The sequence below is a fragment of the Entelurus aequoreus genome, linkage group LG02 (assembly GCF_033978785.1).
Source record: "Entelurus aequoreus isolate RoL-2023_Sb linkage group LG02, RoL_Eaeq_v1.1, whole genome shotgun sequence".
Taxonomy (NCBI): Eukaryota; Metazoa; Chordata; class Actinopteri; order Syngnathiformes; family Syngnathidae; genus Entelurus; species Entelurus aequoreus.
Genome location: NC_084732.1, coordinates 48,541,403 through 48,685,581, shown reverse-complemented (window position 1 = coordinate 48,685,581; position 144,179 = coordinate 48,541,403). Strand labels below are relative to the sequence as shown.

Genomic DNA, 144,179 nt, shown 5'->3' with positions numbered 1-144,179 from the left:
CTATCCATTAGATGGCAGTATTGTCCTGTTTAACTTCTCTGTTCATGACTGAGAAATCATTTCGGCCACCGTGTTCAATGGAGAAGTCTGTTCTACATATTTACAGGCAACATACACCTTCCCCTTCGAACTGTCCTGGATGAACTGAAATTCTTGTTTCCATTCGTTTTGGAACTTGCAAGCGTATTTATATTGTGGGAAAGCGGATGTGAGAATAGGCTGTCCCCACTCAGTCTCAGGTCCGCATTGAGCTGGAGGGGGCGTGGCCTCCAGCTCCGGCTGAATACCGGGAGTTTGTCGGTAGAAAATCTCTGCCGGGAGGTTGTCGGGAGAGGCGCTGAATAACGGGATTCTCCCGCTAAAAACGGGAGGGTTGGCAAGTATGCCCTCCACACTTGGACATGTTTGACGCATTTTAGTTGCTTGAGGGACATCGTTAGAAAATGGATGGCTGGCTAAATATTTCTGATGGATTGCAAAACTTAAGAGTTCATCAGGTAAGTAAAAACAGTAGGAATGGTTCACATACACTTAATATTTAATGTTTTATCGTGTATAACTCATATTGTAGTGGTGGGCAATCTTAATCGGCCTGCACATATTCTTGTGGCGCGCAGTCTTTTTTGATTGATGATGACCGATGATGAGGAGCCAGGTTCCAGACGGGTTAACTTATAAAGTGCAATTTTAAAATTCCCGCCACACTTCCGGTTGAAAAACTCCTTTGGATATGATTTATGCGCGTGACGTCACAAAATCAACGGAAGTGGTTGGACCCCATCGGACCCGATAGAAAAACCTCTTGTTTTCTTCGAAAAAATTCCACAGTATTCTGGACATCTGTGTGGTGAATCTTTTGCAATTTGTTTAATGAACAATGGAGGCTGCAAAGAAGAACGATGTAGGTGGGATCGATCGGTGTCTTAGCAGCTAAGTACAATACTTACAGCAACACAACAAGGACTACTTACCCTGATAGCAGACGCCTAGCCGATGCTTGCCGCCAAACCCACGGATGAAGTCCTTCGTCGCGCCGTTGATCGCTGGAATGCAGGTGAGCACGGCTGTTGATGGGAAGATGAGGGCTGGCTGGCGTAGGTGGAGCGCTAATGTTTTATCATAGTTCTGTGAGGTCCGGTTGCTAAGTTGCTAAATTAGCCTTAGCGTTGTTAGCAACAGCATTGTTAAGCCTTACCAGGCTGTGAATTTTTAACCGTGTAGTTACATGTACATGGTTTAATAGTATTGTTGGTCTTCTGTCTATCCTTCCAGTCAGGGGTTTATTTATTTTGTTTCTATCTTCATTTGAGAACGATGCTATCACGTTAGCTCAGTAGCTAAGTGTGTCACCGATGTATTGTCTTGGAGATAAAAGTCACTTTAAATGTCCATTTCGCGTGCTCGACTCTCATTTTCAAGAGGATATAGTATCCGAGGTGGTTTAAAATACAAATCCGTGATCCACAATAGAAAAAGGAGAGAGTGTGGAATCCAATGAGCCAGCTTGTACCTAAGTTACGGTCAGAGCGAAAAAAGATACGTCCATCACTGCCTCTCAAGTCCTTCACTGTAACGTACCTCATCTACAAATCTTTCATCCTCGCTCAAATTAATGGGGTAATCGTCACTTTCTCGGTCCGAATCTCTCTCGCTCCATTGTAAACAATGGGGAATTGTGAGGAATACTAGCTCCTGTGACGTCACGCTACTTCCGGTACAGGCAAGGCTTTTTTTTATCAGCGAGCAAAAGTTGCGAACTTTATCGTCGATTTTCTCTACTAAATCCTTTCAGCAAAAATATGGCAATATCGCGAAATGATCAAGTATGACACATAGAATGGATCTGCTATTCCCGTTTAAATAAAAAAAAAATCATTTCAGTAGGCCTTTAATGTAGAGATTATCTGATACACACAGGATTTTCATTTGTGGGTAGTACGAATCATAATAATACATAATGTATTATTATTATTATTATTTAATAATAATAATTATTATTATTATTATATTATTAGTGCATCACCTGGGAATTAAGTCTCCCCCATCTTTAAAAAAATAGTGACACCTCAGTCTCTAAATTTGCACATAATTTTGTCCTATGCTGCCAAAAATAGATTAATTATATTTTTTATTTGATCACTTCATCCTTGTTCCAAAATGTTGGTGATGTGTGTGAATATTTAAATGTGAGCTTTTATGACGTGACGTTTGTGTTGAGTGAAGTGTTCGAAATTGGGTTTGCCGTTATCTAGGTGGAACGAACCATTTTGTATTTTTGATAAAGGATGCAGGTTGTCATGGACGTTCTGATTCAGGTAACCTTATTATTCAACTTTTACGGCTATACTGTATTCATTTTATAATAACATGTATGATGTTATGTATAACTTATTTAAATGACAGAGAAAAACAAAATGGTCAAACTTTACAAAAGTCCAGCCCAAGCCCCCACTTACCTTGGACAGCCTGTGCACACTCATGAGATATAATTCCTTAATTAGGGGGTCTTAAATTTGTCATTTATTTTACTACTACTTAAAAAATATTTTTCATTGCCACAATTTTTGCTGCTTCCACTTATTACAGTTTGGCTTATGTGGCTTGGTAATTGATTTGTGGACAGAAAACATTTTTTTCAATGAATCTTTGGGTAATTTTGTAATCGCTCTCAATTATTTTTGATGATTATTTCTCCAATATAATTGTACTTTTCTTTCAAAAAAACAAAACACTAGTGTTACTGAGTGCCACCAGACAGAGCCTGCATACCACAGTTTCAATGACGTCCTAATGCCATATTTTGTGAATGCTTCAATTGTGGTGAATCTGACACCTTACAAATACTTCTTTTTTTTTTTGGATATAGTATATATTTTGTATGCTAATATATGTATTGTTTTTTTTCCTCCCCCAGCTATCTCAGGAAACCCTGTGCCAGAGTGGATAGAATTTGTGGTAGTATGGCTGCCAACGTCCAATGGTTTCCTTAACTGCATCTTCTATTTCTGGGTCAACAAAAGCTTCCGTCGGAAATTCTACCTGATTATAGAGAGGCTGGCTCGTGGCCTCTGCCCGGCCCTGGTCAACCCACTGGGTCGCTGCAGCCATTCAGCAGGAACACTGAATAACAACAATAGTGTCCATGAGCGGTCGGCCAGTGTTTCTTCCACCTGTACAATGATGACGTTGGCCTAGCAGCTCTTCACCATAGGGGAGTGCTTTTATAAGACAGAAGCCACTTCACTCGGTGGTGCATAGAAAGGGGACATGCGCTATGGGCCACCAAGTTGCTTTGCAAATGGTTGGACGCCCGGACTTGGCGAGGATGAAAAGTGCATGAAATAACTGCAGATATCCACTGTATAATTTAAATATGATTGTATGTACTTTTTGGTTTGCTTCCTTTTTATTTACTTTTTATGAACTTTTGTTCCGTTTTCTAATGTCTGTGGATATTTTTGTTTTTTGTTTTACCCCCTGCACACAAAGATTGAGTGCACTCTCATTGAACACCTCTTAAACCACCTTTTAGTAGTTTTAGAGTAATGCCGCAGCCTAGTCTGCCCCCTTCCACACCTCCCATATTTTCAAACCTTATTTTACACACTGCTACAAACTCCGCTTTTAATGATATCACATTCTGAATGTTTGTTGCAGTCAATTCATTTGACATCAATCAGTTAATCCCAAATAAGATATTTACACATTTTTGGGAGCCAATTGTTATTGCAAGCACTTCGACGCATCTTTGCTATCCACCTGTTCCTCATTTTTAATACTGGAAGTGCATGGATGACATTGGCGTATAACAGCTGGGAGAAGTTAACCTTTAAGTCACGGCATTTAAGCATATGCAAGGAGAAAAGTAATTAAGCTGCGACACTGTAGAAAGGTCACCACAGGTCTGCTGCCAGAAGATAAGTTGGGTAACTTCTGAGGTTGTTTGTTTTGCTATGACGCTGCTCATCTCTCTATCTCATGTGTGCCAGAGAGGGAACAGCATCAGAGAAGGCTGCTTGTAATGCAAAATGAGGCGTTCAACAATGAAACATTTAGAATTATTTTATGCAACATTTTAACCATGGGCCATCATGGGGAAATTCAATTGACCGTCCCCACAAAGTAGTAATCAGCTCTTTCATCTCCATCCTATAAATGTCAATGTGTGAGCTGAACACTGAAACTGATTTCGTTATTTTTGTTTGTAATACAATGAATTACACTTTTGAAAACGGGTTTATGAATGATCTAATAAATAAAGTATTATGCCTTTTGAACTGTGTGAGTTGCTTAGTCTGAAAAAATGCTCCAATCCTTTGCAAAAGCTGCAACATATGAGGAAAAAACAGCATTACTAGTAACTGGAAAAGCCAAACTGTAAAATCAAGCATCAAATTGTTTTTTTCTTCATGTCTCACCTTTCCTTCCACAAAGTTTCAAGAAAATCAAAGTAATTTGGACTATATTATGCACGCAAACAAAAGTAAAATGTTTAACAAATTGTCCTTGCTGAAGTTATGTGCTGTTTGAGTGCTCTTATTAATAAAATGTATTTATTTGCAGGAAGTGAATGCTGGAAAAACACATTGACCACATTATTAGGAACATCTGGATTGTGTATGCATTAGTGCTGTCAAGTGGTTATTTTTGAAAATCTGATTAATCACATTTGAATTGTGAATCATGATTAGTCACAGAAAATTACTTGCTTGGATTATTTATATTAATTTAAAATACCCCAATATTTGACACACATGCAATTGTATTGTCAGAATGTCATATGCATTTGTTCGTGTTTATACACAATTTATTTGCTAAGAACTTGGTAACAGTTTAATCTGAAGTCCAGTCAGGGTGTATTTTGAAGTGACATTTGTCACAGAGCACACCAGTTGGAGCCTCCTTACTCACCTTTTCTCTTGTATGTATGCATTGACCTGATTATTGACCATATAACTACCTTGCAGGTAGTTAACCATGCACGGTTAAGGAAAAGGAGCATGTGTAAATCGGGTGATTAATCTGCTTTAATACATCCATCCATCCATCCATTTTCTACCACTTATCCCTTTCGGGGTCGCGGGGGGTGCTGGAGCCTATCTCAGCTGCATCCGGGCGGAAGCCGGGGTACACACTGGACAAGTCGCCACCTCTTCGCAGGGCCAACACAGATAGACAGAATAACATTCACACTCACATTCCCACACTGGGGACAATTTAGTGTTGCCAATCATCCTATCCCTAGGTGCATGTCTTTGGAGGTGGGAGGAAGCCGGAGTACCCCGGAGGGAGCCCACGCAGTCACGGGGAGAACATGCAAACTCCACACAGAAATATCCCGAGCGCAGGATCGAACCCAGGACTAGGGATGATGTTCGAAACCGGTTCTCCCGGTTGTTCGATAAAAAAAGAACCGATTCCATGGATTCGAATCCCTTTTTGAGAACTGGTTCCCGTTATCGAGGCCACTATAGTAAAGAAAAAAAGTTGGTCCTTTATTCGAATCCCTGGGAACGAATCCCGTCCCACAGGAAATGCCCTGTAGCACGTCCCAGGAAATGACGTAGCTCAGTCATTAGGCGGCAGATACAGAAGCAGCAACAACAATGGACCGGAAAAAACGCCTCAAGGCATGGCTTCATTTTACAAAAAAATACGACGAGGAAACTGCTATCTGCAATTATTGCCAGGCTTCGCTCTCATGTAAGGGAGGGGAAGTACAACAAGCATGATGAAACATGTTCAGGCCGTACATAATCTGAAGGTTAGAGAAAGGTGTCGTGGAGAAGCAGCGAAAGAGATGACGAAGGACGCCCCTCTTCCTCTGCTTCAACCTGCAGCGCCAATTCCACTGATAGTGCTGGTGAGTAACTAACGTTAACTGTTGCCCGTTAATTTCTATATCTGCTCACTCGTAGCCTTTAGGCTAAAATAACGTTACCTCTTATGTCAACCAGGACTGCGGTAATGTTAGCTAGACTAACGTTACCTAAGCATAGTCAGTGGCTAACGGTAACGTTTATGTTAGCCTTTTTGTATGTGTCTGATAACGTTAACTGTATCTTGTAGCCTACACCACTCCAGAGTTTGCAGGTCTGTCTAATAAACTAGTGCTTTCTTTCTTTCTTTAGTTTATTTCGTACATGAACACACTTACAGCATAACACATCACAGTTTCATATCATTTCACTTTACATCAGGGGTCCCCAAACTACGGCCCACGGGCCAGATACGGCCCGCCAGCGTCCAAAATCCGGCCCGCGGGTAGTCCCGAGTAAAAAAATTAAAAAATAAAAATAAATTAATTAATTATTATTTTTTAAATCTGTCCTTTCTAGCCTGTCCATCAATCCATTTTCTACTGCTTGTTACTTTTGGATTCTCCTAGTTGCTCAGGCAAATCATATTGTCTAAAAATGCATTTTTCCATCGATAACGTGTCGACATCACGCTCGCGCCGCATTGTCGGGCGAGCGCGCGGCAAGTGCAATTAGTCAATTAGTGCAAGAGGAAAAAAAAAAGACGGAAACATAAAATAGACTCAGTGCAGAGTTTTTAAACATCAGGGGACATATGACTTTTTTTGTTCAATGTAAGGAAAAGGCAATTTGTCTAATCGGCAATGATATTTTACATATATATATATATATATATATATATATATATATATATATATATATATATATATATATATATATGTATGTATGTATGTATGTATGTATGTATGTATGTATATGTGTGTGTATATATATATATATATATATATATATATATATATATATATATATATATATATATATATATATATATATATATATAGCCCCTGGCTAAATGTTTTTAACCCAATGTGGCCCCCGGGTCAAAAAGTTTGGGGACCCCTGCTTTACATCATGTCTGAAAAGGAGTAGGAAGAAGTAAAGCTTATTTAATCCTACCCCTTTCCCACTTCAGAGCATTTACAAATATATACATCATTTACTGACCTTTTTATAATAAAATAACATCTGGGAATTAGTATATACAACAGTTTTGTAATATGTAATTAATTAATTCAGTCATTGTTAATATACTGAGATGAAGAATATCTTATTTTCAATAAAGTTGAAAGTATTTCTCATAATTCTTCTTTGTACTTTGTAAGCACTATTAATTTGAACAACCTCTTAAAAGTGCATCATATCAGTACAATGTTTAACTTCATTACTTAATCCATTCCATCATTTAATTCCACATACTAATGCTAAAGACTTAATAACAGACACCCTAGTCTTCACATTCAGCTAATTTCCCCCCTAATTCTATGCTGTGTCTGTCCCTCATTTTTCCTCCAGGACAAGGACGTGCAGTCATTCCTGGAGGAGGCCACACTGATGGACCCCAGAAGGATGTTCCAATAGCAGCAGAAGTGCACTTTTTGGAGAGCTGTATTATTTTCCGTTTTGTACCCAAGGGACTGATTTTATTTAACACTAAATTATTATTTATACACCTATAGTGATCACAGAGACAGGTTGTTTTTGTGTTACTGTATATATTAGTTTTTCTGAAAAATCCCACTTCATATACTTTGGGTAACAACAGTCAATATTTTTTTTTTTTTTTTTTTTTTTTTTTAGGGGGGTAACAACAGTCAATATCTATTTATTTATTTTATTTTATTTTTTTCTTATAAAATAAAAGTGAGCTTTTGTTAAACCAAATATTGTGTGTTTTTTCCATATACAACAACCTATATGGATTCGATAAGAGAATCGATAAGGAATCGGTTCGATAAGAGGATTCGTTAATGGGCTCGAACTCGATAATTTCTTATCAAATATCATCCCTACCCAGGACTTTCGTATTGTGAGGCAGACGCACTAACCCCTCTTCCCCCGTGCTGCCACGCGTTAATACATGATTAATGCTAAACTTTTTTTGTGATTAATTACATGTTAACTTGCTGAATTTGACAGCCCGGGTATTCATGCATTCATTTTCCATTTCCTTGTGCTCATAATGGTCATGGGTGAGCTCGAGCCTATGCCAGCTGATTTCGTTGTGAGAGGTGGGGCACCACTCAAATCACAGAGTACATATAAGCATACAACTAATTTAAAAAAAACTATATCTGCTAAAACCCATACAAGCACAGAGAATGTGCAAAAAAAGAAATAGTCCAGCAGAGATTCAAACTTAGATCTCCTGACTGGGGATAGGAATCGTCACATTTAAACCGATACGATGCCAGCTGGGAATCGATACCGGTACTCAACGGTACCAATTTTCAGTTCTTCTGTGTGGGTTAATAAATACTAAATGTTTTTGATGATAAATTCAACATTTTATTGCAACATTTAAAAATTTGCTGATTATGAGCTGATTATAACTGCTGATATAACAGTTGTTACATTTTTAAATTGCAATTAGAGTTGCAAGTCCATGATGTAAGATGTTTGATTGTAACATGCACTTTAGTTGTAGTTTTCATAATTGCATTTTGAGGTGTTGAACTCCTTGATGCTAATCACTAGCATGTCAATAGTAAAGCCAATGTGAAATGAAGTGAATTATATTTATACAGCGCTTTTCTCTAGTGACTCAAAGCGCTTTATATAGTGAAACCCAATATCTAAGTTACAATTAAACCAGTGTGGGTGGCACTTGGAGCAGGTGGGTAAAGTGTCTTGGCCAAGGACACAACGGCAGTGATTAGGATGGCGGAAGCGGGGATCGAACCTGGAACCCTCAAGTTGCTGGCATATAATGTATATCAGCATCAAGCTAGCACATTTTTGGAAAAATGTTGCCTTACATACTAGATTACCAATGCAATAGATGGTAAACAGTGCACAGTGCCAGTTTTTATGGATCTAACTAAAGCTTTTGACACAATTAATTATACTATTTTAATCAACAAATTAGAACGATATGACATCAGAGGGTTGGTCTTGAACTTGGTAAGATGCTACTTAAACAACAGAAATGAATACGTGAAGATAGGCAAACAAACGTCTAAATATATCTTCTGGCGTACCACAGGGATCATTACTCAGACCAAAATTGTTAAATCTTTATACAAACAACATTTGTAAAGTTACAACCAACTTAAAGTTGGTATTATTTGCAGACAATACAACTTCATTTTGTTCAGGAGAGAACACACAGAAGCTAATACAAATAATAACGAATTAAATTAATCAATTAAAAAGATGGTTTGACCTAAACAGACTATCTTTGAATGTCAGTAAAACAAAAATAATGCTATTTGGTAACAGCAGAAGGGAAAGTCAAACACAAATACAAACAGACGGAGTAGACATTGAAAGAGTAAATGAAATAACATTTTGGGTGTAATGACTGATGATAGAATGAACTAGAAATCTCACATAAAAATATACAACATAAGTTGGCAAGAAATATATTAATAATGAATAAAGCAAAATATGCACTGGACAAACAAATCACTTCATATTCTCTACTGCTCGCTCGTGTTACCATATCTGAGTTATTGTGTCGGAATATTGAGAAATAACTCCAAAAATACACTTTATTCACTAACCGTGTTACAAAAAAGATCAATTACAATAATACATGTAAGATTCCCTTGTTTCATGAAGACAAGAATACAAGTTAGTGTATTACCTTATTCTGATGACTTGCATTGATTGGAATCAGACAGGATTTACAATAGTGCGGATAAGTTCCACAACTTTGAATTGACATTGTGTAGGGAAATAGTCCTCCTCTCTGTCCAATACCACATAAAAGTGGTTGTTTTTTAGCTTCTTATTTGTCAAGCTTCCATGCTCCTTTTTATTCCCTTTACATGTAATACATTGGGGTTAACTCCGTAGCTAGCTAGCTTGTATGCACTAGTTTTCTGAGACTCTTATTTTGTTAGCACAGGCAGGATAGAGCAGCACTTTTAATGTGAAGACAGGAACTGTGTGGTCGGTCTTTACACTTTTGACGGTCGATACAAAGAGAAAGTCTGTTGAAATTAAAAAGTGAATGCCAATCAAGTGACGAAAGTGACGTCATAGTGAAGATTGATTTTTGGTCATTTTTAGGTCTATTTTTTTTTCAATGCCTCGCGATCGACTGACACACCCGCCACGATCGACTGGTAGCTCGCAATTGACCTAATGGGCACCCCTGATCTAGAGGTAGTTTGGCTGAGTCCGCTCTCAGTGCTGCTGGAGTGATCACCAAGTGCCGAAATGCAAAGAGCCAGGTAACATAATAAGGCATTGTTGGATTTTACGTGAACCGGTGCCCGGTAGAACCAGCGGGATTCGTTTGGTACCAAAAAAAGTGCCAGATTCTGTACCCATCCGTACTTCTGACTGTAAGAAAGACGCACTTATCACTGTGTCATTGTTTTACTATACATTATTTGATCAAGTAGAATAGGGCGGCAAATGAAAAAACTTGGATTTGTATTCTGGCGCTTTGATTATTTAATAAAGTGAATTACTTTTATTGTAGCGTTTTTTTTCTCCAGAGACTTAAAGCGCTTTACATAGTGAAACCTATTAAATATATTTAAGTTACATTTAAACCAGTGTGGGTGGCACTGGGAGCAGGCGTGGAGTGTCTTGCCCAAGGACCCAATGGCAGTGATTGGCGGAAGCTGTAATTGAACGTGGAACCCTCAAGTTGTTGGCACGGTCACTCTCACAGTTAAGCCACGCTGCCCCCAATGAGCGTAACGAATGGAAATTGATGAACTAAAACTTTAAATAAGCGGACATAATTTCCTTACGGGCTGCTGCAATGGAGCACACATGAGAGAGGTGGCGTGTGGTTGTGCTGAGGGTTTTTTTATTTTTATTTTATTTATTTATTAATGTACATATGTTAAAAGTTCAATTGCAATGTTTATGATGTGTATTTTTTACAGAAGAAGAATGAAGGTTATGGCAAGCAGAACATTTTTTAATATCAACTATTTTCCTTAAAATACGCATTGAGGTTTTAAAATGTGTTTTACCCGATTACTCGATTAATCGAACAAACTAATCATAGATTACTTAATTACTAAAGTAATTGATAGCTGCAGCTCTAAAAGAGAATACAACTATATTGTCAATGGTATAGCGTTAATGAGAGGCAATACAATAATTTGTTCAGAAATGTTGCCTTTACAGAGACTAGCAGACATGTAGATGTAGATACCATGTGACATCTGGTATAAAAGCACATTGGGATGAAAGCACAATTATGGGTTATGGGAAATTTTAAATGTGCTTTATAAATAAAGTTGATTTGATTTGATTTGATACTTGTATAGCGCTTTTCTACCTTTAAGGTACTCAAAGCACTTTGACACTATTTCAACATTCACCCATTCACACACACATTCACACACTGATGGCGGGAGCTGCCATGCAAGGCACTAACCACGACCCATCAGGAGCAAGGGTGAATTGTCTTGCTCAAGGACACAACGGACGTGACTACGGTGGTAGAAGCGGGGGATCGAACCAGGAACCCTCAGGTTGCTGGCACGGCCACTCTACCAACCGCGCCACGCCATTATTAATTAGAGTAGTTGCTGCACTAAATGGGCACATTGTAAATTATTTCATTAATATTTTTGGCATAATTACAAATTTAGCTGCTCTTTTGTCCATATTGAGAACAAAAGTGTTGTTATATAAGTGCATACACAAATTAATACAACATTTAAACTTTGACCAGTGCAGATTGTGATATGGGTGGAATATTTTATACAATATATCATTTTAAAATTGCAGTTTCTCCTTCTGTTATATTGCACTCAGCTTCTATTTATCTTTATGTGCATTACCGTTGGCCACCTAAAGATAAGGAAAAATACAAACGTTTTAGTATAACGAGGCTACAACTTAAATTTAAAACAAACAAGTGCACTTAGCTGTTTCCTGCATCAGTTATCCTACATATATGATTATACTGGTAATAAATGAAAATCTATCTGTGTGAAGATCTCAGATAAACATCTCCAGCACTGACGGTTGGCCTTGGCAAGTGTATACTATTCGGCTGAGTCCTCTTATTTTTGTAAAAGCAGGATTTTTTAAAGTGTCTGTACTGATAGATTGTGCAGGTGTACCAATGCTGTAGCTGTGTGAAGTTGGTCTTCTTTGTCGTTGCAATTATCAAAATAACCCTTCCATTTGTTTGTACTACATTTGTGCTGGTTTGTGCCGTATACATTTTTATTTGTGCCGTAAAGTTTTTAAGTTATTCTAAAGAACATTTTTTGACTAGTGATGTCATCCAGCCTCCCCTCACACATACCTTGTCCAAATCTCTCCAAACTTGTCTTGAACGTTTGTGCTGGTTTGTGTTGTAAAAAAACAAAACAAAAAACATTTGAACTATTATGGTTTTAATGTAAATTCATATGCAGCCCACCCACCTTGTTCAAATATATCCATATGAATAGTAAAATATGAATAACATCAAAGGAGAACTGCACATTTTTGGAATTTGGCCTATCATTCACAATCCTTATGTAAGACAAAAACACATATATTTTTCTTTTTTTATGCATTCTAACAAGTAAATAAATGCAATAAAAAGTCTGCATACAATGGAGCCTATGGGAGTCATTCTATTCTGCACATAAAGCCTTTAAAAACATCCAAACACCTCCATTAAGGTTGTATATACCTGATGTAAGTATAAATGTAATAAAGTAACAGGCACATTTATAATATAATTTAATATTTACGTATTTTGTTCATTTTAAGCATACGTGGGGCATTCATTTAAAAAATGCATCACTACGTTCGCTTTTTTCTGCAACAACATCACTGATGTTCACTGCAGAATTCATGAGAGCCAACAAACATAATAAAACATCACTTACTATGCAAGGTCTGCTATCATTAGGATGACGACTGATAGCATCTTGGTATATTCCTGTTTAGATGAAAAATGACTCATAATCCTCACGAGAAAAAGGGAGGTGGAACCAAGCGTCTTTCCGTGTCTTTCTCACCATTCCCGGGTCTAAATTGGCTGTCCAAGTGTACCAACTTTTCGGAATATGTCCTCATCCTTCTACTATCAAGGTGAGAGTCATGATTTATGGTCTAGCATGAACTTTCACGAGCACTGAGGCCAGGAAGCAGCTCATCAGCCAATGATGTAAACATAGCCACATAAGCTAGTGATCGCGGTGCCGCTATATGTATTAGCACTTATAATAACAATATCACTTATACTGGTTAGTATTCAAGTCGTGAAATATAAATGGAGTATTCTTGACGGTTTTTGGGTCGTTATATATTTGGTTTTTATGGGCGGACTTTTATTTAAGATTATTAACAAGTTAAAATGCATTTGAAAAAATTAATGTTTCATCATGTCCAAAAGAAAGTGCAGTTCCCCTTTAAAACCATAATAGTTCAAATGTTTTGTCTATTTTTGACAGCAGAGCCATCACAAACATAATAGCACCAACGTTTAAAACAAGTTTGGAGAGATTTTGCTAAGGCGGGGGCTGGACGACATTACTAGTCAGAAAATGTACTTATTGGTGACATTTAACATTTTTACAGCACCAACCAGCACAAACGTAGCACAAACAAATTAGTTTGGTATTTTAATAATTGCAATGACAGATTCACAAAGGTCGGAAGGCGTTGGATCTTGTTGATAGTCAAAACTGAACTTTTTGCATTGTGAAAATGTACCTACATGTTTGATCATTCTTGAAGATGAGAGTTAAAAAAAAAAAAGAAACAGGATGTGAGCGAGATGTGCATTGCTGCATGCATAAAGTGAAGAGAACAAATACACAGTGGGAATAACTTTTTGTGAGTGAAATAATTTTCCCAAATGACCTTTGAGGGAGAAGTGTTGTGTTCTAGTGAACCTTTTAGGCACTTGCCAAAGCTTTTATAAAACCCCTGGGATTTTTCTTAACAGACATAACATCTGTCCAACTCCTCTTGATGTGTCCTGAAGTCACACGGCCCCTCACAGAAAATGTGAACGATCATCTCAACATCGAGTACAAACTAATCAGGGTGCACATGTATCCAGTGAATAGCTGACCTTTCAAAGATCATGTTTTTTTTTTTCCCGCACGCGTAAGTGTTTTTCCAGTCATTTGTGATATTTGCAGCAACCACTCTCCCAGGACTGATGTGCATTAGCAGCCTCCGCTGTCGTCGAAATAATTGACAGGCAGTGATGTTTATCTGAGCGCCTCGCAGTCTCCCATGGGTGTTTTCGGACAGGGCTGCATCCGTCTATAGGGCCATGATCACCACTTAAATACTAAATAGCAGACATCATTTGGAAAGAATGTAAATGTGAAATACAAGCCACATATCTGCGTGATTGTCTTTCATGTTTTATAGTTAACCATCCCACTTTACACAACCAATACAAAAAAATCTGCCAATTGCTGCTTATTATTATCAGCACTGAATTTATTGTGCCAATTTGTCTCCATTTGAGTGGCTTTTTGAAAAATGCATTTTAAAGGTGTGGAGCAGACTTAACATATTGGGGTAAGAGTGCCACCTTGTGTTTGTTCCAACCTATATGTTGAAGAAAGAGAGCTACAAAATATGGACATAAAGAGACCTGCATCATATGTTATTCTTGCCACAGTTATATTAGCAAAAATTGTCCAAAATAGACTTTCTGTTTCAGCATGGTTGTGCACAAAACACGGTACATAATAGCATGCTTTGCATGGATGCGTTTTGTGTGGAGGAATGCGACTCAAGCCCATCAAACTCCTTTGGTAGGAAGAGGAACAGAGATTGTGACCCTCCCTCAGGTGACCTCTGACCTCACGAATGTTCTTCTGGATGAATGGGCAAAAATGTCCTCGGTGGAAAGTCTCTTTACAAGAGCTGCAAAACAAACTCATTGGCATTGGTATCTGTTGGCATTATGTGCTGGCAGAACTCTTTTGGATACATCACACAGGAGATATATGCGCTTTTCTTTAGTTCTGTCAAACTTGCTGTGGATTAATATCAATTAATTGTGATGGATATCACTAATTTTTAATCTACATAATCATGTTTCATTTTGCATGAGCAAAGAGACTCAAGAAGGAATGGACTAAACTATAATTTCACGGCTATAGAGCACACTTAAATATAAGCCGCATCCCCCTAATTTTTGGACAAATTGTATTGTGTGCATACACTATATTGCCAAAAGTATTTGGCCACCTGTCTTGACTCATAAATTAAGTTGAAGTGCCATCCCATTCCTAACCCATAGGGTTCAATATGATGTCAGACCACCTTTTGCAGCTATTACAGCTTCAACTCTTCTGGGAAGGCTGTCCACAAGGTTGCGGAGTGTGTTTATAGGAATTTTCTATCATTATTCCAAAAGCTCATTGGTGAGGTCACACATTGATGTTGGTGGAGAAGGCCTGGCTCTCGGTCTCCGTTCTAATTAGACTTAGACTTAGACTTAGACTTCCTTTTTATTGTCATTCAAATTTGAACTTTACAGTACAAATAAGAACGAAATTTCGTTGCATTAGTTCATGGAAGTGCAGGATAAAAGAGCAATAAGGTGCGGATATAAATAAATAGGTTACTGTACAGATAAATATATTCCACTTTTGCATATGCATCAATTCATCCCAAAGGTGTTCAAACAGGTTCAGGTCAGGACTCTGTGCAGGCCAGTCAAGAAATGTACCGTTGTACCTGGCAACCTCCAAACCCAGACTCGTACATCAGATTGCCAGATGGAAAAGTGTGATTCATCACTCCAGAGAACGCGTCTTCACTGCTCTAGAGTCCAGTGGTGACGTGCTTTACACCACCACCACTGATTTATACACCTGTGGCCGGGCCAAGTGATTAGGACACCTGATTCTGATCATTTGGATGGGTGGCCAAATACTTTTGGAAATATAGTGTCTATTGGTCTATAAGTCTGTAAGCCACAGGTATACACATTAAAACGTGACAACTTTACACAAGCGCTTTTGTTCATGCACAAATTTAACAAAAGACTTGTAACACAGTAGCCTACTGGAGATATCATTTAGCATTGTCTTCATCCTCCTTTGGCGTGCGGCCATCCGGATTTTGTGGGATTTTATTGTGTTTTCAAGTCCATAACGTGCTAAATGGTTGAATAAATGATCGTTTAAGTGTGTTACAGAACCCCTAGGTTCTGTAACAGCTTCTTCCCTCAGGCCGTAAGACTCTTAAACGCATCATAATTAAATTATCCCCTCAACTCACCCCAAAATGGATTAACTCGCTGGAATAAAAAAGACAATATAACATACATCCATAAACGTGGACGCATGTGAAAAAGTGCAATATATTTATCTGTACAGTAATCTATTTATTTATATATATTTATATATATATTTATTTATTTTATATGTATATTATATATATATTATTTATATATATTTATTTATTTATATATGCACCTTATTGCTTTTTTTATCCTGCACTACCATGAGCTTATGTAACGCAATTTCGTTCTTATCTGTGCTGTAAAGTTCAGATTTGAATGACAATAAAAAGGAAGTCTAAGTCTAAGTCTAAGTCTAAGTTTGATTTACTGTCAACAATTTCATTGGTCCACTGTGACCAGATTGGTTTGCTGTGAAGGCTAACATTATTGGTAGCATGAGAAGCTCGTGAACCTTAGACTTAGACTTAGACTTATACTTAGACTTAAACTTTAATGATCCACAATGGAAATTGTTCCAGGGAAAATCCATAAATTATTTAACATTGTTTAAAGCACAGGGTTCAAAACGTGGGAATAAAGTAACAGCTTATAGCTTGGAAATGACTGAAAATGTACTTCACATGTCTATGAAACATTTTTAACATCATATTTATGTTAACAAAAAAAATGTATGTGTTTCTAAACAAACATTTTTCCACATTTATGTGAACATGTTGCCCTTTTTGCCTTATGAATGTACTATTTTAAAACTAAAAGTGCTTTTGGTGAAAATTACTTTGCTGGTCAACCCTAGACTTTGTTGTTGTCTAAAGCCAAGCATTTTTGATTGTTTGTTTATTCAATGATTTCTTGTCTCGCAGCAGATCGGTTAACTGTGGCACAAGTTTTATTCAGATCAAATATGATGATGGATTAACCCACATGGAAGTGTTAAAGGGCAACTGCACTTTTTTGGAATTTTGCCAACCGCTCACAATCATTATGAGAGACAAGAACACATGTTTTTTTTGTTAGGATTCTAAAAATGATTTAAAAAAAACGCTTGCAAAATGCAGCTAATGGGAGTCACCATTGTAGTCTTCAAAGCCCTCCAAAACAACTTCAAAATCCTCCAACGTTTTGTATACACACTGCAAGTATATAATGTAATAACAGATATGTTCATAACAATATGTAATATGTTTAATATTTACCATATTTTGGTAATTTTAAGCTTTGCCGTAACTTCTTACGACAATGCATTTATTCCCATTTCCATAGCAACAGACTTCCGACTTCGGGCAACAAACGTGTGTGTGTTTTAATCATGGCAGACCTGGTAAGAAACAACGAAGACGACTATTTTTGGACAAATGAGGATTTACAACCTTATCTTTTTGAACCTGAATATACGGAAGATGAACTGCTGATTATAGAAACGAGCACAAAGAAGAGGGTGAAACGTCAGAGCAGACGGACGCTGAGAGAATGAGGTCGGCGTGACTTGGCGCTGTAAATGTGGAACTTGGAGCCAATCTGTACCGACATAAATAGCGTGATTACCTTTAAACAACTGGAAAAAACTTCCTCGGCCAGCTGGACCAAACGGACAAATGGCCATGGAGTGAGTCAATTTGATCATGATACATGCAGCCCGTCATGTGTGATATTACAACTATATACACTGTCGAGCTCGCTGTGTACAAACAAAACATGAAATGTGGGCTAATACTTTACAGATACTGTAATATGATTGTTCATGTTTTTCAGTCAGTACAGATTGGTGTCCTATATTGCATTGTGTTTTGCATTCTGGCACAGTTGTTAGCTTACCTCTTGCTCTGGCTAATTTACGGCTAACACCGTAGCATGCTGTCGCAAGGTGCTGTGTTATTACACCGGAAAAGTAATTCCTCAGTGTCCGCTCTTACAATAACAATGTTGCTACAGCTCGGTTATTATACAGGTTACAGAACGTAAATTAAGTATTGTTGGCGGTTTTTTGGATGCATTTTTAAAATGATTTAGAGGCAGAATGGATTGCTCCCATTAGCTGCATTGCTAGCCACCTAGAAAGAGCCGATTATTACAAATAAGAATGCAAAAAAAACCTTTTGTCTTTTTGTCTCTCATAAGGATTGTATGAAACTCTAAATTCCAAACAAATTGTGCAGTTCTCCTTTAATTTTGACAGTCATATGTTTCAGTTGTCATCACTGATTTGTATTACACCGTCTCTTCATAATTACTTACACTCAGGTCAAAGTAGCACAAAACTTACAAAAAGGCAGAACACGACAATTAATAAACTATTAATCATAATAATAAAACATATTTAATGAGGTATAATAAAAGCAAGGTATATTGTAATGGAACTATATTTTATTGGTATAACGATTATAATTTTCTAATTACTGAGTGCCATTTTGCTGCAAAAAGCTCAAATCTGATCAATATGTGGAGTAAAATATGGAAAGGATTCAGTTAAGCACTCAGGCGATGTAATAATATGTGCCTGATTAAAAATCAGTACAAACACGCAGTTAATTATAAGGTGCATTTAGGCATTAACATTTATTCTTGCATTTATGCATTATTCATTATTTAATCATTCAGTTTACAATTTTTCTGTCAGTATTTACTCTTGTATATAGTAGTTGATAAGCTTTTTTTCACATTTGCATTTTTTGATCTTTGTCTTTCCTCTATAGAAAATTGTACACACATAAGTTATTATAAGTGTGGAAAAAACGTAGGAAGTATTGATAAACTAGTCAGTAATTGCTGAAACATGGAGTAAGGGGAGGATTGAGCTCTGCTTTTTCCTACTCCTTTTCACACATGTTTAACCGTACCAAGTGTCAACGTAAAATTCTTCATTATAATTTTGTGCATGCGCATCACCATTACATTGTATCAGAAATATGCATTTACAGCACACATTGGTGTGTTTGGTTCTTCCTTGCTGACCACAAGGTGAAATATACATAAACGGTTCAAATTAGCACTACATGCAGTCGTGGTGTACAGTACTGTCCTTTTTTTTAAGTTTATGAATAAATAAAGCAAAGGGAGAACTGCATAACAGAGGATATTTATCAGTGCATTCTTCCTTTTGGATGTACAGTATAGATCAGATATATCGACATTGACACAGCTGCTTGCAGATTGCATGTAAAATGAATTATGTGATAAATTCACAGTTGTGACCACAGAGGACGTATGAGGGAATTCATCCCTTTGCTGGAAGCTCAGTAAATTCAAAAAGGATGTGTGGAGCAAAATGGAGTTATACTTTGTAGGCCCTAATATATACTTTTTGACTTTGGCAGACAGAAATCATTTGTACCCCCAACTAAGATTATAATCTAGACCCAAAGTGTTTAAGTGTGTCTTGTTCACCTATCAGAAAACATTTTCAGCACTTTGAGCTTAAAAAAACCCTTTAAATATCAGTGTGATACTGTGGACTTTTGTATATAAGTGGACGGTGAGTTATTTTATGATTTTGCCTTGTTGCACAAATACAATGGATTTGAAATGAAGGTAATTAAAGTGTAGACTGTCAGCTTTAATTCAAAGAGGTGTCCAGGGTGTACCCCGCCTTCCGCCCGAGTGCAGTTGGGATAGGCTCCAGCACCCCCCACGACCCCAAAAAAGACAAGCAGTAGAAAATGTTACGGCTCAAGCACCTGCCGCCACACATTCTGCTGTGCGCTCCTCTGAGCGCACCTCTGGACACATTGATTGATTAATTGAAACTTGTATTAGTAGATTGCAAAGGAAGAGAATACACTATACTGTATGAAACAGTACAGTTTACACAGTACAGTACATATTCCGTACAATTGACCAGTAAATGGTAACACCCAAATACGTTTTTCAACTTGTTTAAGTCGGGGTCCACGTTAATCAATTCATGGTACAAATATATACTATCAGCATAATACAGTCATCATACAAGTTAATCATCAGAACAAGGACACCATAAACATGTAGCTCTCAGCTTCTTATGGTATGTACATCAAGCTGTAAACGTTGAGAGTTCAAAGAAGCAAAGAAAGAAAGAGTATGCACATTGAATTATTTACAATCCGCGGGGTGGGATGTGGAGGGGATTAGGGCTGCTGCGGCTGCACTCCATCTACAATCAACACACCTGACGCTGATGAGAGCTCCACGTCCTTCTTAAGCCAGCGTGTCCTGCGTTCCGGTGCCATAACGTAGCTACCTGTATTGTACAGTAAGCCCTACACGTCTCTATCTCTCCTCGCCTATGTGCTTCCTCGCTCTCCGTGTTTCCCCTCCTCTGTGCTCATTGTGTCTTGTCCTGTGTCGTCATCCCGCAGCTCCTCTCCGTTCACTGGTTTCGAGCTGTGTGTCTTGTCTCCCCGGATTCCCTCTGGACTTTTTGCTGCCTCCCTGGATCTCGACCTCTCGCCTGTCCCCCGACTACGACGCCTCGCTCTAGCCCCTGACCACTTGCCTGCCCACAGACCTCCGAGCCTGCCTTGCCCTTTCTGGACTTCCGCATCTTTCTCAACACTCACCACGTAATCGCTTCACATAGTCACACCACACATATTTGGATTAACTACACACGTCATTCTATTGTACTAATAAATACGCTGCAAGCTAAGCAACGTCCCTGTCTCAGTGCCGTCTCCTTCTCCACTGTACCATTACAGAAAAGGGATGAATGGATGGGTTCCACAATGGTTAGTCATGTAGCATTTTGCAATGGCAGACATTTTATGATACAGTTACGGATAATAAGTTTCAGACACGGTAAAATAAACATAGTTTTTTTATATTATAAGATAAAAAACTTTATAAGCAATTGCTCAACAATCAAATTCCTCTCTGCAGATGATTTCCAGGTTTGTGAAGTACTGTACTGTATGTACCAATAAGCAGCAGGGTGACTTTGCTACTGTTATACTAAGTTAACCCTGCTATCATCCCTTGGGTCAGTATGACCCCATTCAATGTTTATCATTCAGAAATTAATAGTTCACTTTTGTTTTTTTGCTACATAATGACTTGTTCTAATACAATGGGTACGATAGGTGGATTGGCAACACTAAATTGGCCCTCGTGTGTGAATGTTAGTGTGAATGTTGTCTGTCTATCTGTGTTGGTCCTGTGATGAGATGGCGACTTGTCCAGGGTGTACCCCGCCTTTCGCCCGAGTGCAGCTGGGGTAGGCTCCAGCACCCCCGTGACTCAGAGAGGCACAAGCTGTAGGAAATGGATGGATGGACAATTAATGAAGCATAAATTATGATAATGACATTTTCTTAATGTGCTGAACACATCTTGCACACATTTGTGTTCCTCCAGGGTAAATTTGACCCCTAAGCTGTTTGTAGCTGTGAAAAACTTTTTATGCCTGTGTATGACTTAACCCAGTGTTTTTCAACCTTTTTAGAGCCAAGGCACATTTTTGTTCATTGAAAAAATGCGGAGGCACACCACCAGCAGAAAAGATTACAAATGTAAACTCGGTAGTTGATATTGACAGTAAAAAGTAATTGTTGCAATTGTTGGATATGAATTCAAACCATGACCAACCATGCATCAATATAGCTCTTGTCTCAAAGTAAGTGTACTGTCACGACCTGTCACATCACGCCGTGACTTATTTGGAGTTTTTTGGTGTTTTCCTGTGTGTAGTGTCTTGCGCTCCTATTTTGGTGGCTTTTACTGTTTTGTTGGTATTTTCCTGTAGCAGTTTCATGTCTTCCTTTGAGCGCTATTCCCCGCACTTGCTTTGTTTTAGCAATCAAGAATATTTGAGTTGTGCCGATGCTATCCTTCTTTGTGTGGAAATTGTTGATTGTCATGTCATGTACGGATGTACTTTGTGGACGCCTTCTGCTCCACACGCTGTAAGTCTTTGCTGCCATCCGGCAAAGACTTTTTGTTTATTTTGTAGCCAGTTCAGTTTTAGTTTTGTTTTCCATAGCCATCCCTGAGCTTCAATGCCTTTTTTGGGGGCACTCGCCTTTTGTTTATTTTTGGTTTAAGCATTAGATACAACGTTTACAAAGCAATTAGCTACCTGCTGCCACCTACTGATATGGAAGAGTATTACACGGTTACTCTGCCGAGCTCTAGACAGCACAGACACTCAACAACGGCACTTTATTTGCAGATTATAATTACTGGTTTGCATAAAATATTTTTAACCCAAATAGGTGAAATTACATAATCTCCCTCGGCACTTCAGATTGTATCTCACGGCACACCAGTGTGCCGCGGCACAGTGGTTGAAAAACACTGACTTAACCTACCTACCTACCTAGGTGCAGAGTTGATTCTTTGGAATTAATGCATGATGTGACATGGGGGATGGTAACCAAGTCAATTCAATTAAATTCAAACAACTTTATTGGTCAAGGGTACTCCGGCTTCCTCCCACCTCCAAAGACATGGCTGGGGATAGGTTGATTGGCAAAAACTAAATTGGCCCTAGTGTGTGAATGTGAGTGTGAATGTTGTCTATCTGTGTTGGCCCTGCGATGAGGTGGCGACGTGTCCAGGGTGTACCCCGCCTACCGCCCGAATGCAGCTGAGATAGGTTCCAGCGACCCCCCGCGACCTCCAAAGAGACAAGCGGTAGAAAATGGATGGATGGGCGGATGGTACAAATAGAGCAGCGAACATAGAAGCAAATACACAAAACATTAAAGGCCTACTGAAATTATTTTTTAAAATTTAAACGGGGATAGCAGATCCATTCTATGTGTCATACTTGATCATTTCGCGATATTGCCATTTTTTGCTGAAATGATTTAGTAGAGAACATCGACGATAAAGTTGCAACTTTTGGTCGCTGATAAAAAAAAGCCTTGCCTGTACCGGAAGTAGCGTGACGTCAAAGGTTGAAAGGCTCCTCACATTTCCCCATTGTTTTCAATGCAGCTAGAGCAATTCGGACCGAGAAAGCGACGATTACCCCATTAATTTGAGCGAGGATGAAAGATTCGTGGATGAGGAACATTAGAGTGAAGGACTAGAATGCAGTGCAAGACATATCTTTTTTCGCTCTGACCGTAACTTAGGTACAAGCTGGCTCATTGGATTCCACACTCTCTCCTTTTTCTATTGTGGATCACGGATTTGTATTTTAAACCGCCTCGGATACTATATCCTCTTGAAAATGAGAGTCAAGAACGCGAAATGGACATTCACAGTGACTTTTATCTCCACTACAATACATCGGCGAAGCTCTTTAGCTACAGAGCTAACGTGGTAGCATCGTGCTTAACTGCATATAGAAACAGACGAAATAAACCCCTGACTGGAAGGATAGACAGAAAATCAACAATACTATTAAACCATGGACCTGTAAATACACGGTTAATGCTTTCCAGCCTGGCGAAGCTTAACAATGCTGTTGCTAACGATGCCATTGAAGCTAACTTAGCAACCTGACCTCACAGAGCTATGCTAAAAACATTAGCTATCCACCTACGCCAGCCAGCCCTCATCTGCTCATCAACACCCGCGCTCACCTGCGTTCCAGCGATCGACGGTGCGACGAAGGACTTCACCCGATCACAGATGCGGTCGGCGGCCCGGAGACGGAGGAAGTTAAGGTGAGTTCGGCGGCTAGCGCGTCTGCTATCCATCTCAAAGTCCTCCTGGTTGTGTTGCTGTAGCCCGCCGCTAATACACCGATCCCACCTACAACTTTCTTCTTTGCAGTCTTCATTGTTCATTAAACAAATTGCAAAAGATTCACCAACACAGATGTCCAGAATACTGTGGAATTTTGAGATGAAAACAGAGCTTTTTGTATAGAATTCAATGCGTCCGCATACTTCCGTTTCAACGATTGACGTCACGCGCATACCTCATCATACATAGACGTTTTCAAACGGAAGTTTAGCGGGAAATTTAAAATTGCACTTTATAAGTTAACCCGGCCGTATTGGCATGTGTTGCAATGTTAAGATTTCATCTTTGATGTATAAACTATCAAACTGTGTGGTCGGTAGTAGTGGGTTTCAGAAGCCTTTAAGCATATGTTAAAAAATGCTAAATGACTATAAAATAAAACAGTACTAGGGGATACAATAGGAAATATCATGAAAATACTGATACAATTTGCTGAAGTCCTAAACACATTCTAGTGCAAATAAATCTGGTACTAGGAATCAGCATATTATCATGCAAACTTTCCTTCACCATGGGCATGAATATGTTTGTGACCTGCTACTCATGTCTCACAGCTGCCAATGAACTGATCTTGCTGTGGAGGGCAGAGTATTTCCCTTAGAACATTGGTAGTTCATGCAAAATGAAGGAGCATCAAACGGTTGCATGGCAGCCCTCAGTCTAGATCAGGAGTGTTGAGCTTCTGTTCATACTGGGCCACATTGCAATTATTGCTGCCCTTTAGATATAGGACCGCATGTATTCCGAAAATATATTAAGAATATAAACGTATTATAACGTCTTACGATATTACCAATAAATTATTATATATATTTTTTTGTACTAACAAACTGTTCGATAACTTGTTTTGAAATCATAAGACAAGGTGACAAGCAGATATATAGGTATTTATTTTGATTAAAAAAACAATGCTTGGAACAGACAAACTGTGGTATGCCAAAGAATCATTTGATGAAAGTACAGTTTTTTATTGACCTACATTTATACACAGTGTTACTGTTCAAACTGTGAGTGATGTTACAGTGGCCAAAAATATTAAATATACTTGTTAAATAAAACCTCTACCTTCTTTTTAATGAACACTTAGGCCCACTATGCTACTGTATTTTAATGTTGCTCATTGTGTTGGTAGCCAAGTTTTTTCTAAGATGGTACTTGGTGAAAATATTGAGAGAAACACTGGCTTAGAATTATCTTGTTGCATTACCAGATACTATTAAAGTTTAAAAGTTATGCAAATGCATGCAGTACAGTTTTATGTCAGCATTTTAAGAATGAATACATTTATCAAAAATATTAGGTGCTTTATTGACACATTATTTTCAGGCTTTCGCGGGCCTCAGAATGGGATGCAAGCCTTGAGTTTGATACCTAGGAAAAATCAAGTTATCTTTTGAGCTCTTCTCGACATCATGGATTGAAAGTATTGTTCGTGACATGACACATTTAGCAGGGAAGCGTTTGTACGAGGACACTTGGGTGTTTTTAATTTTTAAGTCTACATTAGCTTGTTCATTTCAGCAGAAGTTTACAAACTAAAAGGTTAAACAACAGCAAACCTTTGGAAGGCTGACATTGGAAGGGCAATATTTCCAGAAACTGCAACACAGGGCAGATCACCACCAAAACAAATGGCATTCATTCTCTTGCTCATCATTATTAATGTTGTCAATAAAATAGAGAGGATTTTGAATAAATTAATTTCCTAATATAAAGTTTCATTTCCAAAGTGGTTGTTATTGTATTAAAAAAATAAAGTGCCTTAAACCAGGGGTTTTTAACCTTTTTGACTTTGGGGCCCAGCTTTTACAAAGGGGCCCAGGACCCACTCAAATAATTACACTGAATTATTCATCTTACTCATGATTTTAATCATATTCAATCATTTTATCTAATCTTCTTACAGTTTACAAACTTGTCAGCGGATATGAAACAATGTGTTAATCACACATATATTTTATCTAACACATAAAACTTAGGCTTCGTCAGGCTGATTAGAAAAATGAGTACTAACCAAATATGCTGCATAAGAAGGGACTCTTACTCTTAACTGACGAAAAATACATTTACATACAAATATGTCTAGTGCTAAAATAAACTAAATTAACAAAAATGTGACTAAACTGTCCATAAAATGAAAGTGCAAATGAAAATACAGCCCCACCACTTTAGTCATAATTTTTGCAGTTAAGAAACTTCTCTATGACTTTAATTAGACTTTTTCTGTTTTTTGATATTGTCATTATTGCCATAAGTGGTGGAAAAGTGTATTACAAGTGAGTACCGCTGCGGCCCCTACGAACCACAGCTGAGAAACAGATTTTTGGCAGCCCTCTAGGGAGCGCTCGAGGACCAACAAAAATTTGGTCAACAATTTCATGGAAAAAATTATCCGGAGGCAAATATCCCTTGGCGTCAAGTGTGAAATGTTTCAGTTGAACTTCCCGTTGGATAACACAAGTTGTAATAATTAAAATCTCCAAGTTAGACAAAACAACTTATGTTAATGTTTGATTATTGTACTGGAATCACTTTTAAGCATTAAATATTAACTGGCTGCAAAATACACAACCATGACAACTTCTGGTGCTCAAATGCACCACTTTGTTAAAAATGTCAGCAGAAATTAAGTTATTAGACATTCATGTTTTGGAAATATTTATTTCAATCAGGCTTTAAATAACATGGAGTAAATTCAAAAGAGCTGTCAGCACAATAAATGTGGATGCCTGCAGGTGCATTATGGTCACAATAAAGGCAGCAGCAGGTTAATAGTTCATTTCTAAACTATTTGGAATTAAAAGGCAGGTAATGGATGTCCAGTTGCAGAAAATGCTATATAAAGTAGTAGTGTTACAGAAAATTCAGACATGAAAATCTAAAAGAATGGGTGATCCCACTATGCAAAACTTGATGAAGTGGACAACAAATTTTAACAAGAGAAGACATCTTTTCAAGTCCCCCAGTTGGCAGACAAAAAATATTGCAATTTAAGTCGACAGATGCCAATATTCTAATCATCAAAAAATACACATTTAAAAAATATGGCTTCATCACAAACAAATCAACATTTCTACTTCCATTACTTAAGTAGTAAAATATTGTTGTATCATACATGTTTTGCTCATTATTCATACGATCCCGACAAGAAAACAGGAGAGCAAGTTATAGACGTATAACATTATATTCTACCTTGATTTGCAATAAAATGTACTACTATATTCAGAGGAAATTACAAGATATGTACTGCCAATGGTTGCATAAACAAAAGAGTAATGCAATCAAATGCTGCCTGACACCATTGCTTTTCATTTGGACGACAAAGCAGTAACATATCTTTCAAATGCAATATAGAAAAATGGCATCTTCATTGAATTTAGTTTCTAACTGGGGCGGACAAATAACTGACAAACTGGGTCAAAAGGATGCATAGTTGAACATAACTACCTACACAGATAAAAGACAATGAAATCAAGAAGGTGGATGCAGTCAATTGAACAAAATTTCTGTTGGGTGAACTTGATGGATGTCGACTGACGAGAACGCAAACATTTAACCAAAGTGCCTCGTAGCCAAGGATACGACGGCTAGATTGTGTGAGGTGGTTTTGGTCAACCATTTCAAGGCCTCCAGATGAACAGAAAAAGGATGATGTGAGATAGGAATGGCAGCACTCAAGAGGAGACGTAAAAGCGATACAAGACACCAATGACGGTTGCAGCAATGGCGGGTATCAACCATGTGGTCCAGGAGTTGCTGGGCAGGACAAAAAACACATTACACCTTAAATAGATATTCAATAATGATGTCATGAACATGTCAAATAGTGAATTTGTAAACATAAGATTTATTCTAATGTAACCTTGTATGCATCCAAGAAATATAAATGATAAATAAATGTTTGTTGTGTATAGTAATAATAATAATAATAATAAACTGTCTGTTGTGTATAATTGTTGTTTTTTAATTGTAGATGTTATTCAATATCTTCTTGTACAAATCACAAACAAAATATTGATGCAAATATAAGGCGATCTATATTTTATATTTTTAAAGACAAACCCCAAATAATTGTTGTATTTTTGATCCACTCATCAAATCTTTTGAATGACTCTTTTAAAGGTGAACATAATTTTTTTTTGGGGGGCGGGGGGGATTTTGCCTACCATTCACAATCTTTATGAGAGACAAGAACACACATGTCTTTTTGGGTTTTTTTAGGCTTCTGAAGTTTTAAAAAAATGCTTGCAAAAAGTGGCTGAGTGCTATTGTAGCCTTCAAAGACCTCTAAAACTACAAAACCCAAAACCAGTGAAGTTGGCACGTTGTGTAATTCGTAAATATAAACAGAATACAATTATTGGCAAATCATTTTCAACTTATATTCAATTGAATAGACTGCAAAGACAAGATATTTAATGTTTGAAGTGAGAAAACTATTTTTTTTTTGCAAATAATCATTAACTTAGAATTTAATGGCAGCAACACACTGCAAAAAAGTTGGCACATGGGTATTTTTACCACTGTGTTACATGGCCTTTCCTTTTAACAACACTCAGTAGATGTTTGGGAACTGAGGAGACCAATTTTTGAAGCTTTTCAGGTGAAATTCTTTCCCATTCTTGCTTGACGTACAGCTAAAGTTGTTCAACAGTCCGGGGTCTCCGTCGTCGTATTTTAGGCTTCATAATGCGCCACACAATTTAAATAGGAGACAGGTCTGGACTACAGGCAGGCCAGTCTAGTACCCGCACTCTTTTACTATGAAGCCAAGCTGTTGTAACACGTGGCTTGGCATTGTCTTTCTGAAATAAGCAGGGGCGTTCATGATAACGTTGCTTGGATGGCAACATATGTTGCTCCAAAACCTGTATGTACCTTTCAGCATTAATGGTGCCTTCACAGATGTGTAAGTTACACATGCCTTGGGCACTAATACACCCCCATACCATCACAGATGCTGGTTTTTGAACTTTGCGCCTGTAACAGTCCGGATGGTTATTCTCCTCTTTGGTCCGGAGGACACTATGTCCACAGTTTCCAAAAACAATTTGAAATGTGGACTCGTCAGACCACAGAACACTTTTCTCTGCATCAGTCCATCTTGGATGAGCTCGGGCCCACCAAAGCTACCGGCGTTTCTGGGTGTTGTTGATTTCGCTTTGCATAGTAGAGTTTAAACTTGTACTTACAGATGTAGCGACAAACTGTAGTTACTGACAGAGGTTTTCTGAAGTGTTCCTGAGCCCATGTGGTGATATCCTTCACACACTTATGTCGGTTTTTGATGCAGTACCGCCTGAGGGATCGAAGGTCACAGGCATTCAATGGTGGTTTTTGGCCTTGCCGCTTACGTGCAGTGATTTCTCCAGATTCTCTGAACCTTTTGATGATATTACAGACCGTACATGGTGAAATCCCTAAATTCCTTTCAATAGCTCGTTGAGAAATGTTGTTATTAAACTGTTCGACAATTTGCTCACGCATTTGCCCATCCTTGTTTGTGAATGACTAAGCATTTCATGGAAGCTGCTTTTATAACCAATCATGGCAACCACATGTTCCCAATTAGCCTATTCACCTGTGGGATGTTCCAAATAAGTGTTTGATGAGCATTCCTCAACTTTCTCAGTCTTTTTTGCCACTTGTGCCAGCTTTTTTGAAACATGTTGTAGGCATTAAATTCCAAATGAGCTAATATTTGCAAAAAATAAAGTTTACCAGTTCGAACATTAAAGGCCTACTGAAATGATTTTTTTTTATTTAAACGGGGATAGCAGATCTATTCTATGTGTCATACTTGATCATTTCGTGATATTGCCATATTTTTGCTGAAAGGATTTAGTATAGAACAACGACGATAAAGATTGCAACTTTTGGTATCTGATAAAAAAAAGGCTTGCACCTACCGGAAGTAGCGTGACGTAGTCAGTTGAACATATACGCAAAGTTCCCTATTGTTTACAATGATGGCCGCATGAAGTGAGAGAGATTCGGACCGAGAAAGCGACAATTTCCCCATTAATTTGAGCGAGGATGAAAGATTTGTGGATGAGTAAAGTGCAAGTGAAGGACTAGTGGGGAGTTGAAGCTATTCAGATAGGGAAGATGCTGTGAGAGCCGGGGGTGACCTGATATTCAGCTGGGAATGACTACAACAGTAAATAAACACAAGACATATATATACTCTATAAGCCACAACACAACCAGGCTTATATTTAATATGCCACAAATTAATCCTGCATAAAAACACCTGCGTGTTTGTTATGCTAGCTCCTAGCTCCTCTGCTAGCTCCTAGCTCCATAGAACACGCCAATACAATTCAAACACCTGATCAACACACACAATCACTCAGCCCAAAAGACCGTTTACCTAACCCAAGGTTCATAAAGCTTATATATTTTTAAAAAGTTACGTACGTGACGCGCACATACGGTCAAGTTATCGAATGTTTAGCAGCCAAGGCTGCATACTCACGGTACCTGATATTCAGCTGGGAATGACTACAACAGTAAATAAACACAAGACATATATATACTCTATTAGCCACAACACAACCAGGCTTATATTTAATATGCCACAAATTAATCCTGCATAATAACACCTGCGTGTTTGTTATGCTAGCTCCTAGCTCCTCTGCTAGCTCCTAGCTCCATAGAACACGCCAATACAATTCAAACACCTGATCAACACACACAATCACTCAGCCCAAAAGACCGTTCACCTAACCCAAGGTTCATAAAGCTTATATATTTTTAAAAAGTTACGTACGTGACGCGCACGTACGGTACGGTACGTGTTATGCTAGCTCCTAGCTCCTCTGCTAGCTCCTAGCTCCATAGAACACGCCAATACAATTCAAACACATGATCAACACACACAATCACTCAGCCCAAAAGACCGTTCACCTAACCCAAGGTTCATAAAGCTTATATATTTTAAAAAAGTTACGTACATACGCAAAAAAAAGCCAAAGCTGCATACTCACAGTAGCACGTCTGCGTCTTTGTCATCCAAATCAAAGTAATCCTGGTAAGAGTCTGTGTTGTCCCAGTTCTCTACAGGCGTCTGTGTATCCAAATCAAAAGTCCTCCTGGTTAGAGTCTCTGTTATCCGAGTTCTTCCATCTTGACTGCATCTTTCGGGAATGTAAACAAAGAAGCGCCGGCTGTGTACTGTTGTGGCTGACTACGTTCGAAAAATACGTCCATTTCGCACCGACAACTTTCTTCTTTGCTTGCTCGGCTTCCTTCTTCATAATGCAATGAACATGATTGAAACAGATTCACGAACACAGATGTCCAGAATACTGTGGAATTATGAAATGAAAACAGAGCTTTTTCGTATCGGCTTCAATGTGGAAGGCATACCCGTGTTCGCCGGGCCACGTCACGCGCATACGTCATCCTCAGAGGCGTTTCGAACCGGAAGTTTAGCGGCAAATTTAAAATGTCACTTTATAAGTTAACCCGGCCGTATTGGCATGTGTTATAATGTTAAGATTTCATCATTGATATATAAACTATCAGACTGCGTGGTCGGTAGTAGTGGGTTTCAGTAGGCCTTTAAGTATCTTGTCTTTGCAGTGTACTCAATTGAATATAGGTTGAAAAGTATTTGCAAATCATTGTATTCTGTTTTTATTTATGATTTACACAACGTGCCAACTTCACTGGTTTTGGGTTTTGTACTTCAAAACCCTCATCATATACACGCAGCCAGTAAACATATATATTTATATATATGTACGTATACTGTAGAAACAGACACGTTCATAACAATATGTCATATGTACAGCACAATATTTACCGTATTTTGGTCATATTCAGCTTTGCCTGAACTTCTTTCCTGGGCACATTTATTTCCGTTTCCATACCAGCACACTTCCGGCTTACGGTAACAAATGCGTGTGTGTTCTAACCTTGGGAGATATCTTAAGAGACGACCAAGATGACTATTTTTGATAATTCACAACATTATCTTTTTGAACCTGAATAAACATACGGAAGATGAATTGCTGGTTAGAGAAGCTCAGCAAGCACGAATAGAGGGTAAAATGTTGGCGCAGACTTAAGCCGAGAGAGTCAGGACCGGCGTGACTTGGCGGTGGAAATGTGGAACTTGGAGCCAAGCTATGCCCACAGAAAAGGAGTGCTTTTCCAAAATAAATTGGGGAAAAAACGTCCCCGGCTAGCTGGAACAAACTGACAACTGTCCATTGACTAAGTCACTGTGATATTGATCATGATACATGCAACACATCATGTTGTTATTACAACTGTCAAACTAGTTGTGTACAAACAAAACATTAAAGGCCTACTGAAACCCACTACTACCGACCACGCAGTCTGATAGTTTATATATCAATGATGAAATCTTAACATTATAACACATGCCAATACGGCCGGGTTAACTTATAAAGTGACATTTTAAATTTGCCGCTAAACTTCCGGTTCGAAACGCCTCTGAGGATGACGTATGCGCGTGACGTGGCCCGGCGAACACGGGTATGCCTTCCACATTGAAGCCGATACGAAAAAGCTCTGTTTTCATTTCATAATTCCACAGTATTCTGGACATCTGTGTTCGTGAATCTGTTTCAATCATGTTCATTGCATTATGAAGAAGGAAGCCGAGCAAGCAAAGAAGAAAGTTGTCGGTGCGAAATGGACGTATTTTTCGAACGTAGTCAGCCGCAACAGTACACAGCCGGCGCTTCTTTGTTTACATTCCCGAAAGATGCAGTCAAGATGGAAGAACTCGGATAACAGAGACTCTAACCAGGAGGACTTTTGATTTGGATACACAGACGCCTGTAGAGAACTGGGACAACACAGACTCTTACCAGGATTACTTTGATTTGGATGACAAAGACGCAGACGTGCTACTGTGAGTATGCAGCTTTGGCTTTTTTTTGCGTATGTACGTAACTTTTTTAAAATATATAAGCTTTATGAACCTTGGGTTAGGTGAACGGTCTTTTGGGCTGAGTGATTGTGTGTGTTGATCATGTGTTTGAATTGTATTGGCGTGTTCTATGGAGCTAGGAGCTAGCAGAGGAGCTAGGAGCTAGCATAACACGTACCGTACCGTACGTGCGCGTCACGTACGTAACTTTTTAAAAATATATAAGCTTTATGAACCTTGGGTTATGTGAACGGTCTTTTGGGCTGAGTGATTGTGTGTGTTGATCAGGTGTTTGAATTGTATTGGCGTGTTCTATGGAGCTAGGAGCTAGCAGAGGAGCTAGGAGCTAGCATAACAAACACGCAGGTGTTATTATGCAGGATTAATTTGTGGCATATTAAATATAAGCCTGGTTGTGTTGTGGCTAATAGAGTATATATATGTCTTGTGTTTATTTACTGTTGTAGTCATTCCCAGCTGAATATCAGGTACCGTGAGTATGCAGCCTTGGCTGCTAAACATTCGATAACTTGACCGTATGTGCGCGTCACGTACGTAACTTTTTAAAAATATATAAGCTTTATGAACCTTGGGTTAGGTAAACGGTCTTTTGGGCTGAGTGATTGTGTGTGTTGATCAGGTGTTTGAATTGTATTGGCGTGTTCTATGGAGCTAGGAGCTAGCAGAGGAGCTAGGAGCTAGCATAACAAACACGCAGGTGTTTTTATGCAGGATTAATTTGTGGCATATTAAATATAAGCCTGGTTGTGTTGTGGCTTATAGAGTATATATATGTCTTGTGTTTATTTACTGTTGTAGTCATTCCCAGCTGAATATCAGGTCACCCCCGGCTCTCACAGCATCTTCCCTATCTGAATAGCTTCAACTCCCCACTAGTCCTTCACTTGCACTTTACTCATCCACAAATCTTTCATCCTCGCTCAAATTAATGGGGAAATTGTCGCTTTCTCGGTCCGAATCTCTCTCACTTCATGCGGCCATCATTGTAAACAATAGGGAACTTTGCGTATATGTTCAACTGACTACGTCACGCTACTTCCGGTAGGTGCAAGCCTTTTTTTTATCAGATACCAAAAGTTGCAATCTTTATCGTCGTTGTTCTATACTAAATCCTTTCAGCAAAAATATGGCAATATCACGAAATGATCAAGTATGACACATAGAATAGATCTGCTATCCCCGTTTAAATAAAAAAAAATCATTTCAGTAGGCCTTTAAATATGGGCTAATACTTTATAATGTAATATGATTGTTTGTTTTTCAGTCAGTGCAGATTGGTGTTGTATCTCATTGTGTTGTGCATTACAAACTCAAAGGAGATTCAACTGCTGACGCAGAAGCTAGCTTATGGCTAATACCGTAGCGTGCCGTTGCAAGGCGATGTGTTTAAACAAAAAAACAGTACTTTAGTGTTTGCGCTTACAATAACAATGTTGCTACAACTTGGTTATTATTCATGTTACAGAACGTAAATTAAGTATTATTGAAGGTTTATAGATGCATTTTTAGAGTGATTTGGAGGCAGAATGGATTTCTCCCATTAGTAGTATTGCTGGCCACCTAGAACGAGATGATTATTACAAATGAGAATGCAAAAAAAAGAATAAAACGTGTTCTTGTCTTATAAGGATTGTAAACGATAAGTAAAATTCCCCCCAAAAAGTGCAGATTCACTTTGAGTGGACTAAAAGAACAGATTCACAATTGCGAGTCATTTTATGTAAAAATTGCCAGGCATATGCGCGTCACCAGACTGGACAGGAAAATGAATTAGAGTGAAAGAAAACGTAGCCGCATTTGGACTCACCATTTTGGGTAATTGTCCTGATGTGGCTTTGTAAACTAGTTCAGGTGTACACACACACCAGGTAGGATATTACAATTTAACATTTACATTTATCTTGTCTTCATTTTTCATACTCATAGGAAAATTTGTATTTATTATTTGTATATTTCCTTATGCAGTATTTTCGCAACATTTTTTTTAGGTGAGGGAACATTCAAAATAGGGATCTTATTATCAATACACTACATTGTGGAATGTTCCCAATGAAAACTAAATTCAATTATCAACATTTCAGAATAATTCTCATCAATAGTGATATGTTAAATGATGTTGAATTATTCTGATCCAATTGTTATTTTATAACTGTTACCGGCAATTGTTTACTTTATAGAAACAAATGATTTTATAATACTTTTTTTTTTTAAACAACGAGCCAATCTTTTAAAAAACTCTTTGAAATGAACGGTTGTTCAAGATACGGCTCCCTTCAAAAAACCATAAATCACATCTGTATTATCAAACATACACTACCGTTCAAAAGTTTGGGGTCACCCAAACAATTTTGTGGAATAGCCTTCATTTCTAAGAACAAGAATAGACTGTCGAGTTTCAGATGAAAGTTCTCTTTTTCTGGCCATTTTGAGCGTTTAATAGACCCCACAAATGTGATGCTCCAGAAACTCAATCTGCTCAAAGGAAGGTCAGTTTTGTAGCGTCTGTAATGAGCTAAACTGTTTTCAGATGTGTGAACATGATTGCACAAGGGTTTTCTAATCATCAATTAGCCTTCTGAGCCAATGAGCAAACACATTGTACCATTAGAACACTGGAGTGATAGTTTCTGGAAATGGGCCTCTATACACCTATGTAGATATTGCACCAAAAACCAGACATTTGCAGCTAGAATAGTCATTTACTACATTAGGAATGTATAGAGTGTATTTCTTTAAAGTTAAGACTAGTTTAAAGTTATCTTCATTGAAAAGTACAGTGCTTTTCCTTCAAAAATAAGGACATTTCAATGTGACCCCAAACTTTTAAACGGTAGTGTATATCATAATTTTATCAACATATATTGAACATTTTTTCTGGGAAAAAAAAAGTGTATTTAATTTGGGTCAATAAAGAAATCATGCAAGCATTGTTCCTTATTCTAGTAAATAGTAACACAAACCTGACAAATGTGCATAATTTGCATCCATATTAAGATAATTGTAAAACAGGATATAATTGTTAAGTGATTGACATATAGCATGCATTATCGTGACTTACCTTGATTCTGCTGAATCTGAAGCAAGGATGTTCTGCAGCATCAAGTAGGAGAAGAAAATGAAGACATTGGTACATACAACTTGTCCTTAGAAGTTACAAAGTGTAGCATGAGATGGATAGTCTTACATTTAGGTTTTCCTTTCTTCTGTCATCCTGCAAAGATAAATAAGACTTTTACATCACTAGTGGCTGACAAACTTACAAGAAAAGTACAAACTGTGAATTCTGTAATTATTAGTTGGCATTTATTTACATAAACCGCAATAATGATGAGGCGTTAATTGGAAGCAATAATTAGCGAGACGATGTTATTTTTGAAATGTTAAAATAAATACATACATACACACGTTAATTTTCTAACTGGAATAGTTTGGACTTTGGAGTTCATGAGTAAGTGGAAAAGAAAATGTATCTCCTTGACCACATGGTCATGTATTAACATGTACACTGCACAGCAGCAACAGAACCAATGTTGTAACTTGTAACACTGTCTGGTAAGAAGTCAAAACTGCACGGCCACCATTATTACCATAATGAGTTTATTGTAAACAACAGTACTGCAAGTGCAACACACGTTTCACACCAATAGCTGAGTAACACAACCACCTTTTTAAAGTGTTGGCAGAGGTAGACACAGTTTCTGGGTGATGACCACTCGTGATACTTCAAATGCAGCTACTGCCATTTTGAGGACTTAACACAAAACTACCGTATATGTGGAGGTTGCCTTCAGCCACCACTGTTAATGCTTAAGGTTTTTTGCCTCTATGCAAATAACCAGCAGTTTTTTTGCTTATGTAGACCATGACTAGGGATGTTCCGAGCAGGGTTTTATGCAGTTGATTCAAAACCAATCACATGTATTAATTAATATTTTATATTTATTCATGGTGAGTGCTGTTGATAGTTCAACAATATCAACACAATAAACTAGTTCCTTATTCTCTTTTATTACATACAACTGTTTCAGAAAAACTAAGTCAGTAGCACACAACTAACCAGTAGATAGAAAAAACTAAGATCTACTACTCATTTAAATTAATCACATAAATTATTGATATAGCCCTTAATCACAAGTGCAGCGAAGGACCACAACCATATATTTTGTTTTTTGCCGTCAAAGTCCTTCTTTGTCCAGGGAATGATTCCCTAAGTGTGTATGTGAACATTAAGAAATAAAACACAAAATATTTTGAGAAAATAAAATTGTCCACCTAATCACTCATGTATCTATCATATACTGATGCTAGCCTTAGTATTGACACCACCAATTTATGTTAATGTGTGCTATGATAATGCTGACACACCAACAGTTGTTTTTTATTTTATTATTATCTCCAGAAACGAATTAGTCAACTTGTGAATGCCCTGTTAATAGCTGCTTAACACATCTTAAAGAGGTCCTATTTGCACCTGTTTTTGTGTATTTGGGATTCCCATAACTCCCGAAAATTGTAATTCAAACTAGGGCTGGGCGATATGGCCTTTTTTGATATCTCGATATTTTTAGGCCATATCGCGATACACGATATATATCTCAATATTTTGCCTTAGCCTTGAATGAACACTTGATACATATAATCACAGCAGTATGATGATTCTGTGTGTCTACATTAAAACATTCTTCTTCATAATGCATTAATATATGCTCATTTTAAACTTTCATGCAGAGAGGGAAATCACAACTAAGTCAATTTAGCAAAACTGTATTTATTAAATAGTTATTAAGCAGTGGCACAAACATTCCTGTCATTTCCAAAACAGAAAGTGCAAGATTGTCAGAAACATTTTAAAACAAGTTATTAGTGCACTTTTGTGCATGGTGTCACTAAGATGACTTATCAAAACAACACTAAATTAAAGTGCACTTTTTGTACAGATCGCCACTACAATAGTTTAAAACATGATGTCACGCAAGATATTTCAATACGTGTCACATAAAAATTTGCTGCATATCAAATAGTATATGTCCTACGGTGTTGATGTGGAAATAGTTGCTTCGGCATTTAGTTGGTGTGGCACCGAACGGAGATGTTGACATGTAAAGACATATTCCCGCTTGAAGCCAAAACACCGTCAGACGATGGACCCAGTGCTGTTTTTCTTGGGAATTAATTATTCCTCCACGCCAAAAAGTGTCTGCAGAGTTTTTTTTAGTGCGTTATATCAGAGGAGTTAAATCTTTGCAGACACATAAAAAGTCTGGTTAAAAAAATGTATATATAAAAATGCCTTTTTCTGATTAAATTAGTGGGTGAGTTGATTCTCTAAGTCGCGACCAATACAGTGACAGAGACGTTCTGTCTATAAGTGCCTGCAAGTCTCCATTCAGGGCAGGATTACCCGTACTGGTGGGTTGCAGAAGATAGTGAAAGTAAAGTGTGTCACTGAAGTTGCTGCCCCTTCTCAATGATGCATTTCAACTTCTATGCTAGTGTTAGTCATATTTCTTTATTTTGTTCTTCGCGGCTGCACTTCCAGCTGTGTAAGAGGAAGAGGCACAGCGTGATCGAACATTAGTTACGTCGTGAGGAGACTGACTTTTGTCAAGGTGGAACAGGAGGTTGTGCACTCAAACGGACAAAAACATGCAAACGTACACAAACACACACACATTCACACACAGGATCACGGTCAATAAAGGCAGGTTGATTGGCAATCATAAAATAACCCCTTTAAAGTTTATTAAGCACTTATTTCTTGGTGTTGTTTAAAACTAGCTTAATGGTTAGCTTAGCTATTAGCATGCCTGCTCCGAGCTTGCTCTCAGTGTGTAACATGTTAAGCCTCGTCAAGCAGTGATAAGAATACTTATGACACTAGGAAACGCAATATTTTTTGCCATAATGGATGTAATTATTATCAACTTATGGGAGCGGCTCCACACTTTGTGTGGAGATATTAGAGAGTAAATAAATACAGTGTCAGCCAGAGGGGATTGCCATTAATTGGCAATGGCAATCAAATACTTTTTCATGAAAACCGGTCGACAACTGCCCGGTGGCTATCGACTGGCACATCTTTAACCGTGACTATAGAAGACTAAATTGAATAGTGGCAAATGTAATGTATAACACTCACTTTGCAAATATCATAACATCCACTTTTGAATGACATTGTCAAAATGGCATTAATACAATTTTGCTGTGGTTTTACTTTGCATAATATTATTCAGTGCTAATAAATTGCACCAAAACAATGGAAAAATGATTAGAAACCTCCCTAGACATTGTCTGTAAGTCTGATCACCATGATTTTATGTTTCAATAACACAAAGAAAATGATTTGTCTTGTATTGTAACAGAAAGCAGGGACTTTTAGAGTTACAAGATGTTTGATCCTACCATATGAAGCTCCCCAATGTAGAACTGCTGCAGCATCTCTCTGGCATCTGTAGAGTGACCCACATCCTCAAAGCTCTCTGTTGCATCTGAACCTGCCTGCTCCAACAAAACTTCTTCACCGCCTGGATGCTGCAATCATAGAATAGGACCTCAAGTCAGCAAATGTTAAACAGATTGGTTTGCAAGCACTGTTAATCAAGAAACTATAGCGGAAGGTTTATATGTGAATTGGATTGGATTCAAAAGACAGTTTCTGAGTAATTCACACAGCAAATTAAAATGCATGTGCAACTGCATTACAATTCGTTGTGTTAAAATAATGAACACAGCATACACAATGTTTCTGTAATAAAAATCTACCAATTTGTTAAGATTTTCTTCACAGAGTGTGCTCGTCACTTAACAGGAAGTCAGACACCTTTCAATAACTCAAAATATTGTGGACAATTTACATTATTAAATTACAGCCTGCATTGGACAGATTAAAGGTGCATTTCAATAACTCAAAATATTGTGGATAAATATACTTTATTGCCGTAGTTCAATTGATTGATTGATTGAAACTTTTATTAGTAGATTGCACAGTACATATTCCGTACAATTGACCACTAAATGGTAACACCCAAATAAGTTTTTCAAACTTGTTTAAGTCGGGGTCCACGTTAATCAATTAATTGTAAATTCAAAATGTGAACCTCATTGTCACTGACTCAGAGCACTTGCAGGATAATATATATTTTAATAATGCATTTATTCATAATTTTGATGAATATAACATGCAGCTAACAAAAACTGCTAAATTAAAAAGTACAAAAAAATGGTAAACTACTGCTGTGGCACTTTGCAAAAAAAGGAAAATCCTTCCTTGATGCTAAAACTAATTACTTCTTGCACGATATTCCAATGTATTTATCTAGACCTGTACACCCACTACTAAAAAGTGTTTGAAAGGAAACGCAACCAACAAAATATGACTTGAAGTACATTTGTCCGCAATGTGTGATACGCGCGCATGCGTAGTTTGGACTCCACAGCCATTCCACGTCATGTGATGACGCGCACGACCATCGACTAATTCCAGGAAGTAGCCTTAGCCGACATTATGCAACCCGAGTCTCGCAACAAAAACTTAAAAATAATAGCGCATCATAATAATAGTTCAATCAAATTGAAAAGCTGTGCCTTACCTCTTCAAGGAAACTCGTGATGTCATAAACTTTATCGTGGATGATGAGCCATGTGTCATGGCTCATGTTATGGATTCTAATATCTTCTAATGTGTAATACTCGACATCATCTTCTAACGATTTGGATTTTTCTTCAACACCAGAGTCATTCGCCGGTCTCTCATCGACGTTAATTCCATCGCCCATTTTAATATTGCTGCAAAGAAGACAGTTGTAGCAACTGCGCCAAGTCAAAGTACGCTAGTTGTCGAGACAAGTCCACGCCACGAGTTACGCGCAAGAGCGTGTGCAGCGTTACAGGTTGTACATGTAACTGGATAAACATCCACAGTAGATGGAGTTACAACCCCTGACCTGACTCGAAGCCCCGCGATATCAGCAGATAAGGCACACGACCAATTGCATCGATGCTACTTGACGAGCATGCGCAGCAACAACAGCTAGCCAATCAAATGGTGGCATTTTAAGGGCGAGCCAATCAAAATCAACTACTTGATTATCACATTCCTTACAATCCTCAACCTTGCGCTGTTTTTGCGCATATGTCATTTGTGAAGGTAACACAGCAAGCAGAAAATCTTAATTTACGTTTTCACTTCCATTAATTAAAGAGGTGTTAGTAATTTCATAGTGCAATATTAGGAACAAAACATATTTTGTAAAAAGTGCCGAAATTATGTGTCGTCGTTGGCCATTTACAGTTCAAATACATTTTCTGATAGAGTTTTATCTTTTCATGCCAATGTTATTTTAACAGTTTGAAGTCTTTGTTGTCAGAGTTTAATTAAATAAAGGTATTTTCCCCCCTTGTGCCAATGCCAACTGCGTTGCATTCTGGGATAGCAATGGCGACTCTCTCGGCTGTAAACATTCGCGTTGAGTGTACGAATATACACTAAAACATTGTGTTGGGTAATAGCCACGTGGGTTAGAGTATTACTACGTGTTTTTGCCCGTAAAATGATATTAGCTCTTTTAAAGTGAGAGTTTTTAGCGTCAATCTTGAAAGAAATACACGTTGGCCAGCTTGCTGCGTTGCCTTGTCAGGATTGTAGCTAACCTGCTAACAAACTCCACTCTTTTTGAGGTAAGTGTTATGTTAGGTAGTTGTTATAACTTTAACATTAGTAAAAACATGTTTTGGGAAGAGACACAATTCCTACTTTAACCCACCTAAACTAGACAACTACTGTGTATGTGTGAACTCAGTTAGTAATGTTCATAACATAAACGGTTTACCGCCAAACAATTCTACATTTAATCTGAGGCATCGGGAATAAATTAAATGTTTTGTATATTTTGTTAGTGAATAACATAGCTTCCGGATTTTAATCAAATTGGAATTTTTGCAGACATTATCTATTTTACATATTAAAACCACTTTTGAGCTAATAACTGTTTTGGAATTATTGATAGTATCACGGGCAGTAAGAAGGTCCCTGGCTTGATTCCTGGGATCGAGGGTCTTTCTTTATAGCGTTTGCATGTGCTCTCCGTGATTGCGTGGGTTCTCTCCAGGTACCCCGGCTTCCTTCCACCTCCAAAGACATAGGGATAAATAGGCTGATTGGCAACACTTAAGGCCCCGTTTACACTAAAGGTTTATCCAGGGTAAATCCCACCTAACCTTATCCGTGTCCACACACACAACAATGCCACCGTTTAAGACCCCCTCCGTCAAATGGCGCAACGCGACCTAATACGCATGCGCGGAAAATGGCATGTCATAGTTACCTCCAGTTCTGCTTTGTGTGCAAGTTCTTAAATTTAACTTATCTGAACAATAACCAGTGTTGTGGTATTTCAGTTAACTGGAATTTAGTGTGCTGTGGGGCTTTATTGTAGTGAATCACACCTGAGCCATCATAAATTAATCAAATCTTTATTAGACACGTAAACAATGTGATAAATAACCTTTTACATCAATCAAACTAGGGATCAAGATATCTGGTCTTGACACTCCTCACTCTTTTGCCTTCACCTTCATTGTCCATTCGTTTTTTCGGTGACTTTATATACTCTGGGGCGAGACGTTGAGTCCGCGACATACATGGCGGACAATAACTGTTACAGTCTTCTTTGCCAGTCCAAATGCATTCGCTGTTTTCCGTAGTCTTCACTCGACGGCCAGGTAATAAAAAGCACACTGTACCTTTTTTATCACATCCACGGGAGCTCGCATTCTCTTTGACTCTCCTTCGACAAGTGGACAAAGTTTTTCGCTAAGTAGAATCACAGCTGACTTGGACATTGGAAAGTTCTCTTGCCGTCTGAGAAGTGTTGTATCCCAAATAGCTGCAATCGCTTTCTCTTAAGGTATTCATGTGTGATTTCCACAAGCATCTGTACAGACGGAAGGAGAAACACGGGCAAGTTCTTAATGACTCGCCTTCATATTTCCAGTGGTTACCTCCGAGTTACAAAACCGCTTTATTATGAAGCTGGCTGTGGCGTGTTCTTTCTGATGTCACTTCCTGTGTTGGCGAGCACTTTCTGGCGTCACTTTCTCTCCAAACTCAGTTTGTAAACGATCAATGAGTCCATACAAAGCTAAGAGCCGGAGATTCAAGAAATACACAGTGCACTAACCTGTGTAAAAAATTGTCCAAGGAGGGGGACCTTAAACGATAGATAAGTGTGGCTGAAACGAGGCTTAGGCTAAATAATTATTTGTTTAAGGGGTTATCCGGCTTAGTGTAGACATAGCCTTAGCGTGTGAATGCATGTCTGTCTATCTGTGTTGGCCCTGTGATAGGCTGGCGACTTGTCCAGGGTGTACCCTGCCTTACGCCCAAGTGTGATCCCAAGAGGGAAAAGCGGTTGAAAATGGATGGATGACAGTATTGGGATTCAGTCCCTACTTCCCACTTAGTGATGGTGGGAATATGCGTGGGAAAGGTCTCGAAATGTGCTCAATATTGACTGGCATAAACATTGTTGATAATGAATAAATAATGCAGTGTTCATTATTATCTAAGACAAAACACACAATTATATTGCCCAATGGCCATTTCTGTTTAGAGGTTTAAACCTTGCCCTATTAAAGGGCATGGAGTATTTTACTTTTTAAATATTCTCCCATTTCTTTCCCACAGATAATGAATGACGATGAGTCCATGCACCGACTGGAAGGGAGTGATCCCAAAGCACAAGTTGGGGGACTGATAGTCAAGAAGAAGAGTGCTGCTGCAGAAAACCATGTTTTTCGGGCACCTACACCTCGAACCTCTCTGCTGGGTTTGGATCTGCTGGCAGCTCAGAAAAGGAAAGAACGAGAGAGTAAAGAACAGAATGATGGCAGTGGTGAGGACAGGGACAGAAAAAAATCAAAGGTGTCTTCATACAAAGACTGGGAGGAAAATAAAAGTGACTCTGGGTCAGATGATGATGAAGATGATGAAAAGAACTCACAAGATAAAAAAGAGAAGTAAGTACTTTATAGTGAGTACATACAGACATATTTGTCTGTGTCTGTACTAATGTTGTACGGTATACCGGTACTTATAAGTACAGCGATACCAATTAATGGAAATTGGTACTATATTGCCTTTAAAAAATACTGGTACCGCGACCCCGAATGGGACAAGCGGTAGAAAATGGATGGATGGACGGTACCGGGCTTTCATCCGAATGCCGCTGTGCAGCGGTGACTACAGAGCAGAGGCGCACGATGTTGAATGTGTCAAAACGCACACACAAAGGGCATACAAGCAATAACATCTTGGAGAGGAAGAATGGCAAAAAAAATTAAAATTCTACTGGTTAATAAAGGAGGTGCGCGAAGTGCAATATGGAGGTTTTGGGCTTCAAAACTAACAATAAAAGTGACGCTTTTAACAGGGAGGTGTGACGCTTTTAACAGGCAAGTGTTGCTTTAAAACACGCCTCGCAAAATGTGGCGATTAGTATTACCATCTTTGCTTCAAACTTAGGTAAACATTTAAATAATAGGCATTTAGATCTGCACAAGGAGTTATAAATAGTGACATGTAATAATGTAGTTGTTATACCTGTCCTGCTGTTCCGCTCCGGTGCGGACCGTACTCGAGGAGCAGACGGCGGATGTTTTCGTAGGGGGTAACACCCTTCACTTTACCCGGAATTAATCTGCTAAACTCCGCTTTCGAGTCAGACTGCCGATGCTGCCGATTCATGACAACCTGGTTGCTCTATTATTAGTTTTGCAGGACACAACTGGAACCGTTCATCATAAAGCACAGTGCACATGCTACCTCTCTTCTCTCTCTTTACCCGCCCACTCACTCACTGAAGTCACTCAGCCAACACAATGCCATTCTTACCAACACACATACGCTACTCATAAGGTAACCAGCTCATCTGTTGTGCACATATAGATACTTAGACCCGTACACGGCTGCTTGGCTTGATGCCAAATATTAGCGGTGTTAATACCGCCCAATAAGCGTCAACTGATGCAGGTGAAATGACAGAATTTTGTAACAAATTGCTACAATTAGTGCTTTATCTTTAACAAATGTGTGTTTTACGTGATACAAGGCTTATGTGCACATTCATCCATAGTCTTGCTTCTAGGTTTTACTAATAATTGTATTTTTCTTAAAGCACAGACCAGTAGTGGCAACCATAAATCATGAAGCATTTAATATAATGTCAATAAAGCTTTTTATTCTATTCTAACCTAATACTTGATTATGGCAGACTATATGTAATATGGAAAATTGTTCTTTGAGTGCAACAAGAAAAGCCAAATGTGTTTAATGCCCTTTAATTTACATTTGAACTTTGTAAACATTTTATTTGAGTGCAATAGGAAACATATGTTTATTGTGTTGTAGGATTTTCTGTTAGAATAAAGTCAATATTGACATTTTTCGTTGTTCCCTTTATTTTGAAAAGTATCAATATACATTTTGGTACCAGTACTGGTATCGGGACAACCCTAGTCTGTACCATTTGACAGTATCTGTACTATCTATACCTTTCTGCATATCAGTAGGAAGTACCGTATGAGCGGCTCAGAGACACCTTCCAGTCCTGGAGGAGTCAGTGATGAATTCCGGCGCCGGCACCAGCAAAGAGAGAAAGACAGACGTGAGCACGGCGTCTTCATCTCATCTAAAGAGGACAGGAATAGAGATAAGGGCAAAGATCGAAAGAACGAAAGAGGTAATTCTGAACATCTCAGATTTGTAATGCTTCGTAGTAGTCATATTTTGAATCTTTGTTGTCAATGTAGTTTATGGTAACGGCCTTTTTTGTTAGATACACGAGAAGGCAGTTCCAGCAGCCACTCACACCGCAGTGAGAGGATTGAGCGCTCACAGAGAGATGGCTGGTCAGACCGCATCAGCCGGGGGAGCAGGCGGGATGATCCCCCGACCCCACAACAACGCCCCAGAGGTAATATTGTCAAGTAGGCTAATCGGTTCATTCACACAATTATGGAATGACATCTCTTCAGACTTCTCTCCATTTTCACTGGTTGAATAGCCCGTCATTGTTGTTTTTTCTTACATAGATGGTTGCACGCCTTCCCGCTCCAACTGGGAAGAGGATGACAGTGGTTATGCCACTTCACGGCTTTCCCAATGGGAGTCTCCTTCTCCTGCTCCTTCTGCAAGAGACTCCGACCGCTCAGAGCGCAGTCGCCTGACTGGCAGAGAGAGCGAAAGAAGAGACCGGTAAAATGTTATATCAAAATATGTATTTTATGAAATAATTTTCATTATTTATATGTTTGATTTAGGGCTGCACTATTAAGCGATTTTAAAATCCTATGCGGATTATTTAATTATGATGATGTTAAAAATAAGAACATTGTTAATTCCATGTTCCGCTCTATCATGTTTTGCGCCTCCAAGCGAAGCTACTCCTTCCTCCGAGAGCGTGCTCCACTCCAGTCTGCATAAATACAGTCGCGATCAAAAGTTTACATACACTTTTAAAGAACATAATGTCATGGCTGTCTTGAGTTTCCAATCATTTCTACAACTCTTATTTTTTTGTGATAGAGTGATTGGAGCACATACTTGTTGGTCACAAAAAACATTCATTAAACTTGGTTCTTTTATGAATTTATTATGGGTCTACTGAAAATGTGACCAAATCTGCTGGGTCAAAAGTATACATACAGCAATGTTAATATTTGGTTACATGTCCCTTGGCAAGTTTCACTGCAATAAGGCACTTTTGGTAGCCATCCACAAGCTTCTGGCAATCTTCTGGTTGAATTTTTGACCACTCCTCTTGACAAAATTGGTGCAGTTCAGCTAAATTTGTTGGTTTTCTGACATGGACTTGTTTCTTCAACATTGTCCACACGTTTAAGTCAGGACTTTGGGAAGGCCATTGTAAAACCTTAATTCTAGCCTGATTTAGCCATTCCTTTACCACTTTTGACGTGTGTTTGGGGTCATTGTCCTGTTGGAACACCCAACTGCGCCAAAGACCCAACCTCCGGGCTGATGATTTTAGGTGGTCCTGAAGAATTTGGAGGTCATCCTCCTTTTTCATTGTCCCATTTACTCTCTGTAAAGCACCAGTTCCATTGGCAGCAAAACAGGCCCAGAGCATAATACTACCATCACCATGCTTGACGGTAGGAATTGGTGTTCCTGGGATTAAAGGCCTCACTTTTTTTCCTCCAAACATATTGCTGGGTATTGTGGCCAAACAACTCAATTTTTCATACATTTTTCATGAATTCATAAAAGAACCAAACTTCATGAATGTTTTTTGTAACCAACAAGTATGTGCTCCAATCACTCTATCACAAAAAAATAAGAGTTGTAGAAATGATTGGAAACTCAAGGACAGCCATGACATTATGTGCTTTACAAGTGTATGTAAACTTTTGATCGCGACTGTATATGGCTCTACATACACACACGCCATTGAGTCATTCATGTATTTATGGCCACAAATTAACCCCAGAATGCGGATTTGGTGCTTCTGGGTTCACCCTTGTTTATAAACAAATTATAATGATCGTGTGCGCGTTGTAACTACTTACAACACAGAACACACCGCATACACTCCTGTTTTGCCAGATAATACGTAGCAGAAGGGCTCTCTTGAGACAATTTGCGACTTTAACATTATATTTAGCAAGGAGAGGTATGCTTTAACAGTGATAGAGGAGTGTGTATGGAGGTTAACTTGTGTCTTCATTACGAAAGCTTTTTTTTTTTCACACTAAATTTATGTAAATTAATTTTTTGCGTTTGAACTTTGTGAACTGAAATTTTTTACATTAAATTATTCTAAATATTTAATTGAAAATCATTTCCAGTGTTTTAAAGTTCAGTGTAAAAAAATCAATATAAAAAAATTCAGTGTAAAAAAATTCATTGTCGAAAAATTTGCTGCTTCAAAATGCAAGACTCACTTCCAGTAAATTAAGACAGAAGCAATCGATCCTGTCTCAGATCCAGCCAATGAGGTGTCAAGTTTGAAGTCACGTGACACGGGTCTCGTAAAACTGAATAAAAAAAAGCAGTTAACTGGGCTATCTTGTCATAATACAAACTAAGTAACATTTCAATGCGGCCTGCTGGATATTTTCAAACTATAAAAATTATTCCAATGGTTAGAATCTGTACTTTTGAGTGACATATGAAGCTCTGGCAATGAACATTGTGGGGCAGAGTGGGGGGGGCTTGTTTTCAGAACAAAAAAATTCTGATAGCGATTGTCAAAGCGAGGCAGAATTCGACAGCAAAGTTTGGCAGAACAGTGATATATTGACTATGTGTATATTTTTTACCCTTTGTGTTTATGTTTCACCGTGTTTGTTGCTCTTGCATGATTATAAAAGATGTCGATCAAGGAGGTGGTCTGCAGGAGAGCGACGCATATTCTCAATATGCAGTGTTTTATTGTTAATCATTTATATTGTAAATCCCACATTGTATATTTTTATATACATTCTGACTGTCATATAATTCAGTAAAATAACTAAAGTTCATTCCGTTTTCATTCTTAGTTTTTTACTGAAAAAGACACTCAAATGTACATAAAAATACAGAATGTGGGATTTACAATATTAACTATGAACAATAAAACAGTAAATATTTAAAATATATTAACGTTGCTCCTCTACTGCAGACTACCCGACATCTTTTATAATCAAGCAAGAGCAACAAACATGGCAAAAAATAAAGGCAAAAGGATTTAAAAAACATCCACTTATTCGATATAATATCACTGCAGTGTTTCCCATAAACTGCCAAGATACCTGTGGCGGTGGGGGCGTGGCTATGGGCGTGGTCACCATGACATCATTGAGTACTTTGCATAATTTACTACATTATTTGATTTTCTCTAAAAAGGCTAAAAAAATGTATACTTACTATTTAATAATAACAGTTTTGTTTTAAACGTCCATCCATCCATTTTACAATATAATTACAACACTTTATGTACATATTTATATACAGATTTGAACAATAAGTTATTCACTGAAATATATTTATTAATTGTGGTTCTTACAAAAAAATATCTTATAAAATATAAAAGCTAAAATGTCTCAAAGCTCTGCCCCTTTAATTAGTACATACTAAATAATTTAACTTTAGCCTACTACTACAACCATATTATTTACCAGCAACATAAAGTGAAACAGAGGCAGAGTTGTCCTGCCACAGTCAGTAACAAATAAACAGAAAACAGTAGTGGTGGTAGATAGACACTGAGCTTCATCAAACATCTGATCCACTGAACAAAGAGCTCCAAAAATCTTGAACTTTAGACTGCCATCAGTTTTACTCCCGACACTTAACCATGTGTTTCCTACCGCCTGCAGACTTTGCACCCTTTGTTATATACACATGTTGTGTTTCTAATATAAATACATTTAATAAAGTCAAATACAAATAAGGCAACAAGAGAAGTATCCTACACTTCTCTTTTGTAAAGTAAATCTGAACAGCCGATATGGGCATCTACATCAACTATATGATTTGCCTGAGAAGCTGGAGAGGACAAAAAAAAAATATATATTTTTGTTATTTTTGTTATTATTTTTATTTTTATTTTATTTATTTGTGGCGGACGTAATTCTTTCGTGGCGGGCTGCGACAAATAAATTAATGTGTGGGAAACCCTGCACTGTTCCTATGGTCACCGTAGTGTGTTGTAACTTGTTCATCTATTAATGACCAAACTTTGTCTTGTGAACAACAAGTTTATATGCTCAAACATTTATTCCTCCCTCTATGAATGCATCCAAACATGTTGTCTTTTTACGTTTACCTGAACATCATTACCCAGCACCATCTGCTGGTCACATTGTGTATCACAGTCAGTTTAGCTGCATATCATGACGTAGTATGTCACTCAAAAGTGTAGATCTTAACCATTGGAATCATTTCTATAGTTAGAAAATATCCATACAACATGAAATGTTAATCATGTTGTATTATGCCAAGGTAGCCCTGTCAACTGCCTTTTTTATGTTGTTTTGCAAGGCCCGTGTCACGTGACTTCAAACTTGACACCTCATTGGCTCGTTCTGAGACTGCTCGATTGCTTTAGTCTTGATTTGCCAGAAGTGCTCTTGCTTTCTGAAGCAGCAAATTTTTCAGCACAGAATTTTTTTACACTAAAATTTTTCACACTGAATTTTTATATGTAGAATTTTTTACACATCATTTTCATATATATATGATTTTATTTTATTTTTTTATTCGGTTGTGTTGATGCATATTGTGACATTGGGTATATCAATTTATTTATTGACATTGTCTGCACTCTCACGTAAATGTAATTTGCACATATTCCCTTAAGCTAATGCAGTGTTGTCTCTGTTGCTCTGACTTAGGTCAGTGAGAGGCCGTTATCCTGATGACACACCTCTGCCCACTCCATCCTACAAGTACAACGAGTGGGCCAATGACAGGAAGCATTTAGGCTCCACCCCTCGTTTATCTCAAGGAAAAGGTACTGTCTTTGTGTTTCCCCTTAGCTGGACAACACTGAGAGGGCGGGGCAAGATAGAGACTACACACAGTAACATTTCACAAACTTTCAGGAAAAGAAAGAACAGAGGACTTTAAATTAGTTCTCAGTCTAAATTAAGATGTCATTGAATTATTGCGATTACTTCTCCACATCGCTCCTCAATATGCCATACAGAGAGTAGGTGAGCATTTTTAAACATGTAGAGACAGAAAGGACATGTCATATTTAGTTACTTAAACGGACTGTTTGCAACTTGTTTAAAGTTAAATTTTTCCACAATTATAGAATATATTTAATAGGTAACGTTTTGTGACAATCAGAAAGTTAAGCTTGGTGAAACACTTATGCACAGATCAAATTAAAAAAATGTTTTACACTGAATTTATTTAAAGGCCTACTGAAATGAATTTTTTTTATTTAAACGGGGATAGCAGATCAATTCTATGTGTCGTACTTGATCATTTCGCAATATTGCCATATTTTTGCTGAAAGGATTTAGTAGAGAACATCAACGATAAAGTTGCAACTTTTGGTCGCTGATAAAAAAAAGCCTTGCCTGTACCGGAAGTAGCGTGACATCAAAGGTTGAAAGGCTCCTCACATTTCCCCATTGTTTTCAATGCAGCTAGAGCGATTCGGACCGAGAAAGCGACGATTACCCCATTAATTTGAGCGAGGATGAAAGATTTGTGGATTAGGAACGTTAGAGTGAAGGACTAGAATGCAGTGCAAGACATATCTTTTTTCGCTCTGACCGTAACTTAGGTACAAGCTGGCTCATTGGATTCCACACTCTCTCCTTTTTCTATTGTGGATCACGGATTTGTATTTTAAACCACCTCGGATACTATATCCTCTTGAAAATGAGAGTCGAGAACGCGAAATGGACATTCACAGTGACTTTTATCTCCACGACAATACATCGGCGAAACACTTTAGCTACGGAGCTAACGTGATAGCATTGTGCTTAACTGCATATAGAAACAAAATAAATAAACCCCTGACTGGAAGGATAGATAGAAAATCAACAATACTATTAAACAGTGGACCTGTAAATACACGGTTAATGCTTTCCAGCCTGGCGAAGGTTAACAATGCTGTTGCTAACGACGCCATTGAAGCTAACTTAGCAACCGGACCTCACAGAGCTATGCTAAAAACATTAGCTATCCACCTACGCCAGCCAGCCCTCATCTGTTCATCAACACCCGTGCTCACCTGCGTTCCAGCGATCGACGGTGCAACGAAGGACTTCATCCGATCACAGATGCGGTCGGCGGCCCGGAGACGGAGAAAGTTAAGGTGAGTTCGGCGGCTAGAGCGTCTGCTATCCATCTCAAAGTCGTCCTGGTTGTGTTGCTGTAGTCCGAGGCTAATACACCGATCCCACCTACAACTTTCTTCTTTGCAGTCTTCATTGTTCATTAAACAAATTGCAAAAGATTCACCAACACAGATGTCCAGAATACTGTGGAATTTTGAGATGAAAACAGAGTTTTTTGTATAGGATTTAATGTGTCCGCATACTTCCGTTTCAACGATTGACGTTACGCGCATACGTCATCATACATAGACATTTTCAACCGGAAGTTTAGCGGGAAATTTAAAATTGCACTTTATAAGTTAACCTGGCCGTATTGGCATGTGTTGCAATGTTAAGATTTCATCATTGATATATAAACTATCAGACTGCGTGGTCGGTAGTAGTGGGTTTCAGTAGGCCTTTAACTATATTTTTGCATCTGAATTTTGTGAGCTGAATTTGTATGCTGACAATTGCATTGAAAAAAAAGTATAAAAATTCTGTGTTAAAAAAAAAATCAGTGCTGTAAAATTTGCTGCATCAAAAAGCAAGGCTCACTTACGGTAAATTAAGACGGGTTTGAAGTCATGTGACACAAGTCTTGCAAAACAGCATAAACAAGACAGCTAACTGGGCTACCTGGGCATAACACAACATAATTAACATTTCAATGCGGCCCGCTAAATATTTTCAAACTATAGGAATGATTTCAATGGTGAGAATCTGCACTTTTGAGTGACATATGAAATGAAGCTCTGCTTCATGCAGACCAGGCACGAACAAAGCTTGTTGACAGAGCAAAAAAGCCTGATAGCGAGTGTCAGGCAAAGGCAGATTTTTACAACAAAGTTCTGCAGAACAGTCATATTTTTACAAATAAGTGGATGTTTTTTACCCTTGGCATTTGTTTCGCCATGTACTTTGTTGTTCTTGCTCGATTATATGAGATGTCTATGTCTTGCTTTTTGAATCAGCAAATTGTTCAGCACAGAATTTTTTTATTTTTTAACTGAGTTTTTAGACACTGAATTTTAAAACACAGAATTGTTTTTAATGACATTGTCAGCTGTTTGATGTAAAACAATTCAGTTCCCAAAATTCAAACGCAAAAAATTCAGTAAAATAAATTCAGTGTCCAAAAAAGCTTTTGTAATGAAGACATAAATTAACATCAATATTAGCTTTATTTTGGCACCACCCACAAGAGATATCTTAGAATATGAAATGATTAAAAAACGGATGCAAAGGGCACCGTGTAGAGTTCGAACAGGTAAGCAAGACCATAAATCACTCCAAACATCGTTGTTGAGCTGTGGCCTAGTACTGTTTTTCAATGCGTATGCGTATCCTGAAAGTTTGTACTCGGAGAGAGCGGGTCACAATGATCGAACGCCAGCACCCTCTAAAATCTGTATCATTCATTCATTCGTTTTTCACTATAAACACAAAATAACAACTTGTTTTTTCAATATTTGGTTTCAGTCCCAAAACGAAAAAACAATAACACATTGTTTTTCCAATTTCCGATTTTGTGCACAATTGGAAAATGGCCAAAATGGATAATGGGCGATTTTACTTATTTTTTGCAAATTCAATTGAGGCACCAAGTTTACCCGGAAGTAGTTTTAGGTGGATTTGGGGTTGCAGGTGAAAAAAAAAAGTAGAAAAAGACAGGAGGACTGAGGTCTAAATGAAGTTGAAGTTATGGGATGCCTTTTTTTTACCTAGCCAAACATTGAAAATGTTGTATATGCAGTACACAAATAGAAAAATATGCATTTTTAAAATATCCATGTTTGTCTGGATATAGCCCTGATATTCGGCGAAACTCCATGTGGAACAAGACATTATGTTGCACTACCATTTCCTTATAAAGAGATAGAAATAAGCGCCTTTTTAGCATTCCAGTTCAGATTTGTTGTTTCCTTTTTCAGATATTTATCCACATTTGTTACTGCTACTTCGAGTGATTCTAAATTCACTCTTTATATTGTGTAATTAACAAGGCCCTTAGGTACCTGCTGCCATCAATCAAAGTTTAATTATACAGCCCTTAATGATAAATGTCTCAAAGGGCTGCACAAGCCACAACGACATCCTCTGCTCAAATCCCACATCAGGGCAAGAAAAAACTCAACCCAATGGGAACAACGAGAAACCTTGAAAAGGACCGCAGATGTGGGGATCCTCACCTGGGTGACCGGTGCAATGAATATCGAGTGGATACAGTTAATAATGTGAAAGTCCAGTCTATTGAAAGACCAGCAGGGGATCATATTGAATTGAGACAAGTCAGCAGTGCAGAGACGTCTCCAACTGATGCAAAGAGAAGTGGTTCATCTTGGGTCCCGTCTTTGAACAGCTAGCGCGTCATCTGTGGAGGCTTATCTATGGTCATCTGATAACCTCTCCATGCAGAAAATGGGGGCAGAGCAGAAAAGAGAGACAGCAGATCAACTGGTCTAAAAGGGGGTCGCATCTTAAGTGCACAGGAAGCCAGTATAAAATTATATATATATATTAGGGCTGCAACAACTAATCAATTAAATCGATTAAAATCGATTATAAAAATAGTTGGCGATTAATTTAGTCATCGATTCGTTGGATCTATGCTATGCGCATGCGCAGAGGCAATTTTTTATTTTAAAATAAAACATTTATTTATTTATTTTATTTTTTTAAATTTTTATAAACCTTTATTTATCAACTGCAACATGTACAAACAGCTGAGATACAATAATCAAAATAAGTATGGTGCCAGTATGCTGGTTTTTTTTCCAATAAAATACTGGAAAGGATAGAAATGTAGTTTGTCTCTTTTATCCGATTATTAATAGATTAATCAAAGTAATAATCGACAGATTAATCGATTATCAAATTAATCGTTAGTTGCAGCCCTAATATATACATACATATATATGTGTATCTAATATCTTCATAAGATTATTGTACTTTGAGTGACGTAAATGATTGTGATCTGTAATTGCCGCTAAGCCGGCCTTTTTTGTGAACACGCTCAGCATGACAAGATTATGTGTATCAAGGTATTATCCAGTTTTGTATTTATATTACATCTTCAATTTTTGGTTAGTTTAAAATAAAGACATCCCATAACTTTAACTTGATTTAGACCGCTCGAAGGGACAAGCGGTAGAAAGATGGATGGATGGATGGATGGGTCTTCCTGTCTTCTGCTATGTTTGTTTACCTGCAAGCCCAAGTCCACGTAAGACTTCTTCCGGGTAAACTTGGTGTTTCATTTGGATTTGCAAAATTAAAGTTAAATTGTCTGTTATTCGTTTTGTCCATTTTCCAATTGCGCACAAAATCGGAAATTGGAAAAACTTGTTTTTTGTTTTGTGTCTGGAACCAAATCTTGTAAAAACAAGTTATTTAGTTTTTTTTTGTTTTAGTTTTATATTAAAAAAATATTAAACAAATGATACCCAGATTCTCTAAACACCTTTGTAACTGTGACATGCAGCAGCTTTTAAGAAAAAGAACAATGTATAGACCTGTATTATATTAAATGTTTTGTAGCACAGAGGCGCTAATGCTATTTTGAAGCTTTACTGCAAACATGTCGACAGTAGTGTTCAATAACACCTCCGTAATCGCAGGCTTGCACACACGTAATAATGGCTTTCAACTCTAGCAATTGCAAATGGCAAGGTGCAATCAAACACCAGATTTCCAAACGTCATCATCTACACTGCAACCAGACTGTTGAGTATCCTTAAAATACAACTTTTGAGATCTCGTACTATATAAAAAGGAAAATAATATAACTTGAGGGTGCCGCAGTGCCAGTATTTAATACAGGGAAACCCTGCATTACATCATTAAACAATGGCATAAGGTAAACACAAAGAGACTTTCAAAACCAGTTTATCTCGAAAGACCTCTGCTAAAGGTCCTTACTTTGTTTACTTTAGGTAAAAAAGATGGCGAAGGTGGAATTTCATTTGAAAACAGGGATGAGAAAGAGCAATGGGAAGAAGATCAGAAGGTAGGAGTCAAGATCAATCGAATACAGTATGTTCCCTTGAATTGCTCATAGTCCCCATTAACCTTTTTGACCTACACTTTGCAGCAAGCAGACAGAGACTGGTACATGATGGATGAAGGCTATGATGAGTTCCACAACCCTTTTACGTCCACATCTGATGAGTATATCAAGAAGAGAGAGCAGATCCTTCAGAAGCAGACTCAGAAAAGGATATCTGCTCAGAAACGTCAAATCAACGAGGTAATTATATTCTATTGCACCGCGAGTGTGGAGTTTATGTTGTGTGTTATGTTTAACAAGTACGTTTCTCTGTTAATAGGACAATGAGCGATGGGAGACCAATCGTATGTTGACCAGCGGTGTAGTGCAGAGGTTGGAGGTGGATGAAGACTTCGAAGAGGACAATGCAGCAAAGGTTCACCTGCTGGTTCACAACTTAGTCCCGCCATTCCTGGATGGGAGAATTGTGTTCACTAAACAGGTATAGTAAGGTTACAGTAGTAAATCCAAAACAATGTTGAGCAATGTATACATTTATACAAGTAAAGAGTTTGTTCTAAATGTTTGTTTGCCTTTGTGCATTTGTCCTGTCGCTGCAGCCAGAGCCTGTCATTCCTGTGAAAGATGCCACCTCTGACATGGCCATCATCTCCCGCAAGGGCAGTCAGCTGGTTCGTAAACATCGTGAACAAAAAGAACGCAAAAAGGTAGGATGGTTCATTTAAAACACAACAATTGCTGAAAAATGTATCACATATTCATAAACACTACGCTCTTGAACACTTTCTAAACTTGTATGTAATTCTAACACATAAAATATTACTTAAGAATGATAATGGAAAATTAGCTGTGCGGTGAAGACGGCAGTGGCGGCATGACTCTTGTGTTCTTTTGAGTGAGGAACAAAGTTATGGAAAGTTGTTTAAGTCTTTTTAATAGACACTGCTGTCGTGGTCCTTATATTCCTTTTAACCTCTCTTATGGAGCAAAATGAAGATTCAGATAATAGCTGGTAATTGAGCTACCTTGTTTAGCATAGCCAATAGGAGATTCACCTTTTTAGGTAAGCATCTTCCTTTGGGGCTTGGATTCAGTGCCAGAAGCCTGAAGCCCGCTCTGGTCTGTCTGCGCACAGCAAGTCCGTGCTTTGCACAAAATTATTTGTAACCTAAACTTTAAACACACTAAACACAACAAATTATTCTGTGTGATTTTGCATATGATTTTGGGGATAGGTTGATTGGCAACCCTAAATTGGCCCTAGTGTGTGAATGTGAGTGTGAATGTTGTCTGTCTATCTGTGTTGGCCCTGCGATGAGGTGGTGACTTGTCCAGGGTGTACCCCGCCTTCCGCCCGATTGTAGCTGAGATAGGCTCCAGCGCCCCCCGCGACCCCGAAGGGAATAAGCGGTAGAAAATGGATGGATGGATGGATTTTGCAATGCTACTTTGTGAGTGACAGATGACAACAAGCGGCCACAACAGATAAAACAATATTCTTCAACAGTATTAAATTATTATTACGTCGGTTGAGACACTTTAAGGAGGACAAGATGTCTATCAATCACTTTATCGAACAAAACTGTTGTCACCACACCAAAAAATTATTAGCAAAAAAATACAATCTGGCAAAACTGGCCAAATTTTGCCATAAAAAACCATGCCAAAACCAACTTTGTAATCTTTCATATCAACAGCAGATTCTCATCTCTCTCTCTATGTTTCTCTCGCTCTCTCTCTCATAATACAACTTAAATAACATAGCGTTAAAGTTTGCTCATGATATAACAAATGTGATCAATGAAAGCGGTACAACTTACCTCCAAAGTAGGACCTCCACCCAGACATACAATACTCGTACATAGCTCAAGAAAAACAATATTTCTTATTGTGAGGCAACAACACTAAACCCTGTTCCACCCTGCTGTATATGGCAACTTGATGTCCAATAGTAACCATGCTGGAATCCAGCAAGAAAGAACAATTTAAGGCAAGCCTCAGGTGTTTGGAAAACTTTAAAAAGAGAAGCCGTCATCCACATCGTTGGTGCACCATGGCGAGGCTGCTTAAACAAAGCTGCTGCTTCAGGGATTTTATTGGATGAGGGGGAATTTCTACCTAAGCAAGATTTTTAACTGTGACAAGACCGGACTTTTTTGTTAAAAATATGCCAGAGGGGGCCTTTATTACAGCAAAGGAGAAAGCAGAACCAGGACAAAAGCCGATGGAGAACCGGAGTTTGTGCTAACACTAGCTGTGGCTGGAAAGTGACCCTAAGCATGTTTACCACTCCCAGACTGTTCAACAAATGCCACAAATATTCAAGGACACAATGTAAAAGGATTTTCCTTTTTTTTTTTTTTGTAGCAACATGTTTGGTAACATTATGGAGTGCTGCCCACCAAAGGGACTTTTGTGTGCGTGCGGACACATTGACAGTTAAGCTGGGTGTTGTTGTTGTGTTTGGATAAATAAAGAAATTGTTTTGCCATTACCTGCTGTGTACGGTGTCACATGGGCAAAGCCGCTTCACTTCTGAATAGACGACTTGTAATATCAAATAGATGTTATGATTAAACATGTACTGTATATAAAATACCTATTTTTCTAAATTTAAATAATATGTGATGCACTGAGACTGTAGTACAGTAAGTTAACCACAACAAGGTGAGGGACAACTGTAGAATACATGTAATATACCTACAATAATCAGATAAAGCACCAAAAGACCTTTTAATTTAATATCTAACTCAGTCACTCACGATCCTAAATTTTGTGTTAAGGGGGTTACCGTAACCTTTGTTACAAGATTTTATGTTGTTATTGTTGATATTGCCAGTATTTGCACTACCTAATCATGTCACTAAATAATAAATAAATAAATAAAACTAAACGGTAATTTTCCCAGTAACGCTTTAATTAAAACTGGTGCATAAAACAAAGAATGTTGAATCATGTTTAATGACATGATGAATATGTTTTTAGGCCCAACACAAACACTGGGAACTGGCAGGCACTAAGCTGGGGGACATCATGGGCATCAAGAAGACTGAAGAAGGTGCGGGAGATCAAGAGGTTGGCGAGGATGGCAAAGTAGACTACAAGTCAGTCTGGCTCTTTTAACTGGTTTATACTGTAGTTTTACCCACATAATTGTAACATCCATCTATTCTACCCTTTGTCTTCATTTTAAGTAATTTTTTTATAATCTCTTTTTACATTATAGAGCAGAGCAGAAATTTGCAGATCACATGAAAGAAAAGAGCCAAGCCAGCAGTGAGTTTGCTAAGAAGAAAAGCATTTTAGAGCAGAGACAATACTTGCCTATTTTTGCTGTCAGGCAGCAGCTTCTTAACATCATAAGGTATGCTTAATGACACTTCATACCACTCAACGGCTCCAAAACCTTCCACATCATTCACTGAAATTACATGATCAACCATGTCTGTCTGTGCTTTGCAGAGACAACAGCATAGTAATTGTTGTTGGTGAAACGGGCAGTGGGAAAACCACTCAGCTGACCCAGTATCTACATGAAGATGGCTACACCAGCTATGGCATGGTGGGCTGTACACAGCCCCGCCGAGTGGCTGCCATGAGTGTGGCCAAGAGAGTCAGTGAGGAGATCGGCACCAACCTTGGAGAAGAGGTGAGGCAGATGAACTGACTATACACACTTGGCTATAAGGTGTAGATGGAAATATCACAGTTTACGTTTTTGACTTGTTTAATTTGGATTTGTCCACATTATTAAATCAGATACATTTCTTAACACAAAGTAAAATGAAAATGTATCTACCAAAAATATGAATTACAATGTAAGGCTGCATATAACTAAAACAAATACTGTTTGCTGACATCAATGCCTTTGTTGGCACTTTATTTCCAAAGTTTGGATGGATGATATACAGTGTAAAACTGCATATCAACTGAATTGGTTTTGGTAGAATGTTGACATGGAAATTGATAATTGATTACGCTAACTCCAATAAACTGCATATTTCAATCGATAAAAAAAAACTGAAATCTTATATGACGCAGGTGGGCTACGCAATTCGTTTTGAGGACTGCACATGTGAGAAAACAATGATCAAGTACATGACAGATGGTATTCTGCTGAGAGAGTCACTAAGGGAATCTGACCTGGACCACTACAGTGCCGTTATCATGGATGAAGCTCATGAGCGCTCACTAAATACCGATGTGTTGTTTGGCCTGCTCCGTGAGGTCTGTTTGTATTTCCCAGAGCTTCTCTACTTTAAATACATGAAATGAAGGTTTGTTTTTGACATCTCTTTTTCTATTAGGTTGTATCACGACGCACAGACTTGAAACTCATTGTTACCTCTGCCACAATGGACTCTGACAAATTTGCATCTTTTTTTGGCAATGTACCTATATTCCACATTCCAGGAAGAACATTTCCTGTTGACATATTATTTAGCAAGGTATGTGTTGAGGCATTTGCTCCTTTGTTCCATTATTGTTACACTTCTATTACCTTTCAACACCATAATTGCTGTATTTTTTTGCAGTCATTTGTTCTGTTTTTTCTTGCTTAGACTCCTCAGGAAGACTATGTGGAGGCAGCAGTAAAACAGGCACTGCAGATCCACCTCAGTGGGTTGATGGGAGACATCCTTATTTTTATGCCTGGTCAGGAAGATATTGAGGTAAGGTACAGGGCGAGGCATATTGCCTATTTAATTGAATTAAATGCAATAGAAGAACATTTGACTTTAAAGTTATCAAGATCTTTTTTGTAAGACCACAATAATAAACATTTTGCTAGATTCATACATCTCTGACTGAGCAAAACTAAGTATTATTTGTACGGGCAGAATTTTAGATACTATAGGATATTCTGTTATTTATTAAGATATAATCTTGTTCTTATAGGTGACATCCGATCAGATTGTGGAGCGATTGGAGGATTTGGATAATGCGCCTGCTCTGGCTGTGCTGCCCATTTACTCTCAGCTACCCTCTGACCTCCAGGCCAAAATCTTCCAGAAGGTTTTTTTTCTTTTTTTATTTTTCATCATATTGCATATTTTGGGTTAGCTAAAGGAGTTTCCCTTATCAAATAGCCTGTTGTGTAATCATCATTAGTGACAAATCATGTTCTCCACCATTGTTTTCCACCCTTTTAAGGCTCCAGATGGAGTTCGGAAATGTATTGTTGCAACAAACATTGCTGAGACTTCCCTCACTGTGGATGGGATTATGTTTGTTGTGGATGCAGGATACTGTAAACTTAAGGTACTCCGAGCCTCCAGCCACCTTACAACTCTCTGGCTAAAAATATATTGTATTTCACGATTGTGATGAGCCTTTTGTTTTATGCACATATTAACAGGTGTTCAACCCTCGCATTGGAATGGATGCATTACAAGTGTATCCCATCAGTCAAGCAAATGCAAATCAGCGTTCTGGCAGAGCAGGGCGTACAGGACCAGGGCAGTGTTACAGGTATTGAATCTTCCTCTCCATTGTTTTTTAAAGCAAGGAAACACAAATTTTACTGTCAAGAGATTTTACTTGACCATTTGTTGACTGACAAACACGCATTTTGCAGTACATTTTACATTGTTAATGCCCAATAAGGTATGTCTTCATGAATATGATAGTCATACGATGAAGATCACACAAATTATAGTCCATTATTTGTCAACTAATGCTACAATAGAGGTGTTGGAACAGGTGCTTGAACCTTAGAGCATGCTTAATTTTTAGCTCTGACTGTGCCATATGCACTTAAAAGGGACCTATTATGCAAAACCAACTTTTCTTACCTATTGGTACCGTTATTTTTGTATTTGGAATGTGAATAAGCTCCAAAAATTTGAAATGAAACCATGGAGTCGTGCCTTCCTTCAAGCTTACTCCAAACAAGCTGTTTTGAGTTTGCACAACTTGTGATGTCAGCGGATATCTCCAAATACGGTCAAGGTTTACTAAAAGAGCTTTGCACAAGTCCGATAAGTTGTAGTCGATAAGTTCCTTATTTTTCTCTATCATCATGTTGTAGGGTCGACTGACTCATACATGCACATGCATCCTCCGCTGTTGAGATTTCTAATACAAATTAGCGTATAGTTCGTACTCTGTCAGTAGACTCATAATGGAGGCGCTAAAAACTACAACATGGCTGACGCGGAGGAGATGCAATCAAAGTGCAGGCACATAAATAAGATTGCCCACCAAACGGCGCATACTTAAGAGACAGTCAGAAACTGGTATGAAGATGGTCTTTAACCTGCTTGGACCTGGCGTCCGCATATGTGGGCATCACATTTTTAGTTGTGTGGACCACAATCATACTTGCCAACCTTGAGACCTCCGAATTCGGGAGATTGGGGGGGCGGGCTTAAGGGGGGGGAGTATATTTATAGCTAGAATTCACTGAAATTAAAGTATTTATTATATATATATATATATATATATATATATATATATATATATATATATATATATATATATATATATATATATATATATATATATATATATAGTACAGTAAACAGTAACGAAAACACAGTTGTTCTACTAACTGTACTTTTCTTGCTGCTTACTTAAAAAAAAAAAAAACCCTTACCTTTCACTATTTGAGTAGCTTTTGTTCTGCCATTTGAGTACTGGCGAGCGATCTCTGAATCCGGGAACATATCCTTCACGGATTTGTTGAAAACATCCGCAAATGAGAACGGAATGTTGCTTGCAAGGTGGCCCATAATACTGGGCTGTGACCAGCCTTGTGCTTCTCTGACCGTTCATGATTGACTATATCCATTTGGCCACCGTGTTATGGGTAATAGATAAACCTATGGATAACGGAGACATATATAATAGTCTCCTTTTCAGGTGAGAGGACGCTAAAGGCAGTGCAATATTGTTTGTCCGGCTGGAAATTTTAGATCGTACAACTTGCCGTAGTTTTGAAGCAATGCATGATGGGAATCCGGATGTTGTGTGTCAGTGTATGAACTTGCCGGCTGGAATAAACACATGCTGAGAAATAGTTCCGTGCCTGCCTACTTTATGGGTTATAGATAAACCTATGGATAACGGAGACATATATAATAGTCTCCTTTTCAGGTGAGAGACGACGTTAAAGGCAGTGCCTTTAAGGCACGCCCCCAATATAGTTGTCCGGCTGGAAATCGGGAGATTTTCGGGAGAATGGTTGTCCCGGGAGGTTTTCGGGAGAGGCACTGAAATTCGGGAGTCTCCCGGAAAATTCGGGAGGGTTGGCAAGTATGACCACAATACAACATTCTCTACAAGACCCTGGTTTCCACTTTCAAGGACATTATACTGCCATTTAGTGGTGGAGAAAGAATATACCACATCACATGTTCGATTTAAGATGGCAGAAAACAACTTTAACCTTTTTTTGTTTATATACTTACTGGGTTCCAAAGAGCCCACACAGCCAATATACTGCATATTAAAAATGCATGCCACTCAAGATTTCAGGTTTTAGGACACTACAACATACCGGTAATCTATGCAAAATTTTGACCAAAGAACCACCATTACATGTTATATAGACCACAAGGAAGTATTTTAAATGTAGGAAAACTATCATAACATGTACCATTTACCGGTAAGTTGCAATCTCAACTTGTTACAAAATGAAGAGTACAAGCTGCCACACAGCTTTTACTCTTCATTTACACATTTACTAATGTGTTAGTGTTACATACTATGCAGCATATGCTCATACCTAGTCAAGAGCTATAGTCAAGAATGATTAATAATATATTCAACCATGTCTAATGTCTCCCTAATCAGGCTCTACACTCAAAGTGCCTATAAGAATGAGATGCTAACCACCACCATACCAGAGATACAGAGGACCAACTTGGCCAACGTAGTCCTGTTGTTGAAGTCACTCGGTGTTCAGGATTTGCTTCTCTTCCACTTCATGGATCCGCCACCTGAAGACAACATGCTTAACTCCATGTACCAGCTCTGGATCTTGGGAGCTCTCGATAACACTGGTGGGGACTACACATTCAATATACTGTAGCTTTGTTGCATTTTTCTTATTGCTGGTATTCCGACAAGTGATTTCTTCCCGCATGGGAAGAAATCGGTTGAAACAGTTTGTACAGCCGAAAACAACGCAAGAATAGGGCATTTTTCTTCAAGAAAGGCTGAACGGCTCCTAGTACCCATTGATAATAGACGCTGGCTTGACAACCACACACATTCTTTAAGCCTGCCGTGACATCATTTTGAATCCAAGCAATTCGATTCTGTTGGTCTACTTATGTTGTGGCCAATTAATTAAATAATAGTAGTTGGTGTAAAATACCGTATTTTTCAGAGTATAAGTCGCATCGGCTGAAAATGCATAATAAAGAAGGAAAAAAACATATATAAGTCGCACTGGAGTATAAGTCGCATTTTTTGGGGAAATGTATTTGATAAAACTCAACACCAAGAATAAACATTTGAAAGGCAATTTAAAATATAAATAAAGAATAGTGAACAACAAGCTGAATAAGTGTACGTTATATGACGCATAAATAATCAACTGAGAACGTGCCTGGTATGTTAACGTAGCATATTATGGTAAGAGTCATTCAAATAACTATAACATATAGAACATGCTATACGTTTACCAAACAATCCGTCACTCCTAATCGCTAAATCCCATGAAATCTTATACGTCTAGTCTCTTACGTGAATGAGCTAAATAATTTTATTTGATATTTTACGGTAATGTGTTAATAATTTCACATAAGTCGCTCCTGAGTATAAGTCGCACCGCCAGCTAAACTGAAAAAAACTGCGATTTATAGTCCGAAAAATACGGTACTCTATTTTACATTTAAAACAATTAGCCTGATTAGTACAATCATTAATTTAATAATAATAATTATATTTTTTACAATCCTTAAAATATTAGCAAATTGAAGAAAGTATCATACATTCTTTACCTTGATTTTAAAATACTAGTCCGTGATAAACGGTGACATCTAGTGGTGAGATTACAGATTTGTCTCCAACGTAATCAATCATCTCATGCCATCCTAATTCCATCCTTAAGTGATTGGTTTCTTAAAATTATTTATTATGATATTTCAAACACCATGTGTTTGAATTTGACTTTGACTTGGTGAAGCATGCTGAACTAGTACCGTTAATGATTATTCTTTAAGCTCCCTAGTATGTAATTCAATCATGACTGTTTTGTGCTTTAATGTCTTTTATTATTTCTCCCTCATTGCTGCTTCAAAGCCCCTACATCTTGTCACTGACGAGTCTGGTATAAACATAGAGTCTGCAAGCAAGCCTAGATGAGCTAGTTGAAGGTTTAGTCATTGGAGTAATTGCCTGGTAACTGATCCCGTGTTTGATTCTACTGCTCTGGCCTCATTTCTGTCTCATCCTTAGCCAGATTCCAAGGGATTTAGGGATTTGTGGATAAGGAGGTACTTTTGATGATTCCCTGTATGGTGTGTTAACAGCAGATTATCGCTGATTAAGCCTTACCTGCCCCAACTCGGCAGCTCTGCTTCCCTGCTTCTCCTCTGTGTAAGCTTCTCAGACATTGTCGTCAAATCATTCAAATCAGAACAGGCAACGTTTTTTTTCCTTTAATCTCACTCCGTTTTCTAGATGCGAGTATTCTGCAGTGTTAGCTCATCCCCCTCTTGTATGCTAAAAAGTCTAATTATTCCGTTTTCCAATGTTTAACATGCTTTTGATGGAAAACAGTCTTAAAATTGGTCTTGTCCCATGTTCACATGTCATAAACTTAATCATTCTGGAAGTGTGACTTCATGACTATGCACTCAGGTTCCTTGACACCAACCGGCCGTATGATGGTGGAGTTCCCCCTCGACCCAGCCCTGTCCAAGATGCTGATTGTGTCTTGTGATATGGGCTGCAGCGCTGACATCCTCATCATTGTTTCTATGCTGTCTGTGCCAGCAATCTTTTACAGACCCAAGGTTTGAAACTGCAGTTTTTTGTTGTTTGTTGTTCACCTAATGCATGTAAACTTAGTCCGAAAGTGGCATTATTGGACAGAAAATAAAATACAGTATGTAGCAGTAATTGTCTCAAGTGGTTGTCCAATCGGATTCCACTGTCATTCCATACGCTTCTTACAGCCACTAGAAGGCTCATTTGCATTGTACAGTATCTGTGGACTCTTATAAGTCCTGGTCGATCAACAAGCATTTCTCTTTGTAACCACTCAACACCTATTAAGTTGTAGTTTTAATTACACCTCATTTAGTAGTTATATAACCCTTTTGCAGTTTTAAATGATAGTCTGCAGTGGATGTTTGTAAAATATATATATATTTTTTTAGTAATATATAAAGTTAATCTAAAACGGCTTACTACTATATCTATGGCTTGTATGTGCGTTTGTGGTATATGTAGGGCCGTGAGGAGGAGAGCGACCAGGTCAGAGAAAAGTTCTCCGTGCCAGAGAGTGACCACCTGACATACCTCAACGTCTACATGCAGTGGAAAAACAACAATTATTCCAGCATCTGGTGCAACGATCATTTTATTCACACCAAGGCTATGCGAAAGGTTAGACTCCCAGATATTATGTGACAATGAAGGCACACTGACCTCACACACACACACACACTCTGTTCAGCTTCACAACAAATCGTTTTCCTTTGTGTAACACAATACAGTTTGTGATGACATTAAAAAGCCAATCTAAATGTAGAAAATTAATTCTGTAAATATTTTACTATGCTCATTTTTCAAAGAACTCAGTTTTGTAGCAACCAGAATAATTTTGTAAAATAATTAAAATATAAAATGCAGAGAAAATGTTTATAAGGTGTTAAAATGTCCAAAAGACACATTCTCTTAATTACTGTGAGAACATTCTAGCAACATTTAATTATCAAATATGTGATATTGTGACAGGTGCGTGAAGTGCGCTCCCAGTTAAAAGACATAATGGTGCAGCAGAGGATGAACCTGATATCCTGTGGTTCAGACTGGGACATCATCAGGAAATGCATCTGTGCTGCTTACTTCCACCAAGCTGCCAAGCTCAAGGTACTTTAGTTCTTTCTCATCAGGTGCAACAGCTTTAATTTTGCCAAATTTACAGCAACCATGATTACATAGTGCTGTTAAAATGCCAAACGATGATTCACAAGTTGACTTAAAATATGACTCATGATCAGTTGACTTTTACTTGCTCCTTAGATTTATGGCAGAAAGACAAATAAATTCCACTTTACCTTTGATGAAATAGCAAATACACTTCATATCTACTATTCCTGGTTTCTTTGTTTGACAAATATTCACATTATTTCCTCTAATCTATAGAATGTCTTACCTCCTAGGGCATTGGTGAATATGTCAATGTGAGGACTGGCATGCCATGTCACCTTCACCCAACCAGCTCCCTGTTTGGTATGGGATACACACCCGACTACATCATCTACCACGAGCTTGTGATGACCACCAAGGTGAAACCTCTCATCTCATACTGAACTCCACAGTGTATAGAACTACTTAACTTATGATGATTCTAATCTGATTTTAACACACTTCCTTCTGGTCTAAAAAATATGTATTGTATATGCTTTGGTGTAAATTTTGCCCCGGTCACATTTTTTTTTCAAGTGTGTCTGTCTGCAAAGTGGTTTGTCCTTTTAGATGCAAATGAATGCGTACGCCACGCCCCTGTACACTGTTAAAATATATTTTGAAGACAATCATCACAATTATAAATAAATAAATGATAAATAGGTTATACTTGTATAGCGCTTTTCTACCTTCAAGGTACTCAAAGCGCTTTGACAGTATTTCCACATTCACCCATTCACACACACATTCACACACTGATGGCGGGAGCTGCCATGCAAGGCGCTTACCAGCAGCCATCAGGAGCAAGGGTAAAGTGTCTTGCCCAAGGACACAACGGATGTGACTAGGATGGTAGAAGGTGGGGATTGAACCCCAGTAACAAGCAACCCTCCGATTGCTGGCCCGGCCACTCTACCAACTTCGCCACGCCACGCCGTAATAGTACATGGTATAGTGATAAACCGCTGCAAAATTCCAGACGGTTAGTAATACGGGTTGAATTTTTAATAACCGAAAAAACTTCATTTATTTATGCATTTTAAGCAACACCGATTGAAACAGAGTTGCAGCAGCGCATGCGCACTAGCGCCATTTGGCTTTAGAAAACATGGCAGAAACTCCATGGACCTTGCTCCTGACATTTTCCCTTCGAGTAAACGATGCCAATCGCTTTTTTTCACTCCATTTCACTCTTCATTTCCATGGAGTCTCGGCGTGCGTTTAAGAGCGCACTGCTGTTATTAGATTGTGACAGGTGTGGACAATATTGGAGACAGACACATTTGTCCCACACAAAAAATATACAGCGGAGGAGAAAAATATTTGATGTTGCTATCATTTTCTCAACACACCGTCCTTCACTCAGCTGCTGTGACTGAGAGTTTCCATGCAGCAGTCGGGGAACATCGCCACAACTTGTTTATAAAATCTTGCCGTTTGTTTACTGGGATGGTCACTCGTACTTTATTTAACTGCTAACTTTGTCAGTGTTACAAAAACAGCAATACGAGCTCAAATGTTATGTGATCTCATAGTATTGAACACAGGCTGTGAAGTGTCAACACAATGTGTTGTCAGGCACAAAAATTGTGTATTAGATGTCAGGGGTATCACTCCAGTTTATTTTTGTTGGCTAAACTGTTGCACTGAATATTTTACTTTATCTCTATTGGCCAGACTGCTTTGTGTTTTATATTGTTTTCAAAAAGTAAACACCATGTTTTTTACATTACTTGTGTTTTTTTTCATTTTACAAAGTTATTACGGTACTTTAAAAAACATTCATGTGACATAGCATTTTGTTAATGTTTTATGATGTATAGACCCCAGCACAAGCGGTAGAAAATGGATAGATCGATATTTAATTCCTATATGACATATTTCTGCTCAAACACTTAATGGATCTGTCCCAATACAGCATGTACATATACATACATTTAGTACCGTATATATCCATGTACACAAAATGTACGTAACTAAAAAAAAATACTTCTCTCTTTACCTAACATAATGAATAATTGTGATTTAATTGTGATTTCAATATTGATCAAAATTAATCTTTATTATTTTAGCCATAATCGTGCAGCCCTTTGTGTAAGACTAGGTCTTATATATGAACACTATTTTAACCATATAGACAAAAAGTGCAGTTACGTCTTATGGCCATCAGGTGCCATCTTGCAAAATTCTTACATGTGTTGGTGCTATCTTGCGCAATTTTCACATTTATTTTTATTTATTTGGTATTATTTTGTTTCTGCTGTATTACTATAATGCCTGCACATTCAATTTTTACTTGAGGTACATGAAACAGTGTTGACAATAATGTTTCTTCTTCTTAAGAAATCATTTTGAATGTGTTGAAAGGGATCAGCGGTAGAAAATGGATGGATGGATGTTTGTGTTTGTTAAAATATTTCAGTTTAAGTATTACATTTAAAAATACCATGATATTAATGATAACCCTAATTAATTTTGGTCATTTGAACCATGATAAGACATTTTCATATGTGACATCCCTAATCACAACTAGACATTGTCGAAAATAAACTTCATAGCATGTCTCACTGCATGTTGAATATTGCAGTTATTGTGTGCATGCCACGGTTAGATAATCATAATACCTAAGCCATGTATGCAGCTGACAGTCTCAGCAAAGTGGAGAGAGCAGAGAGAAGAGGAGGAGGCAGGTAGAGAGCATGTACTAGAATGCCCACGTCCGTCACATTGTGATGTCACGAATTGCTCACTGTTAAAAAAAATACTCCAAAACACAGTGTTCAGAGGCATCCAAAACTGCTTGCAGCCTCATGTCCGTACGCATGAACCTTATAATTTGATGTGTTGGCATTGTTTAACACGAGTATCCACCATTGTAACAACATTTGTAAATCAGAAGAGAATAAACTCATCATAGGTCCCCTCTAACATTTTCTGTGTGGGTTTTCAACTCTTGTGATTTGTCTTGTAGGAGTACATGCAGTGTGTGACTGCAGTGGATGGAGAGTGGCTGGCAGAGCTTGGACCAATGTTTTATAGCGTCAAACAAGCTGGAAGAAGTAGACAGGTAAGGCCATACAAACCGTTTCAGTGCTAGTTGTATTTCTAGTCTATGTCTCTGAATTTATATTCTGTTATTCTTAATAGCTCTTGCTTTCATATTTGTGCATTAGTTTGGATATAAGTATTGGTGTTCTAATTAAATAAAATCAGTCAATCAGGACTTAGTTCCTCCTCAGTTTTATCTTTTTACCATGGCAATAACACTTTATCCTTTCAACTTTGTGGGAACAGTTAGGGGAAGACCTTTTTCTGTTCCCAGTGCAGAAAGAGTGGTCCACAATGGTAGGGCTTTGCAGAAGTTTGGTGTTGGAGAACAAGAGAGCCTTGACCATAACCGCATCAAAAACTTTTTGTGATAAACAACAGATGTTGTGAGCCGGCAGGCCTTCTCTGACACAGGGGAAACCAATTCTGTATCATCTTCCATTGAGTAGTTTTAAAGTTATCAAGAGTTGATTCGGCTTGCTATCTTTTCTTCTTGTGTACCACCTCCAGGAAAACCGTCGACGTGCCAAGGAGGAGATAACCAACATGGAGGAAGAGATGTTGCTGGCTCAAGAGCAACTACGAAGCCGCCGAGATGAGCAGGAGAGGAAGAACATTGGGACTGTTAAGTAAGTCAGCGACCATTACACTGACGCTCTTCCTCAACAATAGTTCCGTATAACCCCCCCTCCATTCTTTGTGTGCGGTTGAGATAGATGGAACCGTTTCATTTAGCCACCTCGCCCTCCAGTCCGTATTCACCCTCCTTTCTCCTCTAACTCTCTCACTCTTCATGATGAGCTTTTCTCACCTCTGGTCCCCGCAGACGAGACAAAAAGAAATAATATTGACTCCTGGCTGACCCCCATTACGGCAGCAATTTAAATTGGGACCTAGCAAAGAGCAGAAAAGCAGGGGAACCTTCATTTTTAAATTAGAGCAAAAAATTAATTTCACACATTCCTGGGCTTTACAGAGAGAAATACGGTTTTAAAGAGAGATTTAAAAAGAACTTTATTGTTAATTAACAAGGTAGTTTATCTGCATTGACGTAACCACATTTCAGTGGAAAATAATCACACTAGAGGAAAGGGATTAAGAATTAGATTTAGGTAGGAGGTAGGATGTGTGATGATGACTGTGGTGGGATCTCCTGGGTCTCACCAGCCCAGAGTAACTGTGACTTGCGTGTATTATTATTATTATTTTTTACCACTTCCTAATACTTTGTACGCCTTCATAATATGGCTGCTCCTCACCTGTCAGCTGCTACTCACATCACATTAATGATATGAAGTAGTCTGTTCTTGTTGTGTGTCATCTGAAGTGAAAGGTTAGGTCCTTTAGTAAGACAGGACACTTTAAAGTGCAGCTGCAAGCAACTATCATCAACCTCCAACTTTCTTTTATGCTCACATCTCAGTATAGTCATCACTTCACAAATAGTTTCTCCTTAATGGGATCACGTTATGATTTATTTTATTTTTTTTACATTTAAAACGCTTGTGGTTTACATAACATGCAATGGGGGTTCTTTTGGTCAAACTTTTACATACATTATGTTATACAGACAGACTTTTTGACAGTCTCTTCAGGATGCGCCGTTTTGTGGGTGGTTTTACCTACTTGCCTCCACTTCGACTTCTTCTTCCCCCCTTCAGCCAAGTTGTTTTTAGTGCTTCCATAGCAAGTCTACTGATAGATTTAGTTAGAACTATACGCTACTTTGTATTAAAAATGGCAACAGCAAAGGATGCATGTGCATGTATGAGACATTCTTCCCAACAACAAGAGGAAAAGAAAAAGAAGGAGCTTATTGACTACAGCCTCAGACTACAATGGCAGACTCGCGCAAAGCACTTTGGGTAAATTTCTACCATATACAGAGAGATCCTTTGACGTCATAATTGGGAAAAAACGTCACAAATTGGAGCAAATTCCAAACGGCTTATTGTCTCTGCCATGGTTTGATTTAGAATTTTCAGGACCTATGCAGATCCTAAATACACGAAAAAAAGTACCAATACGTAAGAAAAGTTGGTTTTGAATAAACGGTACCCTTAAAACAACATGTTTTTGGCTGGCTGCAGTAATCGGTGTATATTTATGGTAGATGGTTATAAACTTTTCAGTTTCTTCCAGTCAGACAATCATATTTTAAGGTTAAAAATTAAATCTATTAAACCAAAATCTTGTGTGACTAGAATAAACTGAGAAGTATATTTAACAAGAAGACTTCATAAACATTTTTGAGCTACTGACACATGCTTATGCAAGGATCTAGTGGAAATTGTGTGAGAAGCACAATGAAAAGTTTTTCCAACCATATCAACTCAATAAGCACATGCCTCAAACAAAAATATCAGGAAGTGTACAGCATGACATCAGAGAAAGCAGGCTGAAGATGCATTCAATGTTGTTTCACAGCAGTCCTGTAGGTGGCGATATAGCATGCACTGTAAATGCATTACAAGGTTGTCCAATACAAACCAATACAAACCATCTCCACTTTAAGAATATATTTTCTTGTTTTTATCCTCAAGCTATAACAAGTTATTTTATAGGACACTTGCGTTTACAATTAAAGGAGAAACACCTTTTTACTTTTCTCTTTACCGCCTAGACCAGGGGTCGGCAACCTTTACCACTCAAAGAGCCATTTTGACCCGTTTCACAAATTAAAGAAAACAATGGGAGCCACAAAACTCTTTTGAAATTTAAGATGAAATAACACTGCATACAAAGTTGTTTTTTGCTTTGTGCTATGTATAAACCAGGGGTCTCAGACACGCGGCCCGTGAGACGTTATTTTGCGGCCCGCACCTTAGTATGAAAATTTAATGTTAGTGCGGCCCGCGAGTTTTATATGAATGCCGCTTGACAGCGTCATACTTGCCAACCTTCCCGATTTTTCCGGGAGATTCCCGTAATTCAGGGCTACTATCCTCTCGAACTTCTGCTGATTTTCACCCTAACAACACTAATAAGGGCGTGCCGTGATGGCACTGACATTAGCGCCCTCCACAGTCCGTACTAACAGCGTGCCATGTTGTATGCGGCCTCTGCCTGCACACGTAAGTGACTGCAAGGCATACTTGGTCAACAGCCATACAGGTTACACTGAGGCTGGCGATTTAAACAACTTTAACACTCTTACTAATAAGCGCCACAATGTGAACCCACACCAAACAAGAATGACAAACACATTTTGGGAGAACATCCGCACCGTAACACAACATAAACACAACAGAACAAATACCCAGAATCCCATGCATCCCTAACTCTTCCGGGCTACATTATACACCCCCGCTACCACCAAACCCCGCCCCCCCAACCCTGCCCCCCCACACATCACCTCGGGGTGTCGGCAAGTATGCAGCTGAGCCACATCAGAGTGATCAAAGAGCTGCATGCGGCTCCAGAGCCGCGGGTTGCCGACCCCTGGCCTAGACCTAAACTTTTTTTTTTAGTTCAGCATCTTTGATTACATAGAAAAGTGTTATATAATTAATTATTATGCAATGTCTGCTAGCTTTCATTGATTTGTACAATCATAGGTAGGAAAAAAACAATCCTGGATTCACAGTAAAATGTTATAATTTAATTTGATCAGGCTTTCTCCGCTGCTGCTCCTCGACTGTGGAATGCCCTCCCTGACCACCTGAGGGCCCCACAGACTACAGCTGTTTTCAAACAAAACTTAAAAACCTATCTTTAAAAAAATGTATATATAATTAAAAAAACAAATCTCTGTCGGTTCCCCTTTTGACCTTTGACATTGCTATATAATACTTTTTAAAAATTATTTATGTATTTTTATTAATTTATCACATTTTAATTATCTCTTGCTTGTCTATTCTCCCCTACGTAGCATTTTGAGATTTTAGAAATATTAAGTGTGTTATGAATAAAATTCATTATTATTTTTTAAATTGCACCCTACCAAGTTTGTTGAAAGTAGTTTGTATCAATCATATAAATGCAGGTGTTTAGTGCTTGCATATGTAAGTCTGTTGCATCACACTTGGTCAAATATGTGTTGCCAGCTTGTTTCCAACTTTTTTATGCCCTAACTTGCGGTTAAATATGCTCTTGCTCTTAACGAAGATGTATTTGAGCAGGAAAAAAACAGTTTTGCTCATATTTGTGTGTATTCTTACTTCTGTACGGTAGGTACCCTGAGAACATGCACATATGTGTTGGTGCACTCGGTTGTCAAGCTGTGTAGTTAAAGATGATTGATGATCCTCTCAAGAGGCTTCATCCTTTCATTCTTTCACTCTCATCACTCCTTGATGCCATCAGGCTCTCACGTGTCTTACTCTCGCCAGTCTTTCATTCATGCTCTCTTCTTTTTTTTTTATATCCTCACATCTCCTGCTTATTAGCATAGCTCTGTTTGCATAAGCAACAACAAGGAGTAAACACTTCCATTCAAAGCTTTTCTGTTTCAGGTCTGTGAGAATCTGCACACCGGGAAGACGAGAAGAGGCCCCCATGACACCTCGACGCACTCCTTCCCGCTTTGGACTGTAAAGCACCTTCCACAGGTCGGGTCCCGACTCGCCATCGGAGGAGCAAGCACAGTGCATACATGTGTAGTTTTAACTGCAGTGCATGTACAGGCCACTAGGGAGGGAACTTGTGTAAGACAAGGCCAGCTCCTTCAGCGACTGTACAATTACGAATCTGTACATTAATATTGGTTACAATATTAAACTGTCACAGAGGGCTTTTTTTAAATGTGCCCATGTATATACAAGGGGGAAAATTTAAATGTGTCCATTTGTCAGAAGATCTGATCCAGTTTTCATATTGGTCATCTTTGGGAGTCCTTGTATTTACCAGCTGCAACATCCTGTGTTGTTGCCACCGCAGCACCATCAAGAGCTGCTCCACACACTCGAGCACTGTTCTTTTTGTACTTGTGTACAAACGTGGTTGCTCTCTCCACCTCTGTCGCCATGCTCTGTGCTGCACACAGTTACCTTTGCCTCCTCTATGTGTGCAATGTGAATTCGCTCAGCTTTGCACCATTGCCACAGCACAATAAACAGCAACACTTTTATTTTCACGCCCAAGAGTAGTATCAGTTGTTTGTGTGCGTGAATGCTTCTGTTGATGAATAATGAATCACATGCTGCCCACAAACTGGGCTCCATATAAACTGGTCTAGCCTACAGCTCTGTGAAGCTCATATTCACTTTTTTTCTGACTTATAGGGGTAATATTGACTGAATGTTCCTGCAACCATTTTTGTAAAATGGAAAAAATAAATGTCAGCTATTTGTTTTTGTAAACCAAGCAAATGTTGTCTTTTATGTGCATTGAAAGCATCTCATGTAATGATGTTTAAATTATGCATGAGTGAGGCTCAGATGGTAGTGCAGCTGGCCAGAAACTCGAGGGTTCCTGGTTCAAATCAAGCTTCCGCCAGCCATAGTCACTGCCGTTGTGCCCTTGGCCAAGACACTTCACCCACCTTGCTCCCTGTGCCACCGACACTGGTGTACATGTAGCTTGAATGTAGGTAATGGGTTTTTCAGTGAAAGCGCTTTGAGTCACTCGAGAAAAATCTGAATCAGAAATACTTTAATAATCCCCGAGGGGAAATTAAGATTTTCAGCACAATCCCATTTAAAAGCAGACAAACATTACAGGGAGACAGAACAGGATTGCTGACAGGTCTGCCAACTTCTGGCACCCCTTACAAAAAAGGTGAGAAACAGGTAAACGCTGGAGAGGGGGAGGAAAAAAAATCAGTTGAAGCCTGGGCCAAGGAAGAAAAACCTCATAGCCATAGCACACAAACGTGTGTGTAAGAGGAAAACATCAAAGGACATTAAAGACATTCGCTAATGCAACTAGACACGGCCACAAAAGTAAAACAACAAAACAAAAACATACACACTGGTGGCCTCTGCGGTGTTCCACGCCATCGTCTGCTGGGGTGGGGGGAGCATGACCAGAGATGGGATCAGACACAGAAAAGCAACCCTCGGCCGCCCACCAACTCTCGGCCAGTGTCCAGTCCGCATAGATGAGTGAGGATATGTCCAAGGAGACCGAGGTGTCCGATACCTGCTCATTCAGCCAAGACACTGTGAAGATTGTCTGTCCCGGGCGCTCAGCGGCAGCTCCGCAGCCCTGTCTCTTCATCCGCATCTCCTCCAGTCTCTCCAAACAGACTCTGGTGTGGCAGAGACACAACAGCCATTGATACTGGTCTCCATGGCCAAAAGGCTCCTGGGAGGCAGATCCAGAAGTTCACAAAAAGTACAGCAGAAGTCAAGAAAGTGCCACCCTTTGTCACACAGTCCCAAAGGGTCCCGAACCAAAAGGCAAAAAAAAAAAAAAAAGCACTATAAAAATTGAATTCACTTATGTGTCCAAATATCTTTGGACAAAAAAAAGGTGTTTTAAATGTTTTTAAATGATTATTTAAAAAAACGTTGTAAGAGGGGTTAGTGCGTCTGCCTCACAATACAAAAGTCCTGGGTTCGATCATGCGCTCGGGGTCTTTCTGTGTGGAGTTTGCATGTTCTTCCTGTGACTGCGTGGGTTCCCTCCGGGTACTCCGGCTTCCTCCCACCTCCAAAGACATGCACCTGGGGATAGGTTGATTGGCAACACTAAATTGGCCCTAGTGTGTGAATGTGAGTGTGAATGTTGTCTGTCTGTGTTGGCCCTGTGATGAGGTGGCGACTTGTCCAGGGTGTCCCGCCTTCCGACCGTGTGCAGCTGGGATAGGCCCCAGCGCCCCCCGCAACCCTGAAAGGGACAAGCGGTAGGAAATGGATGGATGGATGTTTTAGCCAACATACTAAAAAATGTCATGACACCACAAAATAAAGGCTGTACCTATGAATGACAACACGGGTTAATTGTTTACTTCCTGACATCTACTGGAACATAATTTACTGTTTTGCCTGTCATTATATTTAGCTGGAATAAATACATAAACATGAAGTATTTTTCCATCACTTAAGAGAGTGACATTGTTTATTACTTGTGCTGTAGTTTTATATATAGGTTGTACTCGTATAGCGCTTTTCTACCTTCAAGGTACTCAAAGTGCTTTGACACTATTTCCACATTCACCCATTCACACACACATTCACACACTGATGGCGGGAGCTGCCATACAAGGCCCTAACCACGACCCATGAGGAGCAAGGGTGAAGTGTCTTGCTCAAGGACACAACGTACATGACGAGCTTGGTAGTAGGTGGGGATTGAACCAGGAACCCTCAGGTTGCTGGCACGGCCACTCTCCCAACTGCGCCACGCCGTCCCCTTATACCTACATCTGTTTAAATGCTAGCCTGCTAACACTCAGTAGGCTATGCTAGCAGGATAGCACCAAGTAACAATATTCATGACTAGAAAACATAACAGCAAAACTAAGTACAGAGAGTGCTAAATGTCCTGAATGAGTTGAGTATTTGGACTTTGGTTGAGAAATATAGGATTACAGTTGTCTAACTATATTGCGCTTCAAATCGCGGATGTAAAAAAAAACATTTTTCTGGCATATACATGATTTAATTTGGTTTGAATTAACTATTATTTTTAATTATACGTATTGCAGTACAGCATATGTCTTATTTTCCATTAGTAAAGTATATTGTGGCGATCAATAAATATATTATTCACCAAGTGGTAAGCCTACTTCCCTTTCCAGGCTAAGATTGACCAATGCTAACAATGCAGCGGCTAACCTTGGCACTATCTTCACCGAGACTATCTCAATTTGACCAACTTTCTGATGGTCATGGTCTTCATCTTAACAAATCGGTGAGACTCTGACGCGAGCGGTGTTAAAGGACAACAGCGGGTTGTAGCATCGCCGTCGGCGCAGCACTTCAGGCTAACTGAGAATGCTGTGAACTATCAGCAGCTGTTCAGCCAAAGTTAAGATGGAACTTTTTTGCTGCACTCCATCTTCAACATCAATAACAGCTTTGATGTGCTCCAGGTGGAATGACACCGCAGACTCGCAAAGCTAACACAGATTGCTAACGCAGCTAATAGTTAATAGATACGGCTGTCAAATTGACCAACCCTTTGCAGAACAATTTACACCCCTGGTTTCAGCACTAAAAGCCTTATTCTAAATGAAAGGAAATTATTTCCTTGTCTTGGTTGTGTTGTAGTGGCCGGGTGACTGCCATAGCAATGCCGCTTGGAGGATCCTCCGGGCTGTAATCCACAGTAGTATAAAAGGAATGTAAAGGTGACAATGAGTGTTAATTTCTCGTTTAGACTGCTCCAATATTGTTAAAACATGTATTTAGAAGGTAATACATAAACAATTTTGATGTCACGTCAGGGTCGCATTTTACTGCGTGGATCGTGGATCGTTCTCCCAGGATGCAGACGGAAAACTCCGAAGGCAAGGTACAGGTAAGAAAATGATTTAAAGGCCTACTGAAATAATTTTTTAAATTTAAACGGGGATAGCAGATCCATTCTATGTGTCATACGTGATCATTTCGCGATATTGCCATATTTTTGCTGAAAGGTTTTAGTATAGAACAACGACGATGAAGTTCGCAACTTTTGGTCGCTGATAAAAAAAAGCCTTGTCTATACCGGAAGTAGCGTGACGTCACAGGAGGAAGGATTCCTCACAATTTCCCGTTGTTTACAATGGAGCGAGAGAGATTCGGACCGAGAAAGCGACGATTACCCCATTAATTTGAGCGAGGATGAAAGATTCGTGGATGAGGACTAGAAGGACTAGAGAGGCAGTGCAGGGTGTATCTTTTTTCGCTCTGACCGTAACTTAGGTACAAGGTCTCATTGGATTCCACACTCTCTCCTTTTTCTATTGTGGATCATGGATTTGTATTTTAAACCACCTCGGATACTATATCCTCTTGAAAATGAGAGTCGAGAACGCGAAATGGACATTCACAGTGACTTTTCTCTCCACGACAATACATCAGCGAAGCTCTTTAGCTACTGAGCTAACGTGATAGCATCTGGCTCAAATGCAAATAGAAAAAAAATAAATAAATCCCTGACTGGAAGGATAGACAGGAGATCAACAATACTATTAAACCATGGACATGTAACTACATGGTTAATAATTCTCAGCCTGGCAAAGCTTAACAATGCTGTTGCTAACGACGCTGAAGCTAACTTAGCAACCGGACCTCACAGAGCTATGATAAAAACATTAGCGCTCCACCTACGCCAACCAGCCCTCATCTGCTCATCAACACCCGTGCTCACCTGCGTTCCAGCGATCGACGGCGCGACGAAGGACTTCACCCGATCACAGATGCGGTTGGCGGCTAGCATCGGCTAGCGCGTCTGCTATCCAAGTAAGTACTCCTTGTTGTGTTGCTACAGCCAGCCGCTAATACACCGATCCCACCTACAACTTTCTTCTTTGCAATCTCCATTGTTCATTAAACAAATTGCAAAAGATTCACCAACACAGATGTCCAGAATACTGTGGTATTGTTCGATGAAAACAGAGCAGTTTGTATGGTGACACATTGGGTACGAATACTTCCGTTGCCGTCGTGACGTCACGCGCATACGTCATCATACATAGACGTTTTCAACCGGAAGTTTAGCGGGAAATTTAAAATTGCACTTTATAAGTTAACCCGGCCGTATTGGCATGTGTTGCAATGTTAAGATTTCATCATTGATATATAAACTATCAGACTGCGTGGTCGGTAGTAGTGGGTTTCAGTAGGCCTTTAATTTCCATAAATCATGTGGGATACAAACAAAAGAGCACCGGCGTGCCGATAACATGGGAAGCAAACAAGAAACGCCAAACATATGAACCCAAAGATAAATCAACGACGTAAGAAAACCAGACTGAGTGTGGTGAAAAGCAGGGAATAAGTAGGTCGCTGATTAGTGCCCAGGAGCAGGTGAGCCGCCCCAACACTAATCAGAGTTAGTTGAAAACTGTGCAGTCATGGTAACTAAAACACAAACCCAGGTGTGCTAAAAACAGGAACTCAAGGAGTCAAAAACAAAACAAACATGATTCGGGCAGCGGAACATGACATTTGATGCTCTAGAACATTTTTGTTTTTGTTTTAATTCATTAATTGTCATGGTCATGCCCGGTCCCAATTAACCACGATAAATAAGAGAAGCCTTTAAATGGAGGTAATTTTTTTGATGATTAATATACATATGACACCATTTTTTGTGTTTGAATTTTGTAAACTGAATATTTTTACATCAAATTATGCTGAACATTTAATTGAGTAAAACATTTAGATCAAAAGGTGTGCATTTAAAAATGTACTTTGTAAAAGTCCAATGTTGTAAAATTCAGTCTATAGAAATTCAGTGCAAGAAAATTCATTGCAGAAATATTTTTTGCTTCAAAATGCAAGTTCCACTTTTTGTACATGGAGACCGAATCAATTGATCGTGTCTCAGACCCAGCCAATGAGGTGGCAAGTTTGTAGTCACGTGACACGTGTCTTGCAAAGACGCAATGAGGCAATGTATGCTGCTGCACACCACAGCAGACCATGCAATATGCTGTATGTGCATGGACCCCTTTTTTAGGAACACTTTTAAAATGTGGAGGGTGCTGTGCATTGGTGAAAGAAAAAAAAATCCTAAAATGCTGTAAAGAAAAATAAATATTGGAGTCTTGAGTCTCTTCCCCCCCCCCCCCCCAAACTTTATTTCAACAACATTTTAACGCATTAATTTACCAAGGAAATAATAATTTAAACATAAACAAGAAATTGTAACACACAAACATAAGGAAAGAAAACAAAACAAAATGAACAGTAAACACGTCAGAAGGATAACGCTCGAAAAACTTAATAAAAAGCAGATTAAAATATCAAGCTTCAAATTATTAAATTTTTTGTTTTGATGTTAATCGTAATATATTTTACAATGTGGGAGGTCATCATGACCTTTTTGTTTTCCTTGGCCATTATTAGTGATTCAGAATAAAACAAAACATATTTGGTTTGCATGACATTTATGAATATGGAATTTTCCTAGAAGACATACCAGTTTGACTTCATTCTCCAAGTCTTGATGAATTTTACAAAGTAAAATACATTTCTACTTTGGAATCTAAATGTAAGTACTGAACAAAATAAAGTTCAATCCAAAATAATTGGGAGATCGGACATTCAAAAAACAAATGGTTAATTGACTTATTTTCAACGTGACAAAGTGAGCATTCTGGTGAAACATACTGGATGAATTTGGACAGATATGAGTTGCAACGGTAAGATTTGTGAAATATTTTGACATGCACCTCTTTAACTTTAGGGTGATAAATCTATTATGTTCAGTCCATTTTTTTTCTGGAATCAATATTAGATAAATAGGTCCTCCAGAACGCAACAGCCTTTGGTGGACCAGTTTTATCTAAATTCAAAGAGTTCCTTATGTGTTTGTATTACATTTTTGAACCAGGAAGTTTCTTTCGGCGAGCATCAAGCCTGGAGAAACTTCCTCCATCTGTCCACCCTGTACACAGGATTTAACAAGCTGAAGAAACTGGGCTGCGCTGCCACTTATCAATCTTTTAGGATTATATTTTTTAACAAATGTAATGTGGTCAAATGAAATTCCATTCTTGTCAGTGAAGCTTGAGTATTTTTTATTATTATCATTATTATTTTTTTGCACTGAATATATAGACTGAATTAAGACTGTATTTTAACAAAACAACATTTTAAACACACATTTTGCTGGCAAATTTGTATTCAGTGAAATTGTCAGTGTGACCATCTGTCATGTCAGGTGTCACATGTTCTGTTGTTTCCTTGGTTTGTGTTTATTTTTTGGTCAGCGCTCTTATTTTGGTTCCACGTCTTGTCTGTCCCCTCACCTGTCGCCGATAGGCAGCCTGGCCACACCTGGTCGTGGTTGCCAATCAGCTGGCTTCTATTTATGCCTGCCTCGCCCTCCAGTCAGGGCTCCAGGATTGTTTTGTTACTGACTGTTAGCTGCATGCTGCTAATCAATCCTGTCTTGAGAATTATTCAAACTTTTCGTACCTGCATGTCGTCCGCCTATCTCCTGCATCTTGGCATCACAACTACCGCAGCCACGCAAGTTCATAACAGTCAAGATTATTTAAATGCAAAAAAATCAGTTACATAAATTCAGTGTAGAATTTATTTATTTTTGGTAATAAAGACTCAAATTAATCACCATACCTCAGTGGCGGGCCGTGCGTTTCCCACCTAGGCCTTCAGTGATGACCGACTTCAATGATTACCTTTCAAAATACCATAATTGATGGTATTTTGTACCATCATATAAGCCACATGACCATTGCTGGAGAAATACTATACAGAAACACATTTATGCACTACTGGGCATTGTACAAAACAGGTTATTTTCTGGCGCATTTAAAAATCAATATACCCGCATCAGCAATTAAAACATATCTTATGTGGTACTGTCAAAATTAAAATTGCAAAAAACATTTTAAACGTAAAAAAATTAAGAAATAAAATATCTGAACTCACATTTCATCGACAGCTGAGCTAATGTCCGGGGTTGGCCTAGATGCACAAGATGTAGTTTCTCTTTAAATATCCTTCTTGAAAATGGCTTTGCAAATATATGTGTTGTCTTGTCTAATCATAAAAGATGCAGACGAGGCGTGTTGGCTGAGTTCTCAAAGTTTACTCCACAGCGTGCTCGTCAATAACATCCAGCTGCCGGCAACAACCTAAACGGGGCTACTGCGCATGCTTTACACTACTGGAGCTCTTATGTTACCTAGCTCATAACATCACTATATACAGTACATGCCTTAGGCCATCTAGAAGGCCTTACTGACAACAACGTGTGATCTGATTGGCTATTGCAACTGTCTGTCAACTGTATGTCCCCGTTCACTTACAGTGCACAGATGCCCGCATTGCTGAATCTAAAGGCTCAGGCAGATTTGGTACAGCATGGCAACATAAGCAAGCTGAATTCTGATTGGATAAAAACTCTATAACTTAAAAACAACAGCGCTGGAAGGAGCATAATATGACATGAAGAGAATATGAATACTTTTAGATATTTAGGGAAATTAAATAAAAAATTACTTTTATCTTTAAATATGATCATGATTTCTGGTTATGTTAGGCCAGCAGAGAAGGCCTTGCTGGCCCTGACGGCACACCACTGCCATACCTCTATAGTTGATTATAGATTACATCAAAATTATCGTTTGGAATTTTAATTCTACTTCCTGCTTGCAAACTCAATTTAAATTGAACTCATATTCATGGATTGGAATTGGAAGTTTGAAAAAAAAAGTCACACATCTACATGAGTGATGTGCTGCTTTGAAGCCCCTCAGCGGCAAAATACATTGATGTGCTTTAGATGAAGGGCTGGCCTGCATTCAAACTATGGAAATCTTCAGGTCACAAGACTGTTGAACAAAAAGGCAGGTTGACATTTCTTGATGTTCCTCCTGACTAAAGCATCAATTCAGATCTGCTTGTGATTTTTTTATTCTCTACTTCTTTCTTGTTGTCCACTGATGGACTGTCTTTCACTCCCACTCATGCAAATACTCCTGATTATGAGTGGTCCCTCCCTCCTGTATCCCCAGTGGTGTGGATTGAAATGCAGTGAGGGGGTGTATGGCACGTACCAGACGGACTGCACCGATTTTAATGAGACAAATGTGGGCTTACAGGCTGACATTTGGAAATTGTCTGTTTGAATGACATCGTCAGCAGTCACCTTTTCCCAAAGCTCTCCTTGAGGAGTCCCTGTAATGATGGAGGGAATTAAAATGGCCTGCCAGGGCAGTCCATGGATTAGGGTGAAAGGTCAGGCCTCTTGGATTGGCTCATCTGCCGTACCCCAAAAGAAAGAGCAAGCACATGGCGAGCAACCCAAGATTTGCTTGAGTGATTATGATGATGACTTATGTTTTGCTCAAACACACTTCCCGTACTTTCAGTCAGACGCACAAGTGAGATTGAGGAGGCGTTCTTTTAATTAACTCCTGTCCCATAATGGTGCAGGAGAATTTTTTCTCCTTGCTCTTTATGTGGTGTGTTGCCTTGTCTCCCCGTTCCCACAAGTGAAGAGCCAACTGGGAACTCATTACATCCAAGGCTACATTAGGAGCACAGCATGTCCTATGGAAACTTCAGCTCATCTCAACACCCCCTGTCCTCTCCTCCCTGTAAACCTGCAGGACACAGCCTTCACTTGATTGAATTTTGAATGTTACATGCAGCCCTTACACCCCCTCCTCTGCTGCTGTCACGTCACCTGTGTTGAAGACCACATGTGGTCTACCATGGAAACAAGGCACGCTGTACTGCTTTTGTTTACACCTACAGCCTGTGGACCATACGAACCACAATCACATATATATATATATATATATATATATATATATATATATATATATATATATATATATATATATATATATATATATATATATATATACATACATATATATATATATATATATATACATACATATACTATGTGTGTTTATCATATATATATCATATATATATATACATATACATATACATATATATATATATATATATATATATATATATATATATATATATATATATATATATATATATATATATATATATATATATATGTATAGCTGTAATCTGTGATATTTCTATATATATATATATATACATATATATATATATATATATATATATATATATATATATATATATATATATATATATATATATATATATATATATATATATATATATATATATATATATATGTATAGTTGTAATCTGTGATATTTCTACTTGAATACATGCTTCTGACATTCTGTACATTACATGTTGTACAAGTTAATGGTCTTCATATTGCTGCATAACAACATTTTAATATTATTAAATTATTAAAATGTAATATTCAGCCTGCTAATATTTTTGTAATTGAGGACTCGACCAGAACATGTTATAAAATAATTTAATTTACACAATATTTCTGCCAGCAACACCCCCCCCCACCCCCACCCCGTCCCCCCCGCCCTCATATTCCTCAACTGATGTACTAGCATTTCTTTACATTACAAAACATCTTTGACAACGCATGATCGTAATGTAATACATTTTTATTTTGTCAATGTCAGGGTTCCCCCTAAATTGCCAAAATACCTGTGGCGGTGGAGGTGCGGTTAGGGGCGTGGTCGAGATGATGTCATCACTTGATTTGCTATGATGCCTATATTCTTTAAAAAGGCAAAACAAGTGAATATACATTTAAAACAAATCTGTTGTTATTATAGTATATAGTATAGTATTAACATATACACTTTTTCTTATATAATATTGTTTTGTTCTATTTTTAAATCGTTGCTGCTTATTGTACTTTGTTGAGAATTTTTATTTTTTTATTTTATTTTATTTTTTTTTAGAGATTTTTCCAATCCTTTTAGTCACTTTTTCTTTAATAAAAGGACTGGCAACACATCTAGCATCTATTTATGGTGTTATTGGAGAATGTACTCGTGTTTAGAGACGGTTTAGATTGTGTTGCGCCATGTCTGTGACGAAAAGCGAGCCTCACGCAACACTAGCTTCGCGTTGCTGGAAGCCTTTTTCTCATTAAAAGCCGTCAGTGTCATCCTAAATTGTGAAGATCACTTTACGCGGGTATATAACACGCGCTGCCTCGGCTCCAGACAACCCAGTGCGTATAGCTTACGTCATCACAATATCGGTTTCGGGAGCACTGTTCCGGTGATTAAAGTCAATCAATCAATCAATCAATGTTTATTTATATAGCCCTAAATCACAAGTGTCTCAAAGGGCTGTACAAGCCACAACGACATCTTTTCCGGCCAAATTTTCGTCTTTTAAGTCGATAGTGCGCAAATAATAAACTATAGATAGCCATTGATACTGTAAAAACCTGCTGGTGTTAATGTGTAAGTTATTGTGTTATGGTGGTCAGAGAATTAACAAGTTGTGTGTGTCTTCTCCGAAGACAGCAAGAACTCGACTCAGTGAATGTAACAACGTAAATCTGGCTCCCTGCTCTCTCTGCACCGTTCTCATGGATAGGTTGGCCCTACTAGAGGACCGTTTCTGCCAACTAGAACAGAGTAATCTCGTAACTTTAGACACTGTGGACACATTTGCTAGCGTTAGCTGTAGCGATCTGACTAGCCCAGCTTGTAGCAGCCCTAAGCGGCCTACAAGCCACGGTGAACCGGTTGAGATGCATAATAGATTTAGCCCTTTAACTAGTCCTACACCCCAGTCTACCGGGCACCACACCTTAGTCATAGGGGACCACATCAACTGAAACATACAGTTTAGCAAACCAGCCATAATTAAGTGTATATCCGGGGCCAAAGCACCTGACATTCAAGCTAATCTTAGGGAGCTAAATCGCAACATGCCTAGTAAACATGTATGACAAGCTAATCACCCCACTAGCCACGCAAACATAGTTGTACACGTTGGCTCCAATGACACTAGGATGAGACAGAGATTACAAAGAGGAACATAGCTAGGATTTGTAATCTCGCTAGAAAGATGTCTCGGCATAGAGTACTTGTCTCTGGTCCCCTGCCTGCAAGAGGCAATGATGAAATATAGCAGATTAGTCTCGCTTAACAAGTGGCTGGCTAGTTTTTAGAGAACAGGACTAACGTTTATTGATAATTGGCCCTTTTTCTGGGGCAAACCAGGCTTGCTGAGGAGGGACGGCCTTCACTCTAACCGGGAAGGCACCATCACTCTATATCGGAACATAGATTACTGGCTGAGTCACACTTGACTAACACTAGAGCAAGCTAGGACACAGACAATTACAGTGTCTATTAGTGAGGAGCCAGTTAAGAGAACCAACCAGCGCCAGGCTGAAAAATTCCTGCACACATAGCATTTCTCGTAGAATTATACACAACTCACATAATGTTTTTTTCTGTAGTGACTGTGCCAGAGGTGAACATGCATTCTACTGAGGTGGCAAATTATGACGCGTTCAATTTATCGCAGCACCAAGCAAATAATCTCAAGATCCCCATCATATCAATTCCTAGATGTGATCAAAATTATTTAAAGCGCACTACACAAAATAAATGTAATGTTATTAATATCACTACTACGGATACCATTAATAAAAATTCCTCAAAACAGCCCACTACCTATAAAATGAGCTTTGTAAACATCAGATCATTGTCCGATTATTATATGTTATTAGTTAATGAGGTCATTAGAGACAACAATCTTAATGTCATTGGTCTCAGCAAAATCTACCTAAAACCAGATAGATTTTTCCCGTTTAATGAGGCATCTCCTCCTAACTATACAAATGCACATATGGCCCGTCCCCTTAAAAGGGTTGGAGGGGTCGCACTAATATCCAATGAAAACCTTAACCTTACCCCTAACCTAAGTAATAAATATAAATCATTTGAGGTGCTTATTATGAGATCTGTCACACCGCTACCTCTCGAGCTAGCTGTTATCAGAGTTTGTCGCTGATCTAGTGACGCACGCAGATGATATAAATATAATGAAGGATTTTAATATCCATATGAATACCCCATCAGACCCTCTGTGTGTGGCGCTCCAGACTATAATTGACAGCTGTGGTATTACACAAATAAAAAAATTAACCCACGCATTGCAATGATAATAAGATAGACCTAGTCCTTGTCCAGGGTGTCACCACCTCCAAAGTTATGATAGTCCCATACACTAAAGTAAAGTCCGATCATTACCTAATAAAATTCTAAGTTCTGACTCAGTGTCAACAAGCTACGAATAACCACTGCTTTAGCAGCCGCAACATTAATGCTGTCACAACGATGACTCTTGCTGGCCTACTGCCTTCGGTAATGGCGCCATTCCCAAATTATTTGGGCTCTATCGATAACCTCACTAACAACTTTAACAATGCCCTGCGCGACGCCATTGATAGTATAGCACCGCAGAAGCTAAAAAAGGCCCCTAAAAGGCATACACCCTGGTTTACAGAAGAAACCAGAGCTCTTAAACTATCATGTAGAAAGCTGGAACACAAATGGCGTGCAACTAAACTTGAGGTTTCCCATTAAGAATGGAGTGATAGTTTAATAACTTATAAACGTACGCTTACCTTAGCTTAAGCTAATTACTACTCCAATCTCATCCGCCTCAATAAAAATGATTCTAAATATTTGTTCAGTACAGTAGCATTGCTAATCCAACAAGGGACTCCTCCCAGTAGCTCCACCCACTCAGCTGATGACTTTATGAATTTCATATGGGATCGTCGTTGTGGTCGTTGTGGCTTGTGTACCCCATTGAGACACTTGTGATTAAGGGCTATATAAATAAACTATGATTTAAACTTTGATTAATCAGTAGCGAGTGAACTGCAGCCAAGTTCCCTCGCTACGGCATGGCCCGAGCAATGTTACCTCTAAGCTGCTCACGGGTCCTCCGCACACAGCAAATTTATGCCACGCAGAAAATTAAAAATCCCTTCTAAACTCTAAACAAAATAAACACAATTTATTCTGTATGATTTTGCAATGCAACTCTGTGAGTGACAGGTGAAAACAAGAATTGCCCTAACGGATAAAATGTTTGTCAACACTGTTCAACTATCGTCTGTCGAGACGTTTTAAGGACAGGAATTCCATAAATCACTTGGTGGTTACAAAACTGTTTGTAACCACACCAAAAACATGAGTAAAACAAACTGGTCATTTTCTGCCATACAAACCAGGCTTAAACCAACTCTTCGTCATCTGTCATATCAACAGAAGCCGCTCTCTCTCTCACCTGCACCAACGCACGCATTTATGGTACTTAGTCAGTGCTGTGTTATGGCCACACAAAAGGTCGGACAACTCCAATACCACACAATGTGTAAATGCCAGGTTATAACACTATGACTCCTCAGTCATTGGAGTTTGCCCAACCACTCTACATGTGCTTTGTGGACTTGGAGAAGGTATTCAACCGTGTCCCTCGGGAAGTCGTGTGGGGAGTGCTCAGAGAGTATGTGGTATCGGACCGCCTGATTGTGGCGACTGGGATGAGAAATAGCACCTCTGAGTCCGAGTCCAGGGTTCTCTCCCAAAAAAGGGTGGAGTGCCACCTCTGGATCGGGCAAGAGATCTTGCCCCAAGTGGAGTAATTAAGTACCTCAGAGTCTTGTTCATTAGTGAGGGAAGAGTGGCTCGTGAGATTGACAGGCGGATCGGTTCGGCGTCTGCAGTGATGCGGACCCTGCATCGATCTGTTGTGGTGAAGAAGGAGCTGAGCCTGAATGCAAAGCTCTCAATTTACCGATCAATCTACATTCCTATCCTCAACTATGGTCATAAACATTTGGTTATGACCGAAAGGACAAGATCACGGGTACAAGAAGCCGAGATGTGTTTTCTTCCGTCGGCTGGTGGGACTCTTCCTTAGAGATAGGGAGAGAAGTTGTGTCTTTCGGGAGGAGCTCAGAGTAAAGCCGCTGCTCCTCCACATCAAGAAGAGCCCGATTAGGTGATTTGGCATCTGGTCTGGATGCCCCCCGGAGTTCTCCATGAGGAGGTGTTTAGAGCACGTCCGATCGGTAAGAGGCCACGGGGAAGACCTGGGACACTTTGGGGAAACTATGTCCCCCAGCTGGCCTGGGAACGCCTCGGTAGGAGCTGGACAAAGTGGCTGGTGAGAGAGAAGTCTGGGCTTTTTTGCTTAGGCTACTGCCCCCACGACCTGACCTCAGTCTGTGAGGTTTTGGAAACTGTCCACACTGTGTGTGTATGAGAAGAGAGACAAAGTTTATGTTCGGAAATCATATGAGTGAATGATAAATGTTATTATTATTAAGTTTTGATATAATACAGCTGTGCTTCTGGGTGAGAAAAATAGTTGACTGTTGAGATTGTCTTTAACTGTGTGAGTGGGATTGTGACTGTGCGATATTATAGTTTTGTAAGAAAGTGTCTGAGATTTTGATTACACGAAAAGGCTCTCTCTTTGTTAACTTTTTTCGCGTGTAATGCAAGTTCAAAGTTCGGAATAACATGACATGAGGAGGCTCTTTTAGGAGACATTTGAGATAAGAGGTGTGTCTTGGTGACGAGGCTTTGTGACGAGGTTGTGTGACGAGGTTGTGTGACGTGCTGCACGTTAGATGTGAGCCGGAGAGGTGTGTCACTGTTAGCATAGCATAGCATAGTTTAGCATACATTTGGTTAGCATAGGATTAATTTAGCATTGAGCTAGCTTAGTTAAAATTAGCTTACTTACACCTAGTAAGGCTAGGTTAGCATTTAGCTTGGCATTACTAAGTGTGAGTGGACAGCTGTTCTCAGTCTGAAGAGTGTGCTGGCAGTTTGTGGTTGCTAATTTCAGTAAAATAAAAGATAAATAAATAAATAAACACTTAAATATCAATAAATACATTTGGATTGTGGGACATTGAAGCACAGTTTGATTAATCATTCATTTATTTTTATGTTTTTAGTATACTGTTTTGCACAGGCTTGATGCTCTGCTGATCCAGACAGTTTCTGTGTAAGAGTGTGGCTGTGAAACCTGCCTGATAAAAAAAAATTAAAAAAATAAAAATAAAAAAATAAAAAAAGGGGGAGGGTTTGGAGTTAAGACACAGCCACACACACACATCATAGGTTAGAACACATTGTAGCTTTGAATTAATATTTATATAGTAAATAAAGTTAAATAAATAGATTATTTAAATATATTGACATTTTAATTATCTTAAGAATAATCACAATAAAATAAAATTTAAAATTATATTCTAAAATATTTTTTAACTTTTATCTGTGTAACTGGTATTAATCATATATTGTCAACGGTTATAGTCACACCTGTGTGAATCATGAAGTCTGAATCGCAGGTTTGGTCAGCAGTTGGGGTCCTCAGTAAACTCACTGTTAGCCGATGAAATAAAAAGATATTCACAGAAATGGAACAAGCGGACACAAAGCTGTCTGTCACCCTGGCCAGTGGACGGGACTTTTGACACAAGCCAGTGTAGAGAGATGGGAGTTTTGATAAACAATTACAAGGTAAAGGACAAAAAACCTAAACGCATTCAGAAACGTGACAGAGAGTTAGCTGTTCTGCAGTTGTTTTACAATCAAGGGGAGAAGCTGAGGGAGGCAAAAAAGAAGCATGTCGGGCAAATGATCCAAGGGAAGAAGGAAGGCACATCAAAGAAGGTGTCTCCTTCCTCCTACTACTCTCAGATGCCAGTGTATACAGTGACCCTCCTAGGAGACTATGTAATGAAATCTGAAAAAGAGACTCTGTACCCAGTGGGGGACTTGGAAAAAGCATCAGGAAAACATGAAGAACTCACGCACCTGCCATGGGAGGAAGTAGGAAAAAAGAGCAGACCCACCAGTGGCTTCACCAAAGCGGTCAAGTGGAGTCTGCACTGGGCTGAGGCAGGAGAAAATGAACAGGAGGAAGAAGATGAGGCTGATGACGGGGCAACAGGAGGTAATGATACAGACATTGCAGACCTGGAGAACGTAAAATTCTGTCAGCTGCCTCCACCCACCCCAAGACATTCAGGGGCGAAACCAAGGATGAACAGAGGGAACCGCGTGGGTAGAGCCATAATCAAGCATCAGGACCAGTTGGAGGCTCATCCAGGATTTGCAGCATCTACGCCCCCTGGTGGTGATGAAGTTGTGGAAGAACGAGGACAAGTGAATGGTGAAATCAGATTAGTGGCACAGGGACCACCTGCCACCTCAACAGTGCTGGAAGGATCAACACACTCAGCGTACCCCCTGCTGGCCAAAGGTCCAGATCTGCAATACGTCCCCTGGGCAACAATGGATTTGGAAGGATTAATCCAAAGACTTCCCTGCATCCATGATGGAGCAGGCAAATGGATAGCTGCATTTGAAGAAGAGACAATTGCTACCATTCTGGCGATGGGAGATCTTAAAGCCGTCTGGGGAAAAACTTTTGGGAAAAATGAGATGGAAGAAATCCTACATGCTGCTGGACTGGAGCAGTATGCGGGTACACAGGTACATGATGGTGACATCTTCAACAGATACCGCAATGTGATGTGGACAGCACTGAGACAACGATATCCAGCCAGAATCCAGCCTGACAGCATCGTTGTTTCACCCATCAAAGATGGTGAGAGCCCGCAGGCTTATGTGCACAACACCAGAAAAGAGTGGATCAGATCAACTGGTGCACAGCCAGACCGAGATGCCTTCCACAACGTGGCTCTAAGGAAGATAATAGCCGATGGACTGCCGCATGTAGCTCAAAGCAGACTGTATGATGCTGTGGGACTGTATAACATGGCATTTGGGCAGTTTACAGATCCTGTGGTGGATGCGGTTACAAAGACAAGAACCAAGATCCTCCAAAAAAAGCAGGCTGATGAGGAAGCTGTGAGAAAACTGACACAGCAACAGCTGACTGAGGGAAAGAGAAAGATGCAAGCGGTTATGTCACCAGCGGATCCAACACCATTGGCTCCAGTACCTGCACCTATAACTTCCCCCCAGGTGATATATATACAGCCACAGGGCTGGGGAGGAGGTCCAGTGATGGGACGAGGCGGAGGAATGACAGAAGAAGGGATGGATAATCGCAAGTGGGAAAAAATAAAATGCTTCAACTGTGGAAGGATTGGTCACATGCGCAATGTCTGCAGATTTACCCCTGGTCAGAGGATGATGCTCAGGTTCGACCAAAACATGCAGGGGCTGAACAGGGCGGGCCGAGGTGTCCGGGGGCCGGTAAGCCCCTGGCAGGGGCCGCCTACTGGCTACTAGGGGGGCCTTGGGGATCCAGAGGGAGGTCATCAGCTGGCTGTTACATCACGCCCTGATAAGGAACCAATTCTGCAGGTTCAACTAGCGGGAAGGCCGGTAAAGATGATGGCGGATACGGGTGCTACATACACCTGTGTGGGCCAGGCTGACTCGAAAAACCTCCCAAGATCCGGACAGTATGTTCGAATAGTTGGATTCTCAGGGACTAAGCAGCCGATATCTACTTCTGAGCCAGTCCCCCTGCAGTTTCAAAGAAAAACAATTGAACTGCCTGTGTTAATATCTGACCAAACGCCTTTGAATCTCCTTGGAAGAGACGCAATGTGTAAATTACAATGTGTTATCCTGTGCACCCCGGCTGGGATAATTGTGGAAACAGGACACCTCCAAATGATGTTGAGAGAAGAGGAAGAGATGGTGTTTTGGCTTGGAGAGCTGAGTGACACTTTTCTGAATCCAGCCAATGTGTGGATGAACTTTATCAAAACAAACTTGCCGAAAGACGAGCCTCCATCATGCCCACCACATTGTACTCTTCAGTTTTTCAAAGATGGGTCTGAAGCTCAACCAGACCAATGGACCAAAGAACAGCCTGAAAAAATCGGGGTTCAATCAGCTTCCATAATATTAGGGAAACAGGGAGCTGCAATGGAGGTAGTAGAAAATACATATTTAGCCAAAGAGTTTAAAATCAAAAACAGTCTTCCACTAGTGAATGCAGGCTATTAGCCAAAGCATTTGGGGCCGATGGTCCTTGAGGCGAAAAGTGTTAATTACATCACCACTGAAAACAAGAATATTTGGATAAGTGAGGATACATCTTTTGTCAAAATATAAATTTCTGCATCGGGCTGGGCTCAGCCGCAAGCAGTTCGGCTTCCACATCAACTGGAGTGCTATGTTCAGCACTCAGACCTGAAAAAAGAAATGATGGATGCAGTGCCAACCAACTTGTGGGCAAAACATGATACTGATGTGGGGATGACTAAATCAGCTCAACCCGTGGATTTCAAACTAAAACCAGGCTGTAAACCACCTTGGAAACCTCAATATCCTCTTAAACCTGAGGCTGAGGCAGGATTTAAGGAAACCATAACAGGTCTGTTGAAGGCTGGAGTGTTGTTGGTTGAGCCGAACCCATGCAGTAACACACCAATTTTGCCAGTGCTAAAAGTAGATAAAAGTAAACATTGGTTGGTACATGATTTGCGTGCATTGAACGAGGTAATTGAGGACTGTCCAGCTAATGTTCCAAATCCACACACATTGCTGACAAATGTTCCGTCCGAGGCTAAGTGGTTCACAGTAATTGATTTGTGTTCTGCATTTTTCAGTGTGCCGCTAAGTCCAGCAAGTAGGCATTTGTTTGTGTTTACGTATAGAAATCAGTCCTATACGTACACACGTCTCCCCCAGGGCTTCAAACACAGCCCTCATATTTTCAACAAAGTATTGAAAGAAGACATGGCTGATTTGGCTGGTAAAATAACTAGCACAGTTATTCAGTATGTGGATGACATCATTTTGTGTGCGCCAGACTTGGAAACCTGCCACAATGACTCTATGACCCTGCTAACTATGCATGCTGAAAAAGGCCACAAGGCTTCTCTGAAAAAGCTCCAGTACTGTATGGATCAGGTAGAGTATTGGGTAGATTAATCAAAGAAGGGACGCGAGCAGTCTCCCCCACCCAGTTGGAGGCCGTGTCAAAAGCTCCTCGGCCCACCACTGTGAAAGAAATGATGACATTTTTGGGAATGACTGGGTACAGTTCTGAGTGGGTCGATAGCTATTCTGCTGTTGACCAGCTCCTGAGAAACATGATCAGAGAAAAAGGAGCTGAACATTTGCGAAGTAAACTAATTTGGACTTCAGAGGGGCACATTGCATTTGAAACTATAAAAACATTGCTACAACAAGCACTGCCAGACTATGAGAAACCATTCCAACTGTTTGTGTCATGTCGTCAGGGTCATGCAGTAGAAATGTTAGACCAGAAAACAGGTGTAGGTTCTTGTGCTCAGCCAATAGCCTATTACTCCGTTGCACTAACGCCAGTGGAGCTCGGGTTGCCAGAGTGTTATCGACACCTGGCTGCTGCTCAACTACTATATGAGAAAGCATCATCCCTACGATGGGGTATCCCATAGAAATTTTGTCACATCACAAACTGATAAACTTGATTGAGAAAGGAACATTTGTTTTAACTGCACAGCGGTTGACGGAATACCATCGACTACTTGAGTATCCAGATGTGACAATGCACATCTGCAGAGTAAAAAATCCTGCATATAACATTCCACTCCCGTTTGAGGGAGAACCACATGATTGTGTGGCTGAGTCAGAGAGATATGCCAAACTGCGCTCTGACCTGAGCGCCACCCCTTTGGAGTCAGACGAGATGACATTGTTCGTGGACGGCTCCAACTATAGAGATGGGGAGGCCCTCAGGGCAGCGTTTGCAGTGATTGAATGGAAGAATGGTGAAACTGAGATTGTGAAAATGCAAGAGTGTGTGCAGCCATGTTTAAGCCAGCTGGCAAAACTAAAGGCGTTGACGAGTGCATGTGATTATGTGGAGGACAGAAATGCGAATGTGTATACTGATTCAGCATATGCACATGGGGTGTGTCATGTGTTTGGTGCAGCGTGGAGGGGGAGAGGCTTCAGAAAGACTGACGGCTCTCCCATCCAACACCGTGACCAGATCATGAAGTCGTTGACAGCAATGATGAAGCCAAAGATGTTAGCCATTATAAAATGTGCTGCACATCAGAAGGGTGGATCATGGATAACCAAAGGAAATGCAGCAGCAGACGAGGCAGCTAAACAAGCAGCTTCAGTGAGTCACAAAGCCATCATGATGAATCATGCTGTGAATAGAGGAACAAATGACCAGCAAAGATTTGATGCTGCTACAAGAAGGAGCTCCAGAACCAGAACACTAGCTCTGGCTTCAGAGAGGAGCATCTAAAGATGGAGAAGGACTGTGGATTAACCATCAGGGGTTTTGTGTGGCTCCCAGTGAACCTCTACCTTTGCTGATCAACGAGGCTCATGGGGTAAGCCATGAGTCAAGAGGTGAAGTGTTGAGAAAAATCCGCCAGTGGAATTTTTGGGCCCCAAAATTACAGCAGTATGTTGATGGCGTGATTGTTCGATGCGAAATATGCCTAAAGAGTAACATTCAAAGACGTACAATGCCTTCTGCTGGACACATTCCAACACCTGAAGGACCTTCTATGCACTTGGTCATGGACTATGTAGACATGATACGACCAGTGCAAGGCAAAAGGTACATGTTGGTGGTAATTGACAGATTCAGCAGATGGGTTGAAGCCATGCCCTCTAAACACAAAAATGCAGAGACTGTGGCTAAGTTTTTGTGTCGGAAAATCCTTCCAAGATTCGGTATCCCAATCAGGATAAGTTCAGATAATGGGAAAGAGTTTGTGGATGCAACTGTAAAATGTATGCTGCAAAAGCTGGGGATTAAACAGCGGTTTGGATATGTGTACAATCCACAGGGACAGAGTGTGGTTGAGAGAGTGAATGGTGTCCTAAAAAACAAGCTGCTTAAAATCTGCATGTGCACAGGGTTAAACTGGGTAGATGCATTGCCATTTGCACTTATGGCTTACAGAAGTAGTGCACACAGGGACCTAAAAATCACACCGCATGAGGCTTTAACCGGCCGGCCGATGCCATCACCTGTGCACAAAACTGCTAAGGGTGCCTCACTTGATGTATTGACTAATGACATGAAATCTTATGTGAAACAAATGACTAACATCCACAGGAGTATCTCTGCACGTTTCATTTCTCTACAGGTAAAGGAAGAACGAGAGGATGTTCCGCTGTCAGTGAGACCAGGAGACCTGGTATACGTGAAAGTGTTCAGGAGGAAGTGGAACATCCCTCTGCGAGAAGGGCCATACGAGGTTGTGAGATCCACGCCCACTGCAGTGCAGGTAAAAGGCTCTCCCACGTGGTATCATCTGAACCACTGTGAAGAGGAAAAGAGGGAAAATGATGACGGCCAGGGAAAAGATGCCCTGGAAGGGGGGGATGATCCTCTTTTGCCTCCTATTCCTGGCCATGGTGGGGACGACAGCAATACAGCAGAGTTCCCAGTTATTCATTTCCCCTAAGAATGCCAGCAACATGGCTAGTGAGAGTGAGAGAGTTAGGAGAGAAATCAAAGGGGGACCAACAGCTGAATGGTCAGCTACAGTAGCTGACTAGTACTATAATGCAGATCAAGTTTGGTTTGCAGAAATGCCTAAAGTTGAGTGGACAAGGAAAATGTTTGACCTGGATATATATATATTCTCAGTGGTAGAGGGGAGAGAGACATTGGTGTGGGATAACATGGACAGGCGGATGGTTTAGGGTGTCTAGAGACTTCTGGGGAAAAACGGTTTGTGCAGTGAGGATAAGAGAGGTGAACGATAAATGGGAGATTAACGGAGCATTTAACAAACCAAGAGAGACAGAAGGCAACAAATATTTTGTAGGCTGGAGTGTTGTTTACATTGACACTCCTGTTCCTGGCCTGCCTAGGCTCGAAGACAACGTGACTTTGCGGCCACCAGAGACTAGAGCTCCAGAGGATGACATAGTGACCCTTACTACAGAACCGACCACCAGACTAACTGCAAAACCTGCGACCAAAGCCCTGACTGTGACAACTAAAGCGGTTACCACCGCTGTGACTGCTACAACTGCTGTTAGTACAACACTCACTAGAGAAGAGGAAAGGCAAAGGAGAGCAATGAAAGGAAGCAGGGTAAAAGAGATGCCTGGACCTCCTTTAAAAACTAATAGGAGTATTGCTATCTGGGTTCACAAGACTGTGTTAGGATGGGGAGATGCAGTGGAAGAATTTGTGTCCAAGGTGAAAGAGGTTGGTGTTAATCAGCTTAAGGAGGAAGATGAAGAGATAGGGACAGCGACTGGACCTGGAAGAAATGGTTGGTATAAGTGGGTTCAGTATGCTGGTCAGGTTAATGGTAAGAATGACTGCTACATCTGTACCAAGGCCAGAGTTGAACGTTTGTTTGTGATAAACACAGTTTATAGCTGGAAGAAGTGTGCTGAAGAGGCTGCCAGTGCTAGAGGGAGTGTCCGATTATGGTGCAAGGCAGAGTGTTTGCTGTTTCTAGGGACGCCCACTTATCTGTATTTTGCAGGTTTTGAAATTCAGGGTAAATCAAATGCACGCCATTATGAGGAGTCAGATGAAAGAATAGGCAGGAGTAATGCTGAATTAGGTATGCCAAGGGGGATGCCTCTGATAGCTGTAGGGCTGTTTGAATGTGTGGAAAGAACTGGGAGTGTGCATGTGGGAAGAGTGAAAGATGTGAGATGCAGCTATACATGGAGCGCAGATGTTAATTGTACTAAGGCAAACCTAAAAAAGGCTCCTCAGCTAAAGGGGGCCTCAATAACACCAGTCTATGTGCCAGGATGTCCTTATCATGAGCAGACGGTGGCTCTGGCTGATCATTATTGGTGGTTTGGAAAACAGCGACTGTTTTCTGTTCTTCCTGTAGGTTGGGCAGGGAGATGTGCCAGGGTGCAGGTAGTGCAGGAAGTAGTGGTACTGCCTGATGATAGTGGCAACAGCAGCACTGTAAACAGGGCTAAGAGAAAATATGCTCCAGACGATAGGGTGTATTTAGATGCAATAGGTCAGCCCAGAGGCCTTCCAGATAAGTACAAGGCCAGACATGAGGTTACATCAGGATTTGAGTCCATTTTGCCATGGATAACTGCCATTAAAAACACGAAATGGATCAATTACATCTATTATAATCAGCAGCGTTTCATGAATTACACTGATGATGCATTAAGTTCCCTAGGTGAGCAAGTGGGTACAATCAGTGCTGTGGCATGGCAGAACAGACAAGCGCTGGGCTGGTTGTTGGTTGAGAAAGGTGGAGTTTGTGCACTCATTGGTGAGTATTGCTGCACATATATTTCAGGGCACACAGCTCCAGAGGGGGCATTTACCAGGGCTATGAGGAAGCTCAAGATTCTCAGGACAGAGGTGAAGGAGAATGCAGGAAATGATGATGGTCCAGTTTGGTTGAGTTGGATTGAGGATTTTATGGGAGGATGGAGACAGGGTTTAGTCAGGCTAGGAGTGACAGCCCTAGTTTGTATTATGATGATAGGATTCCTACTCTGTTGTTGTGTCCCAGTAATGAAGTTATTGTTAGTCAGGAGAGTAGAGAGGCAGATGGTAGTTTTGACTAATAAACCACGCAGGATCCCAGACCTGTTCCCGATACCTGACTGGGAGGAACCTGGAGAGGAGAGAAAACACCTGTCCAGTGATGACGAGAACGACTAAGGTTGCCAGCCACGGGAAGGGGTGAAATAGTGCCCTTCTCCACCAAGGCAGCCAAAAGCCCAACGAGGTGTCGGCAGGCCAGTAGCCTGAGGCACCACAGAGGGATCTACACGAGCACTAATCAATAATGGACTCATATGAAATTCAGTTTTTGTTCAAAATCAATCATATACAACAATATTGGTAACTACATTCATTGCAAATGCCGGAGAAAGAATTCTGCAACAGCTTACAGTCATAAGTCTATATTCATTTTAAAACAGATTGTTTGTTTGATTGATCATTAATGTGTAATAAATCTGTATAAGCACATATATATATATATATATATATATATATATATATATATATATATATATATATATATATATATATATATATATATATATATATATATATATATATATATATATATATATATATATATATATATATATATAATCTAATTATGTTCAATGATGTGCATGATCAAGGTATTCTGTTATTCCATTTTACTAACCAGAGGTGAGGCCACTAATTGTGTTCTGTGATATGACTTTGCTGCAGGCTGAAGACAGCTCAGTGAGGGTCATAGAGGAATTTTCACCCTGCAATAAGAACATTGGGGTTTTTCGCCTCTATCTGCAGTAGAGATTTGTAAGGAAGTGGCCTAGGTCAGAAATCCATCCCGTATGGTCAAGGGTTCTAAAACCCTGGAAGGGGGGTTATGTAGTAGAAATTCTGTCCCTTCTTACCTTTCTATTTTGTTTGTTGAGCGAGGTCAGAATGCATTAGGGAGGACATGACATGGCAGGGCGGGTCGCCCTGACATTGTACATGTTATCTTGATTGTTTGTTATGCTGGTCTTTGACCCACCAGGGAGTGTATAAATAACCAAGCCAGACCAAGTCTGGTGTGCGCTTTTTCTTTGATTCCTGCACAAGGGCGCATCATCCAACGTCTCCGGAGACACTGTCTGTATTCATGTCAACCCAATCCAACCTTGTACCATTTGATTATGAGTAAATAAAACTCTTGTGATAAAATCTCTTGTGTTCCTGTTTAAGATTTGGACTTTCCACTACAGGTGTTTTTCTCATGTTTTTGGCTTCACTTCCTGTTTTACGCTCTTATTTTAGTTCCACTTCCTGTTTTGTTTGTATTTTGTTTGCCCTAGTTTTATTCTCTTTCTGGGCACTTCGCTCCTCACCTGCGGCTTGTTTGCATTAATTGTCTCATCTGGTGATGGAGGGCTATTTAATTGTTGGAGGGATATTTAAGCCAGTCTCTTTTTTTGTTGGTTGTGGGATCATTCTAAATATTTGGCGTCTTGGTGTTCATACGAAATTTCATGGTTTGTGGCATTTTTCAATTCTTGTTTAGCATTTCTTTCTTGTTAGCTCTCTTTAGTTATTTTTCTTGCACAGTTTCTCTGTGCTTTCTTTGTGCATGTCATTGTTGCACTCTACCTTGGCTTTTTGGACCTTTTAACATTAAATACCCGTTTAACCTGCACGTTGCCCGCTGTCTCCTGCTTTTTGGGGTCAGAACCCCTGCTACAAAGAGCATTCCTAACACATTCCTAACATTCCTAAGCCTTGGAAATAATATAAGAAAAGTCAAACATAATCTCCAATCTTCTTTTTAAAAAACATTTAGCTTAGCTCTATTTTTCAGCTAACAAAAACACAAAAGAGCCACATGTGGTTTAAGAGGTCATGTTTAAACGTCAGAAGCAGAATACAAATAATCATCATCAACAATGGTGGTTTTTTTATAGGTAAACATTGTTACACACTAAGATGTTAGCCAGGAACACCAACCTGCCAAATGCGTCATGATGCCGTGTGACAGGCAGTTCTAAAAATTACTTTTAAAAAGTAATTAATTATTGTTACTTGTTACTTGACCAAAAAAGTAATTGAATTGCTAACTGAATTACTTTTTAATAAATGTAATTAATTACTAATGAAATTAACTATTGCGCTGTTTAGAAAAATGAATCTAATTTCTGGAGATAAGTTTGTGTATGCGTCTGTGTGTGTGCCTTTTAAAAGGCGGCGCCTGTTGCGTAGTGATGTGTGACATCAGCGAGTACACGCTCAGTAGCTTGAGCTGTTTTTGTTAGCCCAGCAGGATACCAGCAGCAGTTTGTCGCCTGATGGCAGCTCTTTTGAATCTTTCACTGGTTTGTGTTACCTCCTCTTAATAAATAGATTACATGTGCTTCCATGGCTGTATATTCTTCTCAAAAAACGGGGTATTGTTTGGATGAAAAGTTTTTTCACTTCAATCAGTGATTTGTTGTTCAATATTCCCTACGCTGTAATTGTATTGCAAACTAACTAACTAACCCTCGTTTAGCGCCCTGTGCTGTCAAGTTTTAAGGTGGTGGAAAAAAAACGTCTTTAACTTACCAGTTCCTCCAACTAAGACTTTGTTTATTCCGTGTTTAAGATGTGTGTGAGCTACTGGAGCTTCGCTCCCCTCTGTGCATTGAGGAGGAGAAGGGGGACACAGCTCTTCCGCCTCAATCACTTGACCATTTGGTTATGGCTAGGTTTAAGTACATTTCAAACATGCGATACAAATAAAAATTCTACTTTAGCTTGATCAACTTTGGATGGATTTATTTTGGGAGCAAAATGCGATGAAACGGTTAAAATCTGTATTTGCACGTGGGCGTTTTTTTTTTTTCAAAAACTTGCACCACCTATTCTTATTTGCAAATACTACTAAAAAGCTCGCACTGTACAGTCCTGGAAACTCTGCACCCATGAGTCAGTGAAACTTGCAGACTGAGTGATTGAATTGTTCATTTTTTCTGGCCTTAGATGCAGCTACTTGTTTCCACAGAGATAAAACATTTATACATTTATACTAAAAATTGCACAACTTACTTCCGTTTTTAATTTGGCTAGCTGTAGCCATACCTGCCCACCTTCCGTTTTTGCCGGGAAATCCTATTTTTTGTCCTTATTTTCCGGCGTCTTCCCAGTCTTGTCTTTTTCCAGGATTTTGCTCTCCATGTGAAAAACAAATCCTCACAAACACTGCCGCGCTTGGGACCACTTGAACATTCGGGAGATGCATTGTCTTGTCATAGCAGAACGGCAGGTTGCATGTTATGGGATTCAGTCGAATCAACAATGTGACAGAGATGGACAGACATGAAGACAACAAAAACATTTCTGACAAAAATGTAAACTTTGTAGATAAATCTTGAAAAATGGAGCACTGTTGTTACTATTATCTAATGTTATATACAGAAAAGCAGAAACTTCTCTCAAAGTCTAATGTTTTCTGTAATATCGAGAAAAAAAAAAGTAAAACTGAAATTAAAAACTTGCTCAACTATTATCATCGGGAGGGTGCTAAAATCTGTTTTATTTTCATTCACAGCTAACTGACAGCGCAGCGGTTGATGATAGGGTTCAAGTCCCGTCGAGTGCATTTTTTATTTTTTCACACTTTATTTTTTTTAACAACACATTATGATGAAATGGAAAATCCCTTATTTCTACATATTTTCCTGGAAAGTTTTCCATAAATTTGAGTGTTCTCTATATTAGCATATTAGCTAATGCTAACGATGCTAGCTTGATTACATTACGATAGCACGTACACATATGCATGAAAACACTCACACACGGGACAGTTTAGTAAGTAAAATGTATTTCTTGTAAAACTTACAAATGTTGCTTGATATGATGAATGAAGAATTCATACGAGTAGAAATGCCATGGATGACTAGAAGACGAAACGGCACTTGTACATCCTGTTGAAAGCAGGATAGATGGATGGCATTAGCAAAGTAAAATCCCCACACCGTTTTATAGGCCGCAGGTGACAAGCGGAGGAAAAAAGTAGTCCGGAATTTAGGGTATAGACCTAGAGTCAAGTCCATGTAAAAAGCTGAGTACACTGAGCATCCATCCATCCATGCATTTTGTACCGCTTGTCTCTCTCGGGGTTGCCAGCTGCACTCGGGCGGAAGGCGGAGTCCACCCTGGACAAGTCGTTTATAGGAGCACCAATGAGACACACACACTCAGCTCGTTACTGGAAATAAACACAATGTATTAATATTGACTTAAGTTGAAATATCGACTGAAGTGTCAGTCATGTGTTTGTTAAACATCACCCACAGCTGGAGGCTTTCATGCGGTGACATGTTGCCATGGTGATGGACTGCTCATTTGATATAATTTCCAGTTTTCTGTTAACCTCTCACCTTACGTGGAGCACACTGACAGCCATGCGAGTGCTAAAGCTGCTTATAGATTTAGCCCTTAGGAGTTTTCTTATGTTTGTCGTCTCCTCCTCACTTTTATTACATTTGCATGTCGGTAGCATACCACAAAAAACAATAGTGGGAAAAAGTTAAAGGCCTACTGAAACCCACTACTACCGACCACGCAGTCTGATAGTTTATATATCAATGATGAAATCTTAACATTGCAACACATGACAATACGGCCGGTTTAACTTATGAAGTGCAATTTTAAATTTCCCGCTAAACTTCCGGTTGAAAATGTCTATGTATGATGACGTATGCGCGTGACGTCAATCGTTGAAACGGGAAGTATGCGGACACATTGAATCCTATACAAAAAACTCTGTTTTCATCTCCAAATTCCACAGTATTCTGGACATCTGTGTTGGTGAATCTTTTGCAATTTGTTTAATGAACAATGAAGACTGCAAAGGAGAAAGTTGTAGGTGGGATCGGTGTATTAGCGGCGGACTACAGCAACACAACCAGGAGGACTGAGAGGTGGTGGATAGCAGACGCGCTAGCCGCCGAACTCACCTTAACTTCCTCCGTCTACGGGCCCCCGAACGCATCTGTGATCGGGTGAAGTCCTTCGTTGCACCGTCGATCGCTGGAACGCAGGTGAGCACGGGTGTTGATGAGGAGATGAGGGCTGGCTGGCGTAGGTGGATAGCTAATGTTTTTAGCATAGCTCTGTGAGGTCCGGTTGCTAAGTTAGCTTCAATGGCTTCATTAGCAACAGCATTGTTAACCTTCGCCAGCCTGGAAAGCATTAACCGTGTATTTACAGGTACATGGTTTAATAGTATTGTTGATTTTCTATCTATCCTTCCAGTCGGGGGTTTATTTCTTTTGTTTCTATCTGCAGTTAAGCACGATGCTTTCACGTTAGCTCCGTAGCTAAAGTGTTTCGCCGATGTATTGTCGTGGAGATAAAAGTCACTGTGAATGTCCATTTCGCGTTCTCGACTCTCATTTTCGTTTCCCAGGTGGTTTAAAATACAAATCCGTGATCCACAATAGAAAAAGGAGAAAGTGTGGAATCCAATGAGCCAGCTTGTACCTAAGTTACGGTCGGAGCGAAAAAAGATATGTCTTGCACTGCATTCTAGTCCTTCACTCTAACGTTCCTCATCCACAAATCTTTCATCCTCGCTCAAATTAATGGGGTAATCGTCGCTTTCTCTGTCCGAATCGCTCTAGCTGCATTGAAAACAATGGGGAAATGTGAGGAGCCTTTCAACTGTTGACGTCACGCTACTTCCGGTACAGGCAAGGCTTTTTTTATCAGCGACCAAAAGTTGCAACTTTATCGTCGATGTTCTCTACTAAATCCTTTCAGCAAAAATATGGCAATATCGCGAAATGATCAAGTATGACACATAGAATGGATCTGCTTTCCCCGTTTAAATAAAACAATTTCATTTCAGTAGGCCTTTAAGAGTATTGCAGCATCCTGTGTTCTTTTCCTGGTCCATTGTCTGATCCCAAACCAACACTTTGTGTACAGTGAACTATTACGCTTAGTCTCCCTCCCCATGGACTCCATGCTTGCTAACAGCTCATCCACCATTGCTTAGGGCTTGTATTTTGTTTTAGAAGAAATACTTTCTACTGTCAAATCCAGACATCCCATGTGATTGAAAGCCGATGGGCATGGAACTCTCCAAGCTGCCCTCAGAGCTGCCTGCTTTTCGCTCAGTGGGTGGAGAGGAAGAACAAAGGCAAACTTGTTAAGCTTTGGACGCCTTTATTATTCTTTTATTTGGCTGTGATTCCTTGTCTTCATTAAGAGTTTGGCTGCATTGCCTTGTCAGAGTGTGTGGATGCAGGAGTTTGGTAGAACTCAACAAAGGCTAACTTGATTAAAAAAACATGTTTTACTCTGTATTCCCAACGCAACAATAGAATAATTAAACCATTGAAGTAATTAAGGGCAGACAAGAACAACCATGTTTTTGTTTAGTCTAAGACCTGAATCAGCTAATATGCAAATCAAATTGCACATGTAGTGTTTGTTTTTTTTGGTATACCAGCCTCTTCTCCTCTTGTGTAGCTTGTGTAATTTTATTGTCAGAGAACAGCAAATTCAAATAGTAATTATTCAGTAGGGCTGCTCAAACAAAAAATTAACATCCAGATTGCGATTCTTTTTAAATGTATTTCAATTCTAAATTGTGTCACAATTTTCAAGAATCGATTACAAAAAATGAATTTTTTTTGGGATAAACTCTGAAATATTACAGATATTGTTGCTATTGATACTTTTGCTGTACTGTTGTTTAGTTTTTTCCTTTTTTTTTTGAGTATGCTTATGTGTGTATATACAGTATAGACATATATATATATATATATATATATATATATATATATATATATATATATATATATATATATATATATATATATATATATATATATATATATATATATATATATATATATATATATATATATTGTATTTTAGTATTTGTATTTATTTTAGGGTAGCTCTATTTTCTTTTATTAGATTGATTAACATTCTGTAATTTTTTGTAAATACACACATGATGCCCCCTTCACATTTCTGACTGCCCCCTCATATATGACTAGAACTGGCCCTCACTCACATGCAAATGTGGCATAATTTGCACTCCACACTCCCCAAATAACAAAGAAGAAGAAGCAGGGTGGGGAGTAAAATGGCGAACAGAGGAGATCGGAAACAAGCTAAACCTGTAAGTTAACACATTTATTTCATTATCCCCTTATTGTAAATCACTATCTTTTTTGTTATTTTTGGCTGATGGCAGCATGCACAAATAACAGTTGCTCTGACGGACTTAAATTGTCTGAGCAGCACCCCCTGTCGTTGTAGACTGCCAATTATAATTGCTCCTATTGCAACTGTGTGGATCCTGCGGTGTGGAATATTACTGCCAAAAGTTTTAACCTGAAGAAAATTGTTTGTATACTCGCCAATCATTTTTTTATTTGCAGATACATTTTTTTTTACTTGCCAATCGTTGGCTGTAAGTAAAAACATGTTTGTGTTTTTGTAGCGTTTTGCCAGTAATTTTACTCCATACATGTTCCCAATCAATGTTATTTTATTGAATTTAACAATAATAAATTTAATGCTAAGGTGATACCACATCCTTTAAACCCAAAGGCCTAATTCTAACCCAAATGTTATGTTTTACTAAAGGGGAGGTGACGGCAACTGACACCAGAGAGCAGTAATGTTCAATAATTTATTATATATATATATTTCAAATATATATAATAATCAAACAATACTAAATATACAAACTAAGGAAATGGAGTGTGACAAAATCCAATAGTGTGTATGGTGTAAGACTATGTGTAGTATTTAACTGGAGCATTTTACCGTAAATGTTGGAGGTGCGTGTTGGGAGGAGCGGTGCTGTTCGACAAGGGCAAGGCAGGCAGGGATGTCCAAGGGCGGAACCGTGGTCGAGAGGCAGGAGCGAGTCATCATAGTCCGGGGGCGAGCGAGGAGTCGAGAACTAGGAAGCGCGGGGGAGGCAGGGAAGATCCGGGAGCACAAGACGCACAGCTTGACTCGGGGATGCACACAGGGAACTGCGGGGTGAGGGAGGACACGACAATCAACGCAGGGAAAGCACAGAGAGGACAGATAGAGAGCATAAAGCGAGAGTTGCATCAAGCATCAGAAGATAGCTTACTGAACACCAACAGAAGATTATATTCCGGCGCCCGCATGCCAGGTTGTCCAGGCTTATGAAGGCAGCTCCTTCATTACCGGCAGGTGTGCTGATTGCCGGTAAATGATTACAGCTGGTGGCTGCTGCAGTGCAGCGACGCGCACAGCGCGTCCCTGGATGGGCGTGTCCCGAGGTGTGACACACAGAGCGCAATGATGAGGGCGCATTCCAATGCGCCCTGGCAGTGACACCAAAATGACTAAACCCAATTAACCCGGACTTAGGGTAAGGGTTTCTAATACCGGCTTCAAATTAGGGTTTGGGTTCTTCATATTATGATGTCAAGCTGGGGCTTAAGTTTTTCAGTTTTCCACTTTCTGGGACAGTGCAAGCCCTTTATTGACAGGAGAAAACATGGAAAAATCCTCCAATTTGGAAAACTCAATGATTGAACACACTATTTTTTAACATGTGAAGTAACACTCTACCAGTCGACCTAATTCCCACTATTGAAACATTGGGCCACATCTCATTTGGAGGCCCCAATTACAAAATGTTTTTACACTTTTTTGTTGGCATAAAAGCAATTTTAATCAAACTTAAATGTAATTAGATGCATGTCTTGTAGTATAACAAATTAATGGGAAATAAATTGTTCAATACTGTAGTATTTTATTGTCAAATAATACATTCAACATAATTATATACAATTACGATCCTTCCCGACACTAAACCTACCGGGGATCGAACCCAGTACTAAGACAGGGTCCGGGCGTCTGAGTGGTCACTAATATTTATCGAAATTTGTGAGGAAATCTGGGGTCGATCGCTGGCAACCACCACAATCCCATCGGGTCCTGAAAGCAGGGATATGGGAGATGATGATTCTTTCTTGCATGTTCACATTTTGGAAAATCTGATTTTGTCCACAGGAAGATATGCAGGGAAAGGTTGCAGTTATTTCTTTATACATGGTACTCACACAACTACATCTACACTTTAAGTTGAAATAGTAAAAGGAACTACAGTGAAACCGCGATTTACAAACATAATTGGTTCTTGAACAGGGTTCGTAAATAGAAAAGTTGGTATATCGAAGCAAATTTCTCCAAAAGAAACATTGTAAACATGCATAATGGGTTCCCCCTCGACAAAAGTCCATATTTTTATGAAAGTTTGTACACTTTGAACACAATATAAAGCAATATGCATTACTGTATATTAAACAGACATCCATTTCTCACTGGCACTCATCGAAGTCAGAAACTCTCTTTCCCTGTCCTTTATCGATCCTGCTCGCTTCTTTGTTTTGCCTTGTCATAACTTTCTTGTAATGTGTTATTGCACTGCTCTCCAAAATCTAAACAATCCTTTCAGGCTAGGACGTTGAAGATATCTACCTATTAGGATCCATAATAACAGGACATCTGCTGATTGGAGTAAGCATCAAAGAACCCTAAAGCTTCCACAAATGATTGGAGAATGCGGGCAGAGCTCCGGGCACTCAGACTTTTGTGATTTTGGACTAAATTGCAAGCTTGTCTTAGAAACGCTGTCCACTCTGCATGGCAAAGTATGATGAATTTGAAAACCAAAAATAAATAATTAGAGTGAAACGTTAAAATTGGTTTTCGCTCGTTCAAACACAGAAATTCTAATATGGATTGTTTTTCCTGGCTGCAGATCGTTGCTTAAGATTTCCCTCGAAGACAGTGTAGTGAAGACGCAACAAACTCCTTCTCTGTTTGTCATGAACATACACTTGTTGTTGTTGACTGTTGTTGAACTGACTGGCTGTGTTATCATGTTTGCAACAGCACTAAGGTTGCGGAACAGAGACACGGCGCAGGCTTACACACACATATGCATTCATGGAAAATACACGCCACACACACACACATACCCCACGCCCCATTCCACGCTTTCGATGCTTCACTCCACGTGGTATTGGTATGAGGGAAAATGGAGCAATGCCCCTAGTGGCTTGAAGCTTCTGTCTGGAGGACCGCCCCCCACCCCCACCCCTCCTTTTGCAAGTCTTGTGATTTCTGTGTCAACATGTGTATATGTGCTTATTAGCTACCGAATTTTTTTCCCTTGGCCCCAGTCTGTCCCCCTCCCCTCCCATAGGGGCGCAGTCTGAGATCAACTTTTTGTTTTTTAACTCATCACCCCTCGCCCGCGTCCACCTTTTTGCACATTTTACGGGGGTGACCCATCACCGTTCCTGTTCTGTTACTCTGTACAATGTTTGTCTAAACTTGAACGGGTTTGTGGTGAAAATGAAATTTCGTTTTACTTGTGCGATGACAATCAAGACCTTCTTGTTCTTATAATAAGGGGGTGATGGATCAACTTTCTATTTCAGAACAAAGCCAAAACAACAACAACTAATTGAACTAGCCCAGCCCACTAACTGTCACTAGCCCTGTGGTGCACTTACAGTTTGAAATCACAAAACTCCTTAAAGGCCTACTGAAATGAATTTTTTTTATTTAAACGGGGATAGCAGATCCATTCTATGTGTCATACTTGATCATTTCGCGATATTGCCATATTTTAGCTGAAAAGATTTAGTAGAGAACATCGACGATAAAGTTCGCAACTTTTGGTCGCTGATAAAAAAAGCCTTGCCTGTACCGGAAGTAGCGTGACGTCACAGGTTGAAAGGCTCCTCACATTTCCCCATTGTTTACGCCAGCAGCGATTCAGACCGAGAAAGCGACGATTACCCCATTAATTTGAGCCAGGATGAAAGATTCGTGGATGAGGAACGTGAGAGTGAAGGATTAGAGTGCAGTGCAGGACGTATCTTTTTTCGCTCTGACCGTAACTTAGGTACAAGCTGGCTCATTGGATTCCACACTCTCTCCTTTTTCTATTGTGGATCACGGATTTTTATTTTAAACCACCTCGGATACTATATCCTCTTGAAACTGAGAGTCGAGAACGCGAAATGGACATTCACTGTGACTTTTATCTCCACAACAATACATCGGCGAAGCACTTTAGCTACAGAGCTAACGTGATAGCATCGGGCTTAACTGCAGATAGAAACAAAATAAATAAACCCCTGACTGGAAGGATAGACAGAAGATCAACAATACTATTAAACCATGGACCTGTAAATACACGGTTAATGCTTTCCAGCCTGGCGAAGCTTAACAATGCTGTTGCTAACGACGCCATTGAAGCTAACTTAGCAACGGGACCTCACAGAGCTATGCTAAAAACATTAGCTATGCACCTACGCCAGCCAGCCCTCATCTGCTCATCAACACCCGTGCTCACCTGCGTTCCAGCGATCGACGGAGCGACGAAAGACTTCACCCGATCATCCGTGCGGTCGGCGGCTAGCGTCGGATAGCGCGTCTGCTATCCAAGTCAAAGTCCTCCTGGTTGTGTTGCTGCAGCCAGCCGCTAATACACCGATCCCACCTACATCTTTCTTCTTTGCAGTCTTCATTGTTCATTAAACAAATTGCAAAAGATTCACCAACACAGATGTCCAGAATACTGTGGAATTTTGCGATGAAAACCGAGCTTTTTGTATTGGATACAATGTGTCCGAATACTATAAAAATAGCCGAGGAAAGTGGTAGGGGAGAAAGACAATGTCCACAACGCTGTGGATACTTCAAACATTGCTTGTCCATTGATTTCCTTGGACTCATGTTGAGCTAGCAACACTAGAAACATGATGTAAGAATGCTAAATAACACTTAAAAGCACACAAAGTATTAGAGTAGCTAACGACAGCGGTGCTGTGCTGTCTGAATGAGCTCCGCAGATCGATCAGTCCGCCCACAATGGACGTGCTTCCTGGCACAAAATGGTGGCACCACGAGGCACACGATAGGTGGATGAAACGCTTGTACAATGAGACAAGGTTAGTTTAATAAAACATGTTTTTTTCGATCTGTGGTTCATAAATCGAAACGTTGGTATGAAGGGTTCATAAACAGAGGTTCCACTGTAGTATAAAATATTAAAGTAGACAACAGTAAAACATTCGTTCTCTCACCCAAAATCTTCATCTGCTGGCCCTTCGAGCTTGGCATTGTGGTGGGGTTAAAATAATCAGAAGGCAAGGTTTTGATGCAATTAGTGCTAATAGCAGCAACTTCAGCACAAACAGCTATGTTGTCCATTGCTGTTCTTCTTACCGGTTGTTGCGAGAGGGGAGACAGGACAGTGACCTCATCGTTCTCAAATAGCAGTGGTCTACAAAGCGGCATTTTTCCCACTGTGGAACCTATTCTGGTGAGAAAATTGCTTCAGGGCATGCAGGACGCCGTTGCCATGTGGACAAAAGGCCGGAACGATACAATACTTGAGTGTGGACAGGACCAAAGTGTATTATGCCAAATATTATAAGAACAACAATGTGTTATTACTAAGCAGTGAGTAAAATGTACATTGTCATTGAAAAGCTACTCACCAGTAAAAACAGTAATGATGTCACCAGGGTGCGTCCATAAAGGGTCGGTGGAGGGAGAGAAGAGAGGCTGTCAGCTAGAAAAAGAGCCACATAACAATGTTAACTAAATTCCCAATCAGCCAATCCATGTTTTGCTCTTTTCTGCTCCTCGCTACTCCCTCATTACAAGACTGGAACCAAAGCTTAATGACTTATTTGTGAAACAGGCCTCTAACTAGAAAATACATCAGAAAAGAATGCAAATTTGGTCTGTTAATTCGGCCCGAGCCTCGGTGGTGTCCAAATCCCTCCTAAGCTTCTTGTTGAGCACGTCTGCCAGCTTTGTGTACACAATTGCCTCCTCAAATATTCACACAGCATCATTAATGTCGGCCACCTTTTGTGCTGCTCTATTCAACTAGACTAAACAGGATCACACGTACAAAAAGTTATTCTTTATTTGCAGATAATTAGTCCACGAAACAAGTTGAGCAATAACGTGCTAGAGTAAAACAAACATTTTCCAAAGCACGGAAAATGAAGGCATTTGAGCGCCCGGGGAAAAATGTGCTTATCAAATAAAGCTAGAAAAAATTGTGCAGTGAATGAAGTGAGCCCATCATTTTAGTGTGGGATGGGAGCCCAGAGGAGAATAAATAAGCAATCGTCACATCATGCAGGGAGAACAAATGAGCACGGTACACAATTAGGCAGGGTCACATTCTGCCAGAGCTGTGAGTGTGGGACGGGCTAATGAGCTGTCCTAGAGTGTGTGTGCGTGCGTGTGTGTGCCTTGCCTGTGTGTGTGTGCGCGTGTGTTTGTGTGTGTGCGTGCGTCTGTGTGTGTTGAATGCAGGCTGACAACATTTTAAAAAATACAATTATTTGTCTACAATCCTAAACATATGTTGTCTTCTGGGCTCTGTAAATATGAGCTCAGATCGCAATCATACATAAAAGATGCACTTTATACATTACAGACACACAAACATCTCTCACCCTATTAAATGCCCCCATTGTACACATTTTACTTTTTAATGATTTTCTAACAGTGTCTCCAGAGCCTGTTTATGACCACCAAAGTGAGAAAAATCTTTACAATTATTTACATTGAATGCAGTAATACACAATGCAATACATAATACAGTAATGCACAATTCAAGTAAAACAAACAATCCAAACATATCTGAAAAGAAGTAAGGAGACGCATAAACTAATCTGTTTCCTTTTCCATCTCTCTGCAAAACTGCTTGCTGATGATCTGTCTACTTCCTGTTTTTTCTATTATATTACACTATAGGTAGTGCACCATCATTGTTAGTGCCTGGCAGACAACCACTTTATGGCACAACACAGCATCCCTCAGGGTGCAACTTCGGCGTGCTAAAATCTGTGTAGTTGTCTAGATATTGTGTGAGTGCATCTAATTTCCCAGAAAAGGTGGCACAGATTATAATTGTGTGCTGCATGTTCCACAATTTAGCAAAACACCCCAGCTTGGAGCATGATGCCATGGATGTTCAGTCTTTGAGTGTCTCCACTAGAGAGTTAGTGTTAGGGTTTAAGTTTGTTAGAGAAAAAATACCATGTTTTAGTCTGTTAAATTAAGAAGGAATTTTTTTTTAGGAATATATTAATTTTATTATGATTGTAATAGCCACAAACTGGATGAAATCTTACCTTGAGGATAGAGAACAGGTGGTAGAGGTGAACAGATCACTGTCCTCTCCCCTCAAGGTGAGCTGTGGTGTCCCACAGGGGAGCATTCTGGGACCATTGTTATTCTTGATTTACATTAACAACATGAAATCAGCATGTAACAGCAATTTGTTCCTGTACGCGGACGATTCTGCGATCCTGGCCTCAGACAGGGACAAATTGAAGGTTGAAAGTGCACTCAGCACCGAACTAAGTAATCTCTGTCTCTGGCTTTCCGATTACAAACTGTCACTACACCTGGGTAAAACAGAGGCCATCCTATTTGGGTCCAAGCCCAACCTAGGTAAATCCCTGGGCTTTATGATCAAAGCAGGTGATACCATAATCACCAGCAAAGACAAGGTAATTTACCTAGGTTGTATATTGGACAACACTCTCTTGGGTGAAAAATGGCATTAAAAGCTCCCCGCAGTCTGGAATCGTTTTTCGGGGTGGGTGGAGGGAAGTCAGGAGGGGGGAAGAATCCTCCCCTCTAAATTGTCCAGAAAGTCTCTTTCTCCCCCCACCTGAGATTGTGTGGGAGGACAGGAGGAAAAAGTCTGTGTCGTGGGCGGGGCTAGAGTCCTTAGGAGCGCAGTCCGAAAATCAGGTGGCTGGGATTGACTAGACCTAATGTTCAACAAAATGTTCTGACAATGCTTTATTTTTGGCATAAAGTCTTTAGGAGGTGGCTGACCAATGGAGACAGAAGGCAAAAAAATAAAATTCTGATCCCTGACTTCCCTTGAAGACGCCGGCGGAGTGATGTCATCGCCGCACGCCGGTTCAGTGACGTCCTCGGAAGTGGGCGGAGTGACGTCATCCAAAGTGGATGGAGTGAAGTTGTTGCCAGAGTTCATTTGGCTTGCAGCCCAATCTAAAAATTGTTTGGCAAAATGAGACACGGGATTACCAAACAACTGAGGGGAAGAGTTGGCTGCTTGAGGCGTGCTGCTGTCCGGAGGAGGAGTTGTGGGGAACGACGCGTCCTGAGAGCGAGGCGAAGCCTTTCTGGCTGGCTTCCATCTTCGCCGGCGCGTCTCCATCACCTCGTGGTCCCTTGCGGAAGAACGGATAGCTGGCTTCATTCTGTCACGATCGGGTTGCAGCTTGCTGCGCGGTTGTTCTTCCAAGATGCAAAAAGGACGGCTCCGGACGAAGGCGTAAAGGTAGGATTTGATTTATTATACATAAATCACCCAACTAGCAAAACACAGGCACAGAACAAAAAAGGCAGGCGTGCCTATAAACACGTGAAGCTAAGAATTAACAGAAGCTATGGCGTGGAACAAGAAAACTTACTTGGAACAGGTGTGACACAAACAATGAAGCCAGGCCGACTGACGAGCAAAGACAAGCTTAAAGGCCTACTGAAAGGAATTTTTAAAATTTAAAACGGGGATAGCAGATCCATTCTATGTGATCATTTCGCGATATTGCCATATTTTTGCTGAAAGGATTTAGAAGAGAACAACGACGATAAAGATCGCAACTTTTGGTATCTGATAAAAAAAAGCCTTGCCCCTACCGGAAGTAGCGTGACGTAGTCAGTTGACAGGCTCCTCACATTTTCCTATTGTTTTCAATGCAGCTAGAGCGATTCGGACTGAGAAAGCGACGATTACCCCATTAATTTGAGCGAAGATGAAAGATTCGTGGATGAGGAACGTTAGAGTGAAGGACTAGAATGCAGTGCAAGACATATCTTTTTTCGCTCTGACCGTAACTTAGGTACAAGCTGGCTCATTGGATTCCACACTCTCTCCTTTTTCTATTGTGGATCACGGATTTGTATTTTAAACCACCTCGGATACTATATCCTCTTGAAAATGAGAGTCGAGAACGCGAAATGGACTATTACAGTGACTTTTATCTCCACGACAATACATCGACGAAACACTTTAGCTACGGAGCTAACGTGATAGCATCGTGCTTAACTGCATATAGAAACAAAATAAATAAATCCCTGACTGGAAGGATAGACAGAAGATCAACAACACTATTAAACCGTGGACATGTAAATACACGGTTAATGCTTTCCAGCCTGGCGAAGGTTAACAATGCTGTTTCTAACGACGCCATTGAAGCTAACTGAGCAACCGGACCTCACAGAGCTATGCTAAAAACATTAGCTATCCACCTATGCCAGCCAGCCCTCATCTGCTCATCAACACCCGTGCTCACCTGCGTTCCAGCGATCGACGGTGCGACGAAGGACTTCACCCGATCACAGATGCGGTCGGCGAGACGGAGGAAGTTAAGGTGAGTTCGGCGGCTAACGCGTCTGCTATCCATCTCTGTCCTCCTGGCTGTGTTGCTGTAGTCCGCCGCTAATACACCAATCCCACCTACAACTTTCTTCTTTGCAGTCTCCATTGTTCATTAAACAAATTGCAAAAGATTCACCAACACAGATGTCCAGAATACTGTGGAATTTTGAAATGAAAACAGAGCTTTTTTGTATTGTATTCAATGGGGTACCAATACTTCTATCAACCGTTTACGTCACGCGCATACGTCATCATATCTAGACGTTTTCAACCGGAAGTGTGGCGGAAAATTTAAAATTGCACTTTATAAGTTAACCCGGCCGTATTGGCATGTGTTGATTTTTTTATATTTAAACGGGGATAGCAGATCCATTAGAGAACAACGACGATAAAAATCGCAACTTTTGGTCGCTGATAAAAAAAAGCCTTGCCTATACCGGAAGTAGCGTGACGTCACCGGAGGAAGGACTCCTCACATTTTCCCATTGTTTACAATGCAGCGAGAGAGATTCGGACCGGGAAAACGACGATTACCCCATTAATTTGAGCGAGGATGAAAGATTTGTGGATGAGGAAAGTGAGAGTGAAGGACTACAGTGCAGTGCAGGACGTATCTTTTTTCGCTCTGACCGTAACTTAGGTACAAGGGTTCATTGGGTTCCACACTTTCTCCTTTTTCTATTGTGGATCACGGATTTGTATTTTAAACCACCTCAGATACTATATCCTCTTGAAAATGAGAGTCGAGAACGCGAAATGGACCTTCACAGTGACTTTTATCTCCACAACAATACATCGGCGAAGCTCTTTAGCTACTGAGCTAACGTGATAGCATCGGGCTCAAATGCAGATAGAAAAAAAAATAAATAAATCCCTGACTGGAAGGATAGACAGAAGATCAACAATACTATTAAACCATGGACATGTAAATACACGGTTAATAATTCCCAGCTTGGCAAAGCTTAACAATGCTGTTGCTAACGACGCCATTGAAGCTAACTTAGCAACGGGACCTCACAGAGCTATGCTAAAAACATTAGCTATCCACCTACGCCAGCCAGCCCTCATCTGCTCATCAACACCCGTGCTCACCTGCGTTCCAGCGATCGACAGAAGGACGAAAGACTTCACCCGATCATCCGTGCGGTCGGCGGCTAGCGCGTCTGCTATCCAAGTCAAAGTCCTCCTGGTTGTGTTGCTACAGCCAGCCGCTAATACACCGATCCCACCTACAACTTTCTTCTTTGCAGTCTTCATTGTTCATTAAAGGCCTACTGAAATGAATTTTTTTTATTTAAACGGGGATAGCAGATCTATTCTATGTGTCATACTTGATCATTTCGCGATATTGCCATATTTTTGCTGAAAGGATTTAGTATAGAACAACGACGATAAAGATTGCAACTTTTGGTATCTGATAAAAAAAAGGCTTGCCCCTACCGGAAGTAGCGTGACGTAGTCAGTTGAACATATACGCAAAGTTCCCTATTGTTTACAATGATGGCCGCATGAAGTGAGAGAGATTCGGACCGAGAAAGCGACAATTTCCCCATTAATTTGAGCGAGGATGAAAGATTTGTGGATGAGTAAAGTGCAAGTGAAGGACTAGTGGGGAGTTGAAGCTATTCAGATAGGGAAGATGCTGTGAGAGCCGGGGGTGACCTGATATTCAGCTGGGAATGACTACAACAGTAAATAAACACAAGACATATATATACTCTATTAGCCACAACAACCAGGCTTATATTTAATATGCCACAAATTAATCCTGCATAAAAACACCTACGTGTTTGTTATGCTAGCTCCTCTGCTAGCTCCTAGCTCCATAGAACACGCCAATACAATTCAAACACCTGATCAACACACACAATCACTCAGCCCAAAAGACCGTTCACCTAACCCAAGGTTCATAAAGCTTATATATTTTTAAAAAGTTACATACGTGACGCGCACATACGGTCAAGCTATCAAATGTTTAGCAGCCAAGGCTGCATACTCACGGTACCTGATATTCAGCTGGGAATGACTACAACAGTAAATAAACACAAGACATATATATACTCTATTAGCCACAACACAACCAGGCTTATATTTAATATGCCACAAATTAATCCTGCATAAAAACACCTGCGTGTTTGTTATGCTAGCTCCTAGCTCCTATGCTAGCTCCTAGCTCCTTAGAACACGCCAATACAATTCAAACACCTGATCAACACACACAATCACTCAGCCCAAAAGACCGTTCACCTAACCCAAGGTTCATAAAGCTCATATATTTTTAAAAAGTTACGTACGTGACGCGCACGTACGGTCAAGCTATCAAATGTTTAGCAGCCAAGGCTGCATACTCACGGTACCTGGTATTCAGCTGGGAATGACTAAAACAGTAAATAAACACAAGACATATATTTACTCTATTAGCCACAACACAACCAGGCTTATATTTAATATGACACAAATTAATCCTGCATAAAAACACCTACGTCTTTGTTATGCTAACTCCTAGCTCCTATGCTAGCTCCTAGCTCCATAGAACACGCCAATACAATTCAAACACCTGATCAACACACACAATCACTCAGCCCAAAAGACCGTTCACCTAACCCAAGGTTCATAAAGCTTATATATTTTAAAAAAGTTGCGCACATACGGTCAAGCGATCAAATGTTTAGAAGTCAAAGCTGTATACTCACAGTAGCACGTCTGCGTCTTTGTCATCCAAATCAAAGTAATCCTGGTAAGAGTCTGTGTTGTCCCAGTTCTCTACAGGCGTCTGTGTATCGAAGTCAAAAGTCATCCTGGTTAGAGTCTCTGTTATCCGAGTTCTTCCATCTTGACTGCATCTTTCGGGAATGTAAACAAAGAAGCGCCGGCTGTGTACTGTTGTTGCTGACTACGTTCGAAAAATACGTCCATTTCGCAATACAACTTTCTTCTTTGCTTGCTCAGCTTCTTTCTCCATAATGCAATGAACATGATTGCAACAGATTCACGAACACAGATGTCCAGAATACTGTGGAATTATGAAATGAAAACAGAGCTTTTTCATATTGGCTTCAATGTGGAAGGCATACCCGTGTTCCCCGGGCTACGTCACACGCATACGTCATCCTCAGAGGCGTTTCGAACCGGAAGTTTAGCGGCAAATTTAAAATGTCACTTTATAAGTTAACCCGGCCGTATTGGCATGTGTTATAATGTTAAGATTTCATCATTGATATATAAACTATCAGACTGCGTGGTCGGTAGTAGTGGGTTTCAGTAGGCCTTTAAACAAATTGCAAAAGATTCACCAACACAGATGTCCAGAATACTGTGGAATTTTGAGATGAAAACAGAGCTTTTTGTATTGGATTCAATGGGGCCGAATACTTCCGTTTCAACGATTGACGTCACGCGCATACGTCATCATACATAGACATTTTCAACCGGAAGTTTAGCGGGAAATTTAAAATTGCACTTTATAAGTTAACCCGGCCGTATTGGCATGTGTTGCAATGTTAAGATTTCATCATTGATATATAAACTATCAGACTGCGTGGTCGGTAGTAGTGGGTTTCAGTAGGCCTTTAAATAATGTCTCTGATTAGTGCTCGGGAAGCAGGTGAGCGGGCGAGCACTAATCAGAGACAGGTGAACACAATGAGTCGCCATGGTGACAAAACAAACAAGGAAGCACAAACGGGAACTAAAGAAGTCCAAAACTAACAGAACATAACTAAACAAAACATGATCCGGACCACCGATCATGAAAATTTCGGTCATTTGGATGCAATGGGTTCTTTAATGTATATGACCTCTACTACATTGGAGGTGCACCATTACAGAGTCTGAAGTACACAATAGTTATCTTTGGAGCCACATACTCTGTCAGAGACAAACACATTAGCAAAAAAGATACAGATTTGAAACACAAAATGGCTCAGAATGAATGTATTTAACATCTTAACAACTCAATAATCAAAGAGGGCCCCGGAAGAGATTGCGTTCAAGCTCAGACGTTCCACTGTAGTTTGTTTTGTCTGTGGCTACTTTTGCTGTCTTCAGAGGCTGTGAATGTTAAGTCATAAAAGTTAGGTATATAAAAGGTGGAAGTAAGAGTAGTTGGTAGCCTATCAGTTGACTTGGCATCTGCACCAGGACCACATGAAAGCCAGACATGCCTTGTACAGGTGCAGTGGCCAAACAGACAAAACGAAGAGGAGCAGGCTTTTAGAAACGACATATAGTTATTAACTATTCAATCACAAAAAGGACAGATGAAGGCGTGAAAGGTTGCGGACCAAAGCTCTTTTGCTTCAGTGCATTAAAAGCCTTGGTCCAGCACTCTGGCGGCGAGGATGATTGCCTCCCCTGGAAGAGGACCGCTCAAAGGAGTTTTTCCCCCCTTTAATAACAGCAATCTGCTGTGAAAATCTAATCCCAAATACCATTCCACTGAATCTAGCAAACGTCTGCTCAGAAAAGCGTGCAACATGAATATTGCATTCTCTAATATACAAATAAACAAGCTCCCCATCAATCAGGGGGCGCAGGCGACGTAAGTGATGCGGAAGAGTAAACTGCTAATGAAACCGTCTAGCGAGAAATGCACATTTTAAAATGGCATCATCGTATTACTGTGTGGAATTAAAAACACATCTCTGCAGGGGAGCGTCTCATCTCTTTTCACGCACGGATGTTAGTGCACACGACCCAGAAGAGTCATAAAATGTGACCTTCTCGCAATGTTGATCACCTGTGTGACACCACAATAGACCACAGCGATCCAAGCATGAGCGCAGCCCCTTAGTTAGCGGGAATAATAGCTCCATCTTTGCCATTAAGGTCAGACACGGGTGCTCCTTTTAAGCCCCTTACTCTTCTCCTCACTGGCCTAAATTCCCCTCCTCAGAGGTGGATGACAGGGATCAAAAATACATGCATATGCATGGCTAACTATCTGACAAAGGCAGCGGGTGGGTCTCTGAAAATACAACTCATGACAAGTAACAAAGACATGGGAGTGTGCTCAGAGGGGCACCTCTACCCAGCACCAAACAAACACTCAGTAGGATCATTTCCCTAACTGTAATCCCACCTACTGTACCACCCTAAAAATGCACTGCTTACTTTTCCTCCATTAACAAACACAACCAGACCCATGTCATTCTCCATCTTGCACATAGGACCACTGCAGCATCCAAAGGGCTTGTGGCTCTCATGATGCAGGTTCTACTGATAAAGCTGAAAGAAGAAGTGTGACCAGGTCGTGGTGTGTGGATAGTCAGTCTCAAAGTAAACAAGGACTGATGGGATCGAGAGGCTGGTCTTAGCTCTAGCCCCTCATCAGTACAGTCAACATATGGAAGATTGGGTTCACATTCCTCCCCAAACCCGGTCTCCACAACAGCAGTATCCCCTCAATCAGCTCAGATTTCCCTCCTTTTCCATTTTAGAGGACGTTAGAAAAAAGCTAGCTTATACTTAAAGGTGATGTCCTGCTGAGATGGCTTTAACGATGAGACAGGCTTCCATCAACACATAAACATCTCTCAGGCAATGTGAGCCACTCATAATTTATTTAATGTGTTTGGAATCCTCAAAGTTGAAGTAGGCAGGTGTGAGTAGCACATTTAATTGTAAGGATCATATGTGGGCCTGTACTTATCTTCTCTGGCCAAGTAGATAGGGATGAACAATTTATTTCATTTTTCAAGTCAATACCGATAACTTCCTACTTCTCAAGACCGATCCCGATAACCGATAGCTTATTTATGTCTATTATTTCTTAAAATTAGATTGAACTGTAATTTATGCATGCCTGGAGGTTAGAGAGACTCAAACAAAGGTGAATTATGAGAAACTTGTAAATTTGTCCTAATGAAATGGGATATCACTACTTGTTATTCCTTGTTTACACTGCACACCAAATCTAATTTGGATGCACTAAAATGACGCAGATTGCTCCAAAGTGCTTCAAATCTGATTTTTTTTCACATCAGATTCAGGCCACATAAGAAGGTAGTCCGAATCCGATTGGAATCTAATCTTTTCAAATGTGACTTCAGTCTAAACGGCAATGCAACCTGTATATGACTTTTTTGTCAGCTTTGGGCAAGCTACATAGTAAACCAGCGAAAACAAGGTAATTTAACAAGGTGTCTTCCTTAAATACCACTATTCAAACATCAAAAATAATTGCACCTAGTGTTTACGCAGCAAAAATAATATTATTTTCAAACTAAGTACTGAGTACTCGTTTGATTGATTGATTGAGACTTTTATTAGTAGGTTGCACAGTGAAGTACATATTCCGTACAATTGACCACTAAATGGTAACACCCGAATAAGTTTTTCAACTTGTTTAAGTCGGGGTCCACTTAAATTGATTCATGATACAGATATATACTATCATATATATACTATCATCATAATACAGTCATCACACAAGAAAATCACATTGAATTATTTACATTATTTACAATCAGGGGTGTGGAGGGGGTGGGTGGGTGGGGGGGGGGGTTGGATATGGACAGCAAGTAGTGGACATAGAGAGAGAGAGAGAGAGAGAGAGAGAGAGAGAGAGAGAGAGAGAGAGAGAGAGGGAGATCAAAAGGCATAATAAAAAAATTATCTGCATTTGATTGTTTACATTTGATTATTAGCAATCCGGGGAGGGTGTTAGTTTAGGGTTGTAGCTGCCTGGAGGTGAACTTTTACTGCGGTTTTGAAGGAGGATATAGATGCCCTTTCTTTTATACCGGTTGGGAGCGCATTCCACATTGATGTGGCATAGAAAGAGAATGAGTTAAGACCTTTGTTAGTTTGGAATCTGGGTTTAACATGGTTAATGGAGCTCCCCCTGGTGTTGTGGTTATGGCGGTCATTTACGTTAAGGAAGTAGTTTGACATGTACTTCGGTATCAGGGAGGTGTAGTGGATTTTATAGACTAGGCTCAGTGCAAGTTGTTTAACTCTGTCCTCCACCTTGAGCCAGCCCACTTTGGAGAAGTGGGTAGGAGTGAGGTGGGATCTGGGGTGGAGGTCTAGAAGTAACCTGACTAGCTTGTAATGGGATGTTTGGAGTTTAGATTTGAGGGTTTTGGAGGTGCTAGGGTACCAGGAGGTGCATGCGTAATCGAAAAAGGGTTGAACGAGAGTTCCCGCCAGAATCCTCATGGTGCTTTTGTTAACCAGAGAGGAGATTCTGTAGAGAAATCTCGTTCGTTGGTTAACCTTTTTGATTACCTTGGTTGCCATTTTATCACAACCTTTGGCCATCAGGGGAGGCAACACAACATGGCCAACGATGCTCAATGAGTGATTACAGCGGATGCCATGTGAAATATGAAAATATGTGCATCAACAAAACAAAATGCTGATTTTACAGCCACAATTAGAATGTTGCTCACACAAACACGTACAGTATAAGCATATACTGTACATAGCCAATAACATCCCAGCAAGGTTATTTTTTTGCTTCAGAACTAAAAGATTAGTTGTGGACGAAACACTTTTAATAATCTGAGTACTTGGCAGAGCAAACATGTTGGCCATCCTAACAACCCACATAATACCTTTCAACACTGCTCCTCCTTTGTGGCAATGACATTTTCCACTATTTGTTTATTTTCGCATCCCCATAGAGGAGCAGTGATCTTTATCGACGTTACTAAAGCTGCATCCAGAAACAACTGGAGTCCGTTCTTTAGACTGCATTGACAACTATAATTCTGGTCTCTTTATCGCCTTACTATGAAATAGTGAATTATAGATGTGATTAAAATCTGCTCAGTGTGTTAGCCGCCACCTCGTTGTGTCAGCCAATTTCTGCTTGTCAGGGACAAAGTGTGTGTGTGTGTGTGTGCGTGTGTGTGTGTGTGTGTGTGTGTGTGTGTGTGTGTGTGCACCACCATCACAATGACCTTTCCACAAGCCCGGGGAGCACGCAATGCAGAGAAGAGGCAATAAAAGTAATGAAAGAAGCAAAGGCAATTAAAGTGGTGTGTGTGAGGGGAGCGTGGCGGAGATGAGCCTAACTGGATGCGGCGCTGCAATGCACTACAGCACCATATCCTCCATAATCCCTCTGTGATCGCAGTGCAATCCTGGTGTGCTCTCAGTCTGATCATCCTCTTGCAGCATTCAACGCCCTAATCCGTACAAACGGACAGACGTCCACACGTGCTGCTTGTACACAAACACACAGGGGAGCAATTTAGGGAGACAAGAATAATCCCACACTACTATTTTGACAGCAATCTATTGCACAATTACGGTAAGTGAGAATAATCCAAAAATGTGCAAAAACATTTAGGCACACCGAAGCTATTGTGAGAAACAGTGTTTTGAAAATTATGTCACAGACTCGCATGGCTGCGGTAGTTGTGACCCCAAGATGCAGGAGACAGGAGGACGACGTACAGGTAATAGTCTTTTAATGTCCTCAAAAAGGCACGAGGTGCAGCAGGGAAGTGCACGAAAGCAATAAACAGCATGCAAGGAGAGCCAGACAGTATGTGACATTTAACACAAAATAATCCTCGAGCACTGACAAAAGGCAGGCATTCATAGAAGCCAGCTGATTGACAACCACTACCAGTTGTGGCCAGGCTGCCAATCAGCACCAGGTGAGGGGAAAGAGCGTTCAGGGAGAAATGCAGGAGAAGGAACCCAAAATAAGAGTGCTACACAGGAAATAAAGACAAACTAAGGAAACATAAGACGTGATAAGACGTTCATAAAAATAATAATTTATAGTTACTTTACCAAAAAATATAATTAAATCACTAACGGAATTACTCTTTAATAAATGCAGTTAATTACTAGTGAAAGTAATTTATGCGTTACTGGAAAGAAAAAAAAAAGGATATGCATTTGCGAGACGTTTCATGAGAGCATAGTGTGTGTGCATGCTTTTTAAAGTCAGTGCCTGTTGCCAAGTAATGTGTGACGTCGGCGAGAGCTTGTTTAGAAAGAGAAAGCATTTTAGCTCAGCTCTGTTTGATAGTTTAGCAGCGGCAGTTTGCCGGCAGTTACAGCAGCTCTGTTGAATCTTTACGCTGGACTGTGTTAGCGCTAGTTGATAAAGAGTTTGAATGTGCTTCGATGGCTGCCATATCTTCTTGTCCACAAACAAGGTATTGTAGGAATACAAGCTTGTCACTTCAATTGTTGATTTGTTGTTCATTATTCCAAAGTAATAGAAGTAGTGTGTGTGTATGTGTGCATGTGTACTTAGCATTCATTAGTAAACATATGTGTCCTACATTGTACTTTGCTATGCTTCTCTGTCATGTTGACATACAACCCTATCAAAAGTAGCATGCAGGACTTCAAGGCCTCCATCGGTCAGTGTTGACCATGGATATTGTCCGAGTCTTGGCTGACTGCTCGACTTGAACAGTGTCGTCTGTGACTGAAGAGACCGATGCAGGACTGGCTGTCTTTTGCGCAAAGGTCACAGCGATGAAGGGTGTCTGGTCTGTAGGAGTGGTGGCGCTCCTGAAGGTCACTCCTGCTGTTGTCTGCATCAGTTTCTCCTCCCCTGCCCTCAGATGTTGAGTCAGGGTACTCTTCCGCTTGGATTTGTTGGCTGCGTTGTTTTCCCAAGAGTTTGTATTCATACCAACAGCCTTCATATCTCTTTTCAGCATGTCCTTGTAGCGCAGCGTTGGGCACCCCTTCAGCTCCTCATAGAAACTATCCTTGGAGATTCTTCCGTCGTCCATCCCAGCCAGCGGAGTCTGGGATGTCTCAACAGGGTGTACATAGTGGGGACACCGGCGCAGGATAGGACTTCGGCATTGGTCACCCTGTCCTGCCAAGATATGCCTAGGATGCATCATAGGCTTCTCATATGGAAAGTGTTGAAACGTTTCTCCTGTCTTGCAGCGATACAGCAGCGTGCTGACGACACAGGCATTGTACACGACCATCTTGGTCACAACAGTTAGCTTGGGGTTCGTCCACACTCGTATTGTAAGGCAAGAAAGTGTGGTGGCTGCCTTCATGATTCTTTTGTCAACCTCAGCGTCAAGGGACAGGTTGTTGATGACTGTGGAGCGGAGGTATGTGAACTGCTGGATGTCGTCGAGTTGGTAGTCGTCAATGTAGATGGCTGGCTGTGACTCTGACTCCTGTGCAAGGATGTTGGTCTTCTTAAGGGTTAAGAAGTTAAGCCGAAGTCATTGCAGGCCTGGGAAAAGCAGATCACCAGGTACTATAATTGTTGCTTTGTGTGTGTTGCTATAGCCGCATCATCGGCAAATAGCATGTCTCTGCCGAGACTGACGCAAGTTTTGGTATTGGCCTGGAGACGGCAGAGGTTGGAGAGCCTGCCGTCTGATCTGGTTCGCAGGTAGATTCCTTCTGTTGACGTGCCGCATACGTGCTTGAGCAGCAGAGTGAAGAAGATGCCGTAAAGTGTTGGAGTGAGGATGCAGCCTTGTTTGACACCGCTATTGATGCTGAAAGGTTCGGATGAGCTGCCGTTGAAATGGACTGTCCCTTTCATATCTGTGTGGAAGTACTCCATCAAGCTCTTGAGTTTGGGTGGGCAGCCAATCTTGGAGAGAACCTTGAAAAGTCTATCCCTACTGACCAGGTCAAATGCTTTGGTGAGGTCGTAGAAGGCAGGACAGGGGGACATGCTGTTCTCTGCACTTCTCTTGTAGTTGTCTCAAGGAAAATACCATATCTCATATGGAGTAGAGGTCGATGTAATGTTCCACCCATCTCTCCATCTGCTAGCTTTTATCGGTGATCAGATCCCCAGTGGTAGATTTCAGGGGGGCCGTCTTGCTTTTTGTTGGTCCCGGTGCCAGTGTTCTCGATGCCGTCGTACATTCCTTTGATTTTTCCTGAGGCAGCAGGGTTCTGGATTTCTGTGCTGAGTTCCTGCCAGTATTTGTTTGCACAGCGCTGAGCTGTCTGTTGTGCCTTGCTCCTGGCAGCTCTGAGGGTTTGCAGGTTCTGATTGCTGGCTGACTGCTTAAATTTGACAAGGGCGACACGCTTGGCTTCGATCACGGGCGACATCTCGGTCGACATGGCATCAAACCAGTCGTGTGATTTCGAGGTCTTCTTCCCGAAGCTTGCCATAGCTGTGCGATGTGTGATATCCCGCAGTACTTCCCACTTCTCTTTAGAGGCGTCACATGGCTGGAAGGTGCTCACTTCCTGCTCAAAGACGGCAGTAAACTGCTTTACAAGACTCGGCTGGGACATCTTACTGATGTAGATGTGCCGATTCCTGGATCGATGAATCCTCATTGGTTGCAGCCTCATCTTGCAACGGACCAGAGAGTGGTCCGTATCGCAGGATGCGCTGTGAAAGGAGCGCGTGTGAAGGGACAGCCAGCAAGCGGCTTGAAGATGGTCTACAAAACATAAACTATGCAAAATTTTGACCAAAGAACCACCATTACATCTTATGTAGACCACAGGAAAGTATTTTTAAATTTAGGGGGAAAAATTATAATATGACCTCTCTCAGAGCTGTTATATTATTCTCTCTCTAGAGTCTTATTTATCCATGTATTATTTTCTGCATACTTTTCATCTACACTTTTTAAACTTTACAATGTATATATTTTTTGTTGTTGTTTCAAACTAGCTTAGCAGCTACCTAGCTTAGTTAGCATCCCTGTTCCTGCTTGCTTCCAGTGTTTTGTAACATGTTAATCCATCCATTAGCCTTGTCGTAATACATGATACAAGTACCTGATAATGATACATGAGATATTAAGAAATGCTGTTTATTAGCCGTCCTGGAGGTGGTTATAATTATCTTAAGGAAATGTATTCACACTGTGCATGGATAGACTGTCCATACGTCCTCTTTTACCCGGACATGTCCTCTTTTGCGGGGCTGTCCGGGCGGAGTTTCTTAAATGCCTCAAATGTCCGGCATTTTGAGTTAGGGTTGCGTGTATTTTCAATGTACGTTCAGGGTTAAGAAGGGGTTAAAAACAAAACAAATTGTGAAGGTGTGCGCACGCAGCAGCATTTGTGAGGGAGGGGCAGAGACAGAGAGAGCGAGAGAGCCAGGGATTGATTCATTGATTGAAACTTTTATAAGTGGATTGCACAGTACAGTACATATTCCGTACAATTGACCACTAAATGGTAACACCCGAATAAGTTTTTCAACTTGTTTAAGTCGGGGTCCACATTAATCAATTCATGGAAAAGGGAGTGGAGAGACAGACAAGACACCCAATTTGCTTGTTTTTTTAAATTATATCGATTATCGCTTTCCGCCAGTGTTTTGTTTTGTTTATATTTGCCGGGTCAAATTTCCGTCCCTGTTTATTGCGTTTTTATTTTGATTCGCCAAAAGTTTTATCAATGACAACTACTGCCTCAGTTCGCACTCGGACAAGTTTACCGCGAGGGGCTGTCAAAATAAAGACTTCATGGTAAACACTAAGGTGAGTGTAAAGTCAACATTTTTAACTCCAGTAAACGAGTTATTTTAGTCTTTGTGAGTCCATGGAAACTTCACTTTTATCTCCCGCTGGATCCACATCGTTCGAGGATGGAGACAGGTTAGCTGTTAGCTTCAAGCTAACCAGTACCCGAGCAGACTCCTCCACCCCAAAAACATACTTTGCAGGTCAAAAAACGGGGCAATTGTTTGCCTTTTGAAGTGTTAATGTGCGAGGAGTGTTCAAAAGGAGTCTCTTGAAGAAGTGGCTGACAAGTTAGCATCACTGACAGTGACATCATCACCGTCATTGTTTACTGAAGCAGAGATGGTGACTGTGCGTTATGATAAACACGCATGCGTCGCCAGGCTCTGCTTTTTATGGATAGATTTTTCAGATTTAATTTTATATTATCTATAGCAGGGGTGTCAAAAGTGTGCCCCTGAGGCCATTTGCGGCCCACAGCTAATGTTTTAAAGGCCCACGGCACATTCTAAAAATACTATTAAAATAAACAAAAACATAACAAAAGTGAAATAAAAAAGCTTAAAGGTTAAATGTAATTTAGAAAAAGTTGCAATGTTGACTAATAAAACAAAGCTGCTTTCTTTTTATTTCAAACGGTCATTGCTCAAAACATAATATTAAATCAAAATCAATGTTATTATGAAATATTGACCTATCCAAGGTTCCGATTACTTCACATCAAATATTTCACTTTGAAAAATATTTTTGGTGGAAGATTTTGCATATTTTGTGTGTTTGCCATTAAAAACATAGTTTTGTTTGACAAAAAAGGGCGGAAAACAAACAAACAAAAAAACAACATAAAAAAACTAAAACATTTTGAAATGAGGGATAGATCTGAAGTTGATGTAGACTCCAGAGATTTAAACGTTAAATATAAAATGTATGTATGCCCTGGCACACCATTATCATCATTTCATGACCAAAGCAAAACACTTTTTACACTTTTATACTAAAAATAAATTCACCTACAACTTATTAAATAAAAACATAGAAAAACTACCAGCAGCGGTAAAGTTTAGATCCATGAAGGAAATAAGAAAGTGAATGAATGTTTATAAATGAATACATTTACATATGTATACAAATTTATTTTAAAAACATTTTTTTTTTTTTTAATGAATTAAGTAACGTTTATGACAATTTTTTTCCAAAACACAATATGGAATGTGAGATATAACAGGATAATGCATACGTTTATAATTTTTTTTCAAAACACTTACAAAAAATTGGGACCCCAAAAATGTACTGTGGGACCCCATTTTTATGACTTGATGGGGTCCCTAGGACCCCATTTTGAAAATTCCTAGCGCCAACACTGTCAACAGAGGAGAAAAAATGCTTTATTTAAATAAATATATTATTTATAAAGCAAGTTCGAGTATCATTGGCAAATTTTCACCTAGTCCTGGCCTTGGTGTGCTGCCCGCCTTGGCACGCATATATGTGTCCTCTTTTTGGGATTTCAAAATATGGTCAGCCTATCTTAATAAACTGTTTAAACTCAACGTTTTTACCAATTTAAAATGAAGAGGAATCAAAATAGACATATCTAGACTTAGAGACTTAGACTTAGACTTAGACTTCTTTTTATTGTCATTCAAATTTGAACTTTACAGTACAGATAAGAACAAAATTTTGTTGCATTAGCTTGTTGTAGTGCAGGATAAAAGAGCAATAGGGTGCAGATATAATTAAATAATTACTGTACAGATAAATATATTGCACTTTTGTATATGCATCCACGTTTATGGATGCATGTTATATTGTCTTTATATTCCAGCGAGTTAAACCGTTTTTGGGGGGAATTAAGGGGATTATTATGATGCATTCAAGAGTTTTATGGCCTGAGGGAAGAAGCTGTTACAGAACCTGGAGGTTTTGCTATGGAAGCTGCAGAACCTCTTTCTAGAGTCCAGCAGTGAAAACAGTCCTTGGTGGGGATGGGAGGAGTCTCTGCAGATTTTCTGAGCCCTGGTCAGGCAGGAGTCCTGATGATCTCACCACTCTCTGCAGAGACTTCCAGTCCGAGGCACTGCAGGCTACAGTCCAGACAGAGATGCATATTGAACCTAATTGAAAAATAAGACATTATCTACTATCCATCGCAAATTATGTGGATCCCAAACTATTAATAACCATTCCTTCATGTGCATTTTATTGATTATGTATTTATTTGTTTGTGTTAGATTGAGAACAGGAAGTGAACAAATGTGTTAGCAATTGCTATGAAATAGAATAGGAAAAGGATTAAATAAGCTCTGCTTCTTCCTACTCCTCCATGCTGTAATTAATGTGATGCACCACATTGTAACTGCAAGCATGTTCGAAATAAACTGATACCACAAACATAAAAAAGCAATAAACATTGAGGTTCACATTCACACATTTAGTTCAAGATAATAATTTCCTGTCCTTTGCAGCATATTGCTTCCTTACGGCCAGTAAATATCATTAATGCCCTCGTGCTGAAGTAGTTGCACAAGCATCAGCATTTATCATTAAAAGCTACAAGTAAAAAGTGTTAGTGTATATAGGACTTGTGGGCCACATTTTGTCTCACTTGCAGTTTAGTGACCCCAATATGTAAAGGTTAGCATTTCAGGTCCAAATGAGAGACTGCAGAGGCTACCGTGTGACATTGACAGTGGTTAAGGACACATTGTTCAATGATTACTCTCAGATATCTGGGCAGCACATGTAGACAAATGTACAGATTTGGACATTGCCATGTGGATAACACATTTGTGCTGTAGCAGAAGGTTGAAACCAAAAAGGATACACACTTCCCAGCCACGTCTTTAAGTACAATTTGATGAGATCCAATACAAAACAAAATTTTGCTTTGACAAAATGAGAAGTCAGAGAGGTTTGAGGGTGCAGTCGCATCAACATAGTCCAGGGGTTTGTTGAGATTGGGTGGGGAATGTCAAGAAACGCGACTCAGTGTTCGACAGGTTTGGTTCATATTCAGACTGCAGCACTCCAGCGCACTCAAAGTCACACATGTGATCATTTTGGGAGCGGTATTGACACATTTGTATCTATTAACACATTTGTATCAAGACCCAAAATGTAATTACTTGTTCCTTATATCAGTGGTTCTCAAACTTTGGTCACCAAGTACCACCACAGAAAAAAACTTGGCTCTCCAAATTCCACCATAATGTCAATCAATCAAAGTTTACATATATATCCCTAAATCACGAGTGTCTGAAAGGGCTGCACAAGCCACAACGACATACTCGGCTCAGATCCCACATCAGGGCAAGAAAAAACTCAACCCAATGGGATGACAATGAGAAACCTTGGAGGGGACCGCAGATGTCCGCCTCCCTGGGCGACCGGGTTAATGGACGTCGAGTGGATCTAGCATAATAGTGTGAGAGTCCAGTCCATAGTGGATCAAACATAATAGTGTGAGATTCCAGTCCATGGCTAACATAAAAATACAGTAGCATAGTAGGCCTACGCACTCATTAAAACAAGGCAAAGGCTTTATTTAACAAGTATATTTGATATATTTGGCCACTCTGACAAATATTGGAAAATTAAACACTTTACTTTCTGTTCTTTCTTTGCGTAAAGAAGCACACGTCAAATGTAAATTATTGGATGACAAGGCACTTCATATAAAATATTACCACAAACATATTCTTGGCCACGTCATGCTCTGTCACTGATAAGAATATGGTCATTAATACCCAGTTGCAAAACAGAAGGTCATGGGTTCGATCCCCGCTCATAGTTGAAAACATGGTAAGGTTTATAATTTGTGTTTTAATGATGTTGAAATTGTTTAGTGCGCTAAACTTCAGCATATTGATACAAATTGGACTGTTACAAAATCATGCAGATTGTCAAAGATGTAAGATAATATAAGATGTTATAGTTCTACCTCAATGAAAGCTTTTGTTATTCTGGAAATTCATTGTGTTGCTCAAGGTAATATTATTTAAATGGTGCTGGGATACAAGTGATTGCAGCCTTTCAAAGCTCCGGCGGAGGAAACGGGATAATTTCGGCGCCTGTGTCATTACATTATCACTTACTTAAATACAAAAATATTTCTGATCACTAAGTTACTGCTAAAATATTAACTTTTATTCACAACAAGTAACGAAAAGTCCATTGTTCTTGGCTTCAACGGCAACACAAGTGTGAGTGGCTGCAAGGCGCTGACCCGTGGTGAGTATAAGAAAATGAGTAACAAACAGACAATTATTTTTACACGTTTAAATCACTGTACAGACAGACAACTCGTACACGGCATAAGTGTTGCAAAAGTCACGTGTAAAAAGATCGCTAACAGAGAGTTCCTGCTTCACACTTTTTACCTACATTGTTTTTTACACACAGGCCAATCAAAATACGGACAGACAGATATTTTTTTTACACACAGACAAATCATATTAAAAACAGACAACCTAAAACACACACACGCACACAGATCTGATTACACACACACACACACACACACACACAGATTGATATACAGACACACACATTAGTACACGCACACACGTGAATTGGATTACACACTCACAGATATACATGTTTGCAAAAAATGTTACTACAATAATACTTACATATTTCTACCAATAGACCTTTCCACACTTCCGCATTTTAAACCGGAACTGGTGCGCTATGACATCCGGTAGCTATCGCTCTAACATTAGACAGCAACAAAAATGGCTCGTCTCGGCGTGGTTGTTTTTGTTCGGTTCCTGGTTGCTCGTGAGGAGCAAGAAAACAGCCATACCTATCTTACCACGCTTTCCCGACGGTAAGGAGGCAGTGGATCCAAGCTGTTAGGAGCGATGAGGGTCCGCTATTCTGTATGAAGCCTGGGTGCACTTTTGTATGCAGCCTTTTTCACAAAATTGCCATTCTTAAATTAAAATGCACTGAGCAGAATAGAGTACTGTTTTATGAGTCATTCATTTAATGGTCGACCTCCCGATGTAGCCCAAATCTGATACGAAAAAACAGATTTGAAGCACTTTGGAGCGTTTAGACTGGTAAAAAATATCCGATCTATGTGTCAATCTGATTCGGTGTGCAGTGTAAACAGGGCCTTTGACCCGATCTTAATTATTTAGTTACTTTACACCACGTTCCAGTTAATTATATTGTTGCGTTGAGGTCGCATGGTGATGCGTGGATTGTTCTTCCAAGATGCAGACAGAAACTCAGGAGGCAAAATGCAGATGAAGAAAATGATTTATTCCTCATAAATCACACAGGGACAACACAAACACAAGAAGAGCATCCTATAGCACAGGGAGCTAACTGGATAGTTTCACAAGTACGCATAAGGCGGAACTTAGCGCAGGAATCACAAGGAACATAAATTTACTCAATGTAAATTGTCGCATGGAAGCAAACAAAAGCACCAGACCGAGTGTGGCGAAAGGCAGGACTAAATAGCTCTCTGATTAGCGCCCGGGAACAGGTGAGCGTCCCGAACACTAATCAGAGGAAGGTAAAAACAATGAATAGCCATGGCAACCAAGGACACACAAAATAGGGGTGCTGGAACAGAACTAACCAACAAGTGAAACAAACTATGATCCGGGCAACGGATCATGACATATATAGAATATTTCAAATAATTAAAGTGTCAATATTTTGTATTTGGAATCATTATTAGAGCATAAAGATCTAGTATTGAGGGTATAAATAATTCAGTATCGATCCACAAATGCCTACAAAACGGTATCTTTGTAAAACACTTTTTTTTTTTTAGCTTTTATGGCATTTTCTCCAGCTTTTGTACTGGATCATTAAAACTGTAGGTTTTCCATAATGAAATGGTTTGTGATTATATATCAGAGGAGCAATCTATACATTGTGTGATATACCGAGGTCTGTAAGTGAATGAGAATACGACCTGTCCAGCTGATCCCATCAGGTAACATGGAACATTTTAGGCTTGTGGCCTCAACCTGGAAAAAAGACCTTGTTATCTAAAACGCATTAGAAACACAAAGAAAAAGCAAAGCTAAGAGTCTGTACTCTTTTTGACATCAGAATCTAATCCTGCCTGTAGTGTACAATTAGAGAACAGTGTGACCTCTGGAGGTTACAACTTGACTTGAGAGAGGCTGTACTGTCTACACTAATGACCAGAATCCATTGTGAAGAAGCTGACATTGGGAACCCTTCCCATCTCAAAGTCATATTAAATGCTTGCATGCTGCTCAAAGAAAAGATTAGGCTCTTTTTCTTCTGTCCCCCCAAGAATTGGCAATGTTGCAATTTAAACAAATTTAACAAATCCTTGCATAGCCTTGCAACTTTTCCGCGCATTTTGGCCAGTTAACATCATTTTGGCCAATCCATTTTGTCCCTGAGCGGCGTTCAAATTTAAATGTCAACTGCATCGCTCACTCACATACTCACTTTCTTGTTAAAATGTAAACGAATGATGATAATCTACAAACCCCGTTTCCACATGAGTTGGGAAATTGTGTTAGATGTAAATATAAATGTAATACAATGATTTGCAAATCCTTTTCAACCCATATTTAATTGAATGCACTACAAAGACAAGATATTTGATGTTTAAACTCATAAACTTTTTTTTTGTTGTTGCAAATAATAATTAACTTAGAATTTCATGGCTGCAACACGTGCCAAAGTAGTTGGGAAAGGGCATGTTCACCACTGTGTAACATGGCCTTTCCTTTTAACAACACTCAGTAAACGTTTGGGAACTGAGGAGACACATTTTTTAAGCTTCTCAGGTGGAATTCTTTCCCATTCTTGCTTGATGTACAGCTTAAGTTGTTCAACAGTCCGGGGGTCTCCGTTGTGGTATTTAAGGCTTCATAATGCGCCATACATTTTCAATGGGAGACAGGTCTGGACTACAGGCAGGCCAGTCTAGTACCCGCACTCTTTTACTATGAAGCCACGTTGATGTAACACGTGGCTTGGCATTGTCTTGCTGAAATAAGCAGGGGCGTCCATGGTATCGTTGCTTGGATGGCAACATATGTTGCTCCAAAACCTGTATGTACCTTTCAGCATTAATGGCGCCTTCACAGATGTGTAAGTTACCCATGTCTTGGGCACTAATACACCCCCATACCATCACAGATGCTGGCTTTTCAACTTTGCGCCTATAACAATCCAGATGGTTCTTTCCCTCTTTGGTCCGGAGGACACGACGTCCACAGTTTCCAAAAACAATTTGAAATGTGGACTCGTCAGACCACAGAACACTTTTCCACTTTGTATCAGTCCATCTTAGATGAGCTCAGGCCCAGCGAAGCTGACGGCGTTTCTGGGTGTTGTTGATAAACGGTTTTCGCCTTGCATAGGAGAGTTTTAACTTGCACTTACAGATGTAGCGTCCAACTGTAGTTACTGACAGTGGGTTTCTGAAGTGTTCCTGAGCCCATGTGGTGATATCCTTTACACACTGATGTCGCTTGTTGATGCAGTACAGCCTGAGGGATTGAAGGTCACGGGCTTAGCTGCTTACGTGCAGTGATTTCTCCAGATTCTCTGAACCCTTTGATGACCGTAGATGGTGAAATCCCTAAATTCCTCGCAATAGCTGGTTGAGAAAGGTTTTTCTTAAACTGTTCAACAATTTGCTCACGCATTTGTTGACAAATGCAGGACGCCCCACACGGGCGGGGCGTCCCGCCTTTCTGCCCGTGTGGGGTGTGGTGTCTTGCTGGCTTGAGGGCTGGCTGTCCCCTGCTTCTCCCGTGCCTTGTCCTCTGCCGGGCGCGTCTGTTTGCACCCTGCTGCTGGCTCTTCGGGGCAGCACGGTGGGCCGGGCTCTGTGGTTCCTGTTGCTGGCCGGCCTGGCTGCGTGGGGCCGGTGGTCCCTGGTTCCCTGGGCGCCACACCTGCTGTTTGTGTGTTGGGCTCTTTTGTTGGCTGGAGCCGTACTCTGGCTCCCACACACACTGGGAGTCAAATATATTGTACATACAAATACACATATACTCACATACATATCGTTATTCATACATACATACATATATACATAGGTACCTACGCTCCCACATACATACACAAATACAGTACATACCTACATACTCAAAGTTCGTACATCCACATGCACATTCACTTTACAAACATACATATACACATACATGTACATATACATTCACTGTACAAACATACATATACACATACTGTATATATTCATTCACTGTACAAACATACATATACACATACTGTACATATACATTCACTGTACAAACATACATATATACATACTGTACATATACATTCACTGTACAAACATACATATACACATACTGTACATATACAAGTACATATACATACATACACTCATGCACATAATCACGTTTCATCAAAAATACATTAACGTTGTTGCCCTAGGGTAAACTGGATAATGTCATGATCCGTGGTCCGGATCATGTTTTGTTTAATTATGTTCTGTTAGTTTTGGACTTTTTTAGTTCTCGTCTGCGCTTCCTTGTTTGTTTTGTCATCATGGCAACTCATTAGCTTACCTGCCTCATTTGTGTGTATCACACCTGTCGCTACTCATTGTGTTCACCTGTCTCTGATTAGTGCTCGCCCGCTCACCTGCTTCCCGAGCACTAATCAGAGGCATTATTTAAGCCTGCCATTGCCGGTCAGTCGTCCTGGCGACATTACTCTGTTCTTGCTATGTGCTACTCTGATTTTGCTGTTCATGCCATTGATTCATGCTCTGCCAAGTAAGTTTTGTTTCATGTCCATAGTTTCTGCCCATGTGTTAGTTTTGTTACCTGCGCCAGGTTTTGTTCCTCCGCTGTGAGCGCCTTTTGTTTGTAACATTTTTTGAGTAGAAATTAAATCACGATCCTACCTTCTACCGATGTCTGGTCCAGTCCGTTTGCATTCCGGGAAAACAATCCTCGCAGTAAGCTGCGTAAAAGTCCACGCCATGACAGAATGTTGCCAGCTGAACGTTTTTCCGCAAGGAAGTTGGACGAGGGAGCGTGGGAGGTCCTGCGCGCGATGGAGGAGAAAACGCTGCGCTATTCCTCCGTGGAGCGCAGAGATCTAATGTGGGGGCCTAATGGAAAACTTATTCCAATAAGCTCCGTGTGGCCCGACGACGTTGGCGCGTCGCTCCAGTCCCGGAAGTGCCGGCGAAAGCGAAAGCCGTCAGGAAAGGCTTCTACGAGCCGGCAGGAGATGTCGCTCCCACAAGCTCCTCCCCCTCCGGGCGGAAGCAAGCAGTAGACAGCCCGGCTTCGTGCTGATGATGTCATAGACCAGGAATTTTTTATTCTAAATTATTTTTCTTTTGATCACCCACCTCCAACAAAAGACTCAAAGTCCAAGATAGAACATTATCAAGACATGTTTCTGAAAATCAGAGCAAGTCAGTCACAGTCACATCCAGATTTCCAAACCCCGCCCACGTCACAGAATTTTTCTTTTTGCCTGCCCACACAATATCAGGTGGGGGCTGAAGAAAGACTTTTTGGACAATTCAAAGGGAAGGTTTCTACCGCCCTCCTGTCCTCTCTCCACCCACCCCTAAAGACGATTCCAGACCGCAGGGAGCGCGTCTGGTATCAGCTCCTTGAGGGGGGGGATAGTGGGGTGGCTCAGCTGCACCCAGCCAGACAGCAACCTCAAGCCCGGCCACCACCACCAGTTCTTCGTCATGTCAAGCCACAGCCTCCGGCCCGGCCACCACCACCAGTTCTTCGCCATGCCAAGCCGCAACCTCCAGCCCGGCCACAACCACCAGTCTTTCGGTGTTCCAAGCCACAGCCTCCAGCCCAGCCACCACCACCAGTCTTTTGGCGTGCCAAGCCGCAACTCCCAGCTAAGCCACCTCCACCAAAGCCAAGGCTAGCACCTATGCCAAGGCTAGCACCAAGGCCAAAGCTAGCACCTGCTCCAAGGCTAGCACCTGCACCATGGCTAGCTCCACGCCAAGCTCCAAGGCTAGCACCAGCACCAAGGCTAGCACCAGTAGCAGCACCACGGCTAGCACCAGTAGCTGCACCAAGGCTAGCACCTGCTCCAAGGCTAGCACCATGACTAGCACCACGGCTAGCACCAGTAACTGCACCACGGCTAGCACCAGTTCCTGCACCACGGCGGGTTCCAGTACCTGCACCACGCCAAGCTCCACGGCAGGTTCCAGTACCTGCACCACGACAGGCTCCAGTAGCAGCTCCACGCCAAGTGCCGCCCGTAGCAGCTCCACGCCGCCAAGTGCCGCCCATAGCAGCTCCACGCCACCAAGTGCCGCTCATAGCAGCTCCACGCCGCCAAGTGCCGCCCGTAGCAGCTCCACGCCGCCAAGTGCCGCCCGTAGCAGCTCCACGCCGCCAAGTGCCGCCCGTAGCAGCTCCACGCCGCCAAGCACCAAGCCAAGACCCACGCCAAGCTTCGCTGTCTGCTGCACCCACGCCTGTTTCGTCTGCTGCACCCACGCCTGCTTTGTCTGCTGCACCCACGCCTGCTTAGTCTGCTGCACCCACGCCTGCTTCGTCTGCTGCACCCACGCCTGCTTTGTCTGTTGCTGCTTCCATGCCTGCTTTGTCTGTTGCTGCTTCCATGCCTGCTTTGTCTGTTGCTGCTTCCACGCCTGCTTCGTCTGCTGCTGCTTCCACACCTGCTTCGTCTGCTGCTGCTTCCATGCCTGCTTCGTTTGCTGCTGCTTCCACGCCTGCTTCGTATGCTGCTGCTTCCACGCCTGACTCGTCGTCTGCTTCCACGCCTGCCTCGTCGTCTGCTTCCACGCCTGCCTCGTCGTCTGCTTCCACGCCTGCCTCGTCGTCTGCTTCCACGCCTGCCTCGTCGTCTGCTTCCACGCCTGTCACGACGACCCGCGCAGCTTCCACGCCTGCCACGAGGACGACGAGGCGCCCACCTCCCCGTCGACCACGGATGTGGCCGCTCCCTGGTTACTCTGTTCTTGCTATAAGCTACTCTGATTTTGCTGTTCATGCCATTGATTCATGCTCTGCCAAGTAAGTTTTGTTTCATGTCCATAGTTTCTGCACATGTGTTAGTTTTGCTACCTGCGCCAAGTTTTGTTCCTCCGCTGTGAGCGCCTTTTGTTTGTAACCTTTTTTTGAGTAGAAATTAAATCATGATCCTACCTTCTACCATCAGGTCCAGTCCATTTGCATTCCGGGAAAACAATCCTCGCAGTAAGCTGCGTAAAAGTCCACGCCATGACAGATAACACACGGCACGCTGACAAAGCTTAACCTATATTTAATATAACAATCTACAAGGTTAATATAGGTTGCTTCTCTTTCTTCCTCTCCATTTTTCTGCTTTCTTTTGTATCTCTAGTTATCATTACATATATGTATTGTAGCATTTGAACAACTGTATTGTTGATAATAGAAGTAAATTATTGGTATTGTTAATTATCAATAGCGCTATTTCTATTGGTATTTGTATTGCTCCATTTGTAGTGTAATAATGTTCATTGTCATTTCTGTATTATTATTTATTTCGCTAACTGCTTCTTTGCTATTACTTTTACCATCATATTTGTACATGTCGTATTTGCTGATGTTGCTCTATTGTTGTTGTTGTTGTTATTGTTGTGTGTGCTGTTGTTGTTTTTGTCTCTCTGTCTTATCCCCCTCTTGTCCCCACAATTTTCCCCTCTGTCCAGCCCGGCTGCACCAAATGATAATATAAATACATTTAATAAAGTCAAATACAAATAAGGCAACAAGAGAAGTATCTTACACTTCTCTTTTGTAAAGTAAATCTGAACAGCCGATATGGGCATCTACATCAACTATATGATTTGCCTGAGAAGCTGGACAGGACAAAAAAAAAATATATATATTTCGTCCTCATTACCATAAATCAGATCCTCAATCTTACTGAGATGCTGGACTAAGTTTGACAGTCACTTCTAACTGTGACGAAGATTTAAAACGCATGGGTGGGCAGATTAAAGATACCTCTCACTACGCATGGAAGAGATCACATTGGGATTAAGGAGATTCATCTCAGAATGGTAATTGAGAGAGCAACTTTTTTCATCTCTTTAGTTCAATCAAACTTTCTGGAAGATGTGAAGTGTGGTTTAATTTAATTTCCAAACAGATCAATGGTTGGTAAATTGTGTGTGTCTTTTTGGTTGCTGCATATTTATAGATCTCCACATTTCACCACTTCTGAAGATATGATTCATTTCTCTTGTTTCTTCTGGGATTAAAATGATCACTATTATGTTAAATCTACTATGGACTGGACTTTCACAATATTATGTCAGACCCACTCGACGTCCATTGCATCCGGTCTCCCCTAGAGGGGGGGGGGGGGGGGGGTTGACCCACATATCGGTCCTCTCCAAGGTTTCTCATAGTCATTCACATCAACGTCCCATTGGGGTTGTGAGTTTTTCCTTGCCCTTATGTGGGCTCTGTACCGCGGATGTCGTTGTGGCTTGTGCAGCCCTTTGAGACACATGTGATTTAGGGCTATATAAATAAAGATTGATTGATTGATTGATTGAAAATATAATTACTAGTTTGGAAGCGTAAATTCACACTGAAACTAATTCAATTCGTGAGCATGACTGGAGGCTGACACTTAGCGGTGTGTAAATGGTGTGAACTTGCAAGACATGTGCATGGAAACAGCCTCTTTTAGAGATGAGGAAATGACCTTTGCAATCACAATGATCAGTCACTCAAAATGACTGCATGCTAATCTAACAGGCCATTCTGATTAGCAGTAACAGAAAACAACAAAACAAATGAGCAAATCTGTGGTGTGACCTGATTTACTAAGATCCTAAAACTCTGCCTTATTTAAATAAGGATTTTGCATTAAGTAAATGGGGGCATCCCCACAGAGACACTTGATCATTTACTGCAAATTAATTTGATCATGCTCTGACCTGAGTGCATCTACAACAGAACCCACAGGAGGAAATAGTTATAATCGTGAAAAAATGTAAATCTAAGACTTCAACTGATTGTAATGGAATTGATATGGAAACGATAAAAAAGGTTATTGAAGAGATCTCAGGACCATTAATGTATATTAGTAACCTATTATTTCAAACAGGTACATTTCCCAACAAAATGAAAATAGCTAAAGTTGCACCAATTTATAAGACTGGAGACAAACACCAATTTACAAATTATATATCTGTTTCTTTACTTCCACAATTTTCAAAAATCATTGAAAAACTGTTCAATAACAGATTAGAGAGTTTCACAAACAAAACTAGAATACTCGAAGAGAACCAGTATGGATACAGAGCTAATGTTTCAACTTCATTTGCTTTAATTGAAATTACAGAAGAAATTACCAATGCAATAAATAGTAAAAAAATGTGCAGCAGCAGCGTTTATGGATCTAACTAAAGCATTTGACACAAATTACCAAAAATGATTCCCGGGCGCGGCACCGCTGCTGCCCACTGCTGCCCACTGCTCTCCACTGCTCCCCTCACCTCCCAGGGGGTGAACAAGGGGATGGGTCAAATGCAGAGGACACATTTCACCACACCTAGTGTATGTGTGACAATCATTAGTACTTTAATTAATCACAATATTTTAATCAAAAAACTAGAACGATACGGCATCAGAGGGTTAGTCTTAAACTGGATAAGAAGTTATCTCACAAACAGGAAACAATACGTAAAGCTAGGCGAACACACTTCTACAACGCTAAATATATCCTGTGGTGTAACTCAGGGATCAATACTAGGACCTAAATTATTCAATCTCTATATAAATGACATTTGTAAAGTTACAAAAGATTTAAAAGTTAGTATTATTTGCGGATGATACAACAGCATTTTGTTCAGGAGAGAACACACAGAAGATAATACAAATAAAAACAGAAGAAATTAACAAATTTAAAAGATGGTTTGACCAAAACAGACCAACGTTGAATCTCAGTAAAACTAAAATAATGCTATTTGGTAACAGTAGAAGAGAAAGTCAAACACAAATACAAATAGACGGAATAGAAATAGAAAGAGTAAATGAAACCACATTTCTAGGTATAATGATTGATGATAAATTTAACTGGACATCTCATGTAAAAAATATACAACATAAAGTAGCAAGAAACACATCAATAATGAATAAAGCAAAACATGTTCTAGACCAAAAATCACTTCATATTCTCTACTGCTCGCTAGTGTTGTTTTTCATATAGGATATGTGATAAAAATATATATTATATAAAAAAAACCGAACAGCATTAAAATAATAAAAAATAAAACACTAGCAGACACCAAAACGCATACATTTAATTAGTTTTAATTTTCCCCTTGAGTCACCCAGCATGCAGCTATAAAACTATAAAAGGATGTTGCTAAATACACAATATATCTAATATTTTTCTTATATTTTATTTTTGACAGACCATGGAGGATTCTCTGTCAATTGTATGTCTTTGTATGTCTTTGACGTCCGAGTGGGCTTCAGTTTGCATGTATTTTTCAGGTGTGTTAAATAAAATGCAAAATCGTGCTTGCAAAACAGTGATGAGTGTTGATAAATCACATTGCACTTGTTGTATGATCCGAACAGTTTTAGTTTTGAGTAGGGCTGTCAAACGATTAAAATACTTGATCGCAATTAATCACATTGTCCACAGTTAACTCAAAATTAATCACGATTAATCGCAGAAAGATATAATTTTTTGTCATTAATAAGAACGGAGGGGGAGTAGCTGTGTACGTGATTAAGAACCTAAACTACAAAGTGGTAAAGAATATGTCACTGACTATTGATAATATCTTAGAATGGATTGCCATTGAAATATGTCAAGAAAAAAGCAAAAACGTACTGATCAGTTGTATATATAGATCACCAAAGTCAAACATTGATACATTTGAGAACTGGATTAGGGCAACTTTTACTGAAATCAGTCAAAAAATAACTTTCTTATGTGGAGACTTCAACATTGACCTCTTGAACCCTAACAAACAGAAGTCCATAGATGACTTTATTGACACAATGTATAGCCTGAGTTGATATCCTAAAATCACAAGGCCAAGCAGAATCTCAGGACACAGCGCCACACTTAGTCATAATATGTTTACTAATGATTTTGATAACAATACCACAAGTGGCCTGCTAATATCTGACATCAGTGATCATCTGCCAGTTTTCATAATCTATGACGGAAACTACAAGAAGAGGAACATTGCTGACAAAAAGACTTTTCGAAGAATATGTACAGAACAAAGTATGACAGTTCTCAAAAATGATCTGAGAAAACAGAGTTGGGACATTGTCAGCAACCTATCATTTCAAATTCCCAAAATCCCCAAATTTCCAGATGAAATGAAAATAGCAAAAATCGTACCGATTTATAACACTGGAGACAAACACCAGTTTACAAACTACAGACATGTTTCTCTACGTCCACAATTTTCTAAAATCATTGAAAAACTGTTTAACAACAGATTAGACAAATTCATGAATAAAAACGAAACACTCACAGACAACCAATACTGATACAGAGTCAACGTCTCAATCAATGACATTAATCGAAATAACGGAAGAGATCACAAATGCAATAGATAGTAAGAAATGTGCTGCTGCAGTGTTTATGGATTTAAAAAAAGCATTTGAGACAATTAATCATAGCATCTTAATAAACAAATTAGAACGGTATGGCATCAGAGGGTTGATCTTGAACTGGGTAAGAAGCTACTCAACCAACAGGAAGCAATATGTGAAGATAGGTGAACACACTTCCACCTCAGGGATCAATACTCAGACCACAATTGTTAAATTTCTATGTAAATGACATTTGTAAAGTTACAAAGGACCTAAAGTTAGTATTATTTGCAGATTATACAACTGCATTTTGTTCAGGAGAGAACACACAGAAGATAATACAAATAATAACAGAAGAAATTACAAGTTAAAAAGATTGTTTGACAAAAACAGACTATCTTTGAATCTCAGTAAGACTAAAATAATGCTATTTGGTAACAGTAGAAGAGATAGTCAAACACAAATACAGATGGACAGAGTAAATATTGAAAGGGTAAAAGAAAACAAAGTACACAGAACAAGAATTATGATGAACATCTTGAACCCTTTTTTTCCATTTTTTTTGTTTTTAATATTTGCTTACCATATTATTTATATTATTTATTTATAATTTATTTGTTCACTGTTCTGTTACAGAGAACACGGAAATTGGATACAATTGCTATGGTATGAAAATGGGGAGGATTAAATCAGCTCTGCTTCTTTCTACTCCTTTTTTGGACGTGCTGTAATGAAACAACTGGAATTGTGTGCATGTTCGAAATAAACTGAAACTGAACTGAACTGAATAAGTGTACCCTAAACAGATAATTTTTCAAGTTTTTAATACCATGACTGAACAATAAATTTTCTTAATTTGCCATTTAAAAACAACAACAACTTTATGCTTTTTGAAACAGCTCAACACAAAAAAGGATATAAACACTTTTTTTTTAAGATAATTTTAAAAATACTTGCAGTGTGTTGGTGTCTTGCCAGATTTTTCTATTTTGTAGGAGCACTGGCATTTAAAGGAGAGGAGCTACACTTCCATGTTTAGACATCAGTTTTTC

General features: G+C 39.9%; 3 protein-coding genes and 1 long non-coding RNA gene across 5 annotated transcripts in view; 2 read left to right on the top strand and 2 right to left on the bottom strand.

Annotated features, from left to right (window-relative positions):
* zgc:162592 (uncharacterized protein LOC561993 homolog) overlaps positions 1-4,277 on the top strand; it is a 7,751-nt gene extending 3,474 nt beyond the window's left edge. The window contains exon 2 of the mRNA XM_062028245.1: positions 2,915-4,277. Coding sequence (XP_061884229.1) covers positions 2,915-3,195 — 281 coding nt within the window. The 3' untranslated portion in view covers positions 3,196-4,277. The remainder of the gene's footprint in view (positions 1-2,914) is intronic.
* Positions 4,278-26,482: 22,205 nt separating this feature from the next.
* LOC133635248 (cytochrome b5) lies at positions 26,483-40,787 on the bottom strand. The gene is made up of 5 exons (XM_062028230.1): positions 40,360-40,787; positions 39,173-39,301; positions 35,955-35,981; positions 35,829-35,860; positions 26,483-27,597 (listed from the first exon to the last, which is right to left on the bottom strand). Exons 1-5 carry the CDS (start codon positions 40,543-40,545, stop codon positions 27,516-27,518), a joined length of 456 nt encoding a protein of 151 aa, XP_061884214.1. The 5' UTR covers positions 40,546-40,787; the 3' UTR covers positions 26,483-27,515.
* A 327-nt stretch (positions 40,788-41,114) lies between these two features.
* On the top strand, positions 41,115-74,828 carry dhx38 (DEAH (Asp-Glu-Ala-His) box polypeptide 38). 2 transcript variants are annotated; one of them, XM_062028215.1, is made up of 27 exons: positions 41,115-41,446; positions 43,455-43,786; positions 45,338-45,507; positions 45,604-45,741; positions 45,860-46,022; positions 50,162-50,280; positions 55,540-55,613; positions 55,698-55,853; positions 55,933-56,094; positions 56,213-56,320; positions 58,599-58,717; positions 58,840-58,977; positions 59,076-59,262; positions 59,655-59,840; positions 59,921-60,061; positions 60,176-60,286; positions 60,513-60,629; positions 60,768-60,875; positions 60,973-61,085; positions 63,411-63,619; positions 65,427-65,581; positions 66,021-66,176; positions 66,528-66,662; positions 66,956-67,081; positions 69,673-69,768; positions 70,260-70,378; positions 74,204-74,828. In XM_062028215.1, the coding sequence occupies exons 2-27, from the start codon at positions 43,458-43,460 to the stop codon at positions 74,283-74,285; spliced, it is 3,717 nt and encodes a 1,238-aa protein (XP_061884199.1). In that variant the 5' UTR covers positions 41,115-41,446; positions 43,455-43,457; the 3' UTR covers positions 74,286-74,828. The 2 variants fall into 2 exon arrangements, with proteins under 2 accessions (XP_061884199.1, XP_061884189.1); XM_062028205.1 differs by having other exon boundaries at positions 41,120-41,446; positions 45,335-45,507.
* A 35,986-nt stretch (positions 74,829-110,814) lies between these two features.
* LOC133663429 (uncharacterized) lies at positions 110,815-111,394 on the bottom strand. The gene is made up of 3 exons (XR_009828348.1): positions 111,232-111,394; positions 110,957-111,045; positions 110,815-110,843 (listed from the first exon to the last, which is right to left on the bottom strand). It is a non-coding gene; the product is annotated as an uncharacterized LOC133663429 (long non-coding RNA).
* Between the last annotated feature and the right edge of the window lie 32,785 nt (positions 111,395-144,179).

Bases quoted from the DNA above. Each gene is read 5' to 3' on its own strand.
- LOC133635248 (XM_062028230.1), bottom strand. From the start codon at position 40,545: ATGGGCGATGGAATTAACGTCGATGAGAGACCGGCGAATGACTCTGGT. The intron at 35,982-39,172 runs GTAGGATCAAAC...TTATCTTTGCAG, and splicing joins ACATTGGGGAGCTTCATATG to GATGACAGAAGAAAGGAAAA. The intron at 35,861-35,954 runs GTAAGACTATCC...TTGATGCTGCAG, and splicing joins GAAGAAAGGAAAACCTAAAT to AACATCCTTGCTTCAGATTC.
- dhx38 (XM_062028205.1), top strand. From the start codon at position 43,458: ATGAATGACGATGAGTCCATGCACCGACTGGAAGGGAGTGATCCCAAA. The intron at 45,742-45,859 runs GTAATATTGTCA...TTTCTTACATAG, and splicing joins CCCACAACAACGCCCCAGAG to ATGGTTGCACGCCTTCCCGC. The intron at 63,620-65,426 runs GTGGGGACTACA...CTATGCACTCAG, and splicing joins GGGAGCTCTCGATAACACTG to GTTCCTTGACACCAACCGGC.